Genomic DNA, 144,179 nt, shown 5'->3' on the forward strand with positions numbered 1-144,179 from the left:
CCTGAATTGTGACAGGTGAGTCAGAGGGCAGCACAACTCTTATAGTTCCATCATGCATGAATAAAACACAACAGCAATATTCACATGACAAACCCTACCGCACATTTTTCTGCCGATGCGTTTATTCACAACGTTTTGGTCAGCAACATGATACACAAGAGTAGCACAAAAATTAGCTGCTGTTTTATAAATCTATGTAACACCGCACTGCTAGAAGGCTAAAAAAGGACAAATGGTAAATGTGAGCAAAACTGCCAATATTATAGAAATACATAAATAAAGTACTACAAGAACAACAGTACAACCACCTGAGACCACAGTAAATACATCAGCAGTGAGGGAGACAGTGTGCTGGACTTTTCCACTTTTATTCAAGCTCAGATTTGCTGATGTATATATGACAGACGCAACAACTGTGTCCAGAAAGCAGAATGGTGGGAATCCCGACATTAATGCCACTGGAAAAAAAGCCATTTTTATGTCATTTTAATTAGAAGTGAGCAAAAATCTGTTAAAGTTGTAACGTTTGTGACTTCATTTTCAAGTTTCGCTTGCACATGTTCTGCAAAACTGAAAGGAAAACTCCAATTAGCATATGTAAGCTCATTATCATTGTGACAGGGTGCTTTGGAGCAAACAGAAATGTGTTAGTGGGGTTTTTATTTTAATTCTCACTTTGGCAGGAATTATGCTTTTTCAAACCATAAATAATCGTAATAAGACGTAAATTCTTTATTTTGTCATCTGTTTTGCACACAACAGAAATGAAAAGAATGAAACTTGGCAGCTCTGGGCTTCCATTTCCCGTCTTACTTTATAGTGTATGTCCACTGTAATCATCCTGATGTCTGACTGGGAGAAATATATATCTCAGTTCAGACATAAAAACATAAAAACATTTAAAAAAACAGGCTTAGGCTTTATGGTCAAGGATGATTTGTGAGTGTACGTACATATATGTTTGGATTTGTGCATACATCTGATGCAATCCCATTATCTGTGTTAGCATACACCTGTGCTTCTGTAGGAGTCAGCCTGTGCTTTGCTGCACATCTCAGCCAGGCCTGCTTGGAGGGAGAGCCATTAATCTTCGCTAAATCAAATAAATCAAGTGCACTTTAGAAAAGAGCTGTCAGTGTAATTGTTGTGATAGCCATTCCCCGGGTACTCCAGGGGGAGCTCTATTGAAAATTGTGCCAGGGAATGCACACTCACCGCCATCCAAAAAAATGCAAGGGCTCTGAGAAAAGATATAGCCGAGGCTGCCCTCTGAATGAAGACATCTGAGGCCGCTCAGTAACACGGCGGACGCCGCTGAGAGCGATGAGATTGAAGTTTGCGGCCACGTTGCTGCCGCGCGGCCCGTCGTGGTGGGATGCTCGGGCAAGGCCGCTGCAGCGTCGAAGGCCCGTCTTTGTGTTTGATCTTCCCCAGTGTGAAATGTGGCCAAAAGGCCGCCGACGCTAAACGATTTTGCTCAAGAGAAAGGCGCCGCTGCGATAAAACATCAAGCCTAATCTTCGGCTCCATCCTGTGCGCCTGCGCAGGGAGAGCACCGTTTGGTATTTACATTCAAAAGAATGCTCAACCCTTTCAAGGGAGCCATATTGGTGGCTGCAGGGATGAGACAGGGGAGATAATGGGGATGGAAAGAGCAGCATGTGAAAAGGCTGCCCTGCCCTTGTCTTCCTTCTCAACCAATGAGGGTTAAGTGACTATCTGGGCACCTTGGCAACCATTTCTGTGCTTCTTCTTCTCCTCCTCTTCTTAATTGACTATCCGCAATCATCTGTCCAGCATGCCTTTGCTTTTCAGTCAAGAATAACCAATCTGCTGCTAAAGAATCTCGAAATATTCTTGTGCATGTTCAGTCTCTCCGGAAGAATTTGGGATTTTTCGTCTCATCTTTTTATTGTTTACTTTACTCCAAACATCCTCTCAAGCTAAATATTTCTCCTACATGTCTCTAAAGATTCCAGCAGATGGTGCCAGACTGTGTGTGTTTGTGTTCAAAAGTGAGTGTTTGTGTGTGTGTTCATGTCTTTTGTGGGTGTCTTTGTGCCAGAGCGTTCTTGAGAAATGAAGAGAGGCGGTGTCACTCACCTTCACATCACTATCACAACAACCAGCACAGAGGAGCAGGACAAAAGGGTTTTCAGATAGGAGACTGAACTGTGTTTCTTCAAGGCCCGAGGAGAATATATTATGATCACAAGGACGGCAGTCGTTTGAGGAGACGGAGGGTCAAGCTAGTGGGAGACTCATATTGATCCTGTTTATGAGAAAGTTAAAAATATTCATCGAAGTTGTCGTTTCGAAGGCGAATCTGCACAAAACCTGTTTTGTTGGGAGGACATCCCAAAGCAATCCTGAGCGAAGAAAAAGTAACAGAAAAGGTTGGAAGATGAGGGAAAAAAGGTGGAAAGACATGGATGGATGCGATCTCTGTTAATTTGTTTGACCCACTCTCTCCTCAAATGAGGATGGATGGAGGGATTCCCGATGTCCTGATCGGAAGATGGATGAGTGTGCAGCTATGGCTTTAATTGATTGAAGACAGAAATTCAGTTAGGGATAATTGAATCATGGAAATCATTAAAAGCTCAAGTGCATGAGATAATTAGGGGAGCTAACCAGGTTGTAATCAACCCTCGGTACAAATCATCTTTAGGATGCAGCTGAAAAGAAGCTTGTTATCCTGCAATATTTAAGGTTTCACGACAGTTAGTGCAAAACACCAACACGCTTTCTTCACATAGAGGCACATTTAGGTGCTTTGAAGCTGTTTTTTTGGGCGACTCGGATCATATTTATTAATAAATGGGTACTCTGTTTTAATATTTCCGTTTACTTGTGGCTAATTGGTCTCCAGGCCGGTTTTCCCTGCTCCAGATTCCCAGGGTCAGCCGGAGGTCAGCGTTCTACTTCATTACTCCATTCAGGGAAATGAGGAGCCTGATTAGTTTGGGCTTGACCTTGGGCTATTCTGTTGAGCTCTCGCTAACCAAATCTCCTCACTTCAGATCTCAGCAGACTTGAATCGTTGAAATCGCTGGGCCTCGCAGGCGAGAGCGGTTTTGAAAGGAAGGCATGTGTGTGGATGTTTGAGAATTACCATCTTGTTGTGTTTCCGTCAGAGAGGGTTTACTCGTGAGCTCCCGAGAAGCGGTGGGCAACGTCTTTAGTTTTAGTGTCAGAGGAGATGTGAATGAAGTGCAGCGCCAACCGTTACCCATAGAAACCGAGTAACCTATGGCTGGTGACTGTCATAGAATGCCATGGTAACAGCAGAGCCTAACAACAGGGGAGTCGGCTGGCTTGTGTCCTATCTATTTCAAAGACATGATCATGCTTAAGTAGAGCCGCTCTCCCTCTGCCCGTTACCGCCCTCCGCCCCTCCCTCGCTTCTATAATGTGTTTGTCATCCAGTTGGAGTGGCTAAGCACTAACTTTATATTTGAGGCAGCACCCGGCAGGGGGGTATGATCTGCCCCCTCCTGCTGATTCAGGCCGCCCTAAGTCTGGATATGCCAGGCCCAGGGACTTGTGGGTAATCCCCCCCTCACCAAAAAACACCCCCTGCTGTGTTTCCTGAATCAGATTGCTGCTGACCCCCGCTGAGTGATGTCTCACCCAGGAGAACGGGGAACGGGCGCAGCGGGGGGCCGGGCAGGCAGCGATGATATGCCCCCGGGCCGGGCACCAAACATGCATGTAAATACATGCACCGCCATGCGTGTCCAACCCGGCGCAGAGCGGCCGGATCACCTCTCTCCGCTGCTCTCCAGGTGCGCCTCAGGTGTGGATTGTTGTTTTTTTTTTTGGTTTTTTGCACACAACCTGACGTCTTTGTTTGTGGCTGACACTTTGCATACAACTGCTCGTATTTCCTGCAGACTCGTACGACGTCTACGCACCATTGAGGACTGAATAAACATGGAATTTCATATTCACCATTCATTTCGGTGCCTAATTTTTTCTTCTTTTTTTTTTCAAAGATGAATAGATTTACGAATCAACAAGCAGCCTCAGCGGAGCCTTATTCTGCACAGTTTTAGCCCTGGCTTCAACCCATGCCAAATCGATTCCAGAGGTCATTTTCTTCCTTCATTTTCTCTTTCCCGTGTGCCAGTGGTCCTGTTCTGCAGCCCGTTCTGAAGGCTGTCCATGGCAGGACTCCGCGTGTTTATTTTCTCTGTTGGAGCAAAGAAAAGGAGATCTGTCTCCACTTAGCAGAGCCTCGGCTCCTTTGCCGGGCGAAAACCTCGACGGCGAGGAGGGGGAGACTCGGAATTATTGATGCCGAGCGAAGCATGCACGGAGTTTACTGCAAGAGAAAGAGAAATGAAAGGGCAGAGAGGAAGGAGGAGGCGAACATCACAGGAGAGGAGGAGGGAGCTGAGTGAGGGGCTAAAGGAGAGATTCTATGTGATAGAAGGATCTACGCTATATGGCACTATAAAGGGGGGGTGAGGTAGATGTAGTGAGCAAAATATAGAGAAAAAGAGAGAGAGGCCAGGCAGCTGGGAGCTCCCACAGACACGCACTTCTGTCTAAGCAGCTTTCCTCTCAGGGCAGGGTCACGGCAGGTCACGGCGGGATTACACTTTTGGCAAACAAGAGGGAGCTCCTCTCTCACAAAGCCGTGCACGACTCCCCCATGACTCTCAGCAGCTGTAATAAAGCCAAGGCAGCCTGAACCTTCAAACAAAAAGCTAACACGCTATCGATCGACAGCGGCCAACTTTCGCGAGGTGGTGTCGAAAGGTCGACATTGTGCAGACAGCTCGGGCCGGGGTGAAGGGCTATTATTGGGATGAGGGAAAACTCCAGCATTTAGTCTTATCACAGAAATTCCTCACTTAGTTGACAATTTCGCCAAACTGTCAGCGCAGGAATGGAGTTATTGTTATTCGGCAAATGAAGAAAAACAGCCCCCGTGTACAGTGCGATACTCCAATCACGAAATCCAAATGAGGTTTTCTATCCTTTCAATCAATAGCCATCCCCTGCAGTGCCTGCATGTCTCCTCACTTCCTAATCAACACTTCCACTCATAGGGAGGTCAGACGAGCAGGCGCACAGTGCCCCGAGCGCTGCTTTGAACTTAATTAAGCAGCTTTAAACACAGCCGAAAAGATTCATTATTACACAGGCAAGATGAGCAGCGAGATGAGAACATGGCCCTTCAACAGAGGAGATTTGGCTTCGGATGGCTGTTGAACCCACATGGGTCAACACTGAGGGCGCAGCGATGGAGGTCCCGCAAGGGTTGCCAAATCCTTTACATTTGATAAGAGTTCCTCCAAAAAAAAAACTCTTTAACTGCTAAAACCTCAACTTATATAACTAGCGTGGATGAGACGATGTGCACGCAGACACGTTAGCGGTGATGTCGTGTGTGAAAGCGATGCGAAATCTGCAACGAATGAAAGCGAAAGAGAGGTAGAGATGGAGGCCTTCATATGCCTGGAAGGCTGCAGCGTGCCACCAGGGTGCTGTGAGGCAGGGCCTGTTAAAGGAGAGCTCCAGACCAAGGTGTTCTATAGCTCGGGGGCTAACGGTGATAAATGAGTCCCTTAATGTCGGCAAACACTTTATCTCTGCTTCATCTGTTTTCATTAGGCAGGGCCAACCTTTGGCTGGGCGAGAACGTGCTGTAACTTTCATTACTACAACACGGAAAGGAGAGGGAGAGAGACCTCCCATCGGTCTAATAAAAACACCAGCTAGACGCCATGACAGATCCTATCCCTTATTATTATGATGGCTTGCCAGCGTTATAAATTAGAGAATGCGGCGTCCCTCAAAGATGATCAGTGCGTTTCCTAAACTCGAGTCTCTGTCTGCCCTTTTCTGCTCATCTTACTGGTCCAAAACATGCTTTCTCTTTATTTTTATGTCTTTACTCGCCGTTCTGTCTGAGAGGAATATTGAATGGGCATCAAGGTGTTTTTTGTTTTCGCAGAATTTGAGTTTAATTCATGTTCGCAGTCCTTGTGAGTGGATCTGAATGTGAGGAGCCCACTTTGGGCTGGGCGGTGTTCATTATTAGTATTTGTTGGCCTCCAGTGGAATCGTATTGTAATATATTCTTTTTTTTTTTACACTTTTCCAAATTAATTTAAAGAAAATTCTATTGAATATAGTTTGTGAATACTACATGTTGAAGTTTTTGTTGTGCATAATTAAGAGATTTTGCCTGCAGCAGTCTGTAAATGTAAATTTGATATTTGTTTTGCGATATAAACACTGTTTTTAGTCGTAGTGTTTAGTCCTTCTAATTTTTTTTGTTTATTTGACTTTAAAGACTTAAATAAGGCTTTTCAAATATATTCAGCAGAGAAGAACAGGATGTTTAAAGCATACTCTATATTTCTAGTCCATAAACTGCAACCAGTGGCACCAGTGAGATACTCTAGCTACCTGCTCACAGTGGGCCAAACTGTCAGCATGCAACTTAGCTTTACAGTATAGATTAATTAGAAATGAATGTGAACATTGTATGAAATCTGCTACATGTAGCACAAATACTGGGAGCTGTACTAACACGGTTGCTCCACGTTTATGCTCACGAGATGAGCTTTTCGGTCGCTGAATTATTCACTGTGGAAACCACCAGCTAGGAAGAAGAAGAAAACACTTTTGTCACGTTTAGCAAAGAGCACGAGCGAAACTGTTTGAGGTGGAGGGTAAACGTGAAATGCGCCATCGACAGAATGAACAGAGAAAAGACAAAGCGACGTAATATCTGATGTAAGCTTTACTTTCAAATCCTGTTACATTTAGATCTGGCAAGTTGAACATAAAATAATGCCAAATAAAGAAAACAAATACAAAACCAAAAAAGTACAAATGATCTATTTACCAGTTATCGTCACAACCCTGTACAGCCTTAACAATGGAGTAATAAAAAAAAGCTTTGTACAGCACATACCAATCTTTACCGAGTGCCAAAAGATAAGATAGTTGAGCCTTTTCTAATCATAAAGTACAGCCAAACGTAAAGCTAACTGATTGTAGACAGTGCAGTGTGATGCTAACTAAATGCAACCGAGGGAGTTAGTTTTAAACACAATTAAGTGCTGAAGAATTAGAGAGAGGGCGATGTCATGCATACTCTGAAGTGCTGAAAAGGTAGTCAAGCTTAAAAAAATTAAAAAAAAAAGGTCACTGTGCTGCTTACAATTGGGCAAAAATAAACAGAATAAGTGCTCAGAATACTGGATTTCAAAAGGATAGAGCCCTGTTGCCTTTTTATATATTACACTCAAACTAAGGGGGGGACATAAAGAAGTGCAGCCATTCATGATTACGCTGTAATAAAAGGCAGACATTTTTAAAAGGTGTCAAGAGTGGACACCCTCTTTATTTTATCTCTTCATCTTTTTTCTTTTGGACCCTGACAATTAGTTTGACTCATTCTCAGAAGTCTCAGGTGGTTTCCTTCCACCAAGTGGCACTAGAGTATAAAAGATAACGTAGATAGCACAAGGAGCGTGTGTGTGTGTGTGTTGGAGGGATGCTCCTTTCACTCCAGAGACAGCATGCCAGACATCGACAGAGCAAAAAGGAACAAAACAAACAGCAGTGTAAAGGGGGACAATCGAGACATCGCTCCAGAGCGGGACGTGACGGATTCAATCCTAACATCACATCTCGCCGCCAGTTTCATTTTGGTCTTGACAATTCATGTTCTCTGTCCAATCAACATTTTTCTGACATGATTTAAGTAGAAAAAAAAAGAAGCAACAATTATTCATCATAAGAAAATGCATGAGTAAAACAGACAAAAGGAAAGCATAAGGAAAATAAAAAAAACAATCCCTTTACAAATAAGGGATTTTGGCTTGAAGACCACTTAAACACAAGTGCTATTAATAATGGGTAAAGCTTTTCAAAATAAAATGCTTGTACTATGCTGCCCTATCTCGCAAACATACCTCTTTTTGAGCATTTTACGGATAAATACATACTCTCTTAATCAAAAAGTGCAGCACTGTGCAAAATTGGCTCATCACAATTTAGCCTGGGACCTTTAGTTCCCAGGGAGAGCTTGACCTCTACTGTCTAATTCATGCAATTTGTATTCATTTACTTTCTCCGATTTCACAGAGGCAGACCCTTTTGCACTGCTAGAAATGTCTAGATGTGAAACTAAGGGGTGTTGATTGAGTCATTTCCAGCAACTACTGTCCACTTCACATTATGGTAACTTGGTGGATCTAAGTTTGCACTTTAAAAAAAAAGGAAAATTAAAGGTTTAAGTGCTTTTGGCTTGAAGTGTAACTACATTAAGTGCAATTAAAACTCAAAAGGTTGACAGGAGGAGGAGAAGTGGGGGCAAAAAGCAGTACCGTGTCTGCCGGCCTAACAGAAGCCAGTGCCATTGAACACAACGCTGTACAAGTGAATGGCTTTGCTTCATCATTGCACCTACAGGAGCTTTTTTCTCACAATGGGTTCTCTATGAATGTTAGTAGAAAATGTTTTATTATGATGTAAAAGGCTCAGTAAAAAAGTAAAAAAAAAAAAAAAAATGAAAGACAAAAACAAAAGAAAAGAAAAAGACACAGAAGGCCACCAAACACACAAACTTTCCCGTCTTTTCCAGCACAGAAGACGTCCCTGTTCACACTTCTGTATCGCTTCATTTTCATGTACATAAACAAAAATACATTCATTCAAGTCATTTTGGAACAGTTTTTTTTTCTTTTTTTTGTACACAAAAATTACAAAAAGCTCCAAAAAGCACCATTGAATCGGCCTGTGGTGACCCTGGCTGCGGGTAGCTCGCTAACCCGGAGCCGGTCACCTCCACAAAACGGTTATCTCATATATCTCTTCTAAGTATAGGTGCGTGATACATAGTTCTGCATATGAAGCTGCGCTGATGTCCGCCCGGTCTCAGAAAGAACTCCACGAGTCTCGTAATTTCACTGGTCATTCACCTGCGAGTGCAAATTCATCGGCATCATTTTACATTTATATTCAGATCAAATTAGTCGTAATAAATGTAGAATGTTTCTTGTCATGATCGGTCAGATTGAATATGTTCCTTATATACATTATCACAGCTTATCTCTTTCTTGTGTGAGGTTACAGGAAAGTATTAAAATTAGCCAGTAACCCATTTGATTGACATTTATTCTGAGGCAGAGGCGACATCAGGCAGCAGCTACGCATAATATGGTTTCACCATTATACAAAAAACCAACAGAAATCAAAAAGATGGGCGGGGGAAGGGCTACAAAACTATGTACAAGACTGATAAATAAGTAAGTGCGTGGTTTGAGGCGTTGCTTTGGAAACGTGCCTTTTTCAATGAAAAGCGTTCCGTTTCATTGGTTCTGTCCACGTTGCACCGCTAACACTTCAGGATATCTCGAATTTAGCTTCCTAATGACGTCAAAGCTAGTTGAAACACGGAAACAGGCATGCTATTTCGATGCATAATAGCAATAGACAAAAATGCACTAAAATATAGCACTTGCAAGTTTTGTTTCATCTTTTTCAACTTTTTTATCTCGTCAAACGACTAAAGAAAAATATCTATAAAACTGAGATACGTTAGTTTCCTCAGATAATGCAACTGGGTCCAGGTCATTCAGACATTTAAAAACAGAAAAAAAAGGTAATAGAGAGTAGTAGTTGAAGTAGTAATAATTCAATTGATAGAACTGATAAGAAAAGCAGCTTTTTGATATAAATGCATTTTTAGCATGTACAGCCTTTTTCTCTTATAAATGTTTTTTTTTTTCTTTTCTTCAATATGTTTGTCTGGTCCAGCTTATTCTGCTGGTCTGATTGGAAAAGACGTCGCTCCCACTGCAGCGGTCAAGTGTCATTCACACCACCGTCCGAGGAGTGAGGGAAAGAGCGAGGAGGAGGAGGAGGAGAGGAGGTGGGCGAGGTCAAACGGTCTTGGCCCTCTCCATCAGTCCCAGGTAGGCCAGGAAGGAGTGTTTGTGGGAGGCGGGTGAGGGCGGAGAGCGGGAGGGGGACGCCGAGCTGGAGGAGAAGAGGAGAGGAGATGTGGCGGGCCGCCATCTGGAGTGGAGGTGCGAGTGGAATGTGAAGCGGCTGTTGTGGGTGAACAGGGTGGTGAGGGGGATCAGGTGCGCCCGGTCGCAGTTCCTGTACTGCTCGAGCACGTGGCGGGAGGAGGGGAGGAAGAGGGAGGGGGCGCCGCCGCTCGGGCCGCCGGGGCTTCTGGTGGCGCTGTTGCCGTTGGCGCTGACCAGGCAGTGCAGAGGGCCGGCGGCGTCCGGCTGGCGGGACTTGCCCAGCGTGAGCGACAGGGCCACGGACTGCAGCGCCTGGGACGCCGTTAGACTCATGAGAGGGCTGTTGCTCCCGCTCCCTCCGCTGCTCCCCCCTCCTCCGCCGAACAGCAAGTTCTCCTGGCTCTTCCGCGACAACGAGCCCCCGGGAGATGTTCCCTGGAGTGGCAGCTCCTCTTCTCCTGCCTCCTCATCGTCCTCCTCTTCTTCTCCTCCCAGGCCTCCGCCCAGGCCCCCCGCTCCTCCGCTCTGGTGTTTCTTTAGGTGGCGGCTGAAGACGAAGGGGTGTGTGGTGGTGAAAGGGCACTCTTGGCAGCCGAAAGTCTGGCGCGGCGCGTGCTTCAGCTTCTTGTGCAGGTTGAGGTTGTCCTTGCGCTTGCAGCTATAAGAGCAGCGGTCGCAGTGGAAGGGCCGCTCGCCCGTGTGCACACGCACATGCTCGATCAGCTTATTGGCCGTCTTGGACAAGTAGCCACACTGCTCACACTTGTAGTGGTTGCCCAGGCGGTGCCCGCGCATGTGGGCCTCCAGTGAGGTCTGGTCGGGCCACAGTCCCTGACAGATGCGGCAGCGGTACTCCATCTTACAGTGCGTCTTTAGGTGGCACTCCATGGCCGCTGGACGATTGGTGGAGTAGATGCAGAAAGGGCACCTGGGGAACGCGACAAGAGGGCAGCAGGGAGGGAGGACACGACACACAAAAGCAAAGGACAGTTTAAGAGGATGTGTACATTCAAAACCACGAAACACACCTTGAAATTTAATAACACAGAATGATGAAGAGGAGAAGGACAGGTAAAGGAAAAGTGTGTGTCATGTACAGTTCTGTGTGCTCATGGTGGTATGTGTGGCAGTTTAATGGTGGGAGAATTGAGGTGATCAGGTATATGTGTGGGTGGAGGAGGAGGAGGAGGAGGGGGGTTGTGGGGGGGGTGGTGACAGGCAGGAGAAAAGGTTGGAGCAGTAGGACATGAAGGGAAATGAAGGAATGGAGTGGCACTTACATTTAAATAGCACCTTTCATCTGCTCTGGGCCCCAAAGCGCTTCACAAACCCTGCAGAACAGAATCACCTCAGAAAACCTCGAAATGGTCAAGGCCCTCTCTCCCTTTCTATACACTCCTACAATTCTAGAAACACTTCACATTGCTCAAGTGTGCACACGTGTACACACCGGTCTGGAAAAAATCTTTATCTGGACCTTGGTGGTCCGAAAACGTGGGCAATAGGAGTTTATCTGAAACCGGTTTGCCCTTAAGGTCCATTAACTCATCCTGCACCTGTTTGGCTAAATCCTGCCAGCTTCTGAAAGAAAATCTAAATGTGGTTTACGTAGATTAAGAGACTGTGTAAACCTCGGAGAACTGAAAATATAACGCACATGTGCAGATGTAAACAGTACAACAAAGAAGTTGAGTCGAAGCAGATTTTGATGAATCTAACTGTAAAAATATCAGAAGAGCTCACTTCTTCCATCCCCGCTGAACAAAAGGAAAATAACCTGTTTCTTTCCCTTTTGAATGCTAGCTCAAAGAAATCAATCTGGCTTCAGAAACATTAGCACCAGACAGAAGAAACATTTCAAACTGTTGAATGTATTCACTCACACACTACAGCTAGCAGCAGATCTTCACGTTGGCGACTAAAGATGCTGTGTGAAGCTCTTTGAGCTCTGAGGGGGCTTCTTGTGTGTTTGTGTTCTGTTATCCTCAGGATTTGTCTAAAGTTTAAAGTCCATGTAACTGTGTTGGCAGCGTCCTAGTTTACATTTAGTGAAATGCTACCATTTCCAGACATTTGGCAATGTTGACGACATCCTAACTCCACTGATGGCTGCACAGGAAAAAAAAAAAAAAACGATGTAGAATACAGATCCTCGTTTATGACAAGATGAGGCGATAATCATAATGACACTCAATGGTTCTGCACATGCACACACTGGAGTTATGGGAGCAACTGAAACGCAAAAAAAAATGTCTTGTGTTATTTGAAATGAAGCTGCATTTTTCTCCTAAACATTTAGGCAAACGCTGTCATACGCTGAAGCAGCCACCCCAGAACTGAAGTCACGTATTGCGATCAGATAAAGTCACCAGCGTCGTCAGTGTGTGTGGTGTGGATGCTGAGATCAACAGATGGTCTTTATGTTAGCTTGACAGGCCCGAAATGGGACGCAAACGTGTCACAGTACAACAAAGGCTCCTGTGGGACTGGAGTATGGAGATGGAGAGGGAAGCGTGTGAGGAGACTAGCACTACATAAACAGTCAATGTTACAACAACAAAGCTGCCTCATCAAGGAAGGTTAATCTAAACCCGGATGCGTGTGCAGCAGTGCCTCTTCATATATGTGTACATGTGTGGGTCTGAAGTGAGGTTCGGACGCTGCATCTTAAAGCTTCTCATTAGGGTCGTTCCTCAGAAGACATGCTGTGTATTAGACATGCTGTGTGAGCATTAGTTTTGTTACGTATGCATTCAGATTACCTTTAAGTCCAGTCTATGATGTTATGGATGTAAGTGATTGGACATTTCTGGAGTGTGTGCACTTGCTTAAGTGATTATCTTGTAGGGGTGTGCCAGGAAATGTTCTATAACACACAGGGCAGTATAGCCAATGTCTGTTTTTTGGGAAAAGAAGTAGCTTTCTGGAATGCAGGTTTCATCAGATATTCTTCTTTGGCATGGCTGTTAGCTGTGGGCAGTGGAACAACAGACCCTGAGGCGAAGCCCATTTCCATCTCCTTTCCACTCTCCCTTCTGTTCATAGCAGCCACTGCAGACCCACAGACCACTGTCTCGTAAGTTACACTTGCCAAGAGAGGCTGTCGAGCTAAACTACAGCTTGTATCATGTCATTTGCTGGCTGCGGATAATGAACATTAAAGTGAGGTTAACTGATTAAGGACACATGGCTGGAATAGTGTTCAAATAGAGCACGAATCTGTGCTTCTGTCTTCTGAATGAAGATTTACAGGTGTCATCTGTATGGCTGCCGCAATCAGCTCCGGCCAGTTTTATGTGCATGAAATGCCTGCACCAATCCATGCATGTACAATAATAACTGAAACCATTGCCTGACAACAGTTTTTCATTTAAAGGATAACTTTCGTTTTTTACAACCTGGACCTTATTTGTAGCATTAAATACGACCATTTAAACACCCAGACAACTTTGGTGGCATTTGGAGTCGTTTTGAAGAAATTAGCCCCAGAGGAGCGGCGGGTATATCCGTATAATGCGAGTACTCGGGGCACGAAACTCGTTCATATTCCAATATTTCGTTATGATATGCTGGTGCTATTCCCCTCTGAGGCCGTGGTGGCATGTTATCAACATCCGGCATCTCTAGACAACTATCTCTGACGTGGATGATGTCATTACCGAACGCCGGGCACTGCGAGCAGCCAGCCACAACACGGCTAACTCTGCGGCGGTCGGCTACGAATACGCAATAACGAACCATAGCTGTGCCAAACTACAGCTAACCGCTGGCTCAGAGGGGAATAGCACCAGCATATCATAACAAAATATTGGAATATGAACGAGTTTCACTGCAGATTATGCATTTATAGAGGCTGCGCATGGATGCCCCGAGTACTCGCATTATACGGATATACGCGCCGCTCCTCTGGGGCTAATTTCTTCAAAACGACTCCAAATGCCACCAAAGTTGTCTGGGTGTTTAAATGGTCGTATTTAATGCTACAAATAAGGTCCAGGTTGTAAAAAACGAAAGTTATCCTTTAATTGAAATAAAGCCAAATTTTAAATAGGCATATTTAAATACTAGCACACCCCCTTGCACTGGTCTATGAATGTGTTGATCCTGCGTGTGTGTTTCTGTGTGCAGTGACTTGAGGGGGTGAGGGGTGAGGGAGGGGAAGGACGGGCGGAGTTAGGAACCTCTGTCTGTACTTGCTTTCCTTACTTGAGCCCTCCGGAGGGGACGGTGTGGCACTTCTTGTGCTCCAGAAGCTGCTCGGGCGTCTTGAGGAACTTGTGGCAGACGTCGCACTCGAACATTCGCGTGATGAGGTGGATCTGCAGGTGCCGCTCATACATGCTACGCGTCTTGCACACAAAATTGCAGAAGACACACTCGAAGCCTGGAGAGAAGGAAAGGGGAGCGGGTGATTGTTTTTATTAGACGATTTTAAATTTGATAATTTTGCCGCAGAGTCTGGTTGTGCTCTTCAGACTCAGCGTGACTGAAGAGCTCTCAGAGTGGTCCTTGAAAGAGGAACAAAGTGAGTTCAGATACAGGGAGAAGTCGGGTTTAACAAAGCCCACTCACATAAATAGAGTATATAAGAGAAGCTGACACTAGTAGTCCAGTGATTTACTTTTGCACTTCCATAAAGTTACAGAAGATGGATTTTAAAAAAAAAGAGTAAATGCAGCGGGAGCTGAGATATCCGGCTGAGGCTGAAACAATGGACCCTACTCTGGTAAATGCCCACATCTTTCAAACTCCACACCCAACCTTTCTAACAAAACCTGTCTGTTATGAATCTGTACATCTTGTGGGTGTTTTTCCCCTCGCGACTAGTAAACTGCTCGTTCGGACAAGAGAAAGCTCGACGGTGAGAGAGAGCTGCAGTAACAGGCTGCCACTCGTGCGGCGCCATCTTGAGAAACTGTTACGTGTAAAATTGGCAGACTGCACTGTCGGGTTACTTAATGGAAGAAGAAGACTAATTCAGAACAGCCTGGACTGGGCCACACACGAGCACAATCCAGTGAATGAAGTCAACATGTAATTTCGTCACTTCGGAAGTCGTTTGCAGCATTCTGCGACTGTTCCGGATTAACGTGCGTGTCTCTGAACGGCCCCTCGTCTTCTCGATGCCCGTTTTTTGGTCTGTCACCAGGCGAGAGCAGCTTTCTGAGCAAAGAGCGAGTGTTTATTCTTAGCAGAGCTCCAGAAGATGAGGGTAATTATACTTTAGACGTGCTCGAAAGGCCCTAAACAGATCTTCTTAATCAGCGTCTTACTGTGAGGGATGAACATGAATGCACCACTTTCTGCCAAAGTTAGAACATTTTTGCATACACCAATCAGGATTTAACAACATTGGACTCATAGTTTGATGACAGTTGGTGGGTTTATATACACTGCTGTGGAGAAATACTTCAGGGACGTATGTTTATCGTTTATCAGTGTGCAATAGTTGCCGCGGTTCCTTGCCTTTGTCAGACTTGTCCTCAGTTCCTGATCCCGAGTGGCTTCCAGAGCTGGACTGGCTGCCTGCGGAGGAGGGCGGGGCGAGCAGGCCCCTGAGTTCTTCGTTACCGTGGGTGAGGTCTCCGCCCTCCGAGCTGTTGAGTGAATCGCTGAGGGCCGAGAGCGACGAGGAGGTGCTCTTGGTCTCGCTGAGGGGACTCCTTGAGTTCAGACCTGGACACAAGAGGACAGATGGCGAAAAGTGAGAAGTCTGCGATAGAAAGGATGTTGAGTGAGGCAAACCCACAGGAAAACAGGAATAAGGTCGAACCAGGCCTTTTTCATGAGCGCCATCGGTACGTACACGCACACAAACAGCACGCGAGCAGGCAGCCTCGACAGTCCTGAGCTCCGGCTGAGGCCCCGCTGCCAGTCAAATCAAGATGCAGCGTGCTTTTATTGATCCCTCGCTCTAAGTCCGCAATTCACCGGGAAGAGAGAGGGAATTAGAAGGGGAGGGGGCGAGACGGAGGGAGGGGCGCGGGTCACGGCCGAAGGAGCTAAGATGGCGGGAGCATCTCGGGGCACAGCTCAACAAAGGGCATTCACTCAGGAGGGAGTGAAAGGAGGGAGAAAAGGCTGCACGGATCCTGAAATGGTTGACCTATCTTTTTAATACAGGCACACACCACGCGAGGCAGAGCCTAAAACACAGAGGACTGCACGCACACTACATACAGCGGGAGAAGATGTGATTAATTGGCTTCAATCAAGTCTAAATATACCAGGGTCATTCACAGCACACCCGCAGCAGCATTCTGAATACAGTATTGAACCAGCTTGAGGAAGCTTTTATCTCCTCTGCTGCAGTATTTAACATACACTTGCCTTCTCTTACAACATCCAAAAGGCTAATGCCACAGAATGTAGGCAAAAAAAAAAAAAAAAGATGCTGCTTTCTGAGCTTGTGGGCCTCAACCTTGAAACACACCTCAACTGAAAAATATTTTCTCTTTTACCAAATACCTTTGTGCACGATTGCCCGGCAGCATTCACGATGTAGGAAGAGAAATAAAGGAGCAAAGTCTGCCAAAGGATCCGGCGTAGATGCGAAGGAATGCACATAATTCACCACCTTCCCCGACAGAGAGGGGCACCCGACCAACCCTTTACCCGCGTACAGTCCAGTCTTCACGGGGGGTCAGCTTGAACTATGGCACCTGCTGAGCTCACCATCTCCTGCGTGGGCGTGTCCACGCAGTCGACCAGATAACTAGCCCAACGGTCAGGATTCACTCTGCCCGCCTCACCCTGTGAAGTACGAGCGCTTTAACGAACAGGGCGGGACCCCGACAAGTTATTACAATCTCCACACACAGAGGGTAGACCGCGTGAAGCCACGCTGACGTACACGTCTGTGTTCAGTGGTGGTGTCCATCTTGTGTGAGACTGAGATAAATGCCAAGCCGGGCTGAGAGACTTAAAAGATGGCCACAGTGGCATCGTAAACCCAGCTCGTCTCCAAAGGACCCAAGGCCTATTGATTTTTTCCCCTCAGGCACGATAAGGGCCAACCTTCTCAGATAAACAAGGCCACAGTGGCCTCTGAAAGACCCCTCAGCTGTCTAGGCCGGACAATCCCACCCACCCACACATAAGCACAACATGCACACACACACACACACGTTGAGGAGCAGTGGAAGAGCAAAATGTCAGCAATAAACTGGACAAAGCTGTTTTAGACAAAAACACTCATATCGACCACCGTGGGTTCACACCAGCAGCTTTAAAAGCCCAAAGAAGGTCGACTGGAGGAGGCTCCAGTTCTGCTGCTTGTCTTTCTCTGTGCCCTCTGAACTGATGAAGGACTGTATGTTCATCAAGTGTGAATTACTGTTGCATTAGGACGGTTTGCTGAGTTCCTCTCCTATTCAGTGAGAGGCTGGGAAGATACAGGGCGGTGCATCAGACTTTACACAGTGATGCTTGTTTGCTCTGTTGGTTCTGAACTCAAACACACTGGATCTGCAATGAGAGTACAGCTGAAACCATCAGTCAATCAGTTAATTAGCACAGATCTTGCTGATTGATTAATCGTCATTTTGTAAGCAACATGCCCAAAATAATCAAATAAAATGAGTGAGAGGTTCTCACATGTGTTTCTGCTGGCTTTCTTAGTCTCATATACTTAAAGAGTGAGCTGAATATCCAGTGTTTTTAGAGTATTTGTTGCATTAATTCAGTCATTTTTTACTATTTTCTGGCATTTTATAGACAAAATGATTCATTGTAAAAACTAAACAGCAGATTAATTGATAATGACAGTAATAATTAGCTGCTGTCCTCCATGAAACACTGACTGTGAGGGTACCACACGCAGTCTGAACTTGAATTTGAGGGCGTTACATTAACATACACATTCAGGAACCTTATAGCTGTGAGAAATTGGAGGGATTATATATAAAAGAAAAAGGCTCCAATTCTTAAAACCCTTAAAGCTGAAAGTCAGCTCTTTAACCTTGGTCGCTGTTTAAAATTAAACCCTGTGTGTTGGAGTACAGAGCCAAAACAATAGAAAATGTGTCACTGTCCAAGTGCTGCACTGTATTTCTATTCTGAGCTGTGAACAAGAGCCACAATGTGTAAGCTACCACCCACTCTAACATGTGAGGGTAATTTTGAAAATAACTCCATAAATCATTGTTCTAGGGGTTGAATCATGTACTTTGCTACTATCCAGGACACGTTTTGAGAACCCTGCACGAACAGCAGAAACAAGAACATTAGCTCTGAAACGATTAGCAGACGAATCGATCGGTCAGACGAGTCAGAATCAGCAACTATTTTGATAATTGATGAATTGTCATTTTTAAGCAAAAAAGCCAAGTTCTGGTGTCAGTTTCTCTTCTTTGTACTATGTAATAATAATAAATTGCATATGTTTAGGTTTTTGACTATTGGAAACAAAATAAGCAGTTTGAAGATGGGAAGTTTTTCTCCTAGATTAACAGAAAAAATGATAATGTAGTTCCAAACCTACATTACACCAACTCATAGAGAGAGAGGAGGTCTTATTAATGCTGTCACTCAGCACCAGCGGCTCATCAGGGAGTCTGTACCTGCATGTCCAGTACTAATGTGGTTCTTCATGTCGTTCTCCTCCATGCAGACGTAGTCGCAGACGCTGCAGCAGAGCGAGAACATCCACTGCTCCTTGTCCACATGGAGCGACATGTGGCTGACAAACTGGGCGTTCAGCTCCGTCTGGAAATCACACACATGGCAGCTGGACGGAGAACAGAGAGGAAGAGGAAGGAAGGAAGATGGCAGGAATAACGGGGGGGGAGGCCGTCAGCTTTAGTGTTATATTATGCCTGCATGAATTGCTAAGTGGGACAGTGTGGATACATTTCTTTTCATTTGTTAAAGATTACTGGAAATACAGTATTTCTAAGCTGCAAACATGGTGCGATGTTAACCCTTTTTAGATCATTAGCCACATAAAAGAGCCACATTTTGAGAAACACACTCCTCGGCTTTCTTTGCTGAGAGTTAGATGAGAAGATCGGGAACGCTCGCTTGTTTGTGCCGTCAACACGAAGCTAAAGCCAGGAGAGCTTAGCTTAGCATAAAGACTGTAGGCAGGGGGAAACAGCTAGCCTGGCTACAGATTAAACAAAAACGATTAACATTGACGAGTGAGCTTCAGAGGTGCTGATGCTAGCCTCCTGCTTCCAACTTCCAGTTTTTATGCTAAGCTACGCCGTCCGTCTCCTGGCTGTAGCTTCATACGGCCTTTAAAGAACAGATGTGAGCGTGGTATTGATTTTCTCATCCGACACTTTTCAAGAAAGCAAATAAGCATCATTCCCCGATACAAAAATAGAGAACATTTGGCAGTTTGGGAGAAATTAAATCAGGTAATATATATCTGGGCATCAAGCAGCAGATACAGCTCAATCAAAAAAAAAATCCACGATCATCTGCTCGAGACATCCTAAAAAGAGTTAGGGGCTGCGTTTTGGCCTGTTATCACTACCTGTAGTAGTAGGGGCAGTTCTTGCGCTCGGCAGAGTCGGCTGTAACAGCGCTGACGATCTGCTCGGCGTCTGTGTTGACCAGCTTGACAGAGTGGATGGTCAGGTGCTGATTGAGGTTAGCCCTGCACTTGGCCGCGTAAGGACACAGGTGACACTTGTACTTCCTCTCTTCTGCAACGAAATACAGACATAAGACCCCGGGTTACTGTAAACATTACCTCAGATGATATTTCATTAAGTTGCGCTCAGCCTCTGAGCCTTTAAAGCTATCTTAAACCTAATTGCTTAATGCCTAACCCTGCCTCACCTTCACTTGACCCCACATGCAACTCTGATCCTGGGAGGAGGAAGAAAAACACCTTGTGATGTCTGACACAATCAACCTTTCAGGGAAGCACCTGAATATTCCCGCAGATGCCACAAGATGGTGAAACTCTGAGGCGCGCGCAGACATAATCAATCGATCAAAGCAAAAAATAAAATACAAAGACACAATCTTTCATTTTTACCCCAAAACAAATCAACATAGCAGCACATTACATCCTTTTCACTCCCCCTCAAACACACACACACACACACACACACACACACCCACACCCCATTTGCCCCAAGGACATGAAGCCAGGCAACCTTTATGTCGCCGGGGAAACCAAAAAGACCATCACACTGACATATGCCCCTGCTTCTGCTCTCTGTGGTGTGGCCAAGCTGTTCACAGCCAACACTCTCAGATGGTGTGTGTGTGTGTGTGGCATGTGGCGTGTGCACGCAAAATGTGAGAGCATGTCCAATTGTGTGGGGGCATTTCGTACACGAGCCTCCATTTGTGCAGCCAGAGCTTTAGTCTGCAATCTCAAGTAGGTTGCATTAATTTCTAATCCAGCGATAATTTGCTTTAAATAAAATTGTTTAAGTAGGATATTCATTCTATTTTTTTCCCCCGCCCTCTAATAAGGACAGAGAGAGGGAGCGCAGGAGACAGTGATGGGCTAGAATGGATCAATTTGGAGCAAAGAAGGGCCAAGTTTGAAAACACAGTGTAATCAGGACACAAGGGAGTGTACAGCTACATCCTGAGGAAGTCTCCCGTGTCTGTAAGAGAGAAAGTGAAAGAGGGAACCAATCGTGGCTGCATCAGAATCACTTGTGTGTGTGTGTGTGTGTGTGTGTGTGTGTGTGTGTGTGTGTGTGTGTGTGTGTGTGTGTGTGGATACTCTGCAAGGCATCCCTCTAGCTGGGTAATTAGACGGGCAGTTTTCCCAGTGAGACTAATCATGGTAGTAATCTCTTTAAAGGAAGGGTAATCTAGTCTAGTAAGCCTTATTTACTTACTGTGGGCAGCACAACGACAAGCACACATGCACAAACACAGCAGCTAACATCTATACATTTACAGAGAGTTCATTAGCATTAGCATTAGCATTAGCAAACGTACAAGGCAGCGGCGCATGCGCTGATGATGTCGCTGTGTGTGCGTGTTTATTCACCCGTGTGCAGAGACAGATGTCTGGAAAGAGTCTGCTGTCGGCCGAACACCTTGCCACAGACCGGACAGGGGAAGAGCTGTTCATTTAGTCTCCACTGGGCAATCCCGTTTCCCGGCTCCCCATCATCCTTTTCCGAGTCTGGAACACACACACACGCATGCAGAAAACCATACTCATCATTCACCGCTGACACAATCGGCCACGAAAGCATCTGCAGGTGGACCAAAGGCTGTGAAGTCACACTGCTATAAATCAAAGTAACTTCGGTTCAATACGTATCGATGTCGAAACCACCAAACCAAAACACACCGCTGTGGTGTGCGCTCATGTCCCGGTTGTGGTGTTTTGGTCTTTTGTTTTCTAATTCAACAGCAGACAGTTGAGAGGTGACAGGAAACGAGGGGGCAGGACGGGGATGAATGCTATAAAGGTCAGAAACAAACAGAGTAAAGCTGTGATTAGTAACAGTCCGTTCATGTTATGTGTCTGAACCCAGACACTGAGATTTAACATCGGTGAAACAGCTGGAGTCATGTATCACCCATTCGTATTTGCTTTCGACTGATACTCCACTACAGCCAGCAGGCAGTTAGCTAAGCTTAGCACAAAGACCACAAAGAGGGGGAAACCACAGGTCAGCTGAGACACCAGGAAGTGGATGTGTCTGGTACACTACCCCCAATAAAAGCACTCCTTTTGTTTTCATGCTTCGGTTTTTGTAACTTAGCGAGCTTTAACAGGTGGGTGTACTACGAAGGTGTGTTCTTGAACTTTGGGGGGCCTGGCTAGCTGCTTCCCTGCTGCTCCTGAGCTCTGTGTTGAATAAGCTTACTTCCAAAAAAATGTCAAACCTGTTCCTTCACAATCTCAAAAAATAAAGAAAGTTAATCAGACATGTGCTACCAGCTATAATAATCTCATACAGTCTTCTCTTTCTGTGAAGGTGCCCATCTGCCCTCCCTCCACCCATCAGTCCTAATCCCTCCCACGGAGGCTGTGTGGTTTTCCATGCTGATCAGCCTGCATTACTACACACTCTGCTTCTGGCCTCCACCCTGCTGGAGGGGCTGCAGGGCGACAAATAAAATATGACACAATACCCTCGTATAACAATTCACAAGCAGAGGAAGGAAATTCAACCTGTGGTTAATTAATGGTTCATACACGAATGTTCATCGCAGCAAGTATCTCATCGCGAAATGAGGTGACAGCAGCGAACTAATCTGTGAAAACGTGCCACAAATCTGCTCTTCCAGTAACATTTCCTGACATATCTAATCAGGAGAAGCCTCGTTCCCTTCAGAGTCAGTGAAACAACACAACTAATACACCGCGGGCTAATTTGCTAACCCACAAGAGTGAAACCTGTCTGCTACCGTTTGACAGATGCTCCTCGTCTGGCCCGCGGGTGGGACGCAGTGCAAATGCATTCTTAATGTCAACCGCAAACCAGTCCTTTGCTCTAAAGCCTGCAGCACACACATATCGCTGCAGCTCTGCTTACTGCGCGTCGCCCCGCTTCCCTCCTCCTCTTCATCAAAGAAACAAACGAGTGACGACACTTTTCAGCCGCTTTCATAGAATCTGAAGAATCGAAGTTTGTGCTTTGACTTCGAGCGCCCCACGTGAGTACGGCACAGAGCAGAGAACAGAGCCCGCAAGGCTAAAGATGTGCTGCACTTCTGTCAATGTGCTGCACAGCTTCTGCAGACAGAGGCAGGATTTCTACTTACTGCCTATATAGCTCAGAGAACATGCTACGCAGCCTGACCTTGGACAAAACATTTGTGCTTTGAAGGCATCAGATAAAGAAAAATGTTTCTGTTTTTTGTTTGCTGTGTAAATAAAGGATGCTCAGTTTCTCCCTCTCACTGAACCTTTTAATTCTCTGCAGATGGAAATCAGTGCGCAGAAGCTTGATAGACTACAAACAAAACGGAAAAGGAATCTTTAAGTCGCATAATGTGCAGTTTATGGTCAATATGCAAAATGGTGATAGCTTCTCCAAAGCACATTTCACCACTAAAATGTCTTTTTTTCCTAAAAAAACAGCACCACAGTGGAGCCAGTGGGCCAAAGTTAGCCCGATGTGACTCTCCAGATGTTTGTTAATGGGAAAAAAAGTTAATAAATTGAAAAAAAAATGGCTGCTTTATTTTTTATGAGGTGAAATGTTCTTTATGTATGTAGGATCCAATGATATTAATTATTTTACACAATCTGAGCACGACAGGCACCGTGCAAAACGAAGTCAGTCAGTAAATACAAAAGGTGTTGGCCCACCATTAAGTTTCAGTTCTGGTCCTCCAAGGGAAGAAAGTTTGGGTTCGAGCCCATTGATGAAGGTGTTTGTGAGCGTGAGGACACAATGAGGAACAGCAAGGAGTGTTTTGTCACTTTCAGGGGTAGCTATTGTGAAAAACAAACGTTAAAGAGCAGATGCACTGGCTTTGGAAGGTGGTGTGAAAGGACGTTTTACTATTGTTGCACTGACTCACAAACCTTGGAGCATTTTTTCTGAATTGGTCTCACATATTTAATCCCCTCTTTGCCCTCTAAACTAGCAAATTTCTGTTTTGTGCCTTTGTTTACTTGCTTTTACTCGTGTCACAGTGTTTTTCTGAACTGTCAAAGCAGAATAGAGCACGTTCAGGTTGATTTGAGCGCACAAAATGCATTTATGCAAAGTACCTGTAATACAGGCAGTAATATATGTGCCAAAACTGTTCTATAATTAATCAAATATAATGAAAATTTATTGCACTGCATGTCTCATGTTATCTTGATTTGGGAGAAAAGATGAATAAATTGGGCCTATATCACATGGCATCGTTCTCAGAAATCCTAAATATGTTCTGAGGGGAATAAAGCAGCGATTATAATGTGGAGTACTGAAAGAATATTTTCATGAACTCAACTTTGAGGAGATACAGCAAGTTCAAACTGCATTTAATTAAGTAATGACTACACGTCTTTTTTTTCCACAGCATTTTTTCGAGGAAACCGAGTTTCCAACACATCAGCGATGAGCCGCACATTACTGCTGCGACATGTAGATCGGTTTTAACGAGAGCTGAAATGACAAGATGATTAGTCAACTGACAGAAATTTCATTTGATTTTTAAGCAAATATGCCAAATGTTGTCTGGACGCAGCTTCTCCAATGTGAGAACTTCTTAGTTTTATATAACTGTGCACTGAATATCTTTACCTCCTTTCAACTGCAGGTCCTTGACTCACCACTCTAACAAATGTGTGTGTGTGTGTGTGTGTGTGTGTGTGTGTGTGATGGTAAATGCATGCACACAGGTGGTAAAGGAGGCAGCAGACAGACACGAGTTACTGCGACCTCAGCCCACCCGCAGATCACGGACTTCCTGACCTCCTGCATTAGCTGCCTCTCGCCGCGATGGCCCTCGCATCCCACTTCGACCGGCTATTCGCACCTCTTTTCTCCAAACTCATTGTCTGTGTGTGGCTTATTCCGAGAATCCTGGACCTTCTTATGGTGCTTGTAGCTCAAGATAAGTCCGTAAAAGCATTAAGTCACAAGTGAGACCGGGGGACGGCCTGGTCAGGGCAGCTTCTCGAGGCCGCGACCCGGCAAACACACTGATGATTAAGCCAGTTATGGAGTGGCGTGGGCCTTGAAGTGGTTAATGGGTTAATTAGCGCTATTAGAGTTGGAGAGAGAGGGACACAAACAAGATATTAAGGACTGTGCTAAACCCCAGACTGAAGGGAGAAGATGGAAAACTCCTGCTCGTGTATTCTTTCTGTATGGCCCAGAATCTCTATTTCTGCATTAATAGAGAGAACTGCAGAGAAATGGTCACTGTCCATCAAACTTCAGTCCTTTTATCGTAGTTTTTAATCAAAACATGATTCTAATAATACAAATCTTCCCCTCTATAAATACAGGTGCATTGACAAATACATTATTAAAATATCTGCAGTAACGATGTCGCCGTTTCCTTTAAATAAACAGTGAGACAATCATGACGCAGCAGATAAACTCATCACCCAGAAATAATTTTATAACCAGTGAATTATACGTATAAAACAATGAAGCAGACATATGAGCCTCTCAATGCCGGGTGCTGTGAGAAAGGTGAACTAACAGCAGAGTCCAGCCGACTGGAGATGCTTTCAGCAGAGAGAAAAAGAAAATGAAGACAGTAAAAGATGAAGAACGTGTGTGGACGGACACATATGAAGCGGAGAAAAGAGTAAAACTGTGCAACAGTAAACGAGCGAGCAGCAGAGGCTGGATCTGAAGCTTAAACACACAAGGGAAAGGGGAGGTGGGCTGGGCGAATTAACTTTCAGGACACTCTTGACACCCAGAAGCCAATCAGATTTTCATTAACTGGCAGAGGGGCAGGCAAAGCTGGCACAAGCTAATTAACCTCTGGATCTCTCACTGCCAAAGGAACATGGAGGGAAGTTCTGGGATGCCAGGGAAGAGGGGAGGAGAGGGAGACGGGGGATGCCCTGGGCAGAGGCCTTCAGGATGGGGAAATGTGCGAGAGCGCAGAGAGGCCGGATGGAGCTCGGAATATGAAAGGCGGGGAGGAGGGTTTACCAGAGGGGAGGGGGAGATCATGTAAAGTTGGAGGTGGTTAATTGTGATGCGTCCTTGTGGCCGTAGACTCGGATTGAAAAGGTGTCTTCACGCGTGGTGCAATGCTGAGTGAGAGCGGAGGAGTTTTTTCACTCTTTCTAAACTTCACTCAGCATTTTGATGAATGTTATTTATTTCACTGACATTTCAGATGAGACGTTATTGAGTGCATAACGCTGTTTCTGCTGGATGAACATATTTATTAAAAATATAAAACCATTCTAATCCTGTTTTTTAAATGATTATTTGAAAAAGCCCCATTCTCGAGTGATGGAAACAACCAGGAGGAAACCTGATAAAGAAGAGAAGATAAAGAGAAACACCACAGCTGGTTAGTGGCCTCGCCCTGACGATCGCAGTTCAAACCCCTTCACTTTCAGGCTTTTTTAACCAGTGTCACTTTGTGATTATTATCTTTTTATGTGAAATGTGAAGGATTACTTCAGGACACGTGAGTACAATGAGCAGAACCACAACCTGTGACTTATTTCAATAAATGATAATTGTCTAAAATTATGTGAAAACGCATAGTTTTCAGTCAAATAACATAACGTTTTTCTAAAGGCGGACCCCCAAACTGCATTAACACACAACCCCTCCATCAGAACTCCAGCACCTCCCCCTCCAGGAACCTCAGGAGAACCCTGACACGCATGCACAGTATGTGTATAATGAGCATAAACAACTATTTCTCTAAGCAGATACAGTGAGAATCACATGTAGCCTTGGATTCACGTCTTTGAGGATATCGTACTTACGAAAAGGTTATTTTCATCAATGATTCATCTGCTGATTATTTTCTTAATCTATGACACATTAGAAAACAGTAGAAAAATGGCGTCAACAGCTTCTTTGAGATCAGGATGACGTCTTCAGTTCTGCATGTTGTGTCCAGAACCGAAAGATGTTAAAATTTCTGCCATATGTGACAAAGAAAAACAGCAAATATTCACAGAGAAGCTGGAGGCAGGAATTGTTTGACATGTTTGCCTGAAAAATTATTTCAATTATCACAATATTTACAGATGAATTTTCTGTCAACTGACTGATGGATTATTCGACTAAAGCTGCAGCTCTAAAAGACACAATGAGAGCAAAGATCATGCCCATCCATCTACGTCCTGCAACAACGTGCTAGTGATATCTTCCTGTACTCTGTGTGTGTGTGTGTGCGCGCTACATGCATCTTACCATGAAACGCCGCTCTGGTAGAAGAGCTGGCCTCTGCTGGGGATGAGCTCTTGGAGCCCGAGTTAAAGGGTGATTGTCTGAAGCACTCGTCCAGGAACGGACTGAAACATGAAGCGCGACACTAACGGTCACATGGCGACCAACTTAAACACGTATTCAAGTGACGGACATCAAATATGTCACATTTATGATTGAATATTATGGACTCACCTGTTTATTCCCACCATGTTACTGTCTTTGTGGTTGTTGGATTTGCTGACTTTTTCTGCAAAAAACAAACAAACAAAAAAAAACAGGAATATGAGACGATATAATTTATATATTTCTTTTTTATCATTTCTTAACTGTCTATTCCAACTAGTTATCTGAGTAATAAATGATTCGATCTTGTCTTTGTGTTTACTCCTGATAATTTTATCCTCGTTCAGATCAGATCTTTGTCCTCCAGAGCAAAACCCGTTCGGGAGTAATTTCAGGTGGCGGCAAATCAGCACCAGACCTCCTTTAAAAATCTGACGTTTTTTCTGAGTTGTGAAAGTTACAGGAAACTTTATAAACTTTGTCAAACGCAAATTCTGAGTGAATCTGTCTCCTCTTGTAGTGTAATACATGAAGTTATTCCTTTGTATAAAAAAAACTTATTTCAGTCTGTCGATTGTTTTCACCGTTAATCAATGAATTTTTGAGTCTACAAAATGTCCCAAAAAAAATTGCTCCTCACAATTTTCTAAATGAAGAAAATAAAACAGCAAATCCTGACATTTAAGCAGCAAATGTTGACTGAAACGATTCATTGATTATCAAAATATTTGCAGATCAATCTCTTAATTTCCCTTTTTTTTTTAAAGTTTCTGCCTCTTGTTCAGCTGGTCGTCTTCTTCTAACATCTGTCGCTCTGACTCTGACTCGCCTTTTTCCTTCTTTTGTGACATCTGTTTTGGAAAGGTGCTGTGTAAATAAAGCTATTATTATCATTAATATTATTGATTGACTAATCGTTGCAGCTCTCGTGTTGACAGCAGATCAGCTGCACGGTTTATTTCTTTCACCCCCCCCCCCCCCCCCCCCCCCCCCCCCCCCCCCCCCCCCCCACATTGCTTTCATTTTCCACGCAGTTCTGTTGAATAACACATCTTTTGGCACTTTCATGGCACGGCTGTACGGATTGCTTTTACACCTACCTAAGATCTGAACACAAGGCAAGCCAGACTACCTCCAGATGTGATCGAGCAGATCCGATTATGTTCAGATGCGTTGTTCCTGATCCGGATAACGCGTCCAAATAAAGACTTGAGTTTAAAAAGCGAAGGTCGTGAATGAATTTTCTCACTCCGTTTGTTATATTTCAAGTCTTGAGTCCACTGTAGAAAACAGATATTTAGATGTAACGACCTGCCACTAGAAATTACTCTGTAGGATAATAAATAGTGTCCAAAAATATCCTAAACCTTGCCTGCACATTGACCACTATAGAACAGAGAACAAACACTATATGATCCTGAACCTTTGAAGTTTAGCTCAGCTAGTGAAGCACGGGTTCGCCGAGCCAGCAGGGGTGTACCGGCCATCTGGAGAAGTGGGAGTCTCTGTGGTGGGCCTGTCGACCTGTGGGCCGAAAGTAAGCCCAACAACACCGACATGAAAAGATTTAGAAAAGAAGAACGGTGTGCATGGCTGGTCAGATCTGCATTAGACGAGCCGTATGGTGCATGTGTGCGGCCGTGCTCTCGTATGTAAATGTAATTCTGTTGAAAGCGATTTATCTGGGCACAAATATTCAAATATGCCATCGAATTAAAACCACGATTCCAAAAAAGCTTATATAAACCTCATCAGCTTCATTGATTTTAGTAAATATCTGCTTATTCTGAATCTGATGCAGCAACACGTTTCAAACCAGTTGGGACGGGAGCAACTAAAGACTGGGAAAGATGTGGAACGCTCCAAAAACACCTGTTTGGATCATTCCACAGGTAAACAGGCTGATTGGTAACAGGTGATAGCATCATGATTGGGTATGAAAGGTTTCCCACTTTGTCAACACATGATTGTATGAAGGATGTGACTACATGGGCTCAGAAACACTTTGTGAATAATTTCATTCTCATGTTTTACACATCATCCAAACCTCTTTTAAATCAGCACTTCAGGAGGAATAAATGTAAAATGTGTCCTACTGGTGATCCTTAAACTAACTTCACCTGGTGTCTGATCTGCATTGCAGCATTTTTCTGCCCTCTCCACTTTTCCCAACTTGTGAAAGCTCAGGTTTTGTTCCTCCCTCGACAAAGCAACACGCTGCTCAGATTAATTACAGCGTACAGTGTGATCGATCAATCACCTGCCGAGCAGAATCAGACGGCTCCTGATGCTTAACAAGCATAATATTTTATTTCACAAAAATGTGATCATTTCTCCTGACAGCGGCGGAGGCAGGAAACCCCGTGAATAAACAGGAATATAAAAATCTGAATATAAAGAGTCAGAAGTGTCAATAACGGACTTTGAGGTTCCTGCAGTTTTACACTCTTCACACCTGTCCTTCTGGCACCTGAGACAACACCTGTTTTCGGGTTGAATTCTCCATAATCTGACCGCAAGCAAGGCGAGTTTCTGCTGCACGCACCTGCAGTGGCAGTCCTCCACCTCTGAACAGCAGAGATCCAGAGCGCCTCTTCCACATCCAGTCCAACATGGCTGAAGCTCATCGTGAACTGAATGCTCGCTCACTTTAACATAGGAGCCGTTTCTAGTTAATCACAGAGCGGCTGGGTCTTAAATACAAATGACTTTAAGAGGTTTCTAAGTGGTGACTAAAGCGAGAGTTGTAAAATCAGCTAATGCCGCAGCTCGGGCAGCTGATGTGAGCGCAGTCCGAGGGTTTTGAGTATTCAGCCGTAAAGAGCGCTATACAAAATGCCTGAGAATGGAGCCATATGTGTGACTTTCAAGGCGATGTACTAAAGCGAATTTCAAAGCTGCAACCATCTCAGTGTTCAGAGCGACCTTGCTACTGATGTGTCTCTGAGGTCCTACTGCTCTGGGTAATTCATATTGATTGCTCATTGTGTGACAGCAGCCCACTCTGTTCCAGTCCCCCTCACATTCAAACCCAGTTCTAAGGGGGCGGTTGTCGCCGTTGCCAGGCTAGCGATGCCCTGGCCTCCCTGGGTGGGCATACTGTGCGCCCCCGCTGCCCTCTCTACCCTCCTTATCCTCCGTCCCCCACCCCGCCCCGAACACCCCACTCCGTCACACCGCTCGCCAAGGACAGAGGTCTCTTTTCACGTTGCCATGGAGATGCCGTACGGGAGAAATGTAAAGGGAGGGAGGGAGGGAGGGAGGGAGGGGAAGTGCAGGGGGAGAGAGCGTGTGCAGCCAAGTGTGCTTGAGCCGGCATGTCTGAAAACGAGTCGAGGGAGGGAGGGAGAATGAGAGGAGGGAGGACAGGGAGGAGGGAGGAGGGAGGCATTTGTGCAGACACCACTCCCCATGGGGCCTTGTGTGAGTGTGTAAAGGTGTGCATGCAAGACTGTGTGGGAAAGAAAGACTGTCAACGTGTGAATTTGTGAATCTGTGTGAGAGCAAGACGAGGAGACAAAAAAAAAAAAAAAAGAATTTTACACGAGCTTGTTTCTCTATACGGCATTTAAGCGACGCAATCACAGGCTGGGGTCACGGCCCAGGACGACAAGCCTGACACCCCCCCCCCCCCCCCCCCCCCCCCCCCCCCCACCGCCATGCAAGCACGCACCCACCCACACACACACACACACACATCTACGTCTTTTCTCTGGGGGGTGATGGTTCCACCTCAAAGCTCTGTCTTAATCTAGCAATACAAACAGCTGTCTGCTGCTTCAATGTCACTTTCATGGCCGTACAGGTAAGAAGCAGGATGTCATTACATGTCATATATCCTTGACTTTACTACGGAGCCACCAGAGGACGGAAATGGAAACATGTGGGTTTTATGGTCGAGTATCAAAAACTGTCCAAGGTTTACGCTGCGGTGCTGCAGGGAACAAGAAGACGTGTGTGTGTGTGTGTGTGTGTGACACGTCTTGAAGGAGCATACCTGACAATTTGAACAGTAGTTCCGAGGCCATTTTGACCGATATGTCCTGGGAGAAGAGGTCTTTCTGGGGGCGGGCCAACGTCTCGGGGAGGTTGCTCATCGGCTCACTCTTCTCACTTGCCCCTAAAGTGCTGAAGGCCAGCAGGTGAGAGGCAGGTGGGGTGAGTTCTGCGGGGGGCGGGTCCACCTCCATGGGCTCTGCCTTAACTTTCACCTTCTGGTACTGGGCGTCTTTGTTGTTCTCTGCAGCGGATTGAACGGGAGAGCGATCACTGCTTGGACTCTGATGAAAGAGACTACACATTATTTAAGGGTACAGAAATCTGGTTTATTCACAGCTTCATTCACTGTGACTGTGATGCAATGCAGTAGTCCTGCAACAGGTGCCTAAAGGTGATGGAAATAAACTCAATCAAATCTTATACTTTGTGCTCCATTACATTAAACCAGTGGTTCCCAGCCTTTGTGGCTTGTGGCCCTTCACAGAAAAGCAGTGTCAGGTTGGGGCCCCTTGTCCATGAGGTGCTACTGTAGTAACAGTTCCACCAAAGAGTTATTTCCCCTCTAAACTTTAAAGTGTTCAGTGTCTAAAAGAGGAAAAACTCACGTTATATTACAAAAAAATCAAAGATAAAAAAAAAATCCAAACAGTAAATACATATTTGTGTATCAGAAATTAGTTTTTTACTACTTTTCTACCCCATGAACCTCACAATCCCTCAAATTTTGATTCGGACACTTGCTGATAATCATCATTTGTAATATGTAATATTTTAGCTTCTGGCACTTTTACTTGTGTTAAGGTCTGCTTGCTTCTTCCACAACTGGTTACTGTTGACTACTACAGTTCGTGTACTTTATATTAACTGGACTACACTAAAAGGTATTTCTCTTCGTCCACACACTTTATTTAAATATAAGGAAGAGCAAAAGAAATAGTAAAAAAAGGCTGCCATGTAATACAGAAGTGTTGCATTAATGACATTAAAATGTACAGGGGTCCACAGTTGTTTGGTGATTCTGAGTAAATACATTCACACCTCAAAAATACTACAACCAGCTGGCAAACACAGGCGATCTTAAAACAAAGTGTATGCTTTCAAAATGTTCAACTTCCATAATTTATTTGTGATAAAAAGAGATTCATCCAGACATGATGAGTTGCAGGGAAATGTGGAAACGTGCATATCGTACCCTGACTGGAGAAAAGTCAAATCACCTGTCAGATGTGCTCATCCTGAACAAGTCAAGTCAACGTTATTCATGCAGCAGAAAATTCACAAATCACACATCTGCCTCAAAGGGTTCAACAGTCAGAAAGATATACGACACCCTCGAATCCTCAATGTGGACGAGGAAACAATCCACACAAAGAAACTTCAGAAAGAGGAAGAGAGGAGGGGTCCCTCTTCCAGGATGGACACATATGCAATGAATGCACAAACTGAGTTGGAGGATACATTTTTTTTTTCCTCAAAGCTTTGTTCAGATAATTTTCAGATAAGTGTATTAGATCATTAATATACACAGCTGGTCTGGTCCAATAATCTAAAATAAAACAAAACACTCAAATGTAAAAGTGAATCAAACATCCAGCATAAAAGCATTGTCTGTGATGTGTGAATGGAACTGAAGCTAAAATAGGGAAATCCAAGTATCAGCCAAAACATGAGCATTGCAGCTAAAGCCGAGCTGAGCCGGTTAGCATCTTGCTGTGTAATTATTAGGGCGCGGGGGCGTCGGGAGGTCACGCCGTCGCTCGCAGGGCTCCGGCAGCTCATTTAGGTTCACTGAAGCAAACGGGAAAGACACCAAAACACTTTAAACGCTAACGAAGAAACAACGAATCTGCGTTTCTAATAATTATTGGATACCAGTCTCTGTTTGAAGGTAGCTCTTCAGCACATAAACAATGGCCTGAAATGGCGAAAACAGCTGTTGACTCGCTTCTCATACAAGTTCAAAAGGTGAGGCAAAGAAGGCGGGCTAAATATAGTCGAGAGGGCATCTGTTAGGAATGTCCCAGACTGAACTGCAGAATCAAACCCCGACTCTCCTTTCTCTACGGATATTAAACAAAAGACTATAGGCCGCCATAAAAAAATTGGAAACCGCTAAAAGGAAACTGTGAGGCAGGCTATATTTTCTTAATGCAGGGCTATTCCGTTGTCAGAAAGTGGCTCTCTAATGGTCTCTGTGGCTAAATTTACAGTTTAAATGTAGGCCTACACACACTGTGCAGCTGTATGATGTGGAAAAAAATGAATAAATAAATGAGGCTGGAGGAAAAACAGCCCTCAGGATCCGTATGTTCAAGGTATCTGATCTTTTGACTGCAGCGATGGCAGGAGGCAGTGTCTCAGTGCGGTGACAAGCAGGAGCAAGGCAAAGCAGTGGGGTTGATACAGTGCTGCTGACATGGCGACTCAGCACGATTATGGGATATATGAATTTGGCAGGGCATCGGGAGCAGTGGGAGGGGCAGGGGGGAGGTTAGCAGAGCTGGAGAAAGAGGAGGGAGGGAGATACGAGGCAGTAACCCTGCGCTAACCCTGCCACCCCTCCCCTCACACATTCTCCACTCAGCTGCTGAACGAGGCCAGTGTGAGACGCCGAGACTGGACCTACAGTCCATTGTGTGCACGTGTGAACACGCAAGAGCGTCGACTGAATCAGTGTGTGTGTGTGCGCACGCTGCTGTTTATGTGGACGAATTAAAGTGGAAACTCCCCCTTGCCTCCTCCCTGAGGTCCAGGTGTCTGGTTTAGTGGTAGTAACCAGCATGTGGGGGACACTGACAACCATCAGCCCCACTAATCCCTTAATCAGGTGGCCAGAGTTGGCCAAGAGTAACCTAGGAGAGGCTGATGGAGGGGCAGAGCAGAGGAGGAGAGAGACGGGAGGACGGAGGGGTAGGGGGCACTGCTCTGCAAGGGTCAACCAAGGGACACGAAAGCCTCCATCAGTGGATCACCAGCCTAACGACAGAGGCTGAGAGGACCGCTGTGCTGCACAAACACATCCACGCACTAAGGGCATTATATGTACTTGAGCTCCCCGCGCCGGGGCAAACATGCACACCACCCAAAGAGCCATTACAGCGCGATCACATGACACAGAGAGAAAATATGTGATCATAAACACGCCGACACCACGCTGCAAGCTTCACGTCGCGGCGGGTCGGATCAGAAGTCTACCTGTCACAAACAAACAAGAACGAAAATGTGGTCTTCCTCCCACACTTATAAGAGCTGTGGCTTTTTGGTCAGGGTCGTGACCTAATGTTCTGAAGCCATAAAAAGCAGCCCTCAGTCTGCCTGAATCCAGTGTGTGTGTGTGTGTGTGTGTGTGTGTGTGTGTGTGTGTGTGTGTGTGTGTGTGTGTGTGTATGCCCTGTGTGTCGATGTGCTTATGTGTCATCCCCTCTGGTGCAGAAGCCTTCTCTATGATACACCAGCTGCCATTAAGCCAAAGAATCAGGTCTGGAGGAGAGAGAGAGAGGGTGGGTGGGTGTGTGTGTGTGTGTGTGTGTGTGTGTGTGTGTGTGTACATAACTGTCCATAAAATAAATAGATTTTTTCTGTAGTGTTAGTGTTGCTCTTAATATTACTTGAAAGCGTGCCAGTAAAACTTAACAAACTTAACTAAAATCTATTCATATTTTTCATGCACTTTGGGAAATAAAGGGGTTAAACTGCTGGCTATTATGTTATGTGTATATCTTTTATAAATGTGTAATATTGCTGCACTAATCAAAAATGAAATGTGGCTTTAGTGGTTTATATTTTTAAATGACAGTTACGGTTTTCATGGGAGACACTTTTGTGGTAATATCTGAGAAATTATTAAAAACCAGGGAAACAGACTTCTAAAGAATTATTTCACTGCAAATAATCAAATTTATTACATTTTCAAGTTCACAATTTGGCCTCGATTTTAAAAGAGTATTAATCTTGCAACAAAGTGCACAAAGTCCTCTTGTCTGAACATTACAGGTACAACACGGTCCAGTGAAATGATATGAAATTAAAAGTATTATTTAAATTACTGATGTCATATGTTCCAATTCTTAAAACTTCTAGAGCCAAACTGTTTATTGTCCTGAAAGTTTCCAGAGATTACCTAACTGTTTTGTTGATGTAAGAGCAGGTCTGACAGTTAGCTTGCACACACCTTTGTTCCTCTGGATGTTGTCTAGTTTACTTGGGCTTCAGTGTTGGTGCTTCAGATTCACGCCTCTGCTTTTACAAATGCACATGGATCCTACTTGTGAAGCTGCATTTGGTTTAGATACTAATGACAAACTCTGACTGGATAAGGTGGATTAAAACTTGTGTACAAATGTGACCTGCAACCATGCAAGAGTCTGCAAATGAAAGCTTCTTTCAGCACCGTGTGGTTTGTAATGGCGACCGTGCTCCACAGTTTTACAATGTGTCTGAAAGCGGCCTGTATGCCAAGTTCCTCTAAATGCACTATACATACCTTGTTCCCTCCGATGCAGCGCTACTCAAGTTTTGAGTCAGAATGAAAGTGACTGGGGTTTGTGCGATGTTCTGTTTTTAGTGATCAACTTTGACCTCAGGTGTCTACTCCAATCTGCGTGGATGTGACGGCTTGTTTGGCTGTGAGGATACAGCAGGAGGGCAACGACTTGTAGAGATTTGTATCTACACACACACAAAAAAAGCCATACCATTGGTGATTTAATGCATGCAAAGTCAATTTATTGCACCACTGTGACGCAGCAGAGGAACAAAAACTTGGACGGACCTACAGTGAGGCAGACAGACAGTGGGAGAGGCAGGGAGGAAGGGTAAGGAGAGGGAAGAAATTGTCAAACAGTGCCAGGAAAAGAACACCCGAGGGTACGAGAGGAAAGAAGAAAGCTGGATGAGAGAGAAGAGCTGGGGGAGGAAAGAAGGATGAGGAACGGCTAGAGCCTAAATGACAACCTCTCCACCCCCCCAACTCCCGTTATCCTTCTCCCTGCTCTGTTATTCCACATCTCTCCATCCCTGCCCCCATCCCTCTCTCCCTCTCTCTATTCTCCTGCTCTCTAGCCGACCTGCTCAGACAGGGGTGAAGAGTTCAGGCGCTTCAAAGGCTGCAGTGTGGAGACTGCATGTCATGTGGGAGCCACAGCAGCCGTGCCTGCAGACTTCACAGACAGCTGCTGCTACAATTGATCCTCGACCAGCTAGCGCTCGGCGGTTCAGCCTTCCAACGGTCGCAAACTGCAGCTACATCTGACTCTGGAGCAGTGTGCTTGATAAACAGCCCATCAGAACCCAGATATGGCCCTTATAAAGCAGCCCTAAACAAAAACATTTGGCACAAGCCAGAGCTGACCCAAGGCTAGTAAAGCTTTATCATACAAGGGCAAGACAAAAGACGACAAGCGGCTGCCTCGGTGAGTCTATCCATCACTTCCGCTTATAAAACTACCTGCCCAGGAAACAAATATATAGCAAGGGGGCAAAAGGAATCCACTCTGCATTTCTGTAAATAGAACTATAGGCAGTGATGAGGAGCCAGTGAGACAGAGAGAGAGATGTGGAGGTAGGGAGGGTGGGAGTAAGAGAGGTCAGCGAGCGGCCACACTGAGGGGGCATGATGAGGACGCTGTCAGAGCACAGTAGAGCTTAACATAAAGTAATACTGTACAGTTATGCCAGTGTTGTGCTTTACAAGGCTTGCACAGGCCGCTGTGATAAGCTCTGCTGACTACACAGTGAATCATTTAATGTAAGGATAAAGATAAATAATGAGCGTTACATTCATTTACTAACTAAAAGGGAAAAAGCTATATATATATATATATATATATTTGATATACAGTTATGTTTTTCATATAATCCTTTCCTAATCTTGCTTGCTTTCCAGGCTTCCCATATTCTTGAAACTATTTCTGCCATTTTAATTCAATTAAAGGTGAAATTATTTTCTCTTTGTCACATAGCAGCTGCTGACCAGCGCTACATGCTAACCTTCAACTTTACTTCCCGTGCAATTACATGTGATCCACACAAGGCAAGAGGCTGGTGAAAACTGTCTGTTTGAATATTAAATAAGTCGAATAGCTGTGTGGTAGAAATATGGCAGCACAGTACATAATAATGCTGAATAATGCAAATAAACACATTCTCCAACCAGTAGAAATGAAGAAAGAAATGGCATATGCTTAATGCAATTCATGAAAGGAGGTCAATAATCCCGTCTGCGTCTGTCGCCGTAAACGTCTTGGGTACACTTGGGTAGAATAAATCCCTGCAGCCACCTGAAGGCAGCAGGAGATGTTCACTGCGTGTTTTATTTGTATCAAGTGCTGTGGCAAAGAGCAGAGCCATTACGCACCATGATCCACTGTGGTTACCTCGAGGAAATCCTGCACTGTGTAACCAACCAGGGCGCTGCAAAAACCCCCCACACAGACCTCGGCGCATCTGCACTCGTCAAACGTGTCTGCTGCAGCAGAGATGATGTTCTGCCGCTGATTGCTGCTTTTTAACCTTCATTTTTAAATCATGCATTTTAAGAGCAAAATGAGGTGTTGGAACCGAATGTTGCAGTGAACTTTAAAAGTGGAGGGAAAAAAAACCCCGTCGCTCTCGATTGAGAGTCATGTAACTGTCAGTTTATCCAGGTGACGGTGAGAACATCCACACTGCGGCACGACAACATGTGCCACGGCGGTCAATTGTGGCTCCTCCAGTCGAGGCAATGGTGTGAAATCTTTTGAGGGGAAGCCAGGTGGAGTTGGCATCCTTTGATTATAAACAGCGTTAATTAACGCTCAATCAATCAGCATTGGCCACTGCTGCAAGACCTGCCAATGCTTCTGGAAATCAACGCCCACTTTCAAGCTCCTAGCTGCATTCAGCTAATTGTTCTGACGCACAGGCAAGAACCAAAACAATCCGCTTTCTGATAAAAACCATTGGCATCAACTATCACCAGAGCTGGTAGACCAAAGCAGGGATAAACAGCAGTCTTTCTGCACCTCAGTGGTCAAAATTGCTTAATTGCTTTTATTAGCAAGGTAACGAGCACTGTGGAGGGGGGAGGGCCTGTAAAATGTCCTCAGATATGGAAGGTCTGTTCCTAAGGAATGAGGAATGAGTTAAGCGAGTACAAAGTGTGATTTCACACCTATAGTGAGGGTGGCTGGATGGTGAGTGGGTGGCACGGCTGTTACCCACACGATGCCAGTCTGCCAGGGCACCACCTAGGGCCCTGCACCCCCCCCTCCCTACTCCCCTTCCCCCTCCCTTCCTGTGACGCCATGTTCCCCTTGCCCTGCAACACCAGTGCCCATCTGCTAGGACACGTTAGCCGCTGGCGCCAGGGACTATTTAGCCCGGCGTAATTAGCCCCCAGACACCAGCAGCCTGGTTTTAAACAGATGTGGGGGAGGTAGCGCAAGCAAGGCGACTCAACACGACCAACCAATGTTTGATAAGGAAGAGAGGAGAAGGGGGGGGGGGGGGAAGTGACCTAGTTAAAGGGATGATGCAACTCATGTTACAGCACAATGGGCAGTAATGATGACAACCCCAGTTGCTCTGACTGTCCGATGCTATGGCCGAGGAATGATGAGCACCAGAAATCTAATTAGGCTGTGTCCATTTGCTGTACGACAAGCAAGACTGAAAAAATGGGCCCTTTTTAATGGAGAAACAGCCGAGAAAAAGCTTAGCCTAAACTCTCCAAAGTGATTTCCCTATTCAAGCATCCTCGCGGGGTTACAGTGTTCCAGGGCTGACCTTTAGCGGGGGACACGGAGAGGTTGCGGCGCAGATGCCCTTGAACCTCACGACCGTAATCACACGTGACTGTAACGGCATTGACCTTTCACTGGCGCTCTCCTTTCCTCCTCGCCATCTTTTTTCTCCTTCCCTTCCCCCCAGGGTCATTTGAGGGTCCAGACTCTTGTCAAGGCTGTCACTCTAGACAGCCCTCTCCATCTACCGCCCCCGCTGTTGCCATGGCAATGGACGGCACTGCGCTCCGAGGACTGTGTGAGGGGGCAGAGGGAGCCAGCGGACGGATGAACGCTGCAGCATCTTTCCCTAACCTAGGTCAACCTTGCAGAGCTAGTGTAAGTGATGGGAGGGGATAAATGCTGGCCAAGCTGCTTGAGGACCAAATAAACTGACAGGATAACATCAGTGCAGGGATTGGAAATGGCAAAAAAAAAATGATGGGAGGGAAGGAAGGATAACAAAGATGAAACAAAGAACATAGGTGGAGGCAGCACAGTGGAGGAATTACATACAGCCCACATCGTTCTCTCAGTTTCTCTCTCTGATTTAACACAAAGGCCGATATCTCGAATTAGGCTTTTCTGTTGTTTTAAAAGTAGCAATCATGTCATCTTTGTCTTCCTTAAACACTCACACAAAAGCACACGCACACACACGGGGAAACGTGACCCGGGGGCAGGCAGTGGAGCAGCACACGTGTAGTACCACAGAGCTTCCAGCCAGCATGAGTCACTCTGAACACCAGTCAACCCAGAGAGAACAATGGCAACCGGTGTGTGAGGTGTCCGTCAGGCACGCACACACTGGCACAGGATGAAGAGCCGCGGATGGAGCAACGCCCCACTGCGCCACCATCAGACTGCCATTTGCTTCGTGGTTTTTAACACCGGCGGACGCATATTTTCACACGTGTGACGCATCGTACACTCTATGGCTGCACAGTCTCGGCATACTAATCGTTCCAATTTTAAAAACCGGGAGAAATGAAGCTCACGAGGCTCGCCAGATATCAAATTGAGCAAAATTAGAGAAATATTTGTTAATTTGGGAAATGACATGCATGTATTGAAATAAATAAATCAGGAAAAGAGAACATTGGGAAAGCAGCTGCGTTGGTACACACACTTCACCAAATTTCATTTTTGACTGCCGGGGAGACACTCAGCAGCCCACAGTGGACAAACACCTGTCCGTAACACACTTCAACTGGACCTGGTGTTCTGCAGCGATTCTGGATGCAGCAGCAGCAGCAGCAGCAGCAACAGCAGCAGCAGCAGCAGCAGCAGCAGCAGCAGCTTTAAACTTTATTTAGCCGTGACGCAAAGTGTTTAGTAAGTGAAAAACAACAGCACAGCAGCACACATAATGTGCTACAAAATAAAGAAGTAGGTCTGAATCGCTGCCTGAGGACTTGCTACCGACATTCCTGCTGAGCTCAAACCAGAAGCTGTGCAGGCTAAATCACGCTGCATTGGATGATGTCAGAGCGGTCCACACAGGTTGAAACATGGTGCGTGTCAAATATCTCACTGTTCAACCGTCTGTCACCGAACGAGGGGCAAGTCAGGGTCGAGATTTAAGCTCAGTACGGCGAGCAGATACGGCTCCTGCCATTTGATAGCACTGTTTAGGAGAGGGACGTGGAAAACTGTTGCAGAACTGAACGTCAGCGTACTGCTTCATTTTCACAGAAACTTGTAATAAACCGTAGACGCACAGGGAGCTACTGCAGGAAGAAAATGAAAGGTCAAGACAAGTTACCTGAATATCACGGCTGAGGATACAAAGGCTCTGCAGCCACCATCTCGTGCAGAGGCCTCAGAGAAACAAAGACTATTTCACCACATATGCTCTGTCCCCACAGGTACACTTTGATCACCTTTGAGAAGCCCCCAATTTCAGCTTGGTTAGGTGTGCCATGGTAGAAAACAACAGAGCCCTATTATGGCAGTCAGCGTCATAACCTTTGACCTGCAGCTTACCTGAGCTGCTTCTGACTGATCAGAAACTCCAACAGCCGACCAGCTACACAAATATCTATTTCTGCATATCAGCGTCTGTATAGAGGCGGGGGTTTGTTTCACACATATGCATCCAAGTTCAAGAATACCAATTTAAAGCTTTGCTTAGATTTAGAAGAATTTACCTGAGAGCTTAATCAGCAGCTCAGACGCCACCTTAACGCTGATGTCCTGGCTCAGCAAGCTGTTCTTCGCCATGGGGCTCCCTTCCCTTGGTTTCAGTGGCCCTGGGCGCTCTGCGGCTGCCGCAGCCCCCGCTGGCCCGTCCTGGCAGAAAGTCGCAGGGAAGCTCGGCTGGACCTGGCTCTGGGACTGGGAGGATGGTCTAGGGCTCAACGCTTCCTCCACTTTGGGCTCTTCCTTCAGGTGGAACGGAGACTTGAGCGTCTCCCTCTGGTTGGCCGCTGCAGCCGGGAAGAAAAGAAATCAAAGGAGTGAGGAGAGACTGAGACAGAGGACTCGAGGGGAGCAGGAAAAAAAAAAAAAGACGTGAGGTTTGCAGGGTTAAGTTTAACCCAGTAATAATAACTGGTCATACAGAAGCTTTGCCTTATTTGTACACAGCAGCTGAATGTAAAAAAGCAAAAGGTCTGTAAAAGTTGCATGAACCCAAGGGTCACAAGCTGCACACTGTACACTCATTCTTCAGCCTGAGATGAGCATCTATCTTGAATTCATTGTGATGCAAACTAAAAAATAAAAAAACAAAAACAATGAAGTTTTGTACAACGAAGTTTAGTGAACAGAACTAAGTCCAAAAACGTTTCCTATGAGTGAAGAGGACCATGTCAACGTAAAGCTAAATACAGGAAAATACAAGTCAAATGGATCAACAAAGTGGCCCGCAGTGGATTTTCACAGTCTTGTCACTGCAACAGACACCACAGTTGGTGCACTGTGGGCCAACACAAAGGGTGCAACCTCATGACTGTCCTTCTCTCTGGGTCTTTAGGGCATCCATAACAAATTCACAACCTCCCCAATCACATTCATTTCTCTACACTTAATTCTGGGCTCTATTCTACTTTAAGTCTGGTTTCCTCATCCCGTCGCGCCCCGGACGTCGTCTGAATCCTCTTCAGGCGCAGGGACATGAAATTATTCCTGTACTTCTGTAGAGCGTGATAGCGATCAGCTGAAGCCTTGTGTGTAGCCTAGGTTGGGGAGTGAACTGTCACATGGATCCCTCTGCTCTAAAGTCATCTTCAAGAGAAACTGGGCCACATCTAATCCGCCTAAGATGAATAATTAATAATTAGACATGGAGCAACTTCCGATAGCCGCCAAGAAAAGAACAGCGGGGCAAGCGCCTCTCTTTGTGTGTCTCAGCGTGCTCCACTACACCCCGCACTAAAACAAAGGTTTACACAGGCTACAGTTTACCACAGTCTTGAAATTTAAAATGCGTATTAAACACAGAGACGCAGTGGAAATATGTTTTAAAGTACACTCGGTTTGTCCGTGCGAAGTGACTCGATATCCTCGCTTCATTCAGTGCAGCTATGGGAACCGTGCAGGAGGTTAAAGGACACTATTGTGCACTGCTGTCACCTGATTTACTGCTGGTGCACCACGCCATCTTTCACAGCCAATCACAGTGAGTTCTGAATATGTGAAACGTGAAACTGTTACATGAATGAGTGGGGAGGTCATGCTGTTAGAGCCATTTTTGTGTTTGTTGTAAATTTCTTTTTACGATACATCATACTATCGAAAGAATGTTCAGTTTTCCTTTTTATTTCTGGTTTTATGATTCAATAACAATTTCACTTGTAACTTTTTGACTTATTTTGGTAAATCAGGTGATAATAATAATAAAAAGAAACACATGCTCAGAATGTTCTTCTCTGATTTTTAACGCATCAGATATACTCTTTATCGCCATCTACTGGCCCGACATGCTTGTTTGAGCATTTGAAATCTTTTTTTCGTTTGCATGTGTGCAACAAAGGTTGTGTGGACGGGGAAAATATCTATATAACAATACATATAAATATAATATATATAAAATAACTGTACATGTGTGATCAAAGCCTTTGTTTCACAGGTAAGAAGCAGAGCACTCGCTGCTAAAGCGATATTTAAAAGGCTCATATGCCAATGATAATGAAACGTTGCAGAGCTTCTGTCTATATTTCTATAATTGTCTTTGTTAATTGTAAATATATCTGCACTTCTAGAGGTGTTTTTCCTCACAGAAGAATAGGTTTTAATGTGATGCCAATGTAAAAGTAATGGACATAAGCGCATTCATTTGCTGATGCTCCAGTTAGAGAGAGACCTCTATAATTATCAATGTGTTAAAAATAAAATTTGATTCAAGTTGAAATTAAAACTATAAAATTTTGAATTAAACAGTTAAACAGTTTGACTGTGGCTGAGAAGGGCACCGACAAACACATCAACCCCCCCTTCCAACCCTCGACACATCAACAGCTTTCAAACAATATGTACAGTAATACTACCTCTATCTCACACACACACACACACACACACACACACACACACAGGGCATGGATATAAGAGAGGCTATCACTCTTGGGCAGACTGCTGTCCAGTCTCCTCTGGCCCCAGCAGAGATCTGCTCTGCTCCTCACCCGACCGTCTCACCTAACATCTCTAACCACCACAGGCCCGCCGCCCCCTGCCCGCATCATCAATCTGTGCCGGCTGCAGCCCCTCTGATTAATGATGATCTATGCCGGAGGGATAGAGGGCTCGGGGACAGGGGATACGGGGCAGGGAAAGGGGACAGGTACAGGTGTTTTGACCACCCATGTGGTGCCACGATGCCACAGTGCCACACTATGGCGGGCCGGGGCTGCAGTTCAAGAGGGGGGAGAAGGAAGAGGTTGAGTGGTGGGGGAGGTGGGGCGGAGGGGGGCAGTGACCTTCAAGTTCAGGGGCAGCGGCGCAGGGTCGCACGCGGCACCAGCTGGAAATGTCACACCGTCAGATGTCAGCGGGCAGGCTAAGTATAACCCGGTCAGCACCTGGAAGGACGTCCTCTAATTAGAAGCGTGTTGGGCCATGTCGGATCAGACAGGGACAGAACACTTGGTCACCGCCTTACAAACACACATAAAAATACACTATCCCGTTTACCCACACAGACACATACTTATATATCAGGAGAAACGCTTCCTTTGTGCGTCAGGCTGCATGAAGACGACATGAAAAAGCTTGGCTGCTCATAAGTCACTTACAAACACAGACTGGACACAAACTTGGATTTTGAAATTCTTATCCTCCGTGGCCTCACGAGAACAAAAACAACCCCAGGATGTGCACTCACACACAAAGTCACAGCACTCCGGTGACCTTTTGGATTGTCGCTATAAATAGAGTGTATTTCCACTAAGAATCTATGTTACAGAGCCGATGAATTATTTAGCAGCCTAATCCAATGGGCACGTTTTTTATTCCTCTAAGCTGATGGCTCAATGACAAAAAAAAAAGCCAGAGCCCAGTACAAACAGGAACAATTCAGCTGCTTACACTTTGGCCTTTTGTCTGTCCAAATTTCACAGTCACAATAGCAACATGAGCATCCAGCCTCTAGCAGACGATCTCGTGAAGTGAACACAGATCTGAGGAGGTGATGGGCATCTCTGGGTGACTGGGCATCTCTTCTGTGAGCTTCCTGCCTGCGTGAGTACGTTCCCTGGCCAATGTCAGCTCCCTGCGCACGATACTGTACGGCTGCTTCTAGCTCCGGGTTGACGATGCTATCAGTTTGCCTCCATGCTATCACACCGTTCTGACACCTGCCACCAATGCTACTTCCATCGCTGTTCTCTTGCCCGTTTCTCTCCCCTTCGCCACGCTTCTCTCTCGCGCCTCATCCGTCTCGCTGCCAGGCGCTTGTCCACTTCGCCTCACCTCTCGCTCCGTGGCCAGGGCTGCCGTCAAATAACTTCATTAGCTTTCCACCTCTGTCACGCCGGCCTGCTCCCCCTCTGACAATTGGCTGCTGTTTTCTCGCAGAGAAAAAAAAAGAAGAAAAAAAAGCACAGGGCTACGTGGGGCAGGTTGAGAACCCAACAATAGCTGACAGTGTGCTAGACACCGGACAGCGATACTGATGGCTGCAGTGGGGATGTATGGACCAGAGGTCACACACAAAAGGGCTGCCTGTGTCTGCTCATGCGGAGCTGGAAAGCTAGGGACATGCAGATTAAATCTAGATGTTCACAAAAAAGACACAACCAAAGATAAGACATTTTAAAATCCCAAATATTCCGTGTCAACTAAAAGCTGCTGCAACAAAGGCCAAATATTTCTATACTTGAGCATACAACAGATACCCCAGCAGTGCTTTCAAATACAGTAACATAAAAACCATGTCTAGAACTAAGATAATGGCAATGATGATGCAGGAAAAATAACCCACGTTCTTTAAAAATCCTTAAAAGCACTCAAGATTTTCCGTGTGCAATGTTAAAATTCTGCCTGTGCATCGTTTCAATGTGGCAAAGCGCTGCATGCAAACTCCCTCCCCCAGGAAAAAAAGATAAATAAGACAACTGCAGAAGCATCATGACAGATGCAACACCTCCCACAACCCCCTGCATGCCAATTATTCACACCCAGCCAGGGTCAAGCTCGTTGCGCCTGTGTCACCGCAGCGGGGGGTGGGGATGGTGTTTGGAGGGTGTGCGGTGCCCACTGTCATTATTAACTCAGGGTCCACTGGGCACAGGGTAGGGGCCGTGCATTTCAAAGTGCCTCGGTGGCTTTCATCTCTGAATCAAAATGTGGATCACACTGGATAGCTAACGGTTGTGTCAGCGTGCAAGGATAAAAATCAAAGGATATCAGTATAACACTCAATGGAAAGCAGGGCAGCCCAAAAAATGATATGCTTATTATGTCAGAGGTCAGGAGGAGTTCACTGCCTTTTAATGCCTGGGGAACTCGAAGCAACTCCCTCTTTACCTCTTTCTCCCTCACTTGCTGTCACTTTATCTGTCTCTTTTTTTTTATCTTTCCCTCTCCAGCTTTTTATACACCCCCCCTCCCATCCCCCACCCTCCCTCTCTCTCTGAGGCCTTGTGGGATTGAGGCACTGAGACAGCAGTGTAAAAGCAGGAGGGATGAGCTGCTCGTGTACACATTCAATCTGGGTTGGCAGGGAGGTCAGAAGAAATAGAGTCTAGAGGTCCCAGGAGGAGCTTCCTCACCTCTCCCTCCCCTGGCTGCTCTGTGGCACGGGTAAGTCTCACCAAGATCTGAGCCCAGTTCCTCCATCTTTCATTCCGCCCCCCAACAAAGGCAGAACTTTGTGATCAAAGAAGCAGTATTCATTAAAAACCGTCATCGTGGATTCAAGTTCAACATCCTCTCGTCCCGTCTTTTCATACCCTTCATCATTCTCCTCGAAAGATGCCCTTACGAAGATGTCCGCCACTTGACACTGGACTGACATTGCGAGGAGCCATCTTGGCTCCTCTGGGAGTTGCCTGGGCTCGATTGTGCAGTCTGGTGGTGAAGTGCGACTGGCACCCAGGGGGCATCCATGTGGAGCCGGGGCGTGCGAGATCGAGGGGGAGTTAACTAAGCCGGCCTAGTCCCTGTGCATCCTGGCGGGGTCACAGGATGGCGCTGAGGGCGCTAATCATTTCAAATTATGAATTCCTTTTTAATTATGAATTATGCATAAATTTTTAATTAATCTAATGTTCCCAGGGTTTTTTCCTCCCATCCTCGCTGAAGATCTCAATCTAATTACGCAGCATTAAGTGGAAGAGTGGCAGCCGTAGCCTCGACCCCGGCGCTCAACCTCGGCCAACCTTTTTCCATCAATCTTGCCATCGTCTCCAAGCTCATCCTTTGATGTTCTGCAACATGGTGAAATGCATCTAAACACGGTGCGGACCTAGTGTACCTCAGAGCAGCACGTTTGTCAAGTTTGAGGTATCATTACGTGAGAAAACTTGGATAATTCCATGTCACATCGCAACTTTACCAATGGCAGAAAATTAGGGGTGCACGATAGTTATCGGGCCGATAACAGGAAATGATGACGTCATTCCGAGAAGTTCGATGTCATGACGAACAGCCCCGATAACATATGTGTTTTTATCAGCACGGCAGTTCCTCGCTCCCACTATGAGACCCGAATGGCCTGCAGTGAATGCTGCGTTCATGTGACGTTGGCATAATCAGAAAAACTCCTTCTCACTGGGAAAAATCAAGAATACCTCCTCATGCGAGAAAACAACTCGATAACTCGGTCATAATTTTGCTAGTTGCTGACTTGAATTAACATTCGCAGCATTTTTACACATGTTACACATAAGGAATAGAAACATGAACTTAAATAGGCCGAAAGAACGACTACCAAACGAGGGAACGGGGGAATGTACGTTACACCTTGAATGCAGCATGCGGCACAGCGTGCTTATGAAAACAGAGTTCAGACTTCTTCAATGTTTCCGAAGGCGACTGTTTATTCGCAACAAATGTTACAAGCGAGTTCCACGGGGAGGGAGAAATTGCACGAGCTTTAATACTTCAAACCTGGTCAGCCACCTGAAACATAACCACCGCTTTGACGGAGTTTGGAAAGCGTATGAGGACGGCCGGCCTGCTAAAGACGCTAACGTTAGCAAGCCAGCCGCAAAGAAGCAACCGGGACTGACACACGTCGGCGAGGCTTTCGAAAATCCAAGAAATTTGCCAAAGATGACCCACGGGCTAAGTTTATTGAAGATTTAATCATGGACGTGATGGCGCTTGCCTTACTATGGACTGCCCTTCTTCAGTTTGTTTACATAGATAAGTCTAAATAAGGGATCATGTATCTTCCTTCAGGATGACATAGAAGCCTGACGCAAAGTGGTGGGGTTTATTTCTCCACAGGAACCTGCTCACTATACGTTATCCCGCTTAGAACACGGCTTACTACTAAAGCATTCAATAATGTGACATAAAATAGTGATAAAAACACATTTTATTGATTCAAAATGAGCCTACTCGTCTGTCGCATCTCTCACTGCGCAGCGGCTCTGAAAGTAAACATGTACGTTGCGTAGCAACCGCCTCTCACTGTGCGCCGCTGTTTTTGGTTTTGTTTGTGGTATTGATGTCACGATGTTAGGTATATGTGTGTGTTATCGGTTATCGGTTATCAGTATCGGCCTTTAGGAGCTGAAAGCTATCGGTTATCGGTTTTAAAAAACAGTTATCGTGCATCCCTACAGAAAATACCATATTACACGATAATCAAAAGTCTTAAACTGTCACGAATGGGAAATAATACTGCGGCCACTACTAGAAGTCATACGGCTTGAAGTTCATGCAATCAGATACACAGCATCAACTGCAACTAATGGGAAAGAACTGGGAAACATTTTCAAATGAGGCTTTCACCAAAGTGCAGTAGCTCTATATAAACCATCCATAGTGCAGGGCTGCAGACTGACTTCCTCCACTCACTTTCAGTTTCATAAACACTTCAAGAATTAAATTTAGCATCATTTTGTCAGAAATAATAACACTGACACGCATACAAAGAGAACTGTTAGCAGGGGAACGATGCCTACAGGTTACAGATCTTCAAATCCCCTCAGAACTGACGAGATGTGGGTGAGAAAAATTAATCCCTCAACAACTATTGTCGAGGTGCCCTTGAGCAAATCACAATCACGCGACCGCTTCAATGGAGCTAATCAGCGGACAACAGCGGAGGACTCAGGGTTTGCTGCCGGGGCGGAAATCAAGTGTCATTTCAGCTTTGTGCAGAAGAAGCAAAAGAAATCAACATTTGTTCATCCCTGGGTGGATAAAAAAATGCACAAAACAGTCGGAGAATGTAATATCATTTGGATATTGTAGTGACATTTTGAAGCAAATAATAAGTAGCTCAAAAACAGACCATCTATCTATAAGATTAGATATGAACGTACTGTACTGCTCTGATTTAGGTCACGACTTCAGTGCTGAACAGTGGTACTTCAGTTGATTTTGATGTGCATGTTCTGCTCTGCTGCTACCAATCATGATGGGACACACAGAAGTACACTGTTTCTACATGAGGTGCACTTTAACTGATGAATAGCAAAAAAAAAAAAAAAGAGAGAGAGAGAAAGAAAAAAACATCCTTATTGACCATTTAGCAGAGAAATGTTTAAAGGCATGAAGTCACTTAAGCCTTATCTTAAAAAGTAAGAAAAAAAGCACAATATTGGATTCCGAGCATGCATGAAGGATTAAGAACACGGAGAATGTTCTGTCACTATGCGAGGAATGTCTTCTCCCTTTATTCCAACACAGCGTCATCGTACACAGAAGTGGCACAACAGAAGGAGGGTGCCGATAAATCAGTTAGATGCGCTGGGCTCAACGGTATCCGCCATTTGTACATGGACTGAGCCTCGATTATTGAGATGTGGCATCTCTTGAATGTAGATTTGCAAAGTCAGAGCTCATAGGTGACATTCGCCTTGTGCTTGTCCCAGTGTTACATCAGCTGGGGAGGGTTTTTGTGGGATTTCATAGGAATATTTCAAGCCTTCTTGTCTGTGGTGGTCTACTACGGTTTTCAACAACAATAAGAGCACAATATGTGTACAGACTAGACAATGTCGTGCTAAATCTTGAATCAGAAACACCTTTTGTTATGTTAGATTAGAGCTCAATTAGAGCTCACCTGATCAAACTACAATTTTTCGCTTTCAATTCTTGTTAAAAAGCTGATTCATGCCATCTCTCCCATATGCTTTTGTGATGGTGATTGTATCTATGTGAATTACTTCTTGCTTAGTGCATAGCTTGTATGTTTGTTTATATATATATATGTGTGTGTGTGTGTGTATGTGTGTACGCATGTGTGCATATGGGTATGTGTGCGTGTGTGTGCGTGTATGCATGTGTATGTATTTGTGTATTGCATATATATCTATTCCTCTATTTTTATTGTAATCAGTTTTAATGGATTGGTGTCAGCCATGTTCTTTAGGGTGGGGGGTGGGGTGGGGTTAAAATATAAATTTGAGCACTATGATTCCTTTTTATGTATTTTTATGTTCTATGTCACTAATGCTCAATAAAAAGACATTTAAAAACAAAAAAACAGCTGATTCAGAAACTCACCTAAACCCAAACAAGCCAAATCTATTTCGTCAAACATACAGTTTTTTGTCCTCCTCAGGGCAAGTTTTGTATTCTTTGGGTGTTGTCCTAAGCAGTTCACAAGGCATGTGGTCCTTGTGAAAAGGCTAAAAATCCATGGCCTATTTTCCTGTCGTGCTCATGGGAAAGACACAGAAACCAAGGTTGTGAATAACCCTGTGTACAAGTGAAGGCACGCCTGATATCCTCAATATGCACAATAATAGTTAAAGTCTGAAAAACAAACCTACGTGTCTGGAGATGTACCTCAGAAACATGCAGCGTCATTTGGCACATGTCGTCTAAACTATCTCTATTCAGACACCGGTGGGATTTTGCTATTTTTCCCCCCTCGATGTTAATGCCCATAAAAAGTCTAAACACATTAATGTATTTGCAACTGTCAAAAGCAAAAACTGTCTATTCATTAAAGGTTTGAACTAACTCCCAGACTTTTTAGGCTGCCATTGTTTTAAAATCCATTAAAAACAGCTCACAGAGACACACTGCAGCCTTGACCCGAAACGATAAACATAAAACCGTTTACGCTTCTTACGAATGTTATTTCTGGTGACAGTGAGGAATCAAAACAAAACTTAAGGCAAAGGGGAGACAACATCGAGCTGCGGATCAGAACGGATGTCTTCACGTTCGAGTCGGGAAGAAGCGAAACACTTTTGATGAAAGTGCGACTGCAGTGACTGGAGTTACAAAGTCAAGTCGAGAAAACAGCACAATAAACAAAACAATTATGGATTACAGGAGTCAAGCTGCTGGCGTGTCTGTGCAAGCTGTTTCTGCACACATTTCTCAACACTTTTAACTGAAAAAATGGTGGCTTCATCCTTGTTATAGTCAATAATGACAGTAAGGCTCTTACAGGCTACTGCCATGTGTTAGCAAAACTACACACACACATATGGTGGTTGGCCATTGATTAATCAGCTGATCACCAGAAAATAAACCCTCAACTATTTTGATAATCCGTTAATCATGTCAGTTAATTCTTAAATGATCAAAAATAAAGAAATACATTTTTAAAAATCCGCTGTTCCAACCAAAATGTGAATATTTCTAGTATATTTTTGAGATTCTGACTTTTGTTTGTTGAGAGTAAAGCAGATTAATCAATAATGAAAATAATCATTCGTGGCAGCTTAAGAGTGATTCGCATTCTTAATCTAGAAAATAAGATAAAGAAGCTAACCTGAAAGCTTCATAAGCAGGTCAGTGGCTGTCTTGGTGCTGATGTCAGGGCTGAAGAGGGAGGCCGTGGTTGGACCACTAGGACTGGATCTGACCCCGACTCCGACCCCGACTCCAGGTAGGTCCAGGGAGTTGGCACTGCTGCTGGGACGGTCCCTGCACATGCTAAAGGGGGAGAGCACAGACAGATCTCTCTCCTGCGGCTCCTCCTTGATGTGGACGTGATTGGAGGAGGCCTCGACCGGAGGCGACGTCTGCTGCTGAGTGTCTGAATGCAGCGGGGACGCCTCCGTCCCCCTCAGGTCCGCGGAGCCGCTGTCACCCATCAGGGAGCCCTCGCCCTCCGTGTCGGTGGTGAGCTCCTCTTTCACTTTGACGTCTGTGCGGGGGAAGTGCTGGTGGCAGCGCATGTGAAGCTTCAGGCTGAAGTGACGGGAGGAGGTGAAGGGGCAAAGTTCGCACTGAAACGTCTCACCCCGGTCCTGGTGCTGATGTACCTGGAAAAGGAGGACAGGTTTACGTGTCGAATCACCGCTTCTCTCCAGCGCTACAGGACATCGAGTGGAAAGTTAGAAATGAGGTGCTACAACAAACACGCAGCCGTGTTTAATTAATGCCACATAGAGGACATAACGCAAGTTTAACTAAAGCATGCATATGCTTTAATGTTCACAATTATATTCCAAGAGCCGTAATAGCCGCTAATTAAAGACGATGTGGGTGAGGGTGACGGGGGGTGCAGGGTCACAAGATGAAGAAAACCCATATCATCTCACCTTCATGTGGGACTTGAGATTGTCTTTGCGAGCACAGCGGAAGGGACACAAGGGACACTGGTGGCTTTTCAAGCCCGTGTGGATGACCATGTGTCTCTTCCAGTAGCTCTTGCGTTTGATGACCAGTCCACACACAGGACACTGGAATGGTTTGCCCCCATCCTCGGGAGAGCCTTGAGGGCACCAGAGAGCACTGTTACCATTTACCAAGAACATTCAAGCAGCTTTAAAAGCCTGTCATCAGCCTTTTAGCGCGGGGAAATATGTACCATGTTGCTGAGATGTACCTTTGTCCCTTCTACGAAATAAAAAGCTCTCCTTCACAAATACAGACTACAGTATTCACAGATCTGGATGAGACAACTACTCCACACCTAATGGTGGAAATTATCAAGGGAAATGCCAGCTGGAAGCAATGGAACAATGGAAGTAAAAACTCAAGCATGTTTTAGTATCTCGATTATTGTTGTTGGCTTCATATCCGGCATCCATTACTGTTTAATTGGTCTTATTAGAAAGAGGCATGATTGCATTACAAATTCTACAAGGGCCTGTCAGGATGGCTTCATAAGTATTCCAGTGCTGTTCCTTGAAAAACATCTGGTAATCAGTGTTTGGTGAAATTACTGTGCTCAGCCATTCATTGACCTGAGGTGTAAAACCTCGAGACTGCCTATTTGCAACAATAAACCGCCATCTGCGGCCCAGCCTCTCCAAGCACAGCACAGATCACAATGCAAAAAATGACTCCTGTTTATTCTGAGTTGAGCTGAGTGAAGCGGAAATAAAACAGGAGAGAGGAAACGCGCGCGGGTTTAGCGCCGTCGTCTTACTTACTTTACATATCTGTCGCCGATGTAATCCCAACTGTGTTAGAAAAAGGGAGGAAGCTTTCCTTATGCATTCAAAGTGCACGACATACCCGTGCAGTACAGTTTTATGGTGGAACTGGCAAGGGACGACAATAAAACAAGACATGACAGTCGGTAATCAAGGTCACATTTTTCAGTCTGGCGACCAAACAACTACCTGCATTTTTACAGCGCTGCTCGACCTTGACGGCTCGCAGGTTAGAGCAGACCCCCTCTTTAGCATGCAGATCACAGAATATTACATCGACTGCCTCATCTGTCTGAAGTCAATTTGATCCAGCCATTTTAGATTTGGCGGGGTTGCGACACAATCCCTCAAAAGTGCCCATCCATCTCCCAGAAAACATTCTGCTCTCCCTAAAGGCTACTTAGCAAGAGGCTGCACTTTGAAGCTTTCTCCCTCCCCGTGCGAGAGTGAGATCTGTGTGCACCCTTGTTTGGGTTACATGTCTACATCTGAGTACACACTTACAGAATATACTGCATGGCCATTTGTGAGTAACAGAGAGAGAGTGAGGGGGGTGGGGGTGGGTGTGTGTGTGTCTGTGTGTGTGTCTGTGTGTGTGTGCATGCATCTGTATCCAGTCAGTGGAAAGTATGATGTGTTTGGCCTTAAGTCTGCTGTGCTGATCAGTGCAGAGGGCTCTGGTTAGTGGGGGTTGAAGCCAGGAGGAGGCTGCCGAGATGGATATGGACTCCAGGGCTCCCCACTGTGCCGAGCACACACTGACGGCCCTCTTTTGGCAGCATGCACATCCGAGCACAAACGAGCTGGTCTGGGAAGGCAGCGAGGTCTCAGTCGGAACCCCCCATTGAGCCCACAGACCATTTCCCAGACTAGAAGGCCAGCCAGGGCTGTTTTCTCTCGGCTACGCTCTCTGCTCGGCTGACAGTTAGGCCGAGGCTACACTACTCGCTACTTCGGCGCCAGCGAGGTGAGAACAAAACCATTACGAAACCAGAGAAAACATGTCATGGAAGTTCAGAATTGTGCTTTTTTTTGATAGTGTTTTGGTGACAAGCAAACCCTCGAGCCCCCCACACAATGACAGCAAAGACGTTTGATCTTTTTGGAGTTGTGCTTCCATTGTAATATTAGTTTAAATTAATCAGCACTAAGTGTTCTACTTTGCATTGCATTACATGAGTGGTGTTATTTTTTGGGTAAATGCTGAATGGGAAGATGTGTAATGACAGTGGAGATATTTCTCTTGAACTTCAGGTAACTTTGTACGATCATTTTTCAAAAGAAAGGGGCACAATGAAGAAACTTGAGGTGCAGACGAAATGATCTTGAACGTTCGTGATCTCTTTCTTCTATACAGACATAAGGTCATTTTATTTTATTGTAGCAACCTTGTTTGAGCTCAAGTACCCTGATTCAGTGTTTAACACAAGGCAACAACTGAGTGTTCTGTTTAGTGTTCTGTAACTGTGTCTCATTAAAGAAAAAAAACATCTTTTCACTGGAAAAATATCCAAACATGTACCTAAACTAACCTACGCTGAGCTGAGCTCCAATGATCTGTATCCTGCGATCATTATTTTGATTAAAGCAGTATTACTTTTCCTGCTTATATTGATTGTTGTGCATATATTTTTACTGAAGATTACCTGCTTGGCTGTTGGGTTTGCCTCTGCCCTTTGGAGTAGAGGGCAACAGCAACTCTAGGCCCTGGGTGGGTGTGGAGGGCGTGGGAGCCTTCTGGTTTTTGTCCAGCAGGGGCTTCACATCCTCTTGGAGGACCCCAGCAGTCGCCAAGGAGGAACCGTCCTTCTTCTCTGCCAGCAGGTTTCCTGCTGCCCTGGCCGCCACCTCTTTGAGCAAGGCAGCAGAGGAGGTCATTGACACGAGCGAGAGAAAGGAACTGGCTGAGGCTTGGTGGTCAGGAGCAGCGCTGGCTGTTGACGAGGCTTGGCTCCGCTCGCTGACTTTCTTGGAAAGCGCAGCGAGGGTGGAGCTAGCCGACTGTGGGCTGAACGGAGAGTTGAAGGCATCGAAGCGCACCACGTCGTCTCCTCGACCACCCCCTCCCAGGGCGGGCACTGCAGATGAGGCAGAGGTGGAGGAGGAGGAAGAAGTTGTTGAGGAGGAGGCCACGGCATTCTTGTCTTGAAGTACGGCATTTGCTGCTGCTTTTAACTTCTGGATTGCAGAGTCCGGGGACAGGCTGGAGCCGCAGGGCGTGGAGCAGCTGGCCGGTGGCCATTTATCTGCGACACCTGCCCATACAAAGCCACTGCCGTTGCTGGGGGTGACAGAGTTAAAGGGGTCAAGGGGCTCTTGCTTAATGTTGGTGACTGAGGGTGCCAAGGAGGCTGGTGAGGCTGAGCCGCTGTTGTTGTTATTGGCCAGTTTGCGGGCAAGAGCACTTAACTGTTGGGCATGGTGTGAAGACGGGGAGAGGGTCAAAGGTGGGGCTAGACCTATTGGAGGAGATTCCCCGCCGGCACCTCCCCTGGATGACCGACCCAGGAGTTCCCCAGTGTCAAGTTTCAGCGACCCAGCCTCTAGGAGGCGCCGTAGGTTGCTGCTGAGGGGTTTTCCCAGGGCACGAGATGCTGCCTCACCATACAGCGACGACACCACGGAGGAGAGTGTGTCCTGGGCCGAGAATGCACCTCCATCCAGTCCAAGAAGTTCCAAAGAGGCACGATGGACGGGCGTAGGGCAACCCAACGAGCTCTCACCTCCGCAGGTGTCGGGGTCCCCGGACCCGGTGCTGACTCCAGGCCGTTCATCAGGAGAGGAGCCCCTGGGCAGGAGGAGCTCATCCTGGGTGTCTCCATAGGACGACGACTCTGAGCGTGTGTCAGAAGCATTCCCAAACCAGCCTTCCTCCTCCACAGGACCGTCATCAGGCCCTCCTTCCTCGTTGCTGTCCACATCTGGAAGAGGAGCGAGAGCACACAGTTTGAAATGAGAGAACAGAAACAAGCGCTGTGCAAGTATTGAGACAAAGATATCACCATGTTGCTCTGGTGAACAGTTGGACATTATCTTTCTGCTGAACACTGGAGAATCCCGCGTAAGAATTGTGAACATCAAACACTTATTACTGAGAGCTAAGCAGAGGGAATAGTCATAGCCGCTGGCTGACTGCAGACAGCTTTGAACATTGCAAATTACTATTTCCTATTCACTTTTATTATTTCCCATCCCTGCTTGTCTGATGTAGCAGAGCAATTGGCGTACCATGTGGAAGCCTAACTGACACTACGATTCTGCAAAACACAAATGCCTGCACAAACCCAAGTAAACGCTCGGCGAGGCGGCCGCCACAACGACTTCCAACGCGAATTCAACCTCTTACTTATAGAGTGGCAGCTCTCCACAAGGCGGATCCAAGATGTTTGAGTAATTTTGATTTTTCTGTCCTTTTTTAACCATATTTTTCCCACCCTTGGTCTGGAAGAGTCTGGTAAAGGGGTTACCATGACAACGGGTCCTTCTGGGAGGCTAGACAGCAAAGATTAGGGTAATGGAGGTTACAGAAATAGATTAATATTCATGAGCCTGCAGATACCACCGGGGAGCCAATAAGGATAGGGTTAAGGTCACCAAGGGTCATTAATATACACTTCATGTATCAATATTCATAAGCAAAACATTACAGCTTGCCAGACAAGGGCGAACAAAGAAAAGTGAATATTCCTGATACATATTAACAAACCTCCATAAGAATATGTCAAAAGCACCAAGCCTGGGCAAAGCAAAATGTCAAAACTGACTTTTTTCTTCCCTTTGGGTTAGTGTACACAACCTCACAAAACATAGATAAAAAAGGAAACCGGCTGAGATTTGCTCTCATGCAGCTGCAAAAAACATGAGGCGATGAAATTATTTAAAATCTCACACAACGACGTACATATATCCGCACGCACCAAGGCTGTCTTCACCCTCGCGACCCTGACAGAGGCCTGGTGGGTCTGCTCTCTGTTTACAGGCAAAGGCAAAAATGGTTGCCAGGCAACCCAGCCCAGCAACCTGTTGGGATCATTAGAGTTGGCTGACATCTGGCCAGCGTGGCTCACCGTGGTCTGCAAAGGTGACCATGATCACAACCCGCTATGACCGCTACTCTCCTGCTGCAACAGATATCACACACACACACTTCCCAACATCTTCTCATCTGTCTCACACATACATACACAGTCCCAATCTCAGCTTTCACACACATAACCAAAAGCTGGCAGAAAATGTCAGACGCTAAAAACCGGATTACGTTACAACATTGTCTACACGGCTTTGCAAACTGTGCATAAACCCACATCTAAGAGACTTCACCCAGACAAACAACAAAAGACGTACGACACCGATGAGCACAAACAGCACGCGTGACCCTGCTCATTTCTTATAAAGGTGAATGAAAACGCCATAATGCACTGATTGTGGAGCCAATTTCCCATGCTCCTTGAAGCCATTTCGCCACCTGAGTAGGGTTAACAGGAAAGAAAGAGAGGGAGATGGAGAAAGAGCCAGTGAGTCATGCAGGGCAGGGCTTGACCCATTTCCATGTGACATGCGAAAAGCAGCAAGAGCCACTAATGGCTGTAATGTGGTTAGAGGGAAATCGCTAGATTGCTGACCCAAGGTCTCAGCTTTGAGGCTGAACTCTCTTGCTTCCAAGGTCCACTCTTAAACCTCAGGGTTAGGTGCAGCTGGACGCAACACTACACCACTAGGCTTCTGCCAGAGCGCTACAGTGCATTGATGCACTCCACCGCCATGGCTTTGTGTGTCACAGGCGAACCACCCCCGTAGGCGGAATGACATTTCCCAAGGTCATGGTCTCCGGCCCAAGCTCTAAGGGGGCTTCGTCTGAGCGCTGCACTTGCAACTGCCGCTGTATGCCCACCACGCGCACGGGGACAAACATATGCACGTGCACACATGTGTTTAAACTACACAGCCAAGAATGGGATTCGATGCTGGAGTCCTCCCCCCACTGCATTTTTTTCTGACACACATTCAACTGCTTTGCCTCAAGTACGGTGGCTGGCTCGGCGACAGTAACTGCAACCCCCCGCCCCCCCTGCCCTGCAAGTGATGGAGGCATGGAGATACGGGCTGAGGCGGCGAGCGTCTGCCACTGAAAGGGAACCATTTAGCGGTGTAATGGCGGGGATGACTTGCATGTTGAGACAAACAGCTGCGGGGTGCTCAGCAGTCTGGATCTGTTATCACTCACACATGGGTGATTCAGTGGTGCAGTGGCGGGGGATTTTCTCTCTGGGCCACAGAGACGTATAGCGCCACCACATTATAGACAAAGAGAGAGCCATAACAAGTCAAAGTGCAAGCTGAGGCTACATAAAGAGAAGACCGTGAGGCTTTGAGACCGGCTCGGATAAACTGCCCGACTGAGACTGAACAGGGATGCACACTGAGCAGCTAAAAATATTTTGATGTAGCACCTCTGTGGCTTACAGTGTTTAGAAAGCGGCGCGTTGTGTTAACCTGTCACAAAAACGAGACAGGGAGCTCCCAGCCTGGAACTACAGCTAAAAACAGTCGGACGTTGCAGGTAGCGTACTTGTTCATTGTTTCGCCACGCAGTGCTGTCAACAATCTCCATTTGTGAACTTGGCAGGATTATTTTGGCCGCGGCTTCTCTAGGTCAGAGAGGGGTGCACGTATGTGTGCGTGCGTGCGCGTGTGCATACGAGTTTAGTACAGGAGTCGGCCAGATTTCCCTGTCACACAGAGTGATCGCTGGTAAAGGGAAGAGCGAGGGGACTAGAGTAAAGGTAGGTCATGAGGTCACCCACCACATGACTTGTGTGAGGCTGCTGACTAACATGGCTCTCTTTCTCATGCACACACACATACACACACAAAGCTATTCTGTGACTTAGCCAGGCATGAAAATTGGCCTCACTGACCCCAGGCCCGAACAGGGTGGGGGGGGGGGGGGGGGGGGGGGGGAGGCGAAGGAAGGAAGGGACAGATAGAGGGATGGTTAGGGGAGGGGTTGATTTGGCTGTGCAGGAAAGAGGAGGAGGCCATTAGCCGATTAAGGCTGGACAGGGGGTGCATCGATACTGTGCTGATGTCAAAATGAGAGTCATGCCCATGAGCTAATATAGCGATGAGAGTAAGAGAGGCCAAGAGCGAGGGAGCAGGAGCTAGAGAGAGGTAGCGCAGGTCGGGGAATCACTAAAAATCTCAAAGATTGCTGACCACAAAGCCATAAAGAGCGAGATAACATAAAAGACCGCCACAACACACAGAGACTAAAGGCATCACATTTACATCAGTGAAATGATTGGCCGCACATCCTTCCCTGCTACGACTGGGAGGGGGAGCGGCGGTGTGGTGTGCATGGTGGGTTAAGGAGGCAGAGCAGGGGGTGAGGATATACGAAGGAAGGTAGAAGTATGGATTTAGTGAGGAAGGAGCCATGGCGGTAATTAAGTGTCCGGCTGGGCCCTGGCGGGGGTTACCACGGCCGCGGGCTATGCTAATGAGCACGCCCGGCGGTCAGGGCTGCCTTATTAGCGCCTGCTGGACAATATGGTGGGAGAGACGCTCTACTGGCGGGCTCACGTCTCTGCAAATGACTAACAGTCCTCCCGAGGAGGAAGGTAATTCCATTAATTGGGACACACTGGATCAGGATCGTTTCCCTTCAGTTTTCCATAATCTGTCACTTGTTTGATCTCTGTCACACCCACGCACTTTTTTCTTCTTCTATATGTCTCCCGTCACCCCTTTGCCTCTTTCTTGTGTCTCCACGACTGGGAATGCAAATGTCATTAATAAATAATAAAATCACAGACGCTTTAAATAAATCCAGCTGGATGTGCAAGAACCCCCCCCCCCCCTCCCCCTCACATAACACTGTATGCCATCAATCTGTTAAATGCTGTTGTTCTTTTGCAGGAGCAAAAGTTTATGCATCATGTTATTCCCATTAGGAAGTTGTTGAAGCTTGGTGACCTGGTGTGACGGACCGTTCCTTTAAATCAGCCAATTTAAATTAAGTGTCTATTATGCCGAGATCACATGATTTCTTTGTCTTTAACGACGGTCGGGTGACTGGTAAGACTCCACGTGTGACCCCGACTAATCACAGCACGTCTTATCTCACGATCACGCCCCGAGTTCAGATGTCACCAGGGAGGCGGGTGGAGCAACTGTCAATCAAACTGACAGAAGGCGGTCTTGTGTAACATTAGTATATTAGGACCGTAGTTAGGACCGGGGATAATGTTATGACCACATAGTCAGCTACTCGCCGTGCTGATGAAGTGCTTCCGCTATTTCTCGCCAACATTTGTCTCTTGTTGTTGTCACGCTACTCTCTCGGGGAAAGCGTCAAACAGGCAGGGGGACTGCTGCCACAGCTCAACAAACTTTTCCTCTCTTTTGTCGTCGCACCTGACAGCAGCAACCTCAGCATCCCTCCTGCTCCTCCTCGCCATGGTTACCTGACTGCGCTCTGGAGAGAGCACCTGGAACATGTCGAGGGAGATGTCACACTAGACGTGTCAAGGCGGAAAACTTCTGACATGCTAGTTTTTTTGTCGGCAGGTCGTTTAACATGTCACACTCCACGAGTGCGGAGGCCCACATTGGCCACAACGCTGGCAACTGATTGGCTACGACAAAATCGTCTCAAAATCAGGCTACATTCATGTAGTGCGATCCCGCCATTAGACAAACTGTACTCTTAGTAGCAACACTTCCTTATACAAACAAACAACATATATGTAGTCAATTATGTAGCAGCTGTCAAGGTCTTTACTTTTAATGACTTGAAAATCTGACATCTATGTTTCTTCTATACAAAAGTAAGCTAAACAATTTAACATCCCTCTAGCAATTAATTATGTTGAGGAAGGAAAAGCATCCCCCTGTGCACTGATCAAGGTTCACGTTAGACATTCAAACATTATGAAAACTTCACTCCAACTCAGCCCGCCACAGTCACACCAGCAGTCTGCGACAAAGACATAAAGAGCCCATCTTTTATTTGGAATCTGAGGTGAGGCGATACTCTCAGTGAGGATCAGGGTTCAGGCAGCAGGGCTATATATAATGGCGGTTCAGTCGTATTGAAATGTAGTGCAAATTACCATCTGTGTATTTTCGGCCTTGGCCTCCGTGGTTTGTGGGCACTTTGGGCTGCATGCCAGAGGTGAAACAGGAAGGAGAAGTGTTCTTGGAAGAGAATGAGACGACTGAGAGCCCCAGACCTCTGAAATTCCTCATTGCAGATGAAGTGCACTTTACCCCCTGGTTTATTTTTCCCTTCCATTTTTAGCATCTTGTGTTAAATAAAAGAAAAAAAAAAACTTGCTCACAGCCTCAAATGTGTCATCAAAGCTATGGATCTAAACTGCTGGAGGGAGAGAAGCGGTATGTCTATTGAATCTTTGCAGCATGAACTGACACATTACAAAGATTGTGATTAGAGGAGATAAGAACTGCATCAGATTTAAGTTAGTGTGACACTCACATGTTCCTGAGCATGCTTTGGACAGATCATGTTGTGCTGGACTTGTGTTTGTATGATCGCATGACAGTAAAGGTTGTATCACATGTAACTGTGGGTGTTACACATACGAATATTTAGAGTACGAAGGTGTGGATTAGTATCGCAGTATACTGCATTAATTTACTTTGAGTGCAGTGAACTTCTGAAAAGTTTCCCTGCTTTCCTGAAAAGACAGTCAGCTTCCATTGCACATGCAACAACATCCTGATGCAACAGTGTGAATGTGGTATGAGACCATTGCAGCAAAGCCTGCGTGACTAACTAATTGCCCAGAAAGAGACAGAGGTATCTTGCAATTTCAGAACTTTTTCATCTCATTTTAGAGAATCTCTGTAGTTGAACGCAGAGAGTAGCTCACGAAATGATTAGGATTATCACTCTAGCAATAATCTACATCCCAGGCTTCAAGCAAACTGCATTACCCAGCTAATGACACTAATTGGTGAGTGAAAATGGGCCAATGTTTGCTGTCACAGTCCCAAGAACAGCATCAAAATGTTTGAAATGTCTATTACAGAAGAGTCTTCAAATCCCATCTCTGTCTACCAATCCTCATTTCAACTGAGTGGACAAAGGGCAGTCACTTTCTAATTAATGCACCGCACTATCAGAGACTTTCAATGCCATGTTTGTGTATCTAAGCTATTTTTCTTCTTTAAGAAATCAGGTTAAAAAAAAAAAAGCATCACTTTTTACCTAAGAGGCAAAAGCAAACATGCTAACAAAGTAAATAAAAAGGTAATAACTTAAGGCTGTAAGACTCAACAATGACCAGTCCAGAGTACCAGACAGTCAGTGGTGTGTAAGCCTGAAGGCATATAGACACCAGCCTGACCAAAACCAAAACAACTTCAACAGATAAATTCTGCATCTCTGTGGTGAAAATATATTTGGATTTCACTGCATGAGATCTGTCTGCTGGGTTAGTTAATGTTGTACAGACCCTGTGAAGAAATCACTATACATAACATCTCTTCTATTTAACCTCTAATAGCATGAATTCCTTCTCAGCTGGTTTGTACAGTTTACCTGAGTGATGACAGTAAAATGAAAATGGTTGTTAATCTACAACTTCGATTCCAAAGAAAAGTTGGGATGTTGCGTAAAACACAAAAAAGTGTTGAACCTCGCTCCATCCTCGCTGTGAACCACCGAGAGTTTCAATCATGACACTATCACCTGTTACCCAACCAGCGTCCCAACTTTTTGATAAACAGATTCAATATTCAACAGTCCTGCTGATTTGGTTTACAGTACATCGTCCTATCGTGCATCCCTACATGACGGCAGTTATTTTTCACCATAAAAGATGATCTCATCCAATCATCACTGGGGAGGAAATACACAGATCGTCTCTCTTACTGTGTTCATGGATGAACTTGATGCTGTGTGTTTGAGGTGAGTGACGCTGCTGTTTAAAGCAAACAGATTCAACCTTCTAATATGACTGACAGGTAACGTGCATGATAAATATCCCCGGCACACTGATGTGCTCTCCAAGCTACTGGATCCCGGACTGGCACTGGTTCTGCCGGGTACATAAAACAACGTGAAGGACAGTGGGCCTGTGCCACAGCAGAGGGGCGAGGATTAGCTGGCTAATTACAAGGTAAGAAACACTAAAACGAGCGTCGTGGTATTCCCAAGGCGGTGGTCTGGGCAATCCACCGGCTCTGGGTCAGCATCTTACTGGATGATGTTCCTGTCAAACTCTGTGCCAAAATGCTTCATTTCATCATGAATGACTTGTTCACTGCTTGCAGTGTTTTCAGTAATGATGAGTCATGCTTTTTTGTTGAACCCGCTTTACAAGCACTGGTAAATATTATAAGCAGCCATTAGAATAGAAGACCTCATGTCCGACAAGGTTGTGCATATTTCCTCTTATCTCTGAAAGCAATTCTATGTTGAGCTCTCTTCTATTGAATGACTAAGAAAAACAAGGTAATTTGACTGACGATAACAGCCACGGCTACTACCTGTGGATCGTTCAAAAACAGACAGTACGACCATTTTAAAAATCAGAAAGAAATGAACAAACAAGCTAGAAATGCCAAAGTTCAGATGTGATGAGCAGTGACTTCACACGTTTGGTCTGTCATTCACTGGGTATCACCGCTTCATTGGTTTGTTGGTAAGTGAGTGAAGATTTACTTTCAAAATTATCCAAAATGACAAACTCCTGTGTGATAAAATGTTTGGCAAAAGGTTGGAGTGCAAGGAAATAACCCCAAAACAGACGAACATGTTGGGGTCTTCCACAGCAACCTGTCCCTGAGGGGCACCGATCAGCAGCAGAAATCTGATCCCAGCATTTAAAACTGCTGACCAGCCATCGTCACAAAAACCCGTCTGGTCACATGGGTTTGGGAAGTGCTAAAGTTCTTCAAATAAGTTCATTTTGCATTGTAGCATTCACCGCTTTAGTCTGCTTCACGCACCTCGTTTAGCCTTTTAATTGCTCTGCTTTGCCACTGCTCGTAGGCTTAAGACACAAAACAGCGTTGCTTTCATTTCAGTATAGTACAAACGTAGTTCCTCCAAAATTTGTAATACAAGTAATTGGCACTACTATCATGAATCACAATATAACACTCCATTTATTGTGGATAAAAGCCAGATGCCAAGTCTGTCTGTAACCAGCCAAAACACAAGCCTTTCATTTTTGAAAAAGAAGTAGGCTATTCAGAAAGATACTATTGAGATGACATGTTCCCTCAAACAAATCAAGAATAACTGACCTTCATTTTCATCAAGTAGTTATTAAAAATAACACTTTGTGTTTACATTTCTGGGTTTTTTTTTTTTCCTCCCGACTGATTTATTTACACCTTCGATTTGGGAAGGCGTGTATCTGCTGCTGATGCACATGTGCGTGCTTTTTGTGAATCTCCTGTAAATGTCAAAACAAATTAAGAAAAAAACGACGAATTCACAGGTTGCTTGATAAATGGGGCTCGTCGCCAGCAAACGCTGCACAACACAGACCCATCTCTTGATTCTGCGAGAAAGAGCTCTTCATATTCATCAAGATTTCAGCCATTCTATCTCATAGAAATAGGCATATGTGGGTGGCATCCTTCTTTGTAAAAAAGCGAATACAGGCGAGCACATGCAGCACACTTTAAAACACCACATATGGCAGGAAAAAAAACTTGTTTTTTTTCCATGCACATGCGAGAATATTGCAAGAAATGATGCCTCTGACACGCAAGTGCTCACAACAATGCAAATTATTTTCCTATAAAACGCGCAATGCAGGATGAAATGTACCTGGTGGCACACGTTTTGAGTGACATAACCAGATTAATTTGCTGTGCTGCAGTGGCTGTTTTACAAGTTATTGTGTGTATAGAGTTTCAAACAGAAGACAGCATGATGATGGACCTTTTATTACAGCTACTATAGACGGTATAGTCTATACACACACACACACACACACACACAACGGTGTTATTATTTCAGAGCTTTTTTTTTTATTTTTCACAATTTCCTCTCAGACACTGAGTAATTAGCATATACCCACTGTTCAACTAACACGACTCCCTCGCGTATTTGCTTTATATCAGCCAAAATTGTCACAAATGCAGCTCAGATTACCGTTTCATGCGGTTTTGCTAATTATAAGCCGGCTGACATACATGTCAGATCCCTCTTTTTTTTTTTTTGTCCCTCTTCCGGTTGACAAAGTAACCTTGTTCAACCAAGACGTGGATGTCGCGCTAGCATTCTCAAGTAGACAGGGTACATTCTTTGGAACAAGTGCGAAAAGAACAGGCCATCACCCCGCTGTGTAGTTTTCTGGCATGCTGAAGCTCCTCACAGAGGTGATTGTGTGTCTGTGGAAGAGAAGTGAGAGAGAGTAGGAGGGTGGAAGGTGGGAGTGTGTACAGCGTCCATGTATTGTTTGTAAATCGCCCTACTGGCAAAAGGGACACTCGGCTCTATGGCAGCCAGTCCTCCCAGGGATACAAAGAGAGGTCCGGTGGGAGGTGGGGGTAGAGTGAGAGGTAATTCTATATGTGCATGTATGTATGAATGTATGGGGACAGTGTGTTAGAGCGATGGAGGCCGGATCTATTAGCACTCAGAATGGACGACAAGGGAGAAGGAGCAGAGGAGCGAGGAAGAAGAAAGAGGGAGGGAATCTTGAGAACTAAGGGGGGGTGGGGTGGGGAAGATGCCTTTTCTTAATGGTGGTATTGCTTTGACCGCTGTTTGGCAGAGGCGCCCAAGGCAGTGCCTGCTTGGATTTTAGCCTGTCACTTAGGACAGGGACACTAATCAGCATTGGTCCCGGTCCCTACCCCAGGAAAGGGGGGAGCACTTTCAGGCCATTATTTATAAAAAAAAAAAAAAAAAAGGAAAAAGAGGGAGCAAGAGAGGGAGAAGAATTGCTGTGGCACAGCAGGAAATGCTAACCGCTAACCTCATTTACATGCAGGTCCAGGGAGAATGGGGGGAGAGCTTATTCCGTTTCCAATCTCCATGTTAAATGCTGGCCAGGGCAGCTGATGGGAATGAGAGGCATTGTTCGCCCCATGCTGCTCCCTCTCCGTTACACCAATACCTGCCTCGCTTTCTTCAAGGTATAAAAAGAGACATCGCCTCGGTAATTTCAATCTTCACCTGAAATCTATATGTACCTGACATGCGATGTATGCAGCTGTTTACTTTGTGCTACTGTGTGCCGCAAACCTCACAGGTCTATCTGTTCTGTCATAACCAGGTTGTGACCCGAGGCTGCCGCATTCAAAGCCATCCTTCACCCACTGAGTCTGTTCTGTGGCATAATGATTGCTATGACAACCATCACTTAAAGCCACGGGTAGGTGGAGGAGAGATGTCAGCTTCTCGTCTACTCTTCTGATGATCTCATTTCTGGCTGGCAGGTACAACAAGGTCAAACCACTGAAACTGGCAAAGTGGCTGCTTGCTACATGCAAATGACAGAACCCAGTTTCCAAACAATTACACTGGCCTGTCTAAATCGACACGGGGGCTAAGCTCTCAGAGGCGCAAGGTGGGGGATAAAAAAAATAATAAATAAAAATAATATATGTATTTTTGTTTTTTTTTTTTAAATCAGGGGAGTCAGAGAGAATGAGATGTAGAGGGAGGGATGCCTGTCTTTGGCCAGCTATGAGCACAAAGTCCGGCCGTGCGTGCCAAATGAGGTTTTTAAACGGTTTTTCTGGGAGGATTTGTGCTAATCTAGAAAACCTTCTGGAGGAAGTGCAAATACATCTGCCGCTGACCACTCCCCTGTAGAGTACGAGGGATTAATGACACGGCAATCTGAACCAACATGGCCCCCATTCAAAAACACTCGTGGGCAGTGGGAACATACGGGCAATCATGAGCGGAGCCATCCGATTGACTTCTTTTTACCTAAACCCATTCGCTCATTCATTATCTTGCTCCGCTGATTCGTCCAGCTTCATTCGTTTCTGCTTATGGTTATGGTTCTTACAGGTACCATAAACTACAGGGCTCCCCGCTCACAATGAAATACACAGCGATTAGCTAATCTCATTAGCATCACAAGGGCAAAATCAAGTGACCGAATGCCCTTGGTAAACAATGAAAGGATGAGACCTGAGTCGCATTGTTCTTTTAACGCGTTTGGGCTACATTGTGCAAATGGGGAAGCCTCCTCCACAATGCTGCATTAGTTAAGACGCTCACCTGCATTTTCAGCGCCATAAATAATCTCACACGGCACTGACAATGGCTTTCTCAGAGATGACATCACATCAATGATTTTAACTTCTCCGGACTTTTGTCCGGCAGCCAAACACTTCCACTCTCCTTTTAGAGATGATATATTGTTTCCCTAGAGAGCTGTCACTGCCTTATGGTCCTACTATCCTGTGTCTGTAACAGCCCCCCCCCTTCCCCGTACTTTTAATCTCCCTATAAAACTGATCCTTCAGCCCAAAAAGCTGCAGACACGCAGCTGTTAGCCCGGCTGGTTAAAGATATTAGCCTGTGCCTTGCTCTTGACTGCCTAAATGTGCGATGTGGAAACACCTCCACACCAAGAGGAAAGAGGGGTTAGCCTGGCTAGTGCACGAAAGGCTAACTAGAGCCAGGCTGCGCTTGAGAGAGAATATCCATGTGCATGTGTGTGTAAGAGGCCTCCTGCCCTCCTCTACCCACACAGGAAGTGAGGTCATCTCATAGCACTGCGCCGTGCAGAGTGCATTCAGCGAGGGCGACAAAGATCAACGCGTTGGCCAAAAGCCATTTTAAGGCCCCTAGCAAAACATACATCCTCTGATGACCTACGCTGAATTACCGCATTTCAAAGAGCAGCTTCGTGGACAGTTAATGTGTAATATGCTAAAGCAGAGCGTTTGCGGGGACAAGCAAAAAGCAACAACCGATGCGGAATCCACAGCCAAAAAAAAACGAAACTCGCATGCCCTCCTCATGCCAAAAACTTCCCAGGTTCACGTACTAGTTAAAGAAGCACCACATGCTCCAAAATCTCCTCGGGCGATGCTCTTTCTTCTAAGACAATTGAGGAAGTTCTTTATATCTGTACAATGTAATTTTAGTGTCTTTCTAGGAGTGAAATGTGAGACAGAGTCCAACAATAAATCACATCCCTGTTTAGAGCGGGCGTCTGGCACGACTGGCCGGCTTCAGCTCCCCAGACCACCACCTCCTCTTCCACCGCCGCCGCCTCCTCCTCCTCCTCCTCCTCTCCTCTCATGCTCTCCATCCCTCATGCCTGTTAAAGGCTTGTCCTGCAGGGCCTGGATGCACTTGTGTGGTACAACAACAGAGAAACCGCCCAAAGCTCTTAACAGCTCTTCCTCTCCACTTCCTCCCTCCCTCCATCTCCACTGCTACCACCACCACCAGCTCCTCTCTCCCTCTCCACTCTGCTCTGTCTTTCCCAGCTGCACCGGCGAGCTGTTCCGTATGAACTGCTGCCAGCTGAAAGCCTGCTACTCCTGTGAGATTGCTATTACTCAGTGCAAGCAGGGCTCTGCGTAGCCAAAGGGCTGCTCTCCGAGCTGTAGATCTCCATGTTGTGACTTGTCAACACGGGAAAAATCGTTACCAAGGCTGAGGCACTTCCATTCCACACAGAGGGGGTCTGATTGAGACCAGGCAGACAGGCAGGTACTGTACTGAAGGTATTAGGATGACTACTGTTACCTGATTTTGTGCTGCAGAGGATTCTCTGTTCAGAGCAGGCACTTTGAAGTTATTAGATAACAAACATCTGAAGAAAAAAAAACCTACATGTCTGCTTCAGTTACTGATACTGAATTAAGTAACTCATAATCAGATACCGAGCAAAAAAAAAAAAAAAAATCAGAGGGTTTTTTCTGAGTCAACATTTCAAAAGTTGACCAATTCAGTTTTTTTATGCTGCAATTTGAACTAGACTGTGGTGTCGAGTACCAGGATTTGCTTTTTAGAGATGCCAGCAGACAACCGATGAATCACAAACTGCAAAAGAACAAGCATCTGAATGTTTCTTCATCGTCGCTAGTAAACGCAGGACTGTGTGAAAGCTTTTGCTCCCTGCGCTGAAAATACCTCAGGGTGGGTATAAATATGTTAATTTCTTTAGCATTGATCAGAATGAGATCAGTGTTTACTGTTTAAATGATGTATGCATGTACAAAATTGACAACATAAATGTTTTCCATCAGGCAAAAGTTGATAAAAGAACAAATAAACTAAAACCGAAAGAATCTGACTGAGCATTCGACTTTTGTTTGACAGTCTTTGATAACTGGTGCTACGAACCCCTTTCAGTTGATAGGATTAATATAATATTCAACAATCAAATACATATATTAAAATATTCAAAGCATTACTTTTCTTTAAATAAAGATGCACAGTTTTTAGCAGTTTTATTGCTTTGCCATTAAATAAGTGAGTCACTTAAAAAGTTTGGAAGAGCTACTTTGGACTTTCGGGGCACAACTAGCCTCTCACATGCACATGTAAACACTATCAGCTCTTCTGCTGAATACTAAATTATTAAGCACTCAGGTCTCCCTCCAGTGACCTCAAACATTTTCTAATCAAGAAAATTTGTGGTTTAAGAGACAAGATAAGAGCAACAATTTAAGGGTTTAGCAGCAGCAAAATTCCACGGTGTCCTACGGCTCTCAGGTGAGGCTTACACATGTTTTCAGTGCAGAGAGAAGACAGAGACATGGGCTGTAATTCTGACTAAAATCCATGCATTTATTTGTGTTCATTTTGAATACATAAAATGAGTGAAAAACGGGTGAAAATTTGGGGGAATTCTGCTGTGAAACTGATAAAAAACAAATTCAATGAGCCTTAATCTTGCAGTTAAAATTAAAATAAATGTACATTTCCATTATTGTCAATAAGTACTAAGTAAGTAAGAACAATATGTCATTAGTAAACTTAAGTACAACGCCATGCACACATGCAGGACCATTACGCAAGGATCTTTGACCGTATGTTTAAATATAATGCTGCGAGCGACTGATGATGATCCCATATTCACAACAATAAACATGTCCGTTTTTGGCAGCCTGAGCGCCACGGACATAAGGACTCGCACCCCAGTCGACACGCTCGGGTCATGCCACCACACAAGCTAGCGCGCTCGATGTTGCGATTTGCAGATGCTGGCTCGAGGTTTGGACTGATAGCTCTGGCTTCTCATTTACTTTTTCTACACTGTTCACATGTGAAAGATGTGCTGGGCTGCTTTGACTAGCATAGCTTAGCTAACAGCTAAACAACTAGCTTTTCTGCCAAGACAGAGACGACACTGATTCACCTCACAGGCCTGACTGAGGCGAACGCCCTGCACAGAACAGGGCCCCCCCCCCCCCCCCGCAGAAACTACACCCTGAAACAACACAACTGTGAAACTTATTGCCCTGAGTCCTGATATATACAAGTGAAGCTGAAGCTTGATTAATAAATATTCAGTCATCATCTTTAAGCTGAGGGTCGATTTTCAGTTTCAGGTATTAGCCTGGTCCTGTGGTGACACTGTGATGTGCTACGTGAAATAAAGGCGCACACAAGTTCAAATGGATCATTCAACAGCACCATGAAACAAGTTATTTTGAGAATATTCCTTTATCACGTAATTCTAGAGTAACACACAGACCCACAGAGAACTTTGACTCTTAGAAAACAATTATTTTTACGTTGTATTAACCCTGAATCTCATCAGACATGATAGTCTAAAGCAGCCAATAAGGTTAACATTTCTGTATAAGATCCACAACCTGAGGCTCAGCCACGTCTTTTAAACCAGGACAATCAGACCTTACCCAACTGTTTATTCACAGTCTCGGTTTTCATTTACGTTCAAGCTAAAACACAAAAGACAGAGTTCAGTTTGAATATGAGCGTTCGCTGCGAGCAGGTTTCTGCGCTCTCTGTGACAGTGCATGGTGAGGGAGGCACCCACCACCTTTCCCCTGCCCTTTAATTCATTTCTAAGCTAAAGCCTGTGCATCATTATTCGCTTGAGCTCCACTCGCCCGACACCGCCGGAGCACCCAAGCCCCATCAACTTGAAGGGGGGGGTGGGGGAGTGGCAGTGGTGGTGAGGTGGGGGATTCTTGGCAGAAAATTCCCCACAAATTTTATGCCAAGAGAGAAATGGAAACCTCCTCTCATTTTCCTTTCCCCTTAAACCAATGTTTTCAAGCCCCGGCCCCACCAAGGTCATTATAATCATAGCGAGTGGAAGGGAGCCAGTGACCCGCCATTACAGTAAGGTAGAGAGCCACCCAGTCAGTCGGCCATTGGCTGATGAAGAGGAGCAGAAATCTATCCAGAAATGTTAAAAATCCGGAGATAGCCCGGAGCAGAACTCAAGTGTTCCTCCCCAAACACTTACAGCGATAGAGACTCGCAGTCAGTCTGTTTCTTTAACGTGGACGATCAATCACGAGCTGAGAAATGTTGTTCAATCTACTGACAACACCGCCTATAACATGCACAGTTTGACACAAAGTATTAAGCCTTGCTCCTACTAGCCTAACGTCATTTTAGAAATCACAAAGTCTCACGCACATAGTGAGCATTTTCACTAACCCACAACTTTTAAGAGTGAGTAATAAGGCAGCGAAATTACACAAACAATAACACGCTGCAAGGTCATAAAGAATGGCAGTTTTCATTGTGGCACCAAAGGTCATGTTTACTTGTCAGAGTGAAGGCGCCATACTGTACAGTGACCTCCATAGCCGGCTTATGTACCCACAGACGCGCGCACACACACACACACAGACAGACACAAACACACAGGGGTTGCGTGTTCACTTTCACATGTGCGTGCCGTGCACACACACTTAAAGAATAGTCTCCTCTTGGAGCTGTGACACAGACAATAGGACAGTGCACAGCCCATATATCTGGGTCTGTGCTAAGATAAAGCACCTCCAGCATTAAAGCCAGTGTATTAGCGTGCCCTTTTTCACCACAGATGAAGAGATTTGAAGCTCGATATTGTGCTCGCTTGTTGGCTGGCACACCACCAGGGTGTTGTTGGCTGAATAATGAAAACACACAGACTGACAGCGAATGGCATGAGGTGACACTTCCATTCTAGAGTGGGAAGATCCAAAACAAAGCGCAAAAAGCTTCTGACAAATTCATACTTTTCGGTGACAGTTTGTTGACTGAGGAGGGAAACAACTCCTAAATCAAGAAAAAAAATAAAAAAAAGGCTTTCATTTAAACCCAGGAAGACAGCAGTGCTCCAGCACGGTGCCTACACAGGAGCACTTCATTTCAGATTCAACGGGAAGAGTGTTTTTGTTGCAGACTAATTACAAAGCTTAATTGAAAGGTTGAGTTGGGCTAACTATGGTCCTCTTGGCCAAAAGATGGAAAATACTGGACTTCATGTTTGACTGATCCAGACTATATGATGATGACAGTGTGTGAAATACAGCTTTCACACATAAACTGTGCACCTAAAGTTGCCTAAAATCAGGACGCTTTAGTCAACACAACCTCCTAATTGCTGGATCTTACAATTACTTTGCTCAGCAGTTCTCAATCTGTTAAATGACTTTTTTTTTAATCATAAACTGCTTTAGCCGACTGGCTATTTTACATCTGAAACTAACAAAGCATGCCCTTAAATATTCTAATCATTATAAAGCAGGATTGGTTTCCTAGGAGTGAAATCTAAAGGGTACATTTGGTTGTTGAAATGGCCAATCAATTGCTATTTCCTGGGTGGGCACCCACAGTAGCTGCTAAAACACCATTTTACGTCTGCTACACAAAAACGTGAAATCTATTTCAATTTTGCTATATTTTGAGACGAGTGACTCACGTCACAAAAATATTCAAAAGCTATTAATATACGTGTCCCTGTTAACAGGATGACATGTCACAAAATCCTACACAGTGAGTCACTCCAATCACCCAGGACAGGACACTTTTTTCCTCATTTGGAAGGAAAACGCACAACTTATTAAAGTATCAATGGGCCGCACTGTACGCCACAATGTGTTCTTAATCTAATTATAGACAAACAGCCTGGAAACGGTTTTACAGACGTCTTTTTAAATGAAGTAGGCGAATGTCACGAACGAAGAAGGGACATTCAAGGGGAAGGCTGCTTGTTTCAGGTGCTGAAATGACAAACTGCTGCTAAAACTAATGCGATTCATGATTTAAACCGCACACTTTATTCACTTCACGAGACGCAGATTCTGGTTAACGATGGGGAAAACGCGTTCGTTGGGCAGGCTCCCTAAAAGAAGGCTCGCCGTGCAGTCGGTGAAAAGGCTGCAATGGGGTTATATTTGGTTATATATCATGACCCTGTTCTGTGCAGTCCAACCGTGGGGCTTACACAGCCCTTATGCAGCATATCAGGGAGGGCTCACTGTCCAAATATCCCCCCGTCACTCAGTCACACACAGATCCAGTCACTCACCAGTCAGCCTGTGCCTCCAGCCAACCGCTGCAATTTCCCAAGTTCAAGCCTAGGTCAAACAACTGAGCAGCAGATCAGCCAATATTACCACTAAAACTAATCAAAAGATGTGTGTGAAGCCACAGGAATGACTCCGATTTGAGTTCACGTGTCAGAAATGTGGGACTGTGTCAGGTGCAGGGGCTCGTTCACACCTCGGAGCCCTCTGACACGAGAGGGAAACTGTAAGGCAGCTAACTGGGTGCACGAGACAACTTAAAGCGGCCTTTCTGATGGCGGCTGCCTCTGCTGAACAGCTGGCACGCTCTGACATTTAAGAAACGAAGAAGAAAGTGTCATAAGATAAATGCGCCCGGCCGCCGTTGATTTAAAGATGAATCACTCAATTATTCATTACATTTGCATCCCAGTGTGACTAATTGAGCTGTTTGCTTGCGCATGTATTGAGAAGAAATGATCAAGAGCAAAATTTAAAAAAAAAAATGTCACTCTGGGATAATTCTTTTAATAATGGTTGTCATTGCCCACCACCATCTGAGCAATCCTCTAGTGGTCGGAGTGTGTTATCGCAGCTTTTCATTATCTGGACTGATAAAGGCACAATACGAACATCCAAGATACAGAGGGTCAAACGCACAAAAGTAAAGCGACCTCCTACCAAAATTAACTCCCCGGGAATGACAGCAGGCTTCTGCTGCGGCGAAGCGACGTTCGGGGCGATGTGGCGGAGCACCGCTGCCGTTCCCCCGTCTCTAACCGCGTTATTGATCGGAGTCTGTCTGCAATGAATGGCTGCAAAGGGAAGGGGGGGAAAACCCTGAACTTCAGGTGACCGACCATGGCTCTGACACAGCCTGCACGCAGACAGGGAGGGGTAGAGGAAGAAAAAAAAATACACTGGCTCGGTTTAAAAAAAAAAAGAAGAAGAAAAGAAAGAAAACAGCATTTCCACACTTTTTAAAGTCGACGACAAACAAGCGCGAACAAATTCGGTTCCGCGATTCGGGGAGCAAAACTGCGAGGCGAAAGTTCGCCGTTTATCGCCGCGGAAATGAAGTTTACCGAGCGTTGCTAGATAGCGCTGTAGCTAACTAGGAACACCAGGGTACGGGTAGCCAGACTCTGGCTCGTCTGATCCGACTGACCCTTCATTTTATTGCGGCCAGACTCCCAGATCCTCCCCCTTTCTACCCGAAAAGCGACCTAGCAGAGGCGAGCACATTACCGAAAAGGCTCCGCCGTTATCCCTCGCACACAACCGACACATACGCCAACTGACCGCAACCTTTAGCGGAATCGGACCTTTATCGATTACACTCTTTAATAAAAGCCACGTATCATTTATCCACTCACTGCCGTGCTAACGTTACCCATCGCCAACAACATGGCTGCCTCGCTCGGACCTAAAAAGGGAGAAATAACCTACGCCGAGTCTTTTGTCTGTTTCACCTCTTTAACCCTAAACTACTGCGCAAAACACACGGAGAGCCGTTAAAATTGAACAAATCGAGCGAAGGACTTACGCGAAGGCAGGCGCTTGGGTTGCTCCTGCTTCCTCCTTGGCATTTTCCCCCGTTTTTAATCACATTCTCGTCCTTGTTTGGGGATAAGAAGAAAAAAGGTTTTTCCCATTGAGACTGGAGGCGCCAGTGATGGCAGGGACTTGGTCGTGCACCTGGCTTTGCTCGGTTTAAAGTGTATTGTTGGGGAACGGGAGCACAGGCGGAGGAGGTGCCGCTGTTGTTGTTGCCGTGTCTTGACTATGGCTGCTCTCGGTGCAAGTGTGTCTCCGAGCCCCTAACTAACACTAATGCAGGGATCAAAGGGCAGCAACAGCAGAGCAGACGCGCACGCACGCACACTCACACTCACACTCACACACACACATACACATTCACACGCTCTCTCTCGCTCACACGCGCGCGCGCACACACACACACTCAAACACGCTCTTGCGCGCACGCACACATTCGAGGAGCTCGCCCCCGAGAGCGGCGTACGGACAAGGTGCCCCCAAGCTTTCAGGGTGTATTGCTGGAAAGGGAACGTGTTTGAAACGGCAAAGAGGGTGCAATTCAGCGCGGGGGGGAGCACGCGGATGGAGGAGAATTTAATCTAATCTCCCGCAAAACGTGAAATAAAATAATAACAGTGTGTGGCGATTTATGCGAATGATGCAAACATGAACGCCACATGTCAATTTAGACCCCATGACATGCGTAAAGCAGAGGAACGGTGCACGTGAATTTTGCTTGCTTTGGCAAAAACCGACTATAATTCAATCTGTATTGTAATTAAAAATAACTATCCCATGTGCAGCATGTTAGAATAAAAAAAAATGAATGTGAATATTAGTGGTAAATATTGACTGGAGGACTTAGTTTACACATTAATTTTGCAAATGCATGCATTAAATATGATTAAATAATAATACTTTGGACTTTTCAGTATATTAGTATAAGTAGTAATTTACATTCTGGGTGTTTATATACTCAAAGAGAGAGACATTTCAAGCCTTTTGGGTATTTTGCTCACTCTTTCCTATGAAAAGTTTCTACCATTTCAACATAATTTGTAAACTATACAAAAGTTGCATGAAGAAAAACAACAAGCTGGATTAGTTTATAGCAATAAACATCATCATCATCATCAAACATGCTATATTTTAATTTGGTGTATTTTTGTTATCACCTCCCCCAACCCCGTCTCCTCACACACAGGCTTCATACATGTCACGCTGCTAATTTAAAAACTGCCTGCTGAGTTATACCTAAAATCTGTCTATTAATAGAACAGCAGGGAAAAAGGTACATTGTGTGGGAACCAGTACTAAATCAGGTGGGGGCAATAACAGGTGTCAGTGTCAGAAAAATGTCCAACAATTATCCAACCCAATGTAGTCATCTCCTCATCAAAGTTGAGAGACCAAAACTGGCCAGAGCTGAATCCTCCTCCCTCTCAGCTGGGTGTTGGGGCTTTTTCACAGCGCAGGCTGTCCCCCACTCCCTGCTGTTGGACTCCTCCAGGCTGCGTTCTGTTGGCCTGCCGCGTTCTTTCACACCTCGGCCGTGTGTGAGGAGAGCTGTGTCTTCATCCCTCCATCCTTCCATCCTCCAGTCCTCCTCCTGCCATGCCTTCCACCCACCCCCAGCGGAGGCGCAGGAGGCTCGTTACCGTGGCAATTAGTGAAAAGCCCAAATTAGCCCTCTTGGCTGTCCACAGGTGACAAAGACACTTTGCATTTCTGCTAATTAGGAAACAGAACAACATGATTAAATGGGGCCTATCAGGAGGAGAGTGGACAAACATGCTCCACAAATAGAAAAGAGTTATATATTATTGCATCTCCTGCATGAAATGATTAAGACATCCCATTAGGTTTTTCATTTGTGGAGGGGATAATGTGGGGTTGCAATACTGAATATTATAATAGTTTACATTACAATTTTAATGGACTTATTGTGTGCAGACAGCTGTGTTTCTCACCTGCGCCTGCAGATGGACAGTTTATGGACACGCGTTCTGACCAAAGAGTGAATATTCTGCTGCGAGGAAAAGGTTAAATTCATTCTGGTTCCTGCCTTTCTTGCAAAATGTCTATATTTTTGTAGACGTCACAAAATTTGCATATGGCAAGACGTCTAGACGATTTCTCAAACTACCTCAGGGAAAAATACTCTGTTTAAACACTCAGATACTGAGTTACTGTAGTTCTGCTGGTGAGACATTTAACTGTGACAAAGTGTTTGTACTACAAATATGTGATTTTATGCCACATAAAAAGTAAGTTGTACAAGACGGAAAAGGTGACTTTGAGAGCATGTAGAGGTTTGGTCCGGATCAGTTCCCATGTATGCAGCGCAGTGCAAACAGCACGGCTCTGGTTTGTACGTCTTGATGAAAGCAAAAATTAAAGTATTTATTCGGTGGGTTTCAAGATTTCTGAGCGTTACGTCCATGCTTAACAATTTTGTATGAATAATCCTCAAGAAGCTGAAGTTTTTCTTTAAGCTTTTCATGCTGGATGAGTCAGTCATCTTGCTCTGTGTATCCACCCTTTGCTTATTACACCACGTTTGTGGTAATTAATTATAGCAAACTCCAAGTAATATCAGCCTCAATTAAGCAGGCTGACTTATTCCAGACATTAATCAGTGCAATCAATGTAAAACTTCTGCATCTGGTTCAATAACAGAAATATAAGCTATTTCCACGACTCCTGTTTGTCTTGGTGGTGTTTTTGTTCCCAGTCGAGTTTGGTCACCATGGGGAGGTCACAGCCTGTTCTCTGACCCCGACAATGCCAGGCAGCTGAGGTAATGCTGGCAACAGTACAGCCTGCTGATAGTAGCCATGGCAACAGTGACACGACCTCACTCAGGGTTGAACCTAAAGGTCGTTCCTCGTTGCTACGGGGACGAGCGCTCCAGCTATATTATCAGTGACAGCTCTCAAATGTCCCGGCTGGAACATACAGTATGCGTTATTCGCTAATGCAAAAAGGGTTTTCACCGAATCGCCCGTGAATGCAACGACACAATAAGTGCTGAGGTGCAGAGGATACTCGAGGTCAATTAGAATTGTTTTGTTTCACTTCCCAATAACTGGTGCAGGTTCCCTGCTTTGAAAACAGCTCATATTGTCAGTTGGTATTATTACTACTTATTAAAATGGTTCCCTATAGCGGCACAACACTTACTGGGGGCTAAATGAGTTTCAGGTGCTTCAGTGGAGGATGGAGCAGACTGGAGAGAAATGAGCTAACTTGCTTGTGTGCCTTGGGGGCAAAGTGAACATCCTCCAGTTTCTTCTCCTTCCCTGCGTCTCTTTTTTCCTCCTCTCCTCCATCCTCTCGGGCCCTGTCCTGTGTGGGCAAGGCTGCTCGGGCTAACGCTAGGCTCGGCCAGTCAGATGTTGCCCTGGGGTAAACAGAAACATCTGTCCCCTGCCCAGCCGTGACTGTCGCCGAGTGATAAATCCTGGGGTGGCTTGTGCCAGCGCTGTCCGGCGTGCCACCTGTCCCCCTCCTACACAATATCCCCAACCCATCCCCTACACTCACACACACACACACACACACACTTCACCCTATTTGCACTCGTCCGCCTTCATCCTGACAGTGTGACAGAAGCAGGTGGTTCACTCCCTTTTTGCCCTCTGGCCTTCTATGCTCTCGTCCTCGGTTGGCACATTTATGCAGGGAGCGAGAAGGGTTGTCGCCTCGAGCAAATACCAACAGAGAGATCCCTGCACCAGGTTATTCAGCGGTGGTCCGCAGGAACTCAGAAGCCTATCGCACTCGTTTCCTTTAATCAGGCATAAAGTCTGCAGATCAGATAAACTAAGATTCACAAAGGTCAACAAAACGCTAAGAGAAAAAAACATCAGGAAGACTTTAGAGGATACGACTTGCTTCTCGCTTGTTTAAGTATTTTCATGCTACAACCCATCTGACCGTCTTGTAAAATCATCCGTGAGAGAAAAGCATGCACACATACAGTATATTAATTCTCTTTCTGCCACCTCTTACTCTCCTGCTACCACTTCCTCTCTGCTCTACGACTTTTACTAGTGTGACAGAGGCAGGTGGCCAACTTCCTGCCCTTTGACCTTCAACAGTTTCCCTGCAGTAAGGAGACAGTGCAAACACACACATGCACACACACACACACACTTCCACACACACACACACTCAGAGGAGGAGCCTAGGTTGCCCTGGGTGAATTGGGGCAGAGGTCTTGCAAAAAAGGCCCTGGAGGGAAGTGAAGGTCCTTCGACTCAGGGACAAGAGTTATTTTAGCAGCGCTGAACCCGACAGGCTGAATGATCATCCCAGCGGCGCCGACACCTCGGTGCATGTGCATCATCTGAAAGAAAGAGACGCACGGTTTAAAATGCTGCCCCGGCTAACTAAAAACTGACTAACAACTGAAAGGAATCAGCGAGCCGATCGGTGACACACCACTTGCAAGAACAGTTCTAAAAACAATGTGCTCTTTTATGATTTCAAGCAGTTCGCATCCAGTACATTTTTCACAGAGAGTCACAAAGCACTAGGACAATAAGAGTGTCTGCCACCTGCCTCCAAATCCCTTTTTTATTCCAGAGGCTTGGTGAGCAAAAATAATTACAAAAAGTGTTACGAACAGCTATTCATTTGTCCACCTCTCTGCCCTTGGCTGGATGACTATCTTTTCCCTTTACAATATGTCTGAATTTATCTCGCAAAAGGCCGGTGATAAATTCTTTTCACCATTTGAAATTATATCAAACGAAAGAGCAGTTCAACACTCAAACATGTTCTTTTGAGCCGCGCCGCTTTAGGCTTGCGTGCGTCTGTGTGCGAGATTTGCATGTTTGTTTTATGCGTCTATGTGTGTGTAAGAGGACCCCTGCTGATTAATGTCACTTCATATTGTAATGGAGCGTGCTGAACATGTTCCGATATCTGTAATGCGTTACCGGTCTCAGCTTGATTTTACTGCCATGGTCTAATAGGATATTGCTACGATCACAATTTGGATTAACTTCCATATCACTGCCGTTAAACCAAGTGAGGTTTGTGTGTGTGTGTGTGTGTGTGCGCGCACAAACGGTAGAGAAGTGGGGATGTTTATCAGGGTGGGCTGCTCTGGTCGATTAATTTCACATTCAGCACCTCCTTCATAATGTGTCTCTTCTATTTGTCACCACAATAGTTTTCATTATGAACAGTTACAGCTGCTGTTTTTCCTCTCATTGATGCTGCGCTGAGGGAGGAAACATCTTTGACCCTTTGTAAAATAAGGCACTGCTGTCTGAATTTGCTACGGGGGATACTGCGCTGGCAAGTGCTCTCTCTCTCTTATGATTGGCTTGCATCTGATGCACGCACACACTCGTGCGCGCACACACACAGGTATAACGAACCCTCGTAAAGAGGTCTGGCATGCTTTTGTACGAACATTTTGTTGTCAGCAGGGAGCGGGGAACTCTATGCAGAGGAGGCTGCCCTTGCTCTGTGAGTCCTTTGTCTCCCTACATCCCCAAGCTCCACCTCTCTCTCAGCCAGCCCTCCAATGGGAGAGCCTTCAGGTGTTGACCTTATCGGGTGGAGGTCAAAGCCAGGTCAGGGATCTGTTGCTAGGCTACCATCAGATAAGTGGCTAGGGTAGGCAGCAGTGGGTAGCTCTGTCATTCAGGGCTTGTCATGTAATCTTGTTCATTTGCAGACAATTGTTTGGACGTCAGAAAGGCTATCTGGCCCATACTGTTGTAATGAAACACATTAAAATATTAAAACCGGCCATGCTGAGCATTGGCAGCTCCACTTGGCACATGCTTCTTTTTTACAGTCATGCCAACTGTCAGGCAGTAACATGAGCCCCTTAAATACGCTTGTGTGGTTGGCTGTGTTGAAATTTCAGAGTTGTAGAGGATAGGAGGGTATTTATTTGGGTTTTTTATTTTGTCCTGCATCATTTGATTTGTTGTACAAAATAAAGATATGTTGATATGCCCAGATTACCACAACGTGATTCAACAGTAGTTATACATGGTCTTTTCATGGATAATAATATCTGTGAGCATTTTTATGAGGCATAACTGATTCATGTGTTACACAGATTTAATTCCATTGAAAAGCTGTACCGATACTCAGTGTAACATGCTAATGTTTAGAATTAAACTAATAAAACCTTGTATTAAAACTTAATTTCAGCAAAATGATTTATGTAATCAGAGATCTTTAAAAAAACCTTGACATCTTGATTGGGAAAGAACAGCTACTCATATCCATCTGTATATATGTATGTATTTTCCCTGCAAATACTGTACATAAATAAATGGAAAAATTCATTCATGACTCATTTGGGGGTACAGGTGGGAAGGCATCTTGCTGTTTGCTAACCTACAACCTTTAAATAGAGTATAAAGAGTGCTACAGCAGTCTGTTGGAAGAGAGAGAGGGGACGGGGGGGGAGGGAGAGAGAAAGGCAAAGAGAAAAAGAGAGAGATAGTTGTTGCATCTTCACACAAACATGGTCTGTTCTCCCACTCTGCCATTCCACCACCTGGACCGAGCTATGTGGGAGAAAGCGCCACGCAGTGATGAACGACACCAAACAGGACCATTTCTGTTCACACCGCGGGTCATACGGAGTACGACGGGTTGACACGGCATCTGTGTCATATCACGGGTTCCTCCTCGGTGACACCTGCATTTTGTCAATGTCAGCCACTGCGGCCGTTCAGGTTAACCGGCGGGGCTGGGAGGAAGCGGCCTTCGGGGGGCCGCGCGAGGAGAGGAGACCTCAGACAGTTAGACATAAAGAGACCTAGATAAGGCACGTGGCAATTTATCCACGCCAGTCCTTGTACTGTAGCTCCAACATGGGATCTCGTCTGTTAGATTGGCGCATTGTGAAAAGAGGTTCTCAGTGTCTGGGCGCTTGCCAGCTGACATTCCACGGAGACAAATTGAGAGAGAGGCTCCGGCAGATTTATCGGGCCATTGGCTCGCCTCAGGAATTCTCTTGTAACATGGCACTCCTGTGAAAGGGATAAAGAAATTAGTGTAAAACAGCCCCCACACCCCCTCTCCCGCAGCACCCGTTTGGATATCCAGCACTACTTGTAACCCTCCCCCCCCCCAACCGCCAGAACACACATCTATACGCTTCCTTATTTTATATAAACGTGGATGGATGCAAGATGGATGGGTCTGAGCTTCACTCCTTTTATTTCTATGAATATTCAAGAGGGTGGGCAAGAGAACGGTGCTGTATTCTGGCTGTTGAGTCACAGGTCCTCAGTGGCAGGAAGCACTGCTGGTCAAATGACAGAGAGAGAGAGAGACAGAGAGACATAGAGAGAGAGAAAGAGAGAGAGATGCGTGTGTGTGTGTGTGTGTGTGTGTGTGTGTGTGTGTGTGTGTGTGGGATTTGAAAGGAACTGCTCCTGGCTGTCTTGGATATTTATTCCTTTCTAAAGCAATGAGGTGTTTGGAGAAAGAAACCAGTTATGTTCTTAATGCTACAGTGAGAGCAGAGAGCATTCTCTCGCACTCGGCCAAACAGATTACGGTCCGCGAATGTGAGAACACGTTTCCACCTTCTGACCTTCTGTCGATCAATAGAGAAATTTGATTGACTTTTCTCGAGCCGTCTGGAGAACAAGCTCATTCAAACGTACCGCGTGTGTTCTATTAAAAGATTCATACAGCCATACATTATATACATCATAAACTAATGAGGATTAATTATTAATTGCTGATATAAGCATCCCTGCTGGAAATTCACTTCCTGGTTTTGCATACAATAGAGCCCTAATGCCACCCCCCCATATCATCTGTCAGCATCTAGAGGTTATCTGCCAAGTTGATGAACAGAGAGATTGGCTATGAAACACAAGGTGTGACAGTATTGCAATATGTTATAGTATGCAGGCAGAGCTCATCAGGAAAGAGAGGACGAGCGGCTTTGTTCCAAATGTCACGATGCATATTTATGGGCGCAGTGGAGTGGCTCCCTGTATAAGCACCATTCACCATCTATCAAGCTAAAACACTACAGTGTCTCTTTGACAACTTGGTAGGATAGTGTTGTGTGACAAAGTGATCAAACTGGGCGATCTGCTCATGGCTTGAGCCAAATTTTCTTGTGAAATTGACTGTCATTTTGACAGCCAAGACAATAAAGCATGCTGAGGTTAACAAAATGTAATTACTAGTTACTGTGCACATAATTATTTTTTTTATGACAGGATGCTTTGAGGCAAACTTGTCCACACAGGCTTGTCACATTGTTTAAAATTGTTTATTTTAAGGATTATATAAGGCTCTTTTTCCGTCCTTAATGTGACAAAAAGGAGCACTGGATGTGGGGCTTTAAAAGACATTCCCTCCTCGCCTCAGATTGAGATACTGAAGGGAAGTGAGAGGGGATAAGGTGACACGGGAGGGTGTCAGACAGAGAGACAGAGAGACAGCCGGATACAAGCAGAGCCCTCAGCATAAGCTCCACTGAGCTCCCTTTCCACTAAGGAGGATCTCAGGAGAGTTGTGTGCTAGCTGGCTGCGCCTGGGCCATATAGCAGAGGACGGGCAGTCTGACTGTCTGTCTGTGGTGCCACTCCTTGGGGATAGAACATGGCTCCAGGGCTGTAGCTGATTTGAGATGGTCCCAGGACTAACCCCTGGGGGACACCAACCAGGCAGAATTGGCTCTCTGAACCTCCCTTTTCAGGCTTTTGCAAGCAGTGGAGCTCGGCGGCTGTGGAGAGACGGTACAAGAGGAGTGCTTTCATCTCGACTGTGTGCAGCTCAGTGGATTTCCTCCAAATTACAGGGAGTGATTACATCCCACCTCGCCCGCCTCGCGCCACCCCCTTCTCTCAGCATGGGGCCCCCAGGCAACCAACCGCTGTCAACTGTCAGCGCTCACAGCTGAGTCATTAAGTGGAAGTTGAGCGATGTGTCATTGGCAAGGAAATAATAAGGAGCAGAACCCAAAGCACAGCGACACTCGTTGCACCTTGTGGGTAATTTACTGCTGGTTATAAATTGTCATTCTTGTACAGAATGCTATGACGAAGGCATTCAGACCTCTTATAGGGGATGTAGTGTATAGTGGATGGATGTGGAGGTCTGACCACCTGTTTTCGCTGCTGTACAGTCAAATGTATGGAGGGCCCGCATGGGAGGACTCACAAATGCTTTGAACAAGTCAGACATTTAAAACAACCCTCGGTGCTGCAAGAGCAGCAGATCCAAGCATCAAGCAACGCAGCTGAGGTTTCCCCTTTTTGACAGAAGAAAGGTTTCCCATCTCTTCCAAGCTATTACCTCCACATAGAGTCGGGGATTACATAGAAGCAAGAACAGGGACACTCTGTCTACCAATATGTTTTTTTTATCTGAAAACTCCCCCAAGCTTTTCCATTATCTTCTCCATATCAAGGATGACCTGAAGAGAAAACCTGGCTTCAGAAGGGTCAATGCAGTCTAGACTTTCTCCTCATCCTCCACAGCCGACCCCCACCTGCACCCCCATCCTGCATATTGCTTTAGTATACAAGAGGAATGTGCCCCCTCCTTATTCCCACTCACCTCCAGCCCCTTCCTCCTTTGGTCCAGTCCCCTATTTCCCACCTACAATAGCATCTCCCGTCACCATAATCTTTCTATTTCACTGGCCCGCCCCTCGGGGTTAAGGGGTCTGGAGATGGAGACAGGATTTGTCTCTCAATTGACAGCACTGCTGCTGTGCTTTCTGGCTGACCACCCTCATACCGGGTGGTCCGAGCGTTTTTCAAGAGAAGTCAGCCACTGTATGTCCAGACATCGATGTTTTAGATGATTTTTAATGAAGTTTAAGAAATGTAGACGAGCCAGACTGAGGAAAAACAGCTGCAAATAAGTGATTGATTATATTAATAATTTGACCATTTATGAGCAATAAAATATCATATAAGTACTGACTATATGATATTTATATGATATTTTATTATAATAATGCTGCTGATAAACCTAATATTTACACTGCTTACACTACAAATACAAATATTATATATATATATATATATATATATAAAATTCTCTGTGGGTTTGTCGCTACAAGCGACACAACAAGCGAGTATAACAACTTTAAATTGCAAATTAAGGTAAAGACAGTGAAAACAAAAACTGGCATAAAAATGAATTGAATTACAAACAACACATAAAATGTACTGTTGATAACTAGAACAAAATCCTAATGCATCAAGGCAGAAAAAATACCTGAAGCAACTGGACACCAAACAGGAAAATTGTGATCTGAGTATAGCAAACATCTTAATAGAGTGGCTGTAAACTGGTCTTCAGAGGAAATTAATTAGAATTCAAGAAAATTAGCTTAATTACCAGTGACAACCTTCAATAATATATTTTAAATACTGACCATCAACTATCAGATTGACCTACAAGCGGCAACAACAAAGTCTACTGATGCTTATGTGTTGAACAGCTATTACAGGGTATGTAAAAAACGGCTTGGCATTTTAGAGGTGTGCACTCCCACGCACTTTAATTCTAAATGTATAGGCTGCAGAATGTGCGGCTACCATTGACATGTAATCCGTGGGATGTGACGTTCATGATGATTTCAGACCACAGTGTCAATGCTTACAATTAACCCCTATTTCAGCTGAATTGTTATTGTTGAATTTCCTGCAGGTTACCAGAAAGACACACTTATCTCAGGGCCCCTGGATGCCACGGTTTCGACGTCCGTAATTGCCCAGTTCAAGTTCTCGTTGCCTGCCCGGCTGCCCGGCTGCATATTACGATATGTGCATCAAATGCCAGTGAACAGGTAGCCTTAATCATAAGTTTTATTTCAACCGCAAACTTTATGACGTGGAAAAAAAATATCGCATTATTATTACATTATTGGTTTTATTGTATTAAGCAATCAAATTATGGGTAGTTACACTTGGTGCATTCAGGGACAGAACTGCATAATGAGTGTGCCACATTTCAAATAGCAAAAAGCCACTTTCTATTACGACTAAGGCCATGTATTGTATGATAACAAAGGACAAGTGAATGTAAGAGCACAGAGGTCATTTTTGAAGGCAACAGAAATAAACTGTGGGGTTTTTTCTTTCCAAAAAATTCCTTCAAAGCATGCAACAACGAAGGGAACAGGGGACAAGGGGAAAAAAAACCTTCATTGAATATTCATTAACCGGTGCCTAGGTGTATACATGGCTCTTAACTACTCTTGTTTATGACTTAAGGACTTGTAGTACTGACCTTAGTTTAACACAGCAGCAGATACCAAATTAACCTCTAGCCTCCACAGGGCTAGCCATGCCCTGCTAACAAGCAACCTGTCTAGACACACAAGAAGTACTTTATGATTCCACCTCTCACAATCCCTCTCTCTCTCTCTTTCTCTGTCTCTCTTCCTCGCTCTCTCAACCTCTCTGTCTCTGTTAACATGTACTGGCACATCCTCCCTCCCTCTACCCTCTTCTATCTTTCACCTCACCATTTCATCCCTATTTCCCCCCTACACCATTTTTCATGTACCTCCCAAGCTGCGCAGTGTTTGGGTCATGCACCCAGCAACCAGAGTTTTATCAGATGGTAGACTTTCTCTTATCCTTCACAACATGGCCTGGCTGTAGCAGAATAAAATAATGAAAAGATCTGTAACCTCGAGGATGATTAATTTAAATTGTGCTCACAAAAAATAAGAGGACTAAAGCTATAATACATTAGGAAATGTTACTCAATACATTTCAAAGCAGACATTGTTTTGATAATATTAAAAATGATGGAATATAAATATATAAAGAGCAATATGGTTGTAAGGCAGGTTTTAAATATTTTATACACCATACAAGTATTTAAGTATATAATAAGTAAATAGGCACAATTGCCTACAACACAACACTGTTGTAGCATTATTATAATGAATTATGTTAAAGGAATTAGAATAACAAAACTATGCTACAAATGTGAAATAATATGCCTCTCTATATTAAAGTTGGGCCAAACAGTTGGAAAAAAGACAAATATTGAGGCATTTTCAATAGTTTTACGACAGATATATAATTTATACTCATATCATCAATGCCTTTCTTTCCTTTTCCCCAAACAAAATACTTTGTGTTAATCAACTAATAAATTTTTTGCCTAATTGTTGCAGCTCTACTGAACACAGTCTGCACATGGATTGCCCTCCTTATTTACTGGCAGTCCAGACCTGAAGCCAGTAGTGTACATCTGATGGCCAGCTGTCCAGCAGCAACCAGTTTCAGGACTGTGAAAGTTTGTTCATGTCTATGGTGGCTGTACTGTAAAAATGATGCATGCAGTTAACACAGTAGCAATTTGGCCCATATTGCCTACTTTTATTGCCTATTTTAATTTCATTTTGGTTTTGGTTGTTGTTGTTAGACTTGAAAATTTGTTTTTGAAGTCGTGAATTTGTATTTTGATATGATTTCAAACAAACTGCAACTAAAAATATCTTGCTGTGGTCATGATCTCTTGAGATAACTTTAGGAAAATAGAAAATATGAAACATATACTTCAAAATTATGGTAGCTGTTTCGAACAATATGACCATTTGGAGCAGGGTTTATAGTGCAGTCACATGCACGTCAGGATCAGACTTCCTATACTATTAATATTTGTAATACTTGGGAATCAAATACCTAATTTAACATGATCTTATCTTCATTTTAAGTAGAAACACGGTGATACAACATAATCTGCATTTATGCAACTGTGTTATAAACTGGCGACTTGTTGACTAAAAATGTTCACAGTGAAACATGTCATGTTGTCAAACCACAAACTATCTGCAGTGTTTTCACCTCTCTGAACTGTTTTGCTGGCTAACCTTCAGATGGATGTCACTCTCCTCAATTGCGCCACTGCGCTCGTTAGGTTTTTGTCCTCACTCAGGCGCCGTAACGCTCACGCCTCTGATTGGTCAATCTGCGGTCCATGCCTAATACGATCGTCTGGACGACGTCCACGGGTAAGTGAAATGCTACAAACATGTAGCCACTGATAACAAATATAAAACGCAAAGTTGCGCATGTACAGTGCAGTCTACTTCGATTCTAACAAATGTGTACAATGTACTCACGAGGACAGCGACCCTGCCACACCTCTCAGTGCCAGCATATTCATCGAAGACTTGGCAGCTAGCCGGCTAGCCACACTAATTAGCTTGCGGCTAACGCTACTTGTCCACACGGTGTTAAGATACGCTAGTATTTGGTCAAATTATCAACGTTACTACGTGTTGCTGCACACAATACTTATTGTAAAGAAACTCCTACCGTTAGACTACGAGTAAACGCTATTAAGCACGAGTTTGCTAGCTGATATTATGCTAGCTGGCGAATGTGATGCTAATGTGGCTAGTTGGGGTAAACTGCGAGCACGATATGTATTGTTTATCTTCAACCCTTTCAGATCACAGTCAAGATGAGTCTGAGAAAACAAACCCCCAGCGACTTTCTGAAGCAGATTATCGGGAGACCTGTGGTCGTCAAACTGAACTCCGGTGTGGATTACAGAGGTAATGCAAGTGGCATATTTCCCTGTTTACTTTACGTGATTTGAAAATGTATGATCTGTTACATGTATATTTGTGGTCTATCCACAGGTGTCCTGGCCTGCCTGGATGGTTACATGAACATTGCCATTGAGCAGACTGAAGAGTATGTCAATGGGCAGCTCAAGAACAAGTACGGAGATGCTTTTCTCAGAGGGAACAATGGTAAGAGTCCCAATTTAGAAATATATTTCAAATTTTGGCACCTCCAGACTTGAGGTGGGACACGGCTCGGTACATGTGTCCAAAAAGTTAGTCACACACAACCCGAGATGAGTGACTCTTGTTATGGTAGTGTTCTGAATAGGTTTAGAAGTAATCAGGTTATTCGGGAGGTTTTGTTGTGTACAACAGAACAGGAGGGAAAGTTACCTGCAATATTGTGTCGGCTTGCAGAAACGGGACAATCATATCATATCATCCAAGTGTAACGGTTGAATATTACCTGGCTTTTTACTCAGTCTACAAACAACATTCTACTAAATTAAGAACACCTATTATTTGATCTTTTATTTCTCTTACTACAAAGAGGCCCAAAACATTGATGCACATGTGGGGATAAAGCTATTCCATGAAGTGTGTTAGATAGAAATGAAAAAAAAAAAAAAAAAATCAATCATCAGACATACACTAACGGTGTATATAATGTTCCCTGAGAGTCTGAACTATCCCTTCAAGTTTTTTGAAACAGGCTTTGAGAGCAATATTGATTATGTGGGAAGCTTAAAGCATCCAGCATTAGGAGCTCTCCTCCTTGTTTCTTTTTTTTTCTGTTTGTCTACTGTCAATCTTTGATGAATAAAGGAATAAGTGTTTCATAAGTTCACCATAACAGTCAAAACTTTTGCTTTAACAATTTGTGTTTTTAACTTTAGTCCATATCTTCATCTGTCTATCTAGATATTCCTTACACCAGCCGTTTATTGTATTTACTGTGTGATTCCCTCTCGAATGTGAGTCATGCTGGCCAGTGGAGTTGTCGGTGTGATAGAAGGCCCAACAGCCAAAGAGTTGGGGCTATTTTAGTCAAAACCAGCAGGATGATAAAAGTAGATTTACATATAAGTAACAACTGGTTTACCTGGCTGCTTGTCTATACAGTCTGCAGCCTTACACCTCTACCCCGAATGACCCCTGCAAGGCAATTCTTTTTCAGAATGAGATCAGCGTCAGTGGGTCAGTGTTTCCCACAGAGGATTTATTTGTGGTCTACCATGGGAAGCGAAGGGTGGTGACTGCAAACAGCATTGAGCACCAAGAATCAGCTGTAAAGAACATTGTTTTCATAAGCCAACTATTAAATTTCACATGAATGCACCATTGCGGCAGATATTTTTTTTTTTTTTTTGCTGAGGTCTGTTGTATTTAGTAACATCAAATATTTGGGGACTAATCAGACTTTTATTGCTCGTTTCCGTGTTCTGCTTTTTACTCATCACTTGACACCAAATCCCTTCAGTGTTTTATAACTTACATTTTAGGTTTTATATTCTCAGCAATTTTTTACGGAGTTATTGGTCTCAAAGAGCATCCTTTATCTCTGGAATCGCACATAAAAAAACAAGATCAATGTGATTGTGATTGGTCTCAGCATGTTCTTATGTTGCTCATTAAAACTACAGATTTTCATGTCTTCTCCTCTTTATTTTCCTCTCTCCACAGTTCTGTACATTAGCACCCAGAAGAGGAAAGTGTAGAGAAGATCATTCTGTTTCATTTTTATTTTCCTATGTTTGACGTGGCAGTGGACAACTGCCTGATGTTTTTTTCTTATGTAAAGTCTGAAGTCCTGAAGAATGATTGTTTTTGTAAAAGTGGAATAAGTAAATAAATCCCCAGTTTTGATTTATGTCTGATTTGGTGAATATTTTTTACATATTTTGGTGTAAACATCACAAGGGAAATAATAGAAACTGTTTCTTTGTCTGTTCTCACTTGTCTATGTAAATGTAGGGTTTGAAGTTACGGTATAACTTCAACAAGCCTAATTTTGAAAAAAGATTAGCCATTCTTGTGAGGAGTTGTAGTTCATATTGTAATATCTTGTGATTTAATTCTTGAATATTTCAGGCTTCTCCACCGCCAGTGGGATTGTAGCAGTGGAATAAAGATGGGCATTTTTTGGCTAAATCACTCACTTAGAGTTTATCCCTGGAGCAAGCGAATCTACCACAGTTTTACCACTAGGCTTAAAAAGGATTAGAACATAATTTTGTAATTTGTCAGTACTAATGTGCTAATTTTGTAATTGATCTTGATACGACTTGCCTGCAGAAACCCATTACTGAATGGCCTGTGTACAAATGTACTCATCATTCTGCATTTAAGTTCCAAGTAATCTGAAGAACGGCTGTTTGTATAGTTCAAAATAAAACTATTCAAGTAATGTTTCACATAAAAACAACAATTTCTGGTTGAATTGTCTAGTTTCAAATATCTTTAACTTCTCTTTAGCTTGCTTATTCTCTGTTGAACATGAGTAGTGTTACCTAAAGTATTTATGCCGCTTTACATAATGACTCCATGGATAACTTTGCACTGATGGAGTGTTTCCTTCAGCAGTAATGTACCAGCATCTGAACTTTGCTGGCATCCAGTGGAGTAAATCATGGAAGCTAAGACTGCATAATGGAGCACCCATGCATACAAAAGTAACTTGTTGCTTGTTTTAATGCAGTCGTATGGAGCAATTCAGTATGTACCTGTGCACGAATATTCAGGCCATTTAGATATCCATTACTGAATGACAGAAAAAGAATGTGACTGCAGGACCAGTCTATAAATGGTGCCACCTGCAGGCTACGTCAGGCTGTATTAACATGTAAACAGATCTGTCAGATCGACCCCCCGCTGCCCTCTGCAGCAGACTTCCATGTTTTAATGCTTTTAAATGTCTCAGAACACAGCTTACCTTTTGTCGTCTGTGACTGCACATAGATGCTCTTTGTTCACATGTCGGGTTTGGATCGCCTCTGCTGTCTCCACAGACTGCTGCCCTGTGAAAACCAACGCAGCAGCATATGCAAGGAATTGGAAGTTTATTCCATTTCAGTGTGGCCTGTGGTAATTTAGCAAATGAGTTCAAAAGTGGCATCACCTCATTACGCTAAGATAAGAACGCAATAAATATATGATTCATTAGGCTCTTAATGAGAATGCTGTAGTGAGGAGGGGAATTCTTTTCCTTCCAAGGGTGGATTTTTGAGAGCCTTGTTTTCCAACCTGTACATGCGCACTCTGGCCCCTGGAAGGAGACAAAAGGCTGCCAAGGTCAGGCCCGACTTGAGAATGAAGGACGCGTTATTGATCAAACTCTGCCGAGCTGCAGCTGTGGAGAGGGAATGTTGGGGGGGATTGAGCTGCAACACAGACACACACACGCACAGGCTGACATAGGCACTGAGTGATGTGTACACAGAAACGCATTGTACACAGTGCAACACACAAAGAATCATTATGGCACCTAGTGAGGGTTAGTACAGGCAAATATTTACCTACTGGAATCATAACTGAGCCGCTGGCTGTGTGGCCTCACAGGGAACCCAATTAATACCATTCACACAAATGACCTATGCGCTTAAAGAAAAAAAAAAAAACCCAAAAAACGCTGAACTGATGCAGTCGCATTCATTGTCCATGTCCTTGTCAACATCAGGAGTATTGATTTTAGCCTCACAAACCCACATTTTTCCTACTGGATCACTGTGTTAATGATAACAATGAACAAGGAAAAGGAACCCTCTTTTTATTTCATGTAGTTTGCTTCATGGTGCCTTTTCTCCTCCTGTGGCGTAGTTTGTTTAGGGCACCGGCCCCCACCCCCGCCTGTCACCCCATCAAAGCAGACCGGCTCAGGGGCTGGCGGAGGATGCTGCAGTGGCTCAGCGTTGACGTATGGAGGTGAGTGATGGAGGGGAGAGGACAAAGGAGGATAGAATAGGTGACAGCCTTGTTATGTAGGAGAAAAGGCAACGGGGAGACTCAAGTCTTACAGCACCACCAGCTGCCAGAGCTACAAAACTACAGTGGAGCACCAGGAGGGAGGGAGGGAAAGTGGAGTATGACTTTGACCCTGACTGATCACTGCAGCATGACTGTCTAGCCTTTTCACAAGGGATCAAAGGCTGACAAGGACAACGTGAAAATCAGTGGGGTTTTTTTTTTTAATGTTTGGATGTACCATGTTCTTATTTGGACAAGGACAAATTTCTGTCTTTTTCTATGCAAAACTATTCAGCGTGGATCTTTTCATATGAATGGTTTTGCCAGAGAGTCTACTACACACCCAGAACATTGAATCATTTTTTTTTTCATCCTGTTGCACACATTCAGCGGCATCAAGGTGAATCACCACATGGCAAACGTATGTATCGTGTGTGTGTGTGTGTGGAGGAAATAATGCGAATGTGTGGAGGTAGATAAAAATATCAAAAACACTTTAAATGCAGCAAAAAAAGCATCAGAAGTTACAGCCTCATAACTCATCATTTGGCTCTGACTTGAGTTATTAAAGCGGAATGAGTGAAACAAAGAATTGCACCCGCCGCCTGTATGTATGGATGTAGCAACATTTCGCTTTTGCATGTGTGGAGGCACCTCCCTCCTCTCGGCGCATTGGGATCCACGCCGTCCTGTGTGAACTTGACCGGCTCTGACCTCCGCCTGACAGCCTGTCATGTGTTTAGGATGTAAATGATGGCGGTGACCTCCCACACTGTGTCTCGGCTCTCACATTCCACCGGCTGGGTCAGAGGTCCTGTTAGGTTAGCGCAGGATAAACAAACACCTTAGAAACAGCGTAACAAAGGCAGACTGATGTCCAAAACAGCTGCTGCCGATTCATAAACTCGACGCTCCTTGTTTGTCTGTTAATCAGCAATGACGATCCCCCTCAAAATACACCAGGCCGAAGTGTGTGTTAGTGCGCGTTACTGGTGTTTGGATCCAGAAGGTTCCCTGCTCCACTTCCTTGTCTTTCAGCAACCTAAATCCAAGTTCAACTTTGATGGTTGTTTTGATCCTAATTGAGTGTGAGGGCCTGTGCGAGCCTGCGCTGCTCTGCAACCCCTAGGCTCTTATTTTAGCCCAGAGGACAGTCAACTCTGGCCGGCAGAAGAAGCTATTCCCAGCATGGACATGGGCTTGTGTGATTCATCTTGTCTGCAAATGGCAGCATGATGCAGATGGTAAGGTTAAGGGAGCATACGTAGGTATCCTTCAGGAGGCCGGAGAGCTGCACCGTTGCACTCGCAGAGCATTCAGGTGTTGCGCAGGCTCTAACGCTATGAACAGCAACAGACCTACAGACAACAGCCAGGAAAAGTCCTGCATGGTACAGTAATGTGGTCCACGTGAGCCCTTGAACCTTGACCCCCAAAAGGCTCTCCAGCTGTCCCACAACAACAGAGTCTATTTTGGAAACACACTTGCTTGGAATCTCTTGCTAGATGATAACCATATTGTATTATTGACTATGACCTGACCCACTTACACCACAATAAGCTGGATGGATGGCTGTGAATACAAAACACATCTACTCAGCTGAACAAAAGCTGCTTTGTTGACTGTATGCTCTGCGTTACCGAGACGTCTTAACGGAGTTTTTCGTACTTGTTGCGACAGAAAGTGGTGAGGCTCCAGGGGTGAGGCCAAGTGTGGCATCCTTCATCAACTTCTGTTTCACAAAATGAAAAAAAACAGCTATTTCTAAATGGGCATAGAGGAATAATACTTTAATACTTAACACTTCGAGCTTTAGACTCGACTCTGCTCTGGTATTTGACTTACTCAACTCTTAAAGCCTAAAAACCTGCTGTTAATTGCTGCTCTGCATGCATGCATCAGCAGATGTATGTGGTCAGAGCTGCTCCTTCGTGTCGCCTGCATGGCTAAACTCTTGTTTAGTCGTTGTCGCTGTCTTTATGGCGTCCCGTTATCTTTGTTATGTACATTTTATCACTTTATAGGTTCGAAAACACCTCGCCACTGGACTGCGGTTGAAAATCAGCCGGCTGGTTAACACTGGAACATTCACAGAAGTGTTGATTAATGCGTGATCATCTGCTGATGGCGATCACGTGATGATCGAGACGCTCCAGAATGACTCCTGAATGGACCTTGAGGTGAGGATGTTTTGCCGACTGCTGGTTCCAAGGTTAAAAATAAAACTCATATTTTGAGCGAACATGGTTGTGAAAGGGCTCGGAAAAAAAAATGGAAATTTTAATAACTACTAATTAACTACAAACAACTGAGCAAACTCCTGCCGTGAGAAGAGCTACTAAACTGACCTTGAGGTGAGGTTCCTTTGTCAAATTCAGGTCTCAGTTTTTGACCTGGTAAACACCCTGAACAATAAGACAGGAATGGCAAGGCCAGGCAGGCAGTGCAGAGGCATAAAGCTTGACTATTTCATTATTTTGCCTATTCACTGAGAAGACTATATGTCAGCTTTATAGAAAACACTCCTAGCACGGCTGTGAAAGCAAAAAAACAAAACAAAATAAAGAAGCCGTAATCATTTGACTAGTCAGTATTCAGAGTTCTGAAAGACTCGCTTGCAATTTGCTTTGGAGAGATTAAAAATCTGATTTGGATTTGTCCCAAAAGACTTAAAAATATCTTAAACTAGTAAGTCAGTTATTTGGAGAACAGGCTTCATAATGTCTTAATGTCCTGAAGTTCAATTCAAAAACTTTCTTAACCTGAAAGACAAATGTACATGTGACAAGTACTCCCATTAAAAAAAGCTTCTGTTAAAATGTAATAATTCTGCTGGAAAATCTACATATACGAAATACCCCGTAGCATAAAATTTAAGCTAAGCTCATTGAATGGCCGTCTTGGGGCCTTATCTGACGAAATAGCATATTTAAAAATGAGGTCATCAGTGCTTGTGAGCAATAATTAGTGAAAATGAAGTAAACAGCCTGTGTCAAAGAGCCATTTTCAATCGCCTTTTTGCTTCAGAATGGCTATTGTTTGTCAGCCAAGTCTCACCACTATGCACATGAGATTTGCATGAAATACAAACTAACCCTGCACTCAGGCAATTAGCCTCCATTACACTGGCGTTCCAATTGCCAATTTGTCTGCCATGCAAGGTAATCCGGAGTGTTGCTGGCAAGCACCCAAAATGGTAATAATGGTATTGCAAGAGTCTTTTGTTGTTGTTTCCTCTCGGACTAACGGCCACAGGCGGCTGGTGTGTCACTGGATGAAATGTTGAGGAAGTGGAAATGTTTGCACGCCCGTCAGGAGTCAAGACATGAACCTTTGCCCTCCAATGCAAATTTTTGGCTGCAGTTTTTTTTAGGATTTGGTCTTCCTCTGTGTTACTGAGTTTTGCTCTTATGTCTTGTGCTGTTATTGTGTTTTTTGGTTTTGTTCTGACTGTAAGAAATAAGCAGTACTTCTCGTTTCCAAGGCTGAAAAACTGGATTAGCTCCTTGCATTGGTTTTTATGAGGAACAAACACAGAAGATGCTATAATCAATATGATAATATATAAATTATAAAAATTATTAACATAATTAGTGGAGTTCCCCTCAGCTCCACATTTCTACTGTTTTGGTTGACTCTCACGGCTCTCATCGGTCTCAGTTAGCGACTAGCTGGTGAACACAGTGGAGCGTTTAGCAGCTAAAACGGCAGATATCCAGAGATGGTTAAGGGCAAAACATGATGAAGAGGAGAGTGAATATTGGACTTTAAGTCACCAGATGGCCAGATACACATCTCCAAATGAACGCTAACGCCGCTCCGCTTAGGTTAAATAAGCTGCTGTCTGTTAACGAGATCGCCCTATCAACTTAAAAGGTGATAATATGTCAGTGTTTTGTTTACAGTCCGTCCAAAATAATCAATCAAAGGTTCATACTGGTTTATTACAACTTGGATCTAACTTTTATAGTTTTGGTTATCATTTCTGTTGGTTAGGATAACACCGTGTTCCCCCAAGTTAATCGCTGAAATCTGGGAACGTAGCATCATTGCTAAACGAGGTTCATTTATATGGAAACTGTTGTACATTCATTACAGATTACTGAGCCACTTGGCTGAAGTCATGCTCACAATGTTCCCGTGCAAAGAGGAATCATTACCGACACTTTGGTTGTGGCTTAATTTCGGGTTAAACTCTTAAAAGTGGTTCAAACCTTCTGGCTTTTCTACACCCTGACTGATGGGCTCGAGTTTTGTGGCCTGTCAGACTTCGCTGTGTGTTCTGATGTCAGCCGTTATGTCTTATTATAACCAATAGAATGATCAGAACTATGGAAATAAGACCCAAGATGCTCTAAACTGGAATTTTCCTTTAATGTTTCTTCTTTGACAGCCTATAATGTAAGTCTGTCACACCGTCCTTTCATTGACAGCCACTCGGCTCTTCCCACGCTGTAGAACTCGCTCCCAGTTGCTTTGTAGATGGGTTGACTGGAAAGCCTTTGTGTGCGTCCACAGTTGTGGCGAGAAGCGCAGCGCTTTGACTCGCTGCACTCCGAGTGGCCGTGATATTGCTCAAGGGTAAAGCCAGACAGAAGAGTTATGACTTCAGCCCATCTCCGGCCATCAGGGAGGTCATAAGGAGGCTACAGTCACACAGACACACACACACACACACACTAAGCTACCTAAGCTATCACAAACACACACATGCACCAATGCGCACACTTGCATACTGGACTTGGGCCAGCAGCAGAGTCAGGGCACTGTCATAAACACAGTTACAGCCTTTTAGTCTTGGGCCTGAGCTCAGCCTCTCTCCTCTCTGTTTATATATATATATATATATATACACACACACACACACACACACACACACACACACAAAGTTTTTGCATTTTCACATCAAGATACGATTTCCCGTACAGCAGGAACAAGAGGCCAATAAATTCAATGTGACACTCCCCAGGTTAGCCACCGGTGCTTTTTACGTGGGCGTGTCACTTTGAGAGTTTTAACGACCGCCATGGTGACTGGAGACAGACGCACACACACACACACCTCCAGCAGAAGGCGCTGGTATGATTGGAGGAGCAGCTTTTATTGTGAATACACACATAAAGGTGAAGCTGGGAGAGGAGACGTCTGATGGACTTTTATGAAGCACCAAAAGTGAAGGGGCACTGCTTTTACCTGTGCATACAAATTGAAACTTAAAACACATGTTTGCATCCCACACACACATACACACACACATATATAGGTTATTATGTAAGAGAAGCTTGTATAACCTTCAGTTCAATGTCTAAGGTGATGTTTTGGATATTTGCATGTTATCTGGGCCGCCACCCGTCCCCTGGCTGCTGTACTGTATTGCTCTAAGATGTGTTTTCTGCCTTTTCAAGACATTTCTAAACCCCTTGTGCCCTCTTGTGGCAGATCTCGGTGGTGATTTCGCTCACAGCGAGCCACCCGGCCCTCTTGTTCCTTATTTTAATTGACCTGGATTTGTTCCTTTGCTTTGCTGTAATGAAAAAGCGAGAGGTGCCTCGAGACTGAAAATCCTGTCAGCTTCGCCCTGCAGCAATTCCCACACCCCAAAACTGGGTCCCCTTTACAAGATCTACTGTTTGAAGCTGAGCAGAAATAAAAAATTTAAAAGACCTGGGTGCTTCAATGCCTCGCAATGAATAATTAAGAAATATGCATTTCCAGATAATGGAGAAGGGAATTTTAATACATTTGGATGTAAATTCATAGAAGAAACACTTTGGCATATATTTGTGTGGGACTTGTACATGACTTTGTCTTGTATTCTTATTTCTCTGTGTAAAGAGACGGTGAAATATTCATCCAGCGTTTCACACTGACTTAGCCTTTATGTTAAACATAGAGAATGAGCAGGATCACTTTTTAAAAAACAGAGACCCGTACAAATGGGACACGCGCTCATTTGGGTCCTGCGCTAAAAGAATATGATACGACCACCAAGCTGATACATATACATATTAATGCCGTCTGCGTCGGCTTCTCAGTGTGCGGCTGCGAGTCTCATATTATCAATACGAGGAAATCAATAATCTACATTATGAACAAGGTCATTCAATCAGAACATGTTGGATTAAACTTTAAGAAGAAATTAAACTTGTTTCAGAAAAAAATCAAACTGTAATTAATGGATTATAAATAATTTCATAGATACAGAGTCCTTCTATGAATATATAAAATACTACATAAATATACAAAATACTGCATATATGTGACATTAAACACAATCATCGCTGCAGTAAAAAGATGAAGCTTCTCTTTTTTAATGACTGAAATCCTGCTGTCCGACTAAAGTTTCTCTTGTTACCTGTGTAAGAATTATGGGGCTAAAAATGTGTAAATCTGAACACTTTAGTCAGTCATAGCCGTCACCACCTCCATCTGACAGAGTTATACCAGACCACATAAAAAGCATATTTGAGGATGAATTCTCCCTCGCTGCTCCTTTGGCTTTTTTCTTCCTGTTGTCATCTCGGCACAGTTATGAATCATAGACCACGGGCCTGTTTGATTTTACTCTTGATGACTCATCAGAGGTTTAGCTCTTCACATTAAAGCCTGGTGACAATTTTATGACCTCCATACTGGGAGAGGAGTGAATAAGTTGTGCCGCGCTACAACAGAAACCTCTCTGTCTTCATAACTCATCTCCTGTGATGGCAGAGCTGGATTGAATCATCTTTGCTTGGGGCTGGTGGCAGAAAGCCTGGTAAGGCTGGGGCTGAGGTGTGTGTGTGTGTGTGTGTGTGTGTGTGCGTGCTATTTGTTGTGTGTTCGAGCGAGCGTTCGTCCTAATTAAGCATCAGCAGCTTCTTGGACCGGGGGGAGGCAAGACTTCACAGCCATTAAATCAGGACAATGCTTTTTGTGTCACTGGCGCTGGCGTGAGTTGCCCTGCTTCCCCTCCCTCTCCTTGCATCTCCTCTCTCTCCTTACCCTCCCACCTCCTCCTCAGCCTCCGTCACTCTCGCAGCTGCCATGCGGCCCAGGGCTCCAAAAATAAATGATGGCTTCCCAAGTGCATGGTCAAGGCCAGGCAAGTTGGCAGGGCCAGGGCTCCTTTGAGAGCTGCGGCAGTGACTTCACGCTGGGATGCCCTCTACTGGAGAACCGTGTGAACTGCAACTACACTTCAGGAGGCACAGACATGCACACGGGGTGGACAAAATAATAGAAATACCGTTGAATGCAATGCAGTCCAATACAACACAAACAACAACTGCTTTACTGTTGAATCTCTGATCTGATCAGTGTCAGCAAAATGTTATTTTTTTAGTAAGCTTATGCAATTTGTGTAATTTTGTTTGCATGTGTGTATTTATATGAGTATGCGTATATAATATGTATGTTGCATGTTACTCTCACTTATTTGCATATGACTGTTTTTTTGCTATGTAAATAAACTACAAACATCAAAAGCTTCACTATGAAGCTTACCTATGTTCATGTTATTGTGTCCACTCAGCTTTACAGCTTTGCAAACTGATACTCAGCCCTTCTTAACATGTCTTTTGGAGATAGACTGCATAATATAAAGGCTTAGACGCCGTGTGTCAGATCCCAGCAGATAAAGAAACAGAGTGTCTTATCTGACCCTTTCCTGTCCAGCTCAGAAGCTGGTTCTTCTGCAGCAATTTTTATCTTGACGAAAGCAAACTGGACGAGCGAAGACTTCGCTTCTCCTCTCTTCATCCAAAGTATCACTGGATGACAGGAGAGAGGAAGCGAGGGCACGGAAAAGTCAAAGTGGGTCAGTGGAGAGTATTCCTAATACAGGCTCAGGCTTAGTCACTCTCAGGAGTACTTAAGGTCAGCAAAGGACCCGTCTGCGTGTGGGAGATAGAGGAAGAGAGAGGACAGCCAAATCATTTGCACAACCGGACACACTCACAACATACGTGGCTCAAGACTAGAGCTGAAATGATTATTCCAACTGCTTTTCTCTCTTTAAATCTACTGGAAATTCATTATTAACAAGACATTTGAAGATATCATTTAATAGATCAAACAACTGACAGATGAATTGAGAAAGCTATCATCACGTTAATCAACAGTGAAAATGATTATTATTGCAGCCTTACATTATGCAACGGCATTTCTACACTGGGGATGCAAAACGAGGTCAACAAAATCACAGGAGCACTTTAAAATATAATAAAACGCAATACAACAACACGAGCTCAAAAGTGTTAAAAAAGTCTTTGCCACAGCCTCAGCATTCTTCTTGCACTGGTGCTGATACTGTACAGGTGTTCATATTATTCTGTCCACACACTGCATCCACGTTCGAGGGCAGCAAACCCATCAGACGCCGCGGCGACAGAACAAGATGACGAGCAGACGAACGCAAACATGAAAATAAAACTATGCAACAGAGAAATGTCACTCTTGTGTCAGAATAAGACAAAAACAAAAACCAGATCATGCACGTCAGCGGGTACACACACGCTCTCATGCAGCCTCATCCGCCCTCCATCAAAACTCAGCACACTGTGGCGGCTGTGCTGTAGAGTGGTTGAAGTGGCTCAGAGGCAAGTCCTTTGGTCTGGTATTAATTTTACATACTCTAAGAAGGCCATATATATCTTTTATCCATTTAATTAGTTCTGCTGTCTCTAAGTTGGTCAGATCTATTTTACACTCGACAGTATATGCTGGTCCAGTCAGTCATGGAATTCATCAAATATATGCATTGCATCTCTGAGGACTATTCAGGCTTTAATACATATTCAATGTGTGAGTTATTGTTGTCAAAGGCAGGCGCACTGAACTGCGGTTCAGAGAATTGAGAGCAATTTAAGTCACATTTCTGTGCAGCCCGTTATTGACTTTGGCATCAAACATTATGAATAATGGCTTTGTCTACTTAAATACAAATAACTGCTCACAGACGCAGACCAGTGCGAACAGCCTAAGGCACTTTAGCTTGAATACTTTCCGCAAAACAATTCAGGACATGTGTTGCTTGTGAAATGCAATCAAAACATGTCAATAGATGATTTATTCATTTTAACAAAATTTATACAAGTTTTATAGATGTTTTCCTTTCGCTGTTTTTTTGTGTGATGCTCCTCTGAACAGGAGAGTGGTGCACCAGTGGGTGGACTGGGCGTCCACTAGGGGTCAGGCTGACACAGAGCATTCAGCGCCTGCTGTGAGAGGTGAAGTGACTCCACACACGTCTGCACGCTGAGAAACACCGTGAGGCCAGATTACTACAGAAAAAACATGCCCATTAGTGACAGGAAATACTGTTCATTTTGATCAAAAAATAGATAATTAACAATAAAAGGCCACCCATTAACATTAGATTCATAAATCTATATATTTTATTTAATGTAGGAACTATTAAAAACTTTAGACATGTTTTGTAGAAATTATTGTTTCATAAAGAGAAATTCTATAAAGGCATGGAGACAAAAGAAATGTTTATGTTCAACATGAATATATTCAAGTTAAATCCCTGCATGACTGATTATGACTGTTTAAATAACACCGTGTTGCTCACCTATAAGCAGATCAGATGCAGATTAAATACAGTCTGTGCATCAGTACTGTGCCATTAGCATTACTATCCAGACATGACCTTAAGCTATATCTTATATCATGTTGCCCAATGTTATTTACAGTATGCTCTCTTTCTAACATCCCCCATGGCTATAATCACATATGCAAACCAAAGTAACACACAAAAAAAACATTATTAGTACAAATATCCTGCAAAATGTCAGTGTTACTGGTAAAAGTTTAGAACGAGCATTTGATTAAAGATAAAACTTACAGGTAAAAGCTGAAATTTTTAATTCAGAGATAAAATTTAAACTCCTGCAGCAATGCCATTTAAAATGTATGTTTTTTTTTAAAATAATATACCTCGTGTGAAATATACCTGTAATTTTAAAACTTAAGTATGAATCCTGTGAATCGATGAGGAACATTTCTACAACTCCACTTCTCCTACAATCAAGTCTGTAAAATTCTGTTGGTAAACTCACTGAGAAGTTCACCACGTCCGAGTCAAATGTGATGTTTGCTGCTTGTTTGAGACAGTATTTAAAATGCTCTCATGTTCCAGACAACAGAGAAAAATCAGTTTTTTTAAAATCTGAGACTGGACAAAAAAACCCCAAAAAGATGCACTGGAGAAAGTTTAGTTTGAGCAGCAACACAGTTCAGATTTCTCAGGGATTTTTTTCATCATGTAAAATGAATTTAGTCAGTCATTATATCACTGATGCAGCTGCCACAACAGGATGTTTTTTATTGGACGCTAATCAAACATAATCAAAAGATAGAACAGGCAAAAAAAATATTAGGTATATGAAGCAGAAGAGTTAATTAAAGAAGTAGAAGCAATTAAGCTTTCAGCACAAAAGAAACTGCATGAATGTCCCACCCTGTTCTGCTTATTTCTTCACGCTCTCACATGTTAGCAAACAAGAATTTGTGCGAGCTTGAAAGTGTTTCCTGTGTTGAAATACGTGTTGTGTATTGCAGGGTGCTAACGCGCAACGTAGTGGAGGGGGGGCAGCTCCAACATGGTGGAGTCTTTAACAAGCTGTCAGGGGCCATAACATTGTTCTCCTGCAACCGCTAACACAGCACGCCGGGCAGCTCCAGGTAGTGACACCCTGAGCGCACCTCTGCGGTTCTCACACACACACACACACACACACACACACACACACACACACAAAACTGTGTCTGTGCAGACTCCTGCTTGCATTCTCACTTCTGGCCCCATACACACCAGAGCGCCTAATAGGTGGCAGTGTTCTTGCTTAATGGAAGTGCAGAAAGAGTTCTGCTGCTGAGGTAGATAGGGCCCTCTGGGCAAAAACACATTAACCTATTTGGAGGGCGTGAATTCTAGATGGTGTTATTAGCAGAGAGTCTGAGCACCTTGAGCTGAGCTGCTCTAATACTCAGTGTGAGTTTGTGTTTGTATGTCAGAGAGAGAGAGGAGGTGAGAGGAAGAGAGAGAATTCTTGTTTCGGTCTCGGACCGGAGTGAAGGCCTCGGCGCGATCCGTCTCCGAGGTGTGAATCAGCAGGTCGGAGCAAAACCCGGACTTTATTAGCCCTTCTGCAGCTACACAACAAGTCAATGTAGCGCTGGGGGTGTGCACTAAAAAAAAGAAAAAAAAACAAAACTGGCCAAAAGAGCCAGCCGCTTGAGTTCTGGAAGAAAAACGGACCAAATCAGAAAGTTTGCAGTCAGCAACGACAGGTTACGTTGTCACGCACGTAAAAAAAAAAGCAATGAAATGACTTCACTGTCGCTGCCACAGCTACGCACTCAGTTTTACACTAAATGCTTTAAAAAAACGGGCCAATTACGCTTATGCCATCCACCAATTCCATCCAATTAGCCAATTAAGGCTAATTACAGTTTTAGCTTTGGCACAAGGGTTCTCATAATTAACCATTTATCAAATCTCCACCCTCTTTCTCCCCACAAGACACCCAGGCAGCAGAGCAGAGGAGGCTGCCTCCTGCTCCACCACAGTCCCAGGTCCACCCTGCCCCGCAGGGGAGTGGAGCCTACCTGGACCTCAGCCTGGATCAACTGATTACCTTGCTAGGGTTGTAAATGTATTTTTATTTAACCTCTTTCAACAGGATGTGTTAATTAAACATAGCGAAATAATTATTTTACACACCCGGGCAGCCTGGCTGCAGAGTGTACAGTATGAGCGGTGAGGTGACCACAGGGTCAGCAGGTTTCTAACCTGTCCCGTTCATCCTCGCGACCACACACACACTCTAACCCCTATTGTACCACTGCATTATCTGCTTTTAGTTAGATTCTCCGGTTTCACAGTGTAAGTGAATTTCGTCGAGTTGTGCATTATTAAAGGGCAGAAATTATTTATCTAATATTCATTATTTATATTTATACAAGGAGCTTGTCCGCAGGGAGCAGGTCTCATTTTCAGCCTCATATTTTGTAAACAGGCAGTCACAGAAGCGACAGTTCCTCTGATTTAAAGAGACAGGCCTGCTTATGGAGAATGATGGCTTCCTTGAATTCAAATGGAAAGGCGATCAATTTTTAATATTTCTTCATGCAGCATTTGCATTGACTCGTTCTCAGACTCTGCTGCCGCTCTGCCTTTCAAACGGACAACGAGGGCCGACAGGTGAGTCTGAGGAACGAGAAACGCCACCTGTGCTGCAGTCACCTGAACGCTGAACGCCGGCTCAGGCCGGAGAAGGATTCACTCAGCGAGAGCTCCCTTTGCTCCACGCTGACCCTTGAAACAACTACTGCTGAGTGATTAAATCAATTCACCCTGATGACAAACAGAACACGTATTCAGAGTTGTTCTTTGCTTTTGCAAAAAAGAGTTGTGGAAAACCACAGGCCACTTTCAGAAGCTCAGAAAGTGTCCACAAATATCCAGAAACCAACAGCCAAAAACTCAAATTCTGCCAAAGTTCTCTGCTGAGAAGTCGCTGGAGGCCTGCGCACGAGAAAAAGCAGCGTTTCGGCTGGTCGGGATCGTAGCATTCAGTATGCATCCTTCCATGTTAACAGAGCAGGCAGACTGAGGGGATGGCGAGGCTAGACAACCAAGTGCGTGTTTGTTAGCCCGAGTGTGTGTGCCCGCACCTCCACACCCGCCGTGTCTGAGTAGCTTAGTACGTACAAAATCGCTTTTCAAAGGGAATAATGTAGAACAACATCATGTCAACTTTAGGATATATTTATATATTTCTTTGGGCCGGCATTAATTTTAAAGCAGCGTTTTAAAGTTGAGGAAAAGGGAATGCCGCGCTCAAACCCGAGACGAAACCCGAGACACGGGGAGCAGTTATGCAAATGAGCGAAATAAATGTCAAAATGGCAGTGAAGAATTGATGAGGACAGAGAGCGCTTGTCTGGGTTGCGAGGGAAGTGGATGACTGAGAGGACAAGTGACGTTCATTTTCAAAGGAAAGTTTCACGCCGCTATCATGGCAGCCATTGTGACTCGGAGATAAATTTTAATGCCCCACTCTGACGATTCTGTGTCACTCTTCCTTTTCCTTTCTGTTTTTTTTTTTTTTTTGGTGGGTGAGTACCCATCGCCATCTCCTCTCCCCGTCTCGCTGCGATGACATCCGAACAGACACATGTGCATGTGGTGCGCCAGGACCCAGAAAGCCTGTGCGCATGGAAAAGAAAGATGGGGGGGGGGGGGGGGTCCACATAAATGATTCATCACAAATGTCTCTAATCCACTACTGCATTGTCAAGGAGATGTTATAAAGCACACATTGTAAATGGATTCTTCCCTCACTGACTTAAGTCATTTCTGCAGAGGGATGGGGGAGTGGAGCCGGGGCGACAGGGGGCATCCTTGTGTGGCACCAGACAAGTACATAGTGTGAGCAGATGAGCAGCACTCTCTGGGACTGCATTACTACCTGTCCCCAGTGCTCCACTGCCTGTGAGCCCGACTCTAATGTACAAGCCGGCCACATTCCCCTTGTCAAGGCCTTGACGTGCACGTCAAAAATTACCCAACCCAAAGTGACAGTCCCCTTTCTTCCCATCCCCCCCCCTCTCTGCAGCCCGGCCCGCTCTCCAAGCCGCTAGAAGAGTGCTTTGAAAGCCAAGACTGCCAATGCCACTCTACGGCGGCAGCCACTTTATTTATTCCTCACCGCAGGCGAGTGGAGGTAAAACAATATGGATGGCACTGTGGAAGCTCATAATATTAGCTTTGGCTGTGGGCACTCGGCCATAAATATCGCACCGCCTCGTGGAGAATATGATTGGAGCCACTTGAAGCATCAGGATTTTGAGCAAAGGTCTGAAAAAAAATTGGGTGAGCGGGGCGTCGCTACCTTTCTTTCATCTCTTATCAAATCACCCTTCAGCCGCTCCGTCCTCCGAGCGCAAAGTGACATAAGTCTCTCATGCTTTTAGTGGCACTTTGAAAAATAAGACCTCAGTGAAGCAAAAATAATCACTCTTTTCAACACTCCACTTCATCTGGCGATGCTCTTCACTCCTCCGTTCCACAGCCCCTTCAATCACATGTGATGATATTAAGTATTACTTATTTATTTCCTGTTGGAGAGGTGCAGAGGTTGAACGGAGAGAGGAAGCGACGGGAAGGCGAGCAGGGAACTCCGTCCCGCCACAAACACACACACACACACGCATGCACGCACACACACGCACACACACACACACACACACAAACACACACACACACAATCTGACACAGTTTGTACACCTCTGATCTCATGACACTGTGTGACTTTTACATTAGTGACGACGTGACATTTTATTTTATCTGACGTTCTTTTTAACCTCATCGTGGTAATTTGCGTGTGTGTGTGTGTGTCAGGAAGAGAGAGAGAGAAAAGGAATGTCATGTTTTGGTGCCTCATGTCTTTTATTACATGTTTCGTTTGAGGACAGATTACTTTTTGATTTATAATGTGGTTAAAAAACAGCAGCTGAGACGTGTATTGACTTGTGTTTTGACACACACACACACACACACACACACACACAGTGTTTCAGAGTACATCCTGCTGAACTTCCCCTTCCCTAAGGACATGTTCGTTAAGATAAGACAGAGACTGGATCAGGGACAGGGGACATGGACACCTCAGCCTGATCCAGAGCCAAAACTGCATTTTTTCTCCGATCAATAATTTTTGCGGCTTTGATCTCGTTTCTTTTCTGCTCTACATGCTATATCTCTATTAAGCACGAAGAAATAGGAGCAAACAGCCTGTTTGTTTTACAACATACCAACATAGAATAAAAGCTGAACTGCTACACATCATACAGGGAAAACAGGTCTGCCACAGTCTTTCTATTACACACATGTTTTTAGATGAATGGGAAAATGATCATTACTGTCACATATTCTTGCACTTATAACTTTTTCTCTTGAAGGACGAAAACTGAAACTTAGTGGTGGGCCACGGGCTAAAAGCAAACACCGATCATATAGTATTATATAGTATTGTGTTGTATTGTTAAGAGGCAAAATGGTACGAGGATCCCAGCTCCCTGGATTGACTGACCTGCTGTGCTCATATTATGAAAAAATAATTAATAATCAGGGATCCTAAATATTTAAGCAGCACATTTAGCTCAGAAAAAAAAAAGTGACTCAGGCAACTTAGGCCCACAGGCCTCACATTTGGCCACCTTTAGAGCCTACAGAACACGTGCTATAAGAGTTATTAAGGTTGCAGTTGCATATAGCTGTCCAAAAATATCTAATAAGATACTGGAAACAGAACCCGGATAAAAACTGGATAATTTAACACAGAGGCAAAAGACAGAAGAGGTTTAATAGGTTATATTAGACTCATAATTGTCTAGAAAATAACTTTTCATCCACAACTCCTTGTTTGCATTATATGCTATTTATAGTCCTTATTATTACTTTTCTTTTTGTTTATATGTTATCTTATGAATGGTAGAAAGGACAACATAATGTGGTGCAAATTACCCAGAGAGCGTGGAGACAGTGTTAAATGTGATTAATTCCCGTTAACACGACGAGTTCACTGCAGGTCAGCTGAATGTGAAAAAATGGAAAAACTGTATTTTCTATGCGGTTACTTAATTGCAGACTCTCTCAAATACGGAGGACGAAGTTTCCAATAATAAATCAATATTAATGTGGGTTTAAAGGATCTCTGTCAGTTTTTAAGACTTCTCTTCTGTCAAGGAAAAATTCTGTTTACAAACTCAACAAAACTAACAAAATGAAAACAAATGTCTCAGAGCTAATTAGTATGAAGCTCGTTAGAGCACCACAGCACCCTGAAGTGCTACCTTTGAATGCATCAGAGGGTTTTTGGATATATAGACAGCACTCTACTTTTTCATGTTGTCTAAACTTGGTGGGGGGAAAATTGAGAGCCACCTTGAATTTACAACGGACAGTTATTTCACTACAACCTGCTGCATCAATCTGACCACCTTCCACACAAGTTTATTGTGTGGGGAACTTTCAAAAAGTAGACGTACCATATTCATAAGCAGCAGTAGTTTGAGCTGAATTTAAAGTGGAAGCAAAGCAGAGAATGAGCATCGGGCCGTCCTCTCTTCCTGCTCTCTTGTATCCACTTCAGGGCACAGACAACACTCACATCTGAGCCGGGTCACTTAGGACCTCTGCCTCATCGCTTTGACTAAGTAACACAATCCTCTGCTCCTCTGTCTTTTCATCCCCACTTTCCCTCCTCTCATCTCGCCCTCCTGCACTCGCATCTGTGTGCATCTGCGTCCCCAACTGCTGCGCAATTAAAGAGAGATGAGCAGTGCTGTTAGTTTATAAAAAAAGGAGTGAAAAAACATAATGTAGTTTGTGTGTCACCGCCAATTTACTGCATGCTGAAACTTTAAAAGAGCCGATGAATAATTCGAGAGGAGTGCAAAGGGGAAGAAGGGTGGCGGTGGCGGTGGGACGGGTGGTAAAAGAAATGGATGCAACGTAGAAAAGAAGACAACAGGAGGGAGGGAGGGGGGAGAAGGTAGAGAAAATGACATTGTTATTCATCCGACTCTTTGTCACAAGTTGAGACTGAAAGACGCAAAACTTCAAGCACACGGCCTCCCGCGGGTGAGATACTGCAGTTCAAACAAAGTAAACAACTGTTTTACTCTGATGCACACTTTAGTCTTGCTGGAGGCTAAGTCGCCTTCCTGCTGCAGCTGGTATCGCGGCACACTTTGCCGGCAGGGGAGAGCGCGAAAATTGTCGCAGGGATCTCGCAGCATTCTCACCAAGTGCGGCACGCAGGAGACTCTGCCTTGTTGTTATTTACATGAAACACACAGGTTGGCTTTCATGTGCAGGGAGCTGCTCCGGAACAAAAGGAGCGTGAACGCAGAATGACAAAGTGGAGATACTCTGAGCTCACACCGAGGATGAGGATGTGCGTTTGGGAAGAACAGGAAGAACAGGGGCATTTGGCAAAAGTTTCCTCTTTTTTCCACCAACTTTAAGGCTGTTACATAAGTCAACACTGGAGCTCTGATGGTTATACATGTACAAAAACATGGATTTTGACAGAAGTTTCCCAAACCGGGTTCTCATTGTATTTTTTCTGACCAATGCTAAATTTGCAAGTGACATTACAGCCAGTGAAATTAATGGTTGCAGTTCGAGAACTCTTTCAAATCGCACTTTCAGTATAAAGATGATTTATTGTTGCCCTGAACTTTGACTAAATACGCTAAAGCTGGCAAATTGTGACTGAAAACAGGGACTGTCTGATCAAAGATTACTGTAAGTACATAAGAAATGTGTCCAGTTATTCAGTAGGGAGCCATGTTTGGATATTTTCAGTGCATTTCAGTGGGAAAGTTGCACATACTGATTGATACTCAAACACACTAAAAACACAAACAAGATCTTAACAGGATACAAAATGTCAGTTTGTAAAATAAAACACAACAGTATTGTCAAAAACACACAAAATAATGACTAAAATGGGTGCAGAAAAAAAAGAGCTAAACTGCCCTGAGCTGCAGCTGTTTAGCGAAACGATGAGGCTTTAATGTTTTACCTGGTCCAAGAGAGAATCCATCCCACAAGAGCACGAATCAAAGCTCCTGCTACAAGAAGAAGATTACACAGAAAACATGTGAGAGTTTGTGCAGCATGCAGGTTGTTTATCTGAATCATATCATCAAGTCTGAAGTCTGGAGGCGTAACCACCACTTATCCCTCTCTCAAATGTTGGATTTACTTAAAAAAAAAGAAGAAAAAGAAACAGAAAGCGTGCCCTCAGCCTTTCTACTGTAGCAATTTAACTTCTAACAGAAAGACGCAGAATGAGTGTGTGTGATCCACAAACAGCAGCAAGACAAACAAGGAAAAAAGCCAGCTTGTTTTAGAGGTGTACAGTCGCTGCTTGTTATAGTGGATGAGGGATTAAACAGATGGATGTGACGGGGGAACGTGAAGAAATGATAGAGAAATGATAAAACATGTGAGGAGCTGCATGTTATCTTCATGCTAATTATAGCTGTAATACAGCAGCCTTAATATACAGTGCAACACACACATGAGGATCTCATACAACAACAGTGCAAAGCATCACTGAAACTGCAAAAACAGACACACAGAAAAGAGAAGAAGGTGACAGAAAACATGCAAAAAACAGGGAAGCTGTTCTTGATCCTTTTGAACTGGAATCATGGCCAGATGTTAAACTCGTCACTGTCAAAAACATGCATCTCCAGATTTGGAAATTTGAATTTTTCAGATAAACTGAAGGATCGCAAAGCTGAGAGCTGATTTTCTCAACTCGTAAAAAGTGTTGGAGATGACAATGTCATAAAAAGCCACATTTGACCCCCGTTACTTAAACATGTACTGACTAACGTTCATTGCTTTCAGCAGCATCTCATGGTCTCAAGTGTCAACATGTGGAACCTCATTCATGAGATAACAAGATGCTGAAAGCTTCAAAAGCAAGTAAGTGAACCTTTAAGGTCAGATGGTTTGTGGCATTTACATGCATGCACTTATAGCGTGTTCAAAATGATGGCAAAAAGGTTTAATGCATGACATTAAATCACTTTTGTTTTAACAAAACCAGATCATCACTGTTGTGTGTGTGCATGTGTGTGTTTATATGCAAACCTGAAATTCCCATCAGTTTATTAATAATTATTCTAGAGATTATATATTTAGTAAGCCTAAAATATTTGTGCTTCGACCACATATGCAACACATACATGCAGGCTTCACACACATGCATCAGCTGAAATTATCCAGACGTTCGATAACAACGTGTGCACAATACCCAATTAAAACAAAATGCTCACAAACAGACAAACGTTACCACACACAACAAACCGGAGCATTGCTTTCTGTTCAAATGTACATACTAAATAAGATATGGGGGAAAATGAACCCATTTCCCCTCCTGTTACTTTTAAATGCAAATTGGGTCCTTCATTAAAATGTGTGGCTAAACTTCATTAGCAGCAGATATTGATTTTCGGGCTGCGACGATCTGATAGGCCCTATAGGCAAGTGAAGGTACAAAGGTTTGTCTAAATGCTAACTGGTAGTATGTGGCTCGGGGCTAGTTGGAGTTCTGGCTCTGAGAGCTATAGAACATCTGGAGAGGTAACATTTACATAAGCTTCTCTTTGTACATGGGAACCTTCATTAACATCACGCTGCTTTGAACTCAGGATGAGATGGTAATACAGACGAAACAGAAGTTAAGGAGAGAGGCGCTGCGTTGGATTGTTGCAGCGATGTGCTGTTTTCTCTGATGCCGTTTCCTGTTTTTGCACAATATTTCAGGAAAAGTGCTGCAGCTTCTGGGTAATCCCACGAGAACAAGAACACAAGCAGAAACATTTCTAGAAATCTCGGTAGCAAGATTTTAAACATTGATTTGATGAGGGTTGAACCAAATCCAACTGCAGTGTCTGACTTTGAGGAGGACGGACATACAGACCCGTCATCTTGACCCAAAGATTAGTTTCCACAAGCGGTGGGCTCATTCAGTCACTTTGCTCAGTGATGATGAGACTAAAAGGCTCCATCGTAATACAATAAATATATAAAAAAAAAATCAAATAAACTGATCAGTTTAATGTTAACTCCAGATTTTTAGTTGAGAAGCATTTCAGAACTCAAGTTATGTGAGAGTTGAATGAATATCCCGCTGAGCGTTCACTGAACTCATCAAATTAGCCTATTAGCTGACACTTTCGACCATACAGTGCAATGTATTGCACTCACCAAAGTCCTGGGATTTTTCTGGTTTGTAAAAACACTTCAAACAAGCCGCTATGCCGACCGTAACGAATATTCACACCCCCTCCAAAACAACCAGAGATAATAAATCCATGTTTAGCTTTAAAACTGTTCACCACATGGCATATAAAGAACTAATCGTGAAACTGTCACTTGTCACAGCAGGACTGCCGAGTAACATCAGGTTGATCAGAGATGTTTATTTAAATCTGTATTAGTTGATTTTTTTTGCCTCTTGGGGGGTCACGACAGGCTGTAAACACACGCTGACATCGTTACAAGTTAAACATACCTTAAAGGTGACGCCGTGAACGTGCTTGACACACGTTAAACAGACATATAACAAAGTTGTGTGTTTGGCCACGTGATGAATCCAAGTCCAGCATTCTCCTTTCAGCTCTGTTTTGGTCTCCACCAACTCCAGAGGGAGGAGCTGTCTCTTTAGCTGCTAAATGTTCTGCCATGTTCTCCAGCTATAGTTGGCTAGGTAGTGAACCCTGAAAACAGCTTCCTGCTCTGACCGGCCTCCTCTGCCGCTAACCCCCCCTTTAATTTCTCCGCCGCCCCTCCTCTCTCTGATACCCGGGTCTCCACCATAGACTCTCTGTTAATTCAATCTCATTATCTTTTCAAACATGGTCATACTGCGCGGCTCCCCCTCAATCACTCGGCGGCCTAACCCCCTGATCTCTGGCAAATGGGGGCCCGGTCGTGTGCCGCTCCTCTCACCATGCGCGGCACACAAAGGGCCATGACCCAAATTGCGGGGGATTTAGGCCCTAATCTGTCTTTACTCTGCAGAAAAATGGATGGCTTGGATAGAGACCAGAGGAGGAGGTGGAGGACGAGGAGGAGGAAGGGGGGAGGGTTTTTATAGGATGGTAGGTATGGAAGCATTAGAAGCATACCCCCAGTTGGGAAAACATCTGCTCTTTATCATCTGGGTGCTCATCTGGTCCAAAGCTGTGTTATGTGTTATGTGTGTGTGTGTCTGTCTGTGTGTGTGTGTGTGTGTGTGTGTGTGTGTGTGTGTGTGGAGGTTGTGGTCGATGGGCAGGGACTAACATGGCCTGCTTTACATTTTTAAAAAGCAACACATGAGGCGTCTCCAACAATCACATAGAGTGTGAATTATTGAAATTATCCCCCGTGTCAGTGGTCTAAGACAGCACAACATGATACACAGAGACATGTTGTGGCTTCACCTGCCACCCCCCCCCACCAACACGCTTGTAAACAACTGTAATTCTCTGCAAAGCAAGCACAAGTACAGTATGTCCGGGTCTAATTTATTTATCGTTTATTTTTCCGCCTCCCAACAGGCTGCTGGAGGTGAGAGATGCTGTGCTGTATGTTTACCGCACACACACACACACACACACACACACACACACAGGCCTCGTGCACGTACAGACACACACACACTCTCTCAAACTCAACTGTCAGAGTTATGACTGCGCTACATTACAGATTACGCCAAATCTCTCTTTAACTGCAGCCTTTTTCTGACGAAGAGGAGAATGTGAAGGTAATGGTAGCCTAAAGGTTAGAGAGGCGGGGTGATTGAGGGGCCGCTTTCAAGCTACTTTCTCACAGGATTGTTCTGGTTTATTACAACTTGGGTCTTATTTTTTTAGTTGTGCTCATCGTTCATATGATTTATGACAACATTATATTCACGAGAGTCATTGCTGGGAGTCCAATGGGGCAGGAATCATGACACAGACTCATCTTCATCATTATTATTTTGACTTAAGTGAAAGTGTGTGTGCCCAGATGTCAGCGATACCCCTCATTGCACATGACAGCTGTGTGAACATGCGTGACATCAGCACTGCAGGTCAGAGCTGAAGCTAAACTGTGGTCAGTGTTACAGTGGCCACTTTGGGACAAACTTTACCACTTTGGCTAAAGGCTCAGTCGCTTGTGGCAAAATCAAATATTTTCAATTGGAATTGCTGCAATCAGGATGTTCACACCAACAGAAAGCTGTCCTGACAGTGACCTTTGACGAAATTGAGTCCAAACTGGAGGAATCTGTCGTTTATGAGCTGTGCTAAAACAGTCGACATACATGGAAGGGCTGTTCCACTGACAGGCATAAGCATGTTCCTGGATTGGTAGCAGAATAGCTGCTAGCTCACCAGCTGGCAGTGCAGGCAGTGCCTTCATCACCAAGCTTCTCGCGTCTGTGGTTTGTTTAAAAAAAAAAACAACCTGTGCAGCGTTTTAATATTCATGTAAAATAACCTTAAAATAGCGAACACGAGAGGCGAAATCATGGGTGAAAGTCCACCCCACCTTCCACCAAATGCAGACTTTTACATTTGACAAAACATCACCTGACTTCCTCCTTTGCTTCAGTCAGAACAGCTCCGCCGCCTAACAACAAACGTAGATATGGGTTGTAATAACCTGTTCGCAAGGTTGACCTGTGGCTCAGAGCATCAGGCGTGGGATCCCTCGTCCATGGTGGACAGTAGATACTGCGCGCACAGAAAAGGCCAAATTAGGGTGACAAAATTACAGATAGATTAAGACAAATTGAAGAATTTGGTCCAGGAGGATGTAAAGCAGCGTCCAGGTGCTGACAAACTGACCTGAGCCTCTCCACCGTGGAGACCTGGACAGACGACAGACTGCACAAACACACACGAGGCAAAACTCGCAAAATAAGAGAGTTCCTATTTTTACTGATGTTGCTGCAGATCGTTGCAATTAACTCACAGTGTTGTTATTAGCAACAGGAGTGATGGAGGAGATTTTGACAATGAGACCCAAGCTGTAAAAAAAACCTGTATGATCTTTAAATCTTTTTCCTGATCAGCAGTACATTCTCCCGTCCACCTCCTCCTCCATCTGCTCCAGTCAACATGCGTAGCGTACACAAAGCCAGGTGTGTTAAAGGACAAAGATGTTGGAAAGCAGTCGATCAGCGATGAGGCAGACGAGGGTGAAAACCGTTCATATGAGTGTGTTTTTTCTCTGCTGTACCGAGAGTCATGCTCAACCCGCCCCAGGGAGCGGGATTATGAAGAACAACCATCTGATTTCTTCCTCCTCCTCCGACCCCCTGCCTCTCCCCAAAACCTCCCATCTCATCACCGCCCCTCACTCACCGCCCCAGCCTCCTCTCGCTTGTATGATTAAGGGTCAAGCGTGCCACCTCGTCTCCAGGCCATCATTAAAAGGGCGACAGAAAAGAGAAAGAGAGAGAGAGGGAGAAAGACACCCTGGCACACGGGGCTAATGAAAGCCATGAATCACAGTGTGGTCTTTAAAGAACATATTAGTGGCATCATTAACTCTGCACAAAGGCCAGAGCCGGGGTGAACAGACAGGTCGCTCCGCCAGCGAGCCCGCTGCCTCGCCCCCTGCCACCCGCCCCTACCGCTCTGCCTTTCATATCCCCCAGAGCCGCCGCTCATTAGGGAGGCACCCACACTGCCACATACGCTACGGCTCTCAGTCCTCCACCGTTTCCCCCCGACAGATTTGAGGGAGATCTGAGGTGCGACGTGAAATAAATGGCGAAACTAGCGTGCGTGCAACGTGTTTAAGCCGACACAGAAGAGGCGTCGACACGTGAATCGGTCCAGACTATCCTGGAACAAACTCCAAAAACAAGAGCCCCGACTTCTGTGCAAGCAAACAAGCAGACGTATTTTTGATGGACACGCTCCTCTTAACCTGCCACTTCCTGTTTGAACAAAAACAACTCTCCCTGCAGACACCCTGCAGCGGGGGCCTGTGGGTACTCCTCACGGGCAGTGACCTTTTCACACAGCCTCGGGACAAAGTGGGTCTCCAAGCTCACCCTGGAGCAACACTCACCGCCGCCACCACCACTTTCCCTCCACACCCCCCCCCCCCCCCCCCCCCCTCGCTCTGACGGATACCCAGGACATGATGGTGTTGCTGGTGGAGGTTGGAGCCCCTCAGTACCCTCCATCAGAGTTGTGTCTGGAGCCCCTGTGCTCAGGGAGTCGGCCCGGGCCTCATTAGGAGCTCCATGATGAAATGAGCTGAAAGGCCCCAGCCTCAACCAGCATCAGCCGGCAATCACAGCAGCCTGAACTGGCAAGGCTCATCTCACGGCCCCACAGGCGTTAAATCATGGATAACCTTCTCGTTTCTCTCGCTATCTAACTATCCGCACCCCCTAACTTGCTCTGTGTCTCATACTATGTATGGCTCGCCTCTTTTCTCTGTTACTTCTACAATGCTCCCCACCGCCTCACCCGCCACCCCCGACCTCCGCCTCATCTCTCCCTCCCCCCCCCGTCTGCCTGGATAGGTCCTCACTCTATTACTGCTACTCGCAGACCACACTGTACTTTACTGCTTCACTCACCAGAGGCATCAAAGTTTAACACCTACAACCTACAGCTGTCAATCACCTCTCATCGCCCACTTTCTATATTTCCGTGTTTCTCTCCCGGATTGTTTCTCCGAGCTTTTCATCATGCGTTGTAATCGTGATTCTTTTTTATTTCATTTTAAATCTGTACTCCGTTTCTGTCCGTCTTCTTCTCTTGGACTCGCTCTGACTCTTTTATTCCACTCGTTCCGTCTACTTCATCAACTCTACAGCATCTGTCATCGACAACGTGAAAATGCTCTGTTGCAAGTAAAAGTTCTGCTTATCAAAACTGCACAAATGTGATGTATTATCAATAAAAATGTAATCTAAGTCTATCTGTCTGTCTATCTGGCTTTCAAGACCCTGTCCCTGCTTTGAAATTATAATCACAATTCCCTCAGATGAACTGCACGGGCGACATGCAGGTGTAAGTGCCCGCAGGTATGCAGGTATGAAGCACGGTCGGCTCTGCATGCACCGCTGAAAGAATCAAAGCAACGGCTCTCTGGGAAGCAGAGCGTTTGAGCGCCTATCAGAGCAAAGAGGGGTGATTTCAGAGGACAGTGAGGACGGCAGTGACAGAGATATTAGTGCCTGATTCTGTGTCCACGCAGCCGTGAGTTAAAATCCAAACACTCCAGTGAGCTTCGACTCAGCCGTGAGCAGCGAGGCATCACTTGCGATCCAGAACTCCGGACGAGTGGAGCGCCGGGAGCAGGTGATAGCGAGCATTAAACAGCCTTTCTTGAATATACGTTTGAATAATTGAAAGCCACTTAGTCCCATTTGAATGGTTGAGTGTTGTGGATCAACCGCACCTTTGGAGGGACGGGGTCAGCGTGGCTAGCAGGGACAGGCATTTATGCTACAGCTTCTAATATATTCATAAAATGTGAGCGTGTGATTTTCTCTGAAGTGCTCACGCATGTCACAACACAGATCCACGGATAATTAAGGATTGTTGCAACGCTTTATTTCTGCGGGCAAAACATCTCTCCCCCGCCCTCGACTGCACACCTTGTATTAAAAGCATAATTCTATGATAAAGTTAGTTTAGGGAAACCTAATGTTATATTAAAGCGGAGTTAATCAATGCAAGGGGAGCCTTCTTACCATACATTATTATGCGCTACAGAACGCTTTAATGTGCAAAAAAGACCTTTTTTGTTGGCCAAGAGTAGACATTATATTACTACAGGTTAATAAAACTTTGGGTTTCTTAATTTTTCATAGTGGTTAGTGCATATGTAAATATTTAATGAGGTCTTTATGCTCCAGATATTCCAACAAAAAGGTTAATAAGCTCTAAGATGGAGGATAGGGTATATAATCGCTGGCCTGTCCTACAGAGAGACGAGGAATGGCGAGGCAGTAATAAAGGAGCCAAAGAAGGAAGTGAGAGGGAAGAAGAGCGACACTTAAACTGCATTATGAAGTCAGAAATATAAATGTATGAAGAACTGTAAGCCTTCGTCCTGCAGTCTGTTATAAAGGTTGCTTGTTGATAATCAAACCTGCAGTTATTTTCATTATCAACTGATCTGTCCAGTCTTTCCATTAATAAATGAGTATAAAATGTCAAAAAAACAGGTAGAAAAATAACTTATTACACTTTCTCAGAGCCTAAAGTTGCATCTCACACACACATACACAAAAAAAAACTAAACAAAACACAAAAATATTCAATTTACAGCGATAGAAAAATGAGAAAATCAGCAAATCCTCAAATTCGAGAAACTGGAACCAGCAAATATAAACAACTGTTCATTAAAATCAAGTTAAAATTAACTTTATGTCAATCGATAAATCGACCAACAAACATGAGACACATGAACATCATTTAACTCCATCGACAGTCAAATCTGTCGTTCAGCAAACACACAACTGATTTACTTTCATCACTAACTTATCGTCAGCAGCAGCTGTCGATGACCGCTCTCCTCGCAACTTCAACATTTAACTTCTGCATTACGTCGCTAACATGCAAGCACCTTATAAAATAAGATCTACATATTGACACCCGCCTACAGCCGGGAAGACCCGAATGTCACTTTCATTTAACTCATCTTCCGCCATCACGGTGCGCTGAAAGCTCTGTCCCATCTAAAGCATATAGCTCTTTCCTTAATTAACACACACACACTGTGGTATGTTGCAATATCAAATTAATATTTCAGGGCCTGCTTCGTTTTATGGCCGCTACCATTTGAATAGGCCTTAATAGAGTGACAAGACATTCCCACCGACCACTGTCCCATGAAAAATGCACAAGCCACTTAAAACCAATGGCCAGTCACAAGAAGACACTTGGCCCCTCAAGACAAACCATGACTTCTTTCCTGATGAGGGGAAAGCAGGCATATTTTCAGCGCCTGCTGTGGAAACGAATGCCCTCCCCCTGCACACACATCTGTTATGAAGATTGGATGAAATGGTTTGATAGTGAAACATTAGCTTCTTTTAAATCTCACGCCTGGTGAGCATTCTTCAAATGTAACGCAGAGTTAATAATTAAAGTGCCCCATTCGCCGTAATATTAATCGTCAGAGCCATCTGATAGTCTTCTTGCCAAAAAAAAAAAGCCTTTGACTCAGAGGGAGGTCGCTTTAACATTTTGAACCGAACATTTGGCTGCAGATGAGCTCATCATGAATGGAAGTACGACACGGAGAGTGTTTTCATACATGTTGAAAGCTGGAAATAATCAATAGACGTGAAGAAGGCAGGGTTTAAAGGTCGGAAGACTTAATCTGGGCGAGAAGAAAGGTCACATAAACTGAGAGCTACTGAATGCTGTTGACCTCTGTGAGCTGAATCTGTCTCGAAGTGCTGGTTCATAATATTTAAAGTTCCCAGACATTAGGCCAATCAGCATTTAAGACAGCATGTTTCTGACCTGCGGACCTTTACCTCGCTTCAACCTTTTCTCTCTCCGTGACTTTGTAATATTACAGTCTGAGCATGTGAGGAGAGAGAGATTCGCTGCTAACCGTCCCCCGTCATCTCTCTCTAAGAAGCCGGCAGCACCCCGGCGCATGAGACGTCAGTAAATACAACAGTGTTTACAGAGACACAACATTATTGTGGCATGCAGCGAACTTCTAACTGTGCAAACTGCTGAAATATTAAAGCAAATAAGAGTCAAATCTGGGGAGGTCTGGAGAGAGAGAGGGGGGGGGTGAGAGGGAGGGGGGGAGAGAGGGAGGGGGGGAGAGGGAGAGAGAGGGGGAGACAGAGAGAGAGAGGGAGAGAGAGAGAGGGGGGGAGAGAGAGGAAGAGAGAGGGGGGAGAGAGAGGAAGAGAGAGGGGGAGAGAGGGGGAGAGAGAGGAAGAGAGAGGGGGGAGAGAGAGGAAGAGAGAGGGGGGAGAGAGAGGAAGAGAGATGTTGAGAGAGAGAGAGAGAGGGGGGGAGAGAGAGGAAGAGAGAGGGGGAGAGAGAGGAAGAGAGAGGGGGGAGAGAGAGGAAGAGAGATGTTGAGAGAGAGAGAGAGAGGGGGGGAGAGAGAGGAAGAGAGAGGGGGAGAGAGGGAGAGAGGGGGGAGAGAGAGGAAGAGAGAGGGGGAGACAGAGAGAGAAAGGGAGAGAGAGAGAGAGAGGGGGGAGGGGGAGAGAGGGGGAGAGAGAGGGAGGGGGGAGAGAGGGAGAGAGAGAGAAGGGGAGAGAGAGGGAGAGGGGGAGAGGGAGAGAGAGGGGGAGACAGAGAGAGAGAAGGAGAGAGAGAGAGTGAGAGGGGGGAGAGGGAGAGAGAGAGAGAGAGAGAGAGAGAGGGGGGAGAGAGGGAGAGAGAGGTTGAGAGAGAGAGGGGGAGAGAGAGGGAGAGGGAGGGAGAGAGAGAGTGAGAGAGGGAGAGAGAGACAGACAGACAGAGGGAGAGAGGGGGAGAGAGAGGGAGAGAGAGAGAGAGAGACAGAGAGAGGTGAGGTGCAGCTTCAGTCTCCATCATCATAACATTTGTTTGATAACGTAGAACCAAGTGAAACAGACACAAACTGGCCTGTTTCTGGTCTATATTTTTATTTCCTTACTTGATCCAGATCGATTGATAACTTGATCCAGTATTATCTTGGGATCTTGAGATAACAAAGCAACAATGGGTGACTTTATCTCGTTGGGGCTGATTATCACATGAAAATGACTTTTGTTTTCTCGAGATCACAAGAGAACTATGAAAAACTCAAATATGGACGACGTGTTAATTTGATCTGATCTGATTTCAGCCTGACGAGTCACATGTGCTCCAGTGATCAGCAGGATCAATGAAGCGATGAAGATGATCAGAGACTCCTGATCTCTGATAAACTGTGTAATCAATAAGGGCAAACGACCTTTTGATTATCTCGTCATCTCGACATAACAAAGCTTGTTTTCTCGAGATAACAGCATTAATAAAAATTGCAAGCAGAGCCGTGATTGGCTGAAACTAAAATCACTTTAAGCAAAAAATGGAAAATAACCTGCATGAATGGAAAAGTGAACGATCGCGATTGAGCAAAAAAGGGTTTGTTGCTTATTGATTCGGCACTGCTGACTCTCCCTGATGGAACCAAATAACTAAGATATTTCCTGCACCTTCACCTGAAGCTTTCGCAGCCAATCGTCATTGAGCTGTCAGGAGACGTCACGCCGCTCTCATGCAGGGATCACATTGGTTGAATCTGTGCTTGTTCTCTTTGCCCTGAGTCCCTCAAAAGCTTAATCTGGATATAAAGTTCTTTTACCAGAAGTTGAATTTGAAAACATGGAAAATACAACCAAGACAAAAATAAATGTATTAATTGAAAAAAATTAAATAAAATAAACTAAAAACTGGTTGTATTTTGTAGCTGTGTCAGAATCTGACTGGTATTCCTGAACCCTATGAAAACACTACTTTATATATATAGTTAAGTAGTATATTTACTTGCAATGCATATTTATATTGGTAATTAATTAACCCATGTGATTAATAACTGATATACTGTATGTCTCAAGAAGCCGATTTTTAAACTATTTATGTGTGCAAATTACATATAAAACAAAGTCACAGAAGCTGATGAGCATCATTTGCCATATTAGTGTGTTAATCTTTTATTTTTTGTTCAAGCCAGTGCATCATCATCATCATCATCATCATAAGGATTTGACACCAAAATATGCCAAAAGGCTGAATTTAATAGCAATATATTACAATTGTGCAGCAGATCCCTGATATAAAGGAGACTTTCAGCAAAAGTCTGCAATGATGATGATTGGGGGATTTCGGGAGGAACAGAGGACGAGATGAAAAGGAGTTTGAATGACAGGACGAGACAGGAGAAGAACAGGACCCCACACGATGGGGGGCTTGAGAGGCCGTCTGCAGCGCTGCCTGATTGACACACAATCGCAGCTCTACTGCCAGGGCCCCTCCCAGAGTTTGGAGAAACAGAGCAGAACACGCACCCACTGCGAGCAGACGGATACACCTGTTCAGAATGACAGGTAGGAATACACAGAAGGACACGAACACGCGCAGGCAGATATTCCGCCGCTGCCGTGTGTGAGCTATTTCTGAATCAAAGGCAGGTGAGGCATTTCTCTACGTAGCTGTCTTTCTGCAGCAGGACAGGCGAGCTAAAGCTAACAGATAGCTTTAACGCATGAAAGGATAAATAACCGTCTGGAGGAGAAGATTAAAGTAGATGCTGGTTTATAATTAGCTGACTGGCCCACAGCTAGAAATCACTAGTACATCTTTGCCACTGGTGATAGAGTGTGTGTGTCACGGGGTTGACCGGGGGAAGGATGGAGCAACCTGTCACCCATAATTCACACATAAACTGCGCAGCGAGGCTGTGCGCAGGCTGTAGGCGCTCTCACAGCCTCCATCACAGCCAGCTGTTGTCAAAAAAACTGTCGAAAACACACCAGTGAGCCACGTCGTCGCTCTGCGTCTTCTTCTGTTACCACTACGCTGTGCTGCCGCTGTGAAACAAACCAGAGCTGCTAATGTGTATTAATCCACAGCTGAAAATAGTTCCCAACAAATGCATTGTTCACTCTTGTTTGGGGAACATTTGGTCGTAGCTACAATGCCCGGCTGTTTTAGGAACTGAACTGGACTTTTTAAAAACTGAAAACGAACATTAGTGACCTGTTTGTAAAGATTTATTTCTTCGTTAGGAATGAACGGAGCCGAGTGCCGCCACCAGCTTTCTGTTTTAAACAATTAAACGGTAGCTTTAAAAAAACAGCGGTTTTACGAGTGCAGCGAGCTTTTGTATCAGTGTCATTCATGTTTTCAGCCGTGTGCATTAAGCCCGTCAATTGACTGGATCTGTCAACATGGTGAAGTTTAACCTGTGACAGTCTGGGGCCTGTGGGAGATGGTGTTCCTGAAATATACATATATATCATACAGCATATAGCTCTCTATCCCACGTTGCTCAAGAATATGAACAAACTTTGCTATTGGTTAAAATCAGTTTTTTGCACATGTATGTGTACATACTTTTCTTTCCTTTTTATATCCTCATCTGCTCAGTTTCTTGTGCTGCTGTATCACCAAATGTCCTCCATGTCAACCTGAACTAAATCTAAACTACTGCTAAAACAGTGCTGTTGAACAAGCACAACAGTAGTTTTTTTTATAGTATTTCACTCTCCCTGTTTAGACAGATGGAGTGAATGTGATGACATACTGTGGCTTTGTGTTGCAGGGCTGAATCTTTTGCAGTTGATTTCATGTCAGCCTGGTTTTGAATGAGGTTTTCTTACTTTTGGAACTGGAGGAACTGGTTTGATTTGCATTTCTATGTAGAAACAGATACAAACAACACAGCAACACAAGTCAACAGGTTGCATCCTCTGCATTCAGGAGACAAAAGAAGGCGGAAGACAGGCCTCAACATGGCGACAGGAAGTCACTGTCACACCTCAACCCCCACGCCTTGTTTTCCCACTGTCAGGGGAGAAGCCTAATGTAATCATCTTTCACTCCAGACCTGATAATGAGCGTAACCTCTCTCTTTTCATTCAGGTCAGCTCTGCGTTCACACACTGGCACCCATTAAGGCTCCCAGAGGTCCACGACGAGCCCTTTGTCTCTAATGGAGGAGTCGACAAACAATCGGTGAGCGCGGGAGATCAGAAAAACACTGATGGAGATGCAAGAAAGAGGCGAGAGTGAGAGGAGAGAGAGACAGAGAGAGAGGGAGAGAGAACGACAACAACTGACATCTCAGGGAATTTCACAGGGATGGCTAATCCAATGTGATCAGCGGAAGATTTTAATATTTAATTAGCCAGCAACGCACCAGAAGTTTCTAATTAAATTATAACTCATGCTTGAAAAGCAAAAGTGCATGTGTTGTGGGAGCTTAAATAATTCAGCCCGCCCTATATCTCGTCTTTCTGTTAACCCGGAGACAAATGGCACTTGCTAGGGCTTTTAGACAGGGGGCTGGCACTGTCAGAAACATGAACAACATCAGCTTGTAAAGGGCCTCACCCATCAGGGCCCAAATCCAAACTGACTGGCCTCACTACTGAACAGCGTTCCTAACCTAGGAATTAATTTGGTTAATTAATTCATTATTAATTACCTTAAAGGCCACACAACATTGGCACATTGTAAAAAGATGACAGGAAAAAAGCCTCTTCCTAATGAACTGGGGATGTTAATGAGGCACCAGACAAGTGTGTTCTGGCTCCTCTCACTACAGTATATCATCCTACCTGCTTGCTCTTATTACAAGTTTCCAGCGGGGGGAAAAGAAAAAAAAAGTATCAGAAAAGAGTTTATTAATTAATACACTCTTGAAGGATATATGAGACGCTCACAATATCCATGAGAAGCGTAAAATATTTAGGGTGGTAACATTCATATTAATGGCAAAATTACACATACATCTCAGAAATTAAATTAGAATTCGACCCAACATTGATGGCAGAGTCATGTCAAGCATATAAATGTACTTATGGCTCGAGGTTAGAATATCTCTTTTCATTCATTATTTTTTTTTTTTTCATCCACCAGGTATCTTCGCTTTTGGCTACTCAGCCCTCGCGGCGTAATTCCAGAAAAGAATTACATTTTTGATGGGAACTAATTAGGCGGGCCTTTTACCTGAAATTCTTCCAGACTGTTGCGTGTTCCTGAGTTGGGATGACGGTGGTATAACTTATTGAGGGGCGCCAACTGTTCTAACTTCTGCTCGGGAACGGAGGGAGCGCAGAGGTCTGTTTCACGGAGCTCGCACTTTGCAGAACAGAAGAGGCTCGTAAAAACAAAGTCTGAAGAGACGGAGAGTCTTTCTTCGCTCTTTTGACAAATACTAAACCCTGGTGTCACAGTCTGCTGCTCGGCCCTGCGAGGGAAAGCCAGCGTTCACATACCGACGCATGTGAAGCAGCCGGAGAATTACAATACAGATACTGGAGCACATTTCCGAGAGAATAACAGCTCCCACTGTGATGGCGAGCACACCTTTTTTTACTCTCTATTTTTTGCTTTACCTGTTCCTTTTTTTTTTCCTTCTTTATTACCATGTCAGTGCCCACACAAACACAGAGCGAGAGAGGGAGACACAGCTGGCAGAGGGTGGTAAAGTGGCGGAGCGAGTGTGGGAGAGGCAGGCAGTATCGTGATCTGAGATGATGAAATAAAACAGTCGGGCTGCTCCCGTCTCTCCTCTCGCTGGCAGTCGTGGAAAAGCCGCAGAGGGTTTCAGGTAGGAGGCAGACGCAGACGCCAGAGATGTGTCAGCTCCGATGCACTTCAACACAAAGGAGACCAAACACCACAAACTACCAACACAAATTTGTGTCTTGTCCTCAACAACAAGAACAGAAATGGAGGGTAGATTCCAGACTTGGCTGGAGGAAGGAGGGGCGGCGGTGGCGGCGGCGGCGGCAAGCTAAACTTGGGGATGTTTATTCTACAACTTGGCGAGCACTTTCAGAACATGGAACAAAGACATGTGGTTCTGTTCTTTTGTGCTCGCAGTTCACACAGCCTTTGGCCTCAGTCTTCTCAAGTCCCCAGTCATGACTGATGTGAGCCAGTCAAGACACATAACTCAGACAGCAACTAGAAGAAAGCCGTCCACCCCAGGGGTCTCTCTGCCCCCGACACATGCACGCACTGTATATATGTATGCATGCATGGATCTGTGAGCAGCCCCTTTATGATTGCCCGCTAAGTTTGTAATTGTTCTGATCATAAAGAAATACCTTTCAAGAAGCTTCTGTTTCAGACCCGGAGCCTGATTAAAGAATGCATGATACTTCAGTGACAAGACTGTATTATTAATTCATTGCAAACAGTGGAATTTGGGTGTGTTACTTTGAAAAATGTTCAAAACTGGCGGCCTGTAATAAAAGCACTGAGAGAAATTCCAACTCATTAACATTTAATCACAAAATTCTCTTTCATATGAAATACCCAATATAGGCTGTCAGAATCAATCAGGTGTCCAGAAAAAGGGAGATGACACGCCAAAAGGATGGGGAATATGTCAATTGTGGCACTCACTGTTTCTTCTGGCTGTCACATTGCCAGTGCTGCCTTTAAGCCGACGCTGTTAGGAAATTTCGCTCCGCAGTGATGCTTTACAACACTTGGGGAGATGTGGAAGAAGGTGGGGGAGAAAAAAGGCTTCTGTTGCAGAACCTTTGCCTGACAGGATCCAGCACTGGAGGCTGTGTCATCTCGTGGTGTGGGAGAGGTGTTCAAAGCCGAGGCTTCTGGGTAATGGGGTTCTTTGGGGCAATAGGGGATCTAGAAGAACTCTTCACTCATAATTTCATAATTGGCCTGCTGTCCCGGGTAACGACGCCAGTGCTCTTGCCTACACCTTCAGCTTAACTCTTTGCAAAGCCTGAGGTTGGCCCTCGTGCACAGGCTGGTAGGGATGCAGAACAAGCATCGGCGATGAGGATGATCCATTTCTCCCATGATGCTTTTAGGGGGTAGAGGATCTAAGCAGGAGAAAGGCACAAAAGCTCAGCTCGGAGAACAAAGTTTAAAGTTTAGCACGCTGTTCAGTGTTCACAGTGATGAAATGTTAACAGACTGATAATGGACGAGCTAAAGGACGAATAAGAGCAATGAGCTTTTCACTGTTTGTTAGCTAGTTTTTATGGACAGTGTTGCAACACACTCACAATATTATACAGACATCTACGTGATTTAAGGAAATTCTACAGTACAAATTTCATGTACAGTGAATTGTTTGGCAGAAGAAAAAACACCCATTGTTTTCATTATAAAGGCCTTGAACTGTGAAATTTGTCAAATCAAAGCTAGTTTGCGTTTATTTAACACACACGCTTGTTTTCTGTACAGAAACAGTATAGCCTCAATTGGATTTACTTTTTTAAATTTGGTACCTTCTTCTGCAAAAGTAGAGCTGCAACGTGTTTGTTCTTCTCAGCCTGAAACTGGAATACAAGTTAATTAAACCGAGCGCACCAGCTTCAACATTAGAAGCACAGAGTGAAAGCTCAGCAGCATTTGTGCTTCTGTCGCTACTTTTCCACTTTTTCACAAAGCATCTCTGAAATGTTGTGGCATGTTGGCCCAGATACGATTCAACGAGACAGTATAAAACGTTTTCACGTGTGTCCGTACAAATAAATGGCAAGCAATAGAATATTCGGCTGTAAATTACACCTGTGTGCACAGCGAGTTAAAGGAGGGACCGGCTAATGAGATTCATATTGCTGCTGTCAGTGGTGGGAATGAATGCGCTCATGTTTTTGGTGAACTGAACGGATCAGTTTGCATCTAATGAAGCTCAACCCGTTCATGTATTGTATTTTACGCCCAAACCAACCAATGAAGGCAACGAGTATGAGCCAATCAGAGGCGGAGAAAGGTGGGTCATGACTTGTTGTGCACCTGGCAATGCAAACGACATTTGAAGGAGTTTCAGGAAGAAATCAAAAAACAAACAAAAAAAATGGAAGAGATGAAGGTGAACTAGTTAATTTTTTGGTGACTGTGAAGTTCAAAATCCATAAATGTGAACAATGAATGTGAACTAGTTCATTTTAATCTGTGTGAACGGAGCTTTGAGTTAGCTCTCATGAAGTGTGAGCTTGCACAACACTGTCTGTACATCTTTACAGGGTCACAACCTACTCGAGGTGGTCTCAAAGGTCTCTGAACTCGCTTTGTAATTCAACACTCATTCAAGGCGGTGTGACATTTTGTTCTCAAGTAAAAACGAAGGTTTCTGCTGCTTTCCAGCTCTCAGCAGCAGGACTTTAGTTCTTGAGTCAGCTCCAGGCCGACATGCTCCAGAGGGACGGCAGAGGGCTCTGCCATTTTGGCTGGTTACGAATAGATGTTGACAGAGGTCACACATCATTTAACGATTTGCATCAGAATCAAGTTTGGTGGAAAAGGAGCAGCCAAGCATCTGGAATCTGTGCGATCCTTCCAGCAGAAGTGATGATTGATGATAGCGTACGTGCTGCCGTCTGTATTTGTCCCCACAGCGTTGCCACCTCCTGCTTCACATGCTGACAGACGCGTCACAGCCTCTGGAGGGCACAGTAAGTACTGTGTCTGTGACGCTATCAAAATGGAAAAGAGAGATCCAAACTGGAGGGTCTAGAGGGACAAAGGAGCTAAAATTTTCTTCTTGGCTTGCGTGGTGCCAATTTATGTCTTGCCGTCCAACTGCAGATGTGTTTTAGTCGACAAGGCAATTCTGTGTCAATCCAGAGTTATTTCCCATGTTGAGTATTGCACAGCTTCAACCCAAAGAATCGGGATCGGTCCAAGTACAGTAGGGAACACTAAAAAATTGAAATGACAAAGTTGGGGAAGTTGTTGAACTCCTCAAGACTTTAGCTCATTTGTGACTGTTGACACGTTTCCTCATGTTCTCAGTGCAGCACAGCCTTTAAAACAGGCGTCAGGAGCCGGAAAGCATTAACTTCCTCTGTGGACTTCTCATCATCCTCTGCAGGGCTGCAGGGGGCTCGTGCCCATAACTGTTATTATCATTATTATTTCTTTATCACACCTTTAAGTCATGTCTTATTTTTTTACCTGTGTGACAGTTTAGTGTCTTTTCTGGCCTCTCATGGCCATGACGGGAAAAATCACCCAATTAACGAAAAATTAAGTGTGTAGTTCAGTGACCTTTGAGCTGAGAGCTGTCGGCTGTAGCTTTACATTAATTGAGTTGATGAGATGAGATGAGATGATGAGAGAAACTCAGCCACATGTTCCTCTGAACTCAAACAAACAGCTAAATGACAAACAGTATTAAAAAACGGTAAATGGCTGCATTTAAAAGCGCTTTCATACAAAATGTTTTATAACACACACAAACAATGGCAGTGAGCTACCATGTTAGGTACTATCTGACCACTGGGAGCAGTTTGGTGTTCTCCATCTTGCCCAATGACACTTCGATATGCGGACAAACCGTCAACCCTGAGATCAGTGGACGAGCCGATCTTCCTCCTGAGCCACAGCCGTGACTTTATGCAGCTAAAAGCTAAAAGCTGCATAACGCTGCAGACTGGCGTGTTGATTCTCAATAGGATCTAAGGCAACAGCAACCATTTCAGATTAGATGAAGCCCCCTGATTCACTGTTAATACTGATAATGTTGCTTAACAATGCTGAAAATTCCTCCCTTCTGTCCATTTTTGAACCTTAGTGTTTTCCATCCTCTACTAATCCTGATAGAATACAATCAAAAAAAGGAACAGAAAAAAATTAATCCATTTTTGGAGCTAAATTTGTTGCATCAAATGGATTTTTGTTGAGGACTGAGGTTTTTTACTTAAACTCCAACAGTGTGTGAATTTCACCTAAGACAGATGCTGCTGTGCAGCTGACTGCACGCTGTGAACTCCCTTTGGAAGAATAAACGATCCCCCTGCTGCGATCAATAAAGCATCATTATCATTACTTAACAAGAGCTTGGACAAACTGTTAACATGGTTGTAACACAGATTGTGCTCCTGCAGCCCAACCGCAAGCCTACTTGACCTTAGTGAGAACTTGGTGAGCAGGATCATACAGCACAGAGGGGCTATAGGTTAGTAGACCCTAGAGCTATGTGAGGGTGCTATTACAACTGTATGGGCTGTTGATCTCTAATGGCTGTGTGCTGGGCTGTAATGGTGCTTGGAGAGAGTGGAAAAGAGAAAATAAGAAGAGGTAATCTCAGAAAATGCTGACCTCTGAGCCACAAAAAGTAGGTGAGAAGTGTTAACGGCTGCTTGGCACTACTCCAAGGTTTTCTTTCTAACCTTTGGCCTTTTCTCTCTGAAGGCTGTGGAGAGCAGACCTCCTCTCATCCAGCTCGTGTAGTTACTACGGCTTTTTCACTGCCCTTATTTCAGGGTCAAATGAAACCAAAGAGAAATCTTTTTAAGACACGCTCTCTATTTTCATCTGACTAGAGGCTTAATCTTTGGTACGGTAATTGTGCGTGCGTCTCTGTGTGACACACAGCCCGGAGAAAGCGCTGAAATTTCAGCAGGAAGATTAGAAAGATGAGTTTAATTTCAAATTATCTGAAGCTAGAGGGAAAAATATCGTAACCTTTAAGCTAAACAGTTGGGTTGTTTTGACAGTATTTTCTCAAATAATGTGATGAATCACTCTGGAGATTGAAATTATGGCTCAAATAACTGAATCTGTGCGTTTATTTATTTATGTATTTTTACTGCAAATTTCAAATGTCACTGTGCAAACCTGAATCTAGTAAAACTGTTTTACACTTTCTTTTACAACTCAACTCCAACAAATTTCATGATTTTGTTGCCTGTAAAAGCCAATTATTCAACAGCAACAGCTACTGTAAAGTTAAAAAAAAGTACGTACGTAGAAAGTGTCACAAAACAGAAGTATTTTTGTAAAAGTGCCACAAACTAAAAATGGTACGTATAGCACTTCACTAAATATACTTGAATTATATTAGAGTGAGTTTGTTGAATCAAATTCAGATGTTGATAGAAGAAAAGAAAGAACCGTAGAGGTTACGCCACACGAAAAATATAGTTAACTAAAACAAATGCATTAAAAAGCATAATATAATGTATATAATGGCCTTTTTTTATCGGGACAGACGTAGAGTATGAGTCAGGTGGTTGGCTGAAGAGAATAAATGACAGATGTCAGCTAAAAGTTGGTGTTACCTTGTCACCAATATGCCGTGACCCACTGCCTCCCCTCTACGCCTCCATCACACCCCTCCAGCCATTAACGCGGTCAGGGCCCGGCCAGGGGAATAAACCTGCATTAGTACAGACATGTCAGCTGGTGTGATATTGATGGTTGTCACTGCCATCGGTTGTTTGGACCATGACAGGACAGTCACACAGGGACATTTTCGCAGCAGAGACGCTACTACTACTATACTATATTAACCCTTGCTTTGGATCCGACTGGTCGTACGTGATACAATCTTTTCTTTAACAGCCGTAAAGCTGGGACAAAATGAAGATATCCAATGCACAATACAAAATCAATCCAGACCACACACACACACACACGTGCACACACACATGCACGTGCTCTCACAGATCTTCTGATTAAGACTGACTCAGTGCTTGCACACCTCATCAACCCTCAGCGACAACTCCCCGGAGAAAACAGGCCTCATTATGCCAGAAAAAGAGAAGGAAAAAAAAAAAAAAACAATGACACCCAGCGCTAGCCGTGACTCTTTTGCTAATGGACGAGCCGAGCGGAGAGTCAGGAGGCAGATCTGGATCTATGGGCGAAGGCTCGTACCGGGCGCGTGCGAGCATGAAACCTGATGTGATAGCGTGCCTCGTGGGCAAGTATTATTCCAACTGTATATCATTAGCAGGGTGCGTTTTCTAATTAGCAATAGGGCAGAATAATGAATACAGCTCCATTAATCAAAAGGTAATATATGTAAAAGTACTGTTTTATGGCCTAAGGGAAGAGTGTGAAAGGTAGGAGAGAAAACACAAAAATGAGATGGAATGTGAAAACAGCTATCATTGCCTTGCTGAAAAGAACATTGCTTTTCATATTCATTTACACACACCCTTTTATGCAATTTATGGTGCTTGCTCTATGGAGCCCAATAGCCGAATTGAAGTAGGGAGAGTCAAATGAGAGGGGAAATTTGAGTCAGCACTAGCCCCTTCCCCTCTATTCAGATTATAGCACCAATTGTCGTATTACATTGTAATTCAGCAGGTACGGCGTGCAAGGTTCATCGGTAGCTGGGTGTCTGTGCCTGCTTAGACGTCGGCAAACTGAAAAGAGATTTTGACGGAGTCTGATCGTATCATGCACATCATAATCAACTGTTCACTGCTTCCTACTTTAACAGTCAAAAAGGTCTTTAAAGATGATGCTGGTGCTAATCTATAGTTTTCATATTGCCTACAAAGCTTAAACAAAAATGCATCAGCGTCACTTCAGTTTCACGTCACTGCGTAACGAGCTGTAATTAAGAAACAAGAATTCAAATCCTTGCACAATGCACAGTACAACAAATGTAATATTCCAGGTGAATAAGTATTCCCTCTGTATTCAGTTATAAAAAGCTATAGGCATTGCTCTAAAGAAACCCCCATTCCCAGTGTTAAATTGTTTAACATATAAGTAATATTTTAGTGTAGCAAAGCAGGACAACGGTTCTTTATCTCACCAACATCAGTCAACGATGCATTAGTTTGTCTCTTTCTGACTTCACCTTTCTGTCTGTGGCCCGACAGTTTCTACTCAAGATGCAAACCTTTACAAATTTCCAGAACAGCTGGGTACTGTAGTTTTCTGCACACATCGGTCAAACGAGAGCAAATGGTGCATTTGCTGGGGACTATTTTATGCAGTGGATTAAAACACATTTGGTGTGTGATTGATTACAAACACCAGCAGGACGGTATTTGTGGGACTGAGTTGAATTAAGATATGGCACTCAACGATCGAGGTCTGTGGCCCAGAGGAGTAACTTTAGGCTTTAGATACACAAGGACACAATGAAAAACAAAGAACATCACCAGGATTACAGTAGAGTTGTAGAAGAGGTATCCAACACTTTTAACTTTTATTTTTATTTTAAAAAACCCACATGTAAATCAATCCACCAAAAACAAAGATGGGTCAGAAGTATGAGAGGAGACATAAGAGAAATAAAAGCTAAAGTTACATTAACCTTATTAATCTCATGAAACTGGTATTATTTATCTACTGGTATCTCAGGAGGGAAATGAGATGCACTGTAGGTGAGGTGTAATTTTAGGGATGGTGAGACAGAGGGAGAGAGAGAAAATTGAGGGATGGATAGAGGAGGGAGGAAAAAATGGAGAGAAAGATAAAAGATGATTTTGGTGCCTCTTCAAGAAATGTTTGAGAAAGCATTTAAGTGATCTGATATTTCTGCTGCCACAACACTCCCGGCTACTTTGCGCTGAATCTCCAGCCCGAGCCTTTTTTCATACATTTGCACCTCGCAATCCGAAGTGAGCAAAGCCATCTCCCTGTGACAGCAGCCCGGGCTTTTAAATGCATCCCTAAGATATAAATAAACTTTGCTGAGCGGAGGCTGCAAATGCATTTATCCACCCCTACAAAAAAATATAAGGATGAATCCTTTCTGAGAGCAGAAAATAGAAATGTCATTAAATTCCTCTGAAATATAGATCACGTTTCACGGGAGAAGCCGTTTGGCACGCTGGAAGTCAAGTTTATTCACCTCAACTTGGTGCTGAAATAATTTGATGAAGTTCTCTGCACGATGTCAGATTTAGACGCTGAACCTTTTCCTGCTGAGACTCTACTTGGACACATTTCCATTCCAACCAAATACAAATAAAACATTAATAAACACATATTCAAATACTAAAAATAATCTACATGCTACATATGTCTCCATTTTTGTCATGCAGTTAATTTAACTGGCATAAATTGGCCTAAAGAGTGAAAGAAATCCCATTTAGAAGGCCTGCTCTCGTCCTTTCTGGAATTCTGCACATAGCTAAAAATCAACCGGAAAATAAACATATGAAAGAGAAATTATAAGAAGCGTAAAATGCTGTAAAATAATCAAACTTTGTCTGCGTTTGTAGGCGTCGATGAACACAGACGGAATTCAAAATCTAGAAAGGGGGAAAAATAAAAAAAAGAAAAGTTTGTTCCTGACATGCATGAGATTCTCTGTGATTTGACATGTTGTCTCAACCATGATTTGTTGCCACTCCCCAGAGAGCGGAGTTAAAAGACTCGGAGTGACTCGAGGAAGACATACACTTTAATCACCTTAGCGAAGTTTCATGAAAATTTCAGCTCAAGATGCCAACATCTGCTTTCCATTATTAATCACTGTTGTCACCACAAAGCAGATCCCGGCGACATGATACACTTGACTTCTGAAGTTACTTACTTTTGACTGTAACACAGGTATTAACTGTCGCACACGCACGAGCAGGCGCGCGAACCGTGCGTGCACGCGCTGGCTTGCACGCACACACACACACATAGAGAAGCAGGGCTGGTGAAGAACAGAACACACACAATTAAGCGATGTGTGGAAAACGGTTAAAAAAATTGAAAACAGGTCATGTTGAATGAGTAAACTGGACTGAGAGAGACTGACGACGTAGTGAGAAGAGACAGACTAAAGGAGATCAGCTGGCTTTTCTGAATTCTTCTCTTCGCTTATCATGCTCCTCCCTGCACTTAAAAGCAGGCCTTCCATGTCTACTTTCCCATTCTATCTTATCAGTGGCATTTACCTCCTAACGAGGGTAATGATATCAGCAATATCAAAGTAGCACTTTTGTCATGTTGCATTAGAGTCCCTCCCCCTCCACCTGCTTACACACCTCTGATCAGCGATTGTTTGCAGAGATGCCGAGTGAAAGGCAACTATTTATGTATAAAAGAAAGCGCTGCCTGTCGTCTACTTGGCAGTTGATCATTCTTAAGCAGCTCACCACCTCCTAACCAGCTGCATCCCTTTTTTTATTCTGCCTTCTTCTTCTTCTTCATTTCTTTTTTTTTTTTTTTTTTACTTTGCTCAGGCTGTCTCTCACTCCTCTCTTCATGTGGACTGGGTTATCCGATCAGACTGTGAAACAAGCCAGCGAAGGGACGCCTGACAGTGCCAATTAGAGAGGACAGAGCAGCAAGCCCTTTCTACATGCATTACTCCAAATAAGTCTTTTGTACACGAAGAATTGCGGTAGAAAAGGCGTGGACAAGCCTCACTGGCTACGTTGCAAACAAAACATGCATTAGCGCCTGTTGTGATGCCAAAACATGACAGAGTTGCTTTGGACTTTGCATGAGGAATTATTAAGAGAGTTTTTGCAATATGTCCAACAATACAAAATCTAAGACAATGCACCCTTTCCCGACCTAAAATTACCTTTAAAAAATAGTTTTCTCAGGGATAAATGTGGCTTCAGCTTTTACTCATGAGGCATTTGAATAAGCGCTTAGAAAAAAACCCTGCTGTATGTAACTATGACACCCTAAAGTTTCAGGAGTTTTCAGCTCTCTGCATTTATATCTTGACCCAGTGATGAAGGATCATCACTGCACAGATGGATATCCATTTCAGCACACAGTACCATGTCACATCACCACCAGATGGCGCTTTAGCCCTTTAGATCTCTCTTACTTTCTCATGCAAAAAGGGACACACAAAAACACACAGCCTGTATGAATGAATAGATGAGGCCCCATGTAAACAGGCTGCATCGAGAATAACGTCGCCGTGATGTTACTGGACCTCCCATTCATTTATTTATAAGGATGCCTGTAGTTGATAATGAATGCATATTACAATTATTAGTATTCTGTCAAATATTTAGCATTATAGTTTATTTATTGGGTTTGGTGTAGACTTCACTGCATAATTATGTTTGGTATAAAATTATGTATACTTCTGCTTTAATGCTGTTCATGCAGCAACATTAACAAATCACACTCTCAGTCAAAATCAAAATGTAAAGCAAGTTCCTTGTTTATTAATATTATATCAGCTAATTTTTTAATTATTTGCTACAAGCTGAAATGAACAAAAATCTAAACATGGTCGTGGAGCTTTGAAAGAGTGCTTCTTTTTGTGTTGGAGTGTGCGGATAAATTCAAAAAGTATATATGTGAGAGCACACACACACACATAGAGCAACACCTCACTTGCCGCTTTTCATGACAGCAAATTAGACAACAGCGAACTGAGATACAGTGCAGCGAGAGCACAATGCACGCCGAGGCAGCTGGGTTCAATGAAACAATATAAGATCGATATGCACGCGCCTCTTTGCGTCTCCGAGGTGTGCGGGGCCCGAATGCCCGCCGGTGATGCTCTTCTAACACAGGCTTCATTACCAAACTGCAACACGGGGTCTCTTATCAGATACAATAAGAGAGGGAATGAAGTGAGACAACAAGGGGAAACACTGGGGAAGGCCACTGAGAGGCAAGGCTGATCCTTCACAGCGTTCACACACAGAGAACAATGTTTTATCTTAATCAAAATGATGTCAAGAGCAGCCGGGCTCAAATGGAGACAGACGAAAAAAAAAACACCAAACACCACCACACACGTGCAGGAACTGACATGCACACAAAGAAAATGTTATTATAATGTCTTAATAAGACAAAGGTGGCTGGAAAAAAAAGATGAAAAGCGGATAAAAAAGGGTAGTATTCTTGTGTAAGAGGCTGTCTGATTGCAGTTTGTGCTTCAGCATTGCAATACTGACTGGCTGACTGAAGGACTGACGGTCTGTGGGAAAGACCTGCCTCAGCCCTTCACGCTCCCCTGCTCATCGCTCAGCCACCCAGGGAGCCGTGTCCTTCATGGGACCTCCACCTCACACTGCCCCGATAGCGCCTTTCTACCTTTCTGCCTCTCCAAGCTTCCACCTCTGCATCCGTGCAGGGAAAGGGACCAGCCTTGCTAATTGGTGATCAGGGGATGGGTGTTGCACCAGGGGGTGGCCTCTTGATGACAGGGGGGGGCAAAGGGTTGGGGTAAATGTGAGGGGAGCGGGCATTTGCTGAAAGGTTGAAGCTGAATGTGAATGATAAGTCAGAGAGAGGAGGTACAGACCCAACGCTCAGCAGCACAACAGGCTCATGCATGATTTCACAGGGGTGCACACACCTTTAGATGGCCGCACGGGCAATTCAAATGTTTAGCTGATGTTTCTACTGGCTTGATGCTGACACTGATTGATGTACACTGGCTAATTACTGCGGTCTTTCAGAATAACGGATCAAAAAAACAAACAGTGGATCAGACCCCCCTGCTCCTCCTTGGGCATGTGCCTTTGCCTATACTGCAGGTAGAATAAACATTTGAACAGCGCAGGACAGCAGAGAAATGAAAACCCTCCTGTGTCCACGCTTCAAATGAACAAACAGCTGTGTTGCTGCTGGAGCTGAACAGAGGCATCGAGCCGTGTGGCCAGCCCCCTGCCCTTTCCCTGTTGCCTTGGCTGGCTGTAAACAGACTGAGAGGCAGGGAGGTCGAGGCACGCTGCCTGGGAGCCCGGGCTCCACCGAGGCGCGCTAATTACAACAATAATGGAGCCTGATCGCAGGTCCTTGCAGGCCATGTCTCCCAGTAAACTACCTCTATGTATAGTAGCTACCGATGTTGCTTTTTCCTGTTGTTTGAGATTAGCACGTAGCTGTTCTCTGTACCCCATTAGGGGGATGCCTGGGCTGGTTAGAGCATGTTAAAAAGGCCCCCAGCTCCGGCTCAGGCAGCAGGCACTGGCCTAGCATAGTTAGGCCTAATGAGCAGGCGTTAGCGTAAACACGCGTTAATGCTGTGGGGAAACAGGCAGGGTCGGGTCAGGGAAGTGATGTTACCGGTAGGGTGGCTAGCACACCAGAGCTGGGATCCTGATTAGTGCTCATAAATAATGCAGCAGGCGAGGCCGGTCGCAGAACGGGATTGGCTGCAGCAGGGCGAAGCTGCATAACGATGACAGGGAACCTGTGTGAGGTCGCAGTGAGTCAGACTCCGCTGGTAAAGATTATGATTCAACCAAAACCATCACAGCTGTAAAACAGGTCTTCATTTACTTTTGGTCATCGTTGAGATTATGCTCCTGTGTTTTGTTTGTTTGTTTTTTGAAGCAGTGACAGTAACCTTACGTGCAAGATGACATATGCCACTGGAGAGCTGATCATTAACCCCTCTGTGGCAGGGATGGCGAGCGTGACGTGGCGGACACGGCTGCAGGCTACAGCCAGTAGGGCTTCACACTCAGCTATGTGTCAGCTTGAGAGGCAGTAAGGGACAGAGTTCACAGGTCAAATCCATTACGGAGGATTGAGAGGGAGTTTCTGTTTGAGGGTGACATGTCATATGTTGCTATGGGAACGCAGGGTATGAACTCTGCCCTCTGTGAACTTCAGCTGAGACCAGAGGAGACAGCGAGACTCTGCCACACAAGTCCATTAAACCGCTGAATCAATCGGACACAAGCAGGAGTGACAGTTCAAATGGAGGCTCAAGTGACTCATTACACTGGACAAAAATTAATGAAAAGAAAATCTAAAAAAACATCTTAATTCTGTTTTGACCATCAGAAACTGAAACTATACATTTGTTGCCATCCTTTTATACCTGAACACTGTATTTAATTGCAAAAGAAGCTACCTGCCTCCCTATTATGAAGGGATGTACCTGCGTGTCTGTGCTCATGCACTCATTTGTATTACCAAAACAGATCTATAGTCTGAAATAGTTGCGCAGCTGTGAGTCAGACAGCAGAGGCAGCAGGGGTCCAGAACCAGGATTTATGCTGTGTTAAACTTGACAAATTCAGGTGCAAAGCACAGAGAGCTGAAAAACATGAACATAAAGACGTGTCTCTGGTGTCACTCAAATGGTTTTAAGGGGACATAAACAAGTGAGAAGCCCTGTAACTCTCTATTCCTGTAATGGAGTGCAATAACTTACCAACGGCAAGTGTAAATTAGTGAAAAATGACTGGGCTGGGCTGGGCTACGTAGCTAAATTTACAATGACAATGAATGAGTCCTAATAATTCTGCCGTTATGGAACAGCTTCTGTGCGAATAAAGTTAGAACAACCCTTGGTCGTGATTATTTGCCAAAAGTATTTTTTGCACACATCCTTGCTAGCGGCCTCGCACAATGGCTCAACAATGCATGCTGGTAGTTAGCTTGGCTAATATCAGGCTGTATCAGGTTTATTTGGTGGTGAGGGATGTAACACCATCATCTGTCTTTGCTCTCGCTTGTCAGTGTGTGATAATATAAGAATGAACACTTAAACGGTCTAAGTGTATCCATGACCGGGAGATCATTTGAGAGCTAGTTTGTGCCACTTTTGAAGACCATATGCAGCAAAAACCAGACCTCACATCAAGCTTTTGATTGTATTTTGAAGGCAGCTGCACACATGCCGCTTGTCTGTTATCAACAATTAGATCTTGGCCTGATGCTGAAAACCTGTGAGCCAAACATTTACTCCCATCTAACTTACAAATTCAGCACCATGGAATAATTTCATATGGTAAGACTCATAGAATAGCACTCAATCATCACACAAGGCCAAATAAGCCACCAGGGATTAGAAAACACAAGATGTTATCAAATGAACCTTTCACTGAAATCGGGGAAAGCAGTAAGGTGAGACCAAACAAACGCCCCAGGACTTGGATACCTGATCAATTAGTCCCCAGGAATCCACAAAGGTAGCAGCTAAACCACTGTGGGTCGTCCTCAGGTACACAGGAACCAAAAAGTGCACAAAAAACAAATTCCAAACCAAAATCAAAGTGATATTTCAAAAACCAGAAAACTGGAAAACCAAACCAGGAATTAGCAGTCAAAAGCATAAGCCAAGCTAGAGCTGGAAAACACAAGGTCAGGTCCATTACATTTTGGGCTGCAACAAGCACATCAACATGTGCATGCACACACTTGCACATGCAAACACACACATTCTCACATGCACATACACCATTCCCTCTCCGTTCCCCCTCCTCACACAATGATGGCCCAGAGTCAAGTCCAGACGAGGGCATGCATCTGAAACCAAGAGTGAATCCATATTACATGTGTAGTGTGCTGTCTGTCTGGGTCCGGGTCATCAATTATGAATAGAAATATACAGCCTCCACAACCCAGGCCCTGGTGTCTCTCCACTTGTAAAGGATTTCTTAAAAGGGGGACAGACACACAGGTTTGTCATTCAGATGCATGCCCAGGACTTAAGAGACAGACACAGAGAAGGTTTCCTGTTCTCTTACACTTCCCGCCTGGGGAACTTTGTTCTGCTTTCATTTAGACCATTCCCTCTTGTGCTGAACTTAAGTGAGGCATCAGAAACTTGTACTACAAAATACTAACAGCTACAGTATTGAGAGTTAAGTTACACCTACATAATGATGTCATGAAACAGACCTGTGTGGCTTACAGGCCCCAGTCCTGTCTGAGTGTCACAATGGCTGACAATTTGTGACAATCTTTTATGTACAGCACCTAATGTCAATCCAACATGAAATAAAAATATCCTGTTACATGTGTTCTCGTTGCTCTGTAGCTGTTCAGAGGGAAAACAACAACAAAACAACACAAAGGTACATCATATCTGCTGTCTGCATGACGTTTCTCCTGTGGAGAAGTCATTAATCATAACTAAACATCCCAAATCTTCTTAGAATTAAACAAAACATCCCACCTTTGTGTGTGTTTATGTATAAATCTAACAGACTCTGCTACAATGCAGCAGGCGTGGAATTACAGAGCACATGTAGCTGGCAAAACAAATTTGCAATTCTCCTTGTCTATTCCCAAACCCCCAGTGTACTGCACGTGCCCTCTAGAGACAGAACAAACAGCGGTTAAGATGTTTAAAAGGCTTTGCTTTCTTAGATACCTGTGCAGCTGAATACCAATAGACTGCTCTTACATTAAGGGGGTGTGGTGACAAGGTACTACATTCAGAGCTAGCGGGGAAATGCTAACTCCTCTGGTTTCCTCAAGGGCAAAAATGTGCTTAATGCCTTTGCGTGATGTTATGTGAGGGTGTGTCTTGTGCATGTGTGGCTTATTCTGCTCAGTCTGCGAGCTGAGGTAAACACTGAGGCCCCACAAGTGTGTTATAATGTGTGCTATAGTCCTTTTCGACTGGTGGTACATATCCCACTGATTTCTAAAAGGTCACTGTCATTATTGTTGCTTAGCAACCTTGTATGGGGAGCCATAGGTGTACACTGTACTGTAATTGTGGATGCCTATGCTGAGTTGTAGAAGATCATAGGAAAATAACATTATGTGCATAATGAACCAGATAGATGACATTGATCTGTTATGTTGAACACGTGTTGCTGAGAGTGTTCTGTGCCCACATGCTTCCACCGACCCGACTCTTTACGGCTTTCAGAATTTGTGTTTGAAAAACGCAGAAAGGAGCCTCCCGTGGAAAAAAGAGAAGACACCCACATTTAAAAGCGCTTTTCTCTTGGCTGAGGTGGAAAAGACAGAAAGAAGAAACATAAGTTGTGCAAAAGCGTGAGAGAAAGAGATTTTTCAAATAAGTGATGATGTTGCAGAACCTGCTTCTGCTTCACTGATGATTGATTTTAGGCAGCATCAGTGTATTGTTGCAGACCATTGTTTTCAGTGAAAAACAAAACGCATCAGTAAAAAACAAAATGCATGATGGGTGGACAAAGGAAGTATACTCCTGAAAGCAAAACAACGACAATATGAGGCGGGAAACAAGGAAATGTCCGAACTCACTTAGTTGCATAAGAGCTACTGGAGATGTTTCCGCTTTGAGTTCAGATTTTCATCATTTCATTATATTATTTACTGTCGTCTCTCTACTCTCACTACCTACAACGTAATAAAGGATACTTTTTTTTAATTGATGGCAACAAATTTGAAATATTTGCACATTTCAAAGGAAATGTGAACAATAATCCAGGCAGGTTTGACGTAAATTCCCTGACAGACTTGAGGGTGCTTTGTTGAGGATTTGGAATTTTCACTGGATGTTTTTGCATGGTCTACGATGATGTCCACCTGAGCCTCCGTGGAAGTTGGTTTGAGTTATTATACAATGATAAAGCCAGGGTAAGGTATGTACAGGCCCAGCATAGAGGCAGAGTGATCTCTGAGTCATGTCCCATTTGTGGAGGTTGATGGATTTCCCCCTTGCTCTGCTCCCTCAGCTCAGTGGGGAGAAGGCAGGGCTGATAAGGTGATTTATCTGCACCTTTCCACCTCCTGTAATGGATGGCACATCCACCTTTCCCTGAAACTTCATCATCTCACAGCTGCACCCCCTCTCTCACGAAGAGGTGTGAGAGAAATGAAACAGACATGCTACACAAGGAAAAAAAAAAAAAAAGGAAAACATAGTGACTTCTTTTCCACACTTTCTCATTAAGGTTAGGAGAGTGTGGGAACATGACACTTAGCACTCTGAAGCCACTAAATCACTCTCCGACGTCAAGCAGAACCAAAATATTGGATGGGTCTCGGCTTCAGCTCAGCGCTACCGGTGCTTTGATTGATTCCTTAATTCCTTCATCTGGCCTCGGTCCTTTGGGGTCCTGCTCTGCGTTTTCGTTGCATAGCTTCAAGGGCTGGAAAAAATGATGGGAGCGGCTAACAAAACATGGATATGAAGTACAGATAAGGAGTTGGGGGTTGCCATTGAATTATTCTCACACCGTGTGCCTGAAGCTTTGCTGCACGTCCATGCACACCTGGCAGTGAGTTTTTAATTGTAATACCTGAACAAGGTTGTTTGTCAGGGTCTTTCATAACAACTCAGGTGACTCATTTGAGTGTTTTCTGATTTAAAAAAAATTTATATCTATATCTTCTGAATGTCAGACACTCACTGCCAGAGTGGGCTTGAAAGTGTGAAGCTTGCTCCTTTGTTTGACCGATAAATCGGTGAGGACTCTACTATCAGCTGAGCGTTGGAGCTGTAAGGAAGCAACAGAGCTGCACAGAAGGTAGCTACGTCGTGAAGTAACGGCTCCAAACGTCTTAGCCTGCGACTAAAATAGAAGCTATGTTTATGCATATGTCCACAGGTGGTAAAGCAGGTGGTGATTTTTCTGTATCGGATCGTTTCATCTGACCACATTTTGGGGGCTTGAAGATGTCAAATCATGCAGTGATTCACAATCAAAAAACAAAGAGCAGAAAAAGATGTTAACAATAGACGAAGACTTTTGTGTTCTGCTTTTTTAAAATCATGTGAATCATCTTGTGAGCCCTCCGAATTCTCTTGTCCTAAACTGACTGTGAGTGTTTGGAAAATGTCAAACCAACAGATCGAGAAGTGAGATTATGATGATTTGAGAAATTTCCATGACATTTCAGTATGTTTTGACACTTTTCTCCACAGCTTGCAAGGAGACAAACTTTTCAGAGCCACCTTGAAAGCCTAGACATGATATGTTTTTGATACTTAAAGGCATATTTTCATTTTAAAGCAGCTAAAAGTATTTGGTCAAGTTTAACAAAAGATGGTACTTTGTGTCAAGGTGATGCTCTTTGTACGTCCATCCATCCACTCTGACCTCCCCTCAACAACTATTTCGTGACAACAGCTTCATCCTACTTTTTGCTACTTACTGAATGTTGGTATCTATTCTGTAGACTATAAGATAAAATGTCAACATGTGTTGTATTAAATGTGTGTGCTGTAAATGATTAAAGTGCTTTCTCTGAGCATCAGTCTTTACACCACTTTCTCATCAAGCTGGAGGCAGCATGGCATCTCCACAGGGACGGAAGCCAAGGATTCCCAGCTGATATCCAACCTGAAGAAAACTTTCCCAACTCTACAACAATAGTCCAGTGGATTTTTTAAATTATTCTTTTGACTTGGCCTGTTAAATAATTCAGTGTTTTTTGTTATGCACCTGCAATTTCAAAAGGTAAAAAAAAGGTAACCAACTTTTACCTTTTTACACTAATTGCTTTGTAGTGTTTTAAAGTCTCACAAAAGTGTTGAGCGGCACATCTACTTTTAAAAGCTCACACAGTCTGCTAATTAGCTCTTGAGTAGGTAATGACGCACCAGCATAGATGCTCAATTTATTTTCATTTTGTTACGTTTTTTTCATGTAATGTTTTGTCCCTGCCCTGTCCTCTCGTGTCTGCACATACCAATCTAATACTCTAAGGATCCAGTGGCACCGCTCGAGCCAGGCATGGTATCATTCTGAGGGTCTTCTCTATCTGTGTCCTGTTCTGTAAACAGCTCCTCAGCTTTCCTTGCACAGTTCTAATTTTTACACCACAGAGAGGATACCAATTAACCTCGGTGGTCAGTATTAGAAACACAGCAGCGTGCCGCTGGTTTCTGCTTCAGCGCCTCAGGCCTCAGGCTGACTCACCTATGTTTTAACAGTAGCGGGGAAAGAGGGCGTATGGTTGAGGAGGAGGAGGCAGACAATCAATAGCAGATCAAAGTGTTTTAGCTTACCTTGGGCTGCAGAGAGAGAGAGGCTCTGTAATCAGCAAAGACACTGTTTACTCGCCAAGTCTTCCCATGGCGGGGTGGAGGACTCCAGGCGCTGGGCAGGCTAGCTGTGGTACGTTCAACCACCTATCTGAAATTAGAGAGGGAAATAGAAGAGAATGATGTAAAACAACTAGTGATTTTACACCATGGTTTATGCCTCAGCCTTTCATAGAGCATGACAGAATTTTCAACATTTATTAAACATTTTTACTTTATTATGATGTAGATTTAAACATGTTGTTCTTAATTCAAATTCTACACATAAGATTTTTTAAAAAGCAGCTGCTGTCTGAAGTTGACCAGTCAATGGCAAAACAAGAGCCATGCAAGCGGCTCTGTGAGGCACGTAGCTAAATGCTAACATCAGCATGATAACATGCTCACAATAACAACACTAACATGCTGATGTTAACGATGTATAATGTTTACCATGTTCATGCAGTTTGGC

At 44.4% G+C, this 144,179-nt stretch overlaps 2 protein-coding genes across 3 annotated transcripts; one reads left to right on the forward strand and one right to left on the reverse strand.

The window, feature by feature from the left end:
* Window positions 1-9,709: 9,709 nt before the first annotated feature.
* On the reverse strand, window positions 9,710-74,713 carry znf827 (zinc finger protein 827). 2 transcript variants are annotated; one of them, XM_041934183.1, is made up of 15 exons: window positions 74,581-74,713; window positions 54,239-55,513; window positions 51,753-51,925; window positions 50,978-51,473; window positions 40,782-41,060; window positions 30,870-31,112; window positions 27,002-27,056; window positions 26,792-26,892; window positions 20,977-21,114; window positions 19,489-19,660; window positions 18,569-18,735; window positions 15,474-15,683; window positions 14,214-14,391; window positions 11,288-11,338; window positions 10,798-10,935 (listed from the first exon to the last, which is right to left on the reverse strand). In XM_041934183.1, exons 1-14 carry the CDS (start codon window positions 74,621-74,623, stop codon window positions 11,290-11,292), a joined length of 3,579 nt encoding a protein of 1,192 aa, XP_041790117.1. In that variant the 5' UTR covers window positions 74,624-74,713; the 3' UTR covers window positions 10,798-10,935; window positions 11,288-11,289. The 2 variants fall into 2 exon arrangements, with proteins under 2 accessions (XP_041790118.1, XP_041790117.1); XM_041934184.1 differs by lacking the exon at window positions 11,288-11,338 and having other exon boundaries at window positions 9,710-10,935.
* Window positions 74,714-87,516: 12,803 nt separating this feature from the next.
* lsm6 (LSM6 homolog, U6 small nuclear RNA and mRNA degradation associated) lies at window positions 87,517-90,000 on the forward strand. The gene is made up of 4 exons (XM_041933904.1): window positions 87,517-87,570; window positions 88,014-88,119; window positions 88,207-88,320; window positions 89,818-90,000. Exons 2-4 carry the CDS (start codon window positions 88,026-88,028, stop codon window positions 89,850-89,852), a joined length of 243 nt encoding a protein of 80 aa, XP_041789838.1. The 5' UTR covers window positions 87,517-87,570; window positions 88,014-88,025; the 3' UTR covers window positions 89,853-90,000.
* Window positions 90,001-144,179: the final 54,179 nt, after the last annotated feature.

The sequence above is a fragment of the Chelmon rostratus genome, chromosome 3 (assembly GCF_017976325.1).
Source record: "Chelmon rostratus isolate fCheRos1 chromosome 3, fCheRos1.pri, whole genome shotgun sequence".
Lineage (NCBI taxonomy): Eukaryota > Metazoa > Chordata > Actinopteri > Chaetodontiformes > Chaetodontidae > Chelmon > Chelmon rostratus.

Excerpts from the sequence above, each read along its gene's own strand:
- lsm6 (XM_041933904.1), top strand. The coding sequence starts at position 88,026 with ATGAGTCTGAGAAAACAAACCCCCAGCGACTTTCTGAAGCAGATTATC. Across the intron at positions 88,120-88,206 it reads CTCCGGTGTGGATTACAGAG|GTGTCCTGGCCTGCCTGGAT; the intron begins GTAATGCAAGTG and ends GTCTATCCACAG. Across the intron at positions 88,321-89,817 it reads TTTTCTCAGAGGGAACAATG|TTCTGTACATTAGCACCCAG; the intron begins GTAAGAGTCCCA and ends CTCTCTCCACAG.
- znf827 (XM_041934184.1), bottom strand. The coding sequence starts at position 74,623 with ATGCCAAGGAGGAAGCAGGAGCAACCCAAGCGCCTGCCTTCGC. Across the intron at positions 51,926-54,238 it reads CAAACCCAACAGCCAAGCAG|GCTCTCCCGAGGATGGGGGC; the intron begins GTAATCTTCAGT and ends GGTGCCCTCAAG. Across the intron at positions 51,474-51,752 it reads ATCTCAAGTCCCACATGAAG|GTACATCAGCACCAGGACCG; the intron begins GTGAGATGATAT and ends CTCCTTTTCCAG.